This window comes from Marmota marmota, unplaced genomic scaffold (assembly GCF_001458135.2).
Source record: "Marmota marmota marmota unplaced genomic scaffold, marMar, whole genome shotgun sequence".
NCBI lineage: Eukaryota > Metazoa > Chordata > Mammalia > Rodentia > Sciuridae > Marmota > Marmota marmota.
The window spans coordinates 42,566,652-42,710,830 of record NW_026000016.1 but is presented as its reverse complement, the minus strand read 5'-3'; the positions used below and the strand labels follow the sequence as shown (position 1 = coordinate 42,710,830).

The window sequence follows — 144,179 nt, the reverse complement described above, 5'->3', positions numbered from 1 at the left end:
TCATTTTTGATGTGGCCTTGCAGAGTTCTGCTCAGAGCTGACTTAGCTCTGGGCTGCTCCTTACAGAAAAAGTTAACAAGCACAGGCATTGAGGAAACGGCTCTCCTGCAGGGATTCTGACCCGAGGCCACAGATTCAGTAGTGAGTTTATAGCTTCATAGCATGTTTTTAATTTAGTCACCTCAAAGATTTGTATTTCTCAGACTCGAAAACTGCCCGCCCCCTCTCCCATCCCTTGAGGGTGCCCTACCCCCATTCCAACCCCAGAGGAAGTTTCTCTTGTAAAGAACAGAGAGTCCAGTTAGGTAACTAATGAGCTGCATACACTCTGCTTGATACACAGTTTTTTTTTCCTCTTCAAAAGCCAGCTCATAGGGGTGCTTTGTGTTTGTGCACTACCAAAGTCACCACAAATCACCCCTACTCTGCCACCCCACCAAATTATTTTCTATTTATCAGACTTGGTTGCTCTGAGGAGCCTTTAATCTGGCTATCGGCAACTGAAATTTTAGATACACTTGAAAAAAGAAAAGACTCATAAAATTAACTCTTTACACAGAAATTTTGCATCCTAATGACATACAATGGTGGATTTTGTTTGATCTCATGTAAGTTCTCTTATTGACATTTTGGTTGGGTAAGTCTTTGCTATGGAGTCTGTCCTGGGCTCTGGGGGATGTTCAGTAGTACCTCTAGCATTTACCTGGATGCTCATTAGCAGGCCTCTCTATCCCCAGCTGTGACAACCAAAATGTCTCCAGACGTTGCCAAATGTCCCTTGGGAGTAAAATTACCCTGACTGGGAACCACTAATTTAATGTAGTACAAAGTATTTGTCATTTGATTACATGCAGAAACCTCTGGAGTGTTGCACATTGACTACTAGAATTAATTATAGCTTCAAAATCAGATGGCTTGTCTCTTTCCAAAAAGAAGAACTCTTGGGACTTAATTTTCTTTTTAAATTTTGCCAAATATATGGTGCATATGAGATGGAGAGAAGCCTTAGTATGAAGCTGTAGATTTTCATTTTCTGTGAATAGTAATAGCAATAAATTTTCAGTCAAGATATCTTTCATAGTCAAGAGAAATACAACAATTCTCTTTGGCAGTTACATACTGGTTTCATGTGGCCCTCCCATTTTGCTCTGATCAGATCCAAAACATCTGTGTTGCAGTATTCAGGGAAAAACTGAGCCATGAGATAAGGTGAACGTGTTGTTAATCATTCATTTTTTGATTGAATAATAGGGAACCAAGTCACTTCAGATTTTTCGTTAAGGAAATATACCAAGGTAACAACCGACAAATGATAACATTAACGATTCTTCTGAATTGAATCAATCAATGTGATATTTACAATCATTAATGTATGAGGTATATTTGTTGTTAATATTTCTAACTAAATGCATTTTGATTTTGCAAATTGATGTTGTTATCAGTGCAACTGAGTAATTTATGACTTAATTTCAGTGGGTAAATAAAATCGAGCTTATCTATTGAATTTTACAAGAATTATTTTTGAAATGTAAACTTTAAATAAGGGTCATTTCCTATGCTCTATAAGTAAAACTCTGGCAGAAAGGACAGAAGTTCATATGTGATAAGTGTAATAACATCAAAATTGAAAAAATAAAGAAGCCAAAGAAATTATGGCATTTAAAAATAACTGCATTTCACATGTAATTGCTTCACAATTTAGAGGACACTTCTTCGTTATATAATAGAGTATAAAAATTAAATATTAAGTTCCAAGTATACAAAAATAATTTAATTTTAGTTATTCTTGATGTTATTATGAGCAAGAATAGAGTATGGACCATGAATTTTGTCATGCAGTAGATGAAATAAAGTAGGATGAGGAGTTTATCAATAATTATAGGGAGATTATTTTAGGGACCATCAGAAATGTATGTTAATCTTTGCTAAATCGCTTTCACGTGGCAGATTTTGAAAGACAGTCCAGTTTGTAGGCATTTGTAAATGGCTACTGCAATCAAAATGATGCTATTACCTGGGTCTGAGAGTGCCAAACATGGACAGAAATATCTGATATCTAATCACAGAGTTCAAGGTTAAGAAGACATTGTATTTTAAATGACTATCTCTGGAGTAGGTGTGGAGACAAGGGATTGTATCAAATTAGTGCATCAATTCTGAGGAAAATAACCATTTATGTGGATTATTTTGGCTACCATGGGTTGTAGTTTAGAGTAAGACAGAGAAGATGAAAAGAGAAGTTCCAAAAGAAAACCATCATACAAGACTGGAACAAGAAAGAAAATTCCATTAAATGCTTTAGACTAAAATTTTGTTAATACTCTAGTGAGAGTAAATCAAAACCTAATACAGAAAATATTACTGTTAAAATTTTTATATATTATTTCTGGATAGTAGATATGTCCTTATGCTTAGGCAAACTATTTAACAAGACAGATACATTATTTCATATTGAGGTTTCTTTTCCTGACATGTTATTTTATTAGCTTTACATAGCCAAACATTTAAAAAATAGCCTTCATGTATAACTCTAATGGCAAAATTGTGAATATACCTAATATTTTAAAACACAATTCTGATATTTGAAAGGAGAAGATCATATATAATTGCAGAATTGAAAATAGCATATTATTTAGATAGTTTTTATGTGTCCATATATATTATTTGTTAATGTGGCTTTATTTAGTCAACTCTATTTTGTCTCCTTGGCTAGCTAATCACATTATCTAAATGATATTTCACAGGGGTATTTGGGATATGATTTCCATGAAAAGGAAGAACTTATTCAGAGTTTCTACTATAAATCTTTTAGAAACTATGGTAATGATTACTTACAATTCTATCATTCATTCTTTCATCTAACACACACACACACACACACACACACACACACTTACTTATCTAATAGATACTGTCTGACTGACCAAACGTATGATGTAAAGAAAACAGTCACCCTCCCTCTCTGCAAGCATTTAAGCAGGTCTTGTTCTTGTTCTTGTTGTTGAAGAGCTTGGAAGTTACACAATGAGAACATTAAGAGTTTTAAGCAAGGAGGGATAAGATCTGACTTCGGTTCTTACTCTTTTTCTTTTTGTTATTTTTAAAATTTTTAATTTGACTTACATTTCTAAAAAGATCTCGTTTTAACTACTTTTTATTACATTATGCAAGTATTATTGAGAAGTAAAGATAGGAGTAAGAAAATAGACTAGGATGCTATTTGCAATATTTAAAACATAAAAAGAAGATGCTTTGAAATATGAATGGTAAGAGTGAGCTGAAGGAAAATGCACAAGCTCCAAATAAAATTTTGTGGTCAAATTGATAGGACATAAGATACTGAATATGGTGAGTGTTGTGGTTTGGATATGAAGTGTGCCCCCAAAAGCTCATTGGTGAGATAATGCAAGAAAGTTTAGAGATGAAGTGATTGGGTCATGACAGCCTCAACCAATCAGTGAATTAACCCACTGATTTGGGTTAACTGGGTGGTGACTGTAGGCAGGTTGGGTATGGCTGGAAGATGTAGGTCACGGGTGGGCCTTTGGAGTTTTTAGTTTGTCCCTGATGAGCAGAGTGCTCTCTGCCTCTCCCCACACCCCCCCACCTCCTCCCCTTCCTTGTTGTCATGTGCTGAGCTGCTTTCACCCACCACACTGTTCTGCCATGATGTTCTGCCTCACCCTGGGCCCAGAGCAATGGAATTCGTCATCTATGGACTCAGACCTCTGAAACTGTAAACCCCAAATAAGCTTTCCCTTCTCTAAGTTATTCCTGTCAGGTATTTTGATCACAGAGATGTAAAAGCTAACTAAAACAGTGAAGTTAAAATTTGAAGATGAAAGGGTACAAAATCGGAAGGGTTTTTGTACTGACATTAAAAGTTGATACACTAGCACTTGAACATAGGAACCAGAAGAAAACACCAAAACTGGAAAGATTTCCTGGTAAACTAAAAATTCATTGTTCTATATTTTAACTTTGTCCCCTTTGATAAAGCTGCCTAACATTTTTTATTTTTCCTCACATGAGAATAATTATCAAGCTACCTCAGTTTTTGTGAGCATTAAATGAGAAAATCCACATAAAACATTAAATTCATATAACATAGAGTATGGTAAACAGTTGTTAAAACATCTCTGAGCATAAAACGCCTCACAACAAATCCACAGGATCGATGCAAGAAATCAAATATTATAACGTGTATCAAATACCTATTAGAGAGAAAATACTCAATAAATGCTAACCAATCCACCTCTGGAACAATGATCATGGACAATTTTCTATGGGAATGTTAATAGATGTTCAATTAACCATTTTTTATATATATTTTCTGTAGCAATTAAATATGTAGTCAAATAAAATATCTATTTTCACAATTCCTGAAATAATTTAAAAGTATTAGAATCTATTTCGTTTTAAGTTCTTCAGGGTCAGGAGTTCAATCTGAATATGAGCAGGTATTAAAGTACTAGACATTCTGTGTCTGTTGGAAGTAGTATTTAAACAAGAAAATCAGCATAGGAAGCTTCTAGGTGCCTATTCTCTATTCTCTGGTGACACTCTATTATCAGTCTTTCTAGGCTTTTCTCTTTCAGTGCACCTAAGTATCATCTTGGGATCTGCAATCCTCATAATGGCTCCTAACTTATATTTCTGTTCTTGGATCATGAGACCTGCAGCTGTTAGAGTGGCAGATATTGACTGCTATGTTTCTGACCATGTCCTACTAAACCAACCAAGATGACTTTGAGAATCTGGATTAAGGATATGATTGTGATGTTTTCTACTCAAATCTGAATAGTTCTGCCAACATACTTGCTTTACCTAATAAAATGTGAGTGCAGGTGTTGCACAACCCTGGGTAGCAGCATTAAGAACTAGGCTTAGACTTCTCAGAAAATGATATACAATTAGGGGATGTAGGGGAAAAGTCAAACTCATACACTGTTGGTGGGGCTGCAAATTGGTTCAACCATCATGGAAAGCAATATGGAGATTCCTTGGAAAATTTGGAATGGAACCACCATTTGACCCAGCTATCCCACTTCTCAGTTTATACCCAAAGGACTTAAAAACAGCATATTACAGTGATGCAGCCTCATCAAAGTTCCTAGCAGCACAATTCACAATAACTAAATTGTGGAACCAACCTAGATGCCCTTCAATAGATGAGTAAATAAAGAAACTGTGGTATATATACACAATGGAATATTACTCAGCATTAAAAGAGAATAATATCATGGCATTTGCAGATAAATGGATGGAGTGGGAGAACATCATGCTAAGTGAAGTTAGCCGATCCCAAAAAACCAAAGGCCAAGTGTTTTCTCTGATAGGTGGATGTTGATCCATAATGGGTATTGGGATTTGGGGGGAGCATGGGAGAAATGGAGAAACTTTAAATAAGGCAAAGGGGAGGGAAAGAAAGAGAGGGATCATGAGGTAGGAAAGATGGTGAAATGAGATGGACATCATTAACCAAAGTAATATATGAAGACACAAATGGTGTGACTCTACTTTGTGTACAACCAGAGAAATGAAAAAGTGTGCTCTATATGTGTACTGTAAATTGAAATGCATTCTGCTGTCATGTATGACAAATTAGAATAAATAAATAATTTTTTTTAAAAAAGAACTAGGCTTGGTACTATTCACCATGTTACCTTGTCCTACAACCTCATCTTGGAGGCATATGTATAGCTGGTCTCTGACAAACTACAATGGACAAAGATAGAGGAGCTGTCTTTTAGCCACATGTTTTCATGTCTTGATAAAATGGAAGGCAACATTAAAAAATGCTAAGAATTATAGTGGAGAAGTTCTCCCTGCTTATGACCTTCACTCTAGTCAAGAGGAGCTCTGTAACTATCCTTTAAACACTGGCTCATATTGTTATGGGCCAGGCTATATGGACAATGACCAAACAGACTCCATTTTGCCCTGAGACATCACTTCATGTTTCTCCTATAGGAACACCCTGCCTCTGTACCCTTCAACAGTTGCTTAGCATAGCATGTTTGGCCACACAAAATGGCAATTCTTATACAATGCAAAATCATTCTCATTTTGGTTCCTATTTTTCTTGGACAATGTACCTTGCCAGAGAACAATTGTCTAGAAATTAGTATCCATTCTTTAACTTGTACTTAACTGGGGTCATTTTGACCCACTCCTCCTTCTGCTTATGATCTTATATTTGTTTATGGTTTTGAATCATAACAACAGCCATTTATGTTTAATGGAATTTCAGACTATAAAAATTTACTCTAACCCTTAGAGGGGATCAAAGGGTGGAGACTTGCAGCATGCCCCTTGGCTCACCAACTGGTGGATACATTTCCGTCTCCTGCTTTAAGATTGACTCAGTAATTTATTGCAATCTCACCATAACAATATCACATTTCAGTACTATTGACTTCAAAAGCATGAAATTGTATGGTTGAAAAACAATATATGTATTTTTTACATTTCTCAATTTCAGTCAGATCATTAGAACATTTTCTTTGTACGTTTGGAGAGAAGGACAACCAAGGGACCCTACTATCTCTTGTGCTTCTGTGGAAGAGCTGCTCCAAGTTGAAGGACCCACTGATAGGGCCCTGGGCATGGAACCAGAGTGGCACAATATATTGAACACCAACTTACACCCTATCCCTAACCCTTGAAAACTCTCACGTGACTTCCTCTCCAAGACTGTCACCAAATCTGATAAAGCTTGCCTCATTTAGAAATTGTATTACTCAAGGATTACTTATATCTCATCCCCAAAATGGCATTTAGATAATTAAATCAATAAGAGATGTGTTGTATAGAATAGAGTCAACCCAGATAGAAAAAGTGTAATGGTTTGAGTGAGGCATTTGTAAATTAAAATTTAAAAACACATACTGAATCATGCATAAGCAATATTGGCTTAATTTATCAGTTTGTTTAGTAGACATTACTTTTGAAATTCTATTGTAGTACTTAAATTACAAAATAATAACCTAAGTTTAAAAAAAAGAAACATACATACACTGAAGCCAGGCACTGTGACACACGCCTTAATCCCAGCAGCTCAGGAGGCTGAGGCAGGAGGATCATGAGTTCAAAGCCAGCCTCAGCAACTTAGCAAGACTCTAAGCAACTCAGTGAGCTCCTGTCTCTAAATAAAATACGAAATAGGACTGGGGATGTGGCTCAGTGGTCAAGTGACCCTGAGTTTAATCCCCAGTAACCCACCCCCCCCAAAATATTGAATAAGAGCCTTTATAGTTAATTATTTTATTTTGAAGTTTATTCTAATTGCCTTGAATCACAAGATGGACTAAAGTATTTTTAATGGAGTGAAAAAGTAGATTGTATTCCTTACTAAATTGCACCTTTCATTCTAATAACTTTTCAGTATTTTGGGGGTTCCATAAACAACATGCCAATGTTAAGAAATAAACTTGGAAGATCATGCTGCCTTCTTACTTTAGGTCCTGAAGAAAACAAAGGAATTCTTCCCTGGATACAATGTGAACCTGTTTACCATGAACTTATAGAAGCTGCAGCTCTAGAAAGCAGACCCTCTAGGAACACCTCCTATCACACTTCAAATGCTAGAGCACTGGCTCCCAAGCTTTAACAATCTCATGAAATAAAAAGGGAAAACATGAGGTTATCTCTGGATGCATATAGACAAATAAGAAAAGTAAAAATTTCATTTAGCTTCAATTATAAAGGATATCATTACATTAAGAATCTTTATGTTCATTGAAATTTAATTTAACAAATGGAATTATCTAGTATCTGAGGCTTTGAAGGTTAACTTTATTTTTTTTTGAAGATTAATTTTAAAAATGGATAATCACTGAAAATCTGTACATTGAATCACCCAATTTCAATTCTCACTTTTGACTTTACTTCATCTCTTGGTAACATTATACGTGGTTGATCCTTTCTTATTTTTTGAAATCATTTCTGTGATTGGCTTCCAGGAAACCATACTTTTCTGATTTTTGTCCCGCATCAGTGGCTGTTCCATCTTGATCTCTTGTTGATTCATTTTTAAATCTCCAGTCTCTAACGTTTAAATGCACCAGAATTAGTCCTTGAACTTCTTCAGGCTCACAGTTCCTAATAATCTTCACAGAACCCCATATGAATTCTGAAGACTAGAATATCTCTAATCTCTTCTCTGACTCCAGATTTAAATGCTGAACTGCACACCTGTCATTTCTGTCCACATCTAAAACTCAGTTTATTTCTCTTCATCAAAACTCTCCTGTCCTCTGTTACTCATGTTAGTAAATAACATCACAAACTTAGGAGTGAATCACTATCCCCTTCTTCCTTCATATTCATCCAATTCCAACCATCAAATCTTACCAACACTTCCATAAAAATATCCTAGAATTGGATCATTTATTGCCACCTCCAATGTTACCACCCTTGTCAAAATCTGCTTTCACTCTTGACCCCTTCCAATCAATTTTCTACACTGTGTCTAGTTTTATTCTTTAAAATGTTGAATCTTTCCATTTTACATATATACCATTGCTAAAAATACTAAAATACCTTCTCATCACACTTAGAATAACATCAAAATCCCTTCCTTCCTCTGAGGAAGCACTATTTAAGCATTTCTTTCTCATTCCAGTCTTATTTTGTCAGCCCTTTCAACTGTCTCAAATCTCACTAACCTCTACAGTATTCCTTAACAAGTCAGTCATGCTCCTGTTGCCATATTAATTTGAGAGGTATATTAGTCAGATTTGTGTTACAATGATAAAATACCTGAGGCAATGAACTTATAAAGAGACAAGGTTTATTTAGCTCAGATTTTGAAGGTTCAAAATCAAGACAAGCATCCCACTGGTTTGGCTCCTGATGAGGGTAGCAAATGGTAATGGTGGGAACCTGTGTTGAAGCATGTGTTAAGATCTTGACCAAGGAAGTAGAAGGAGGTAGGAGAAGATGTCATGAGAAACCAAGGTCCAATAATCCAATAATCCCTTTGGAGGGCATGCCCCCAATGACCTAAGGACCTCGTATAAAGTCTCCTCTTTTAAATGACTATGGAACCTCACAATATTAGCATTCTTGGAAACAAATGTGTACATATAAACCACTGGAGACATTCATCTAAACCATAGCAAGAAGTATGGATCTTTGGCAGGTTTTCTTATCCAACCTCATGGGATTATTGTAAAAATGTAATAGATCACATAGTAAGCTCTCAATAAATGTTAGCTATATATTATGTTAATGTGTGGTCAGTCTCTCAAAGAGATCTGTGGCTCAGAAAACCAACAACTTCTCTAGTAACTGAAGCTATAGGAGGGGATGATATGACTCAAATATATAATTCAGAAACAGAGAAAAAGTAATATAAAAAGAAGAAATATATAAGAAGGAAGAAAAAGTGAGGGCCAGAGACATTTTGAGCCACAGAGGAGGAAAATTAAGGACTTTGCTAGTGTATAACAGCCAAATTCTTCATTAAAGTAATCATCAAGGTCACAATCAGAAAGAGAACTGGACTGACATTGCTGGCATCAGAAAGGTCACAACTGACTTAACTATAAAGAGTTTGGTATTGCAACATAGATGTTGTGCTATAGGTATCATTGTTGAAGAATTTGAAGAGATAAAGAGTATTGCAATCTCATATGCTTGCAACAGCTTATCACACACTCTAATTTTATTTTGTCTGGCAAGAGTCATAGGAAATGAGTCAAAGAAAGTTAAACCTAGATATTAAATACAATAATACAAACAGAATTGGTTCTTGGTTCTAGTTCTGATTTTGTCATATGACCTTGGATAAGATGCTTTGCCTTGCTGAGTCTCAGTGTCCCTCATAAAATCCAATCAAAGTCTAAAACGGAACGCATTAAATGTCTTTCTACTGTATGGGATTTGCTGGCATGTTGAATGACTGGCACCTTATTTCATTTCTTGACATGATATTATGATCGTTTTAAGGAAACTTGCTAAGTTTTGTTATTGTGGTTGCTGTTGTTTTAATCTAAGACAAAGCATGATATTCTATGAATAGATGAGAATAAAAAATTAAGAAAATTAAAAATCAACCCATCAAGTCCCTTTTCCTTGGGAGTTCAAACCTGTACAATACTGAAAACACTCCTAGCTTCCAACATAATAAACTGAAAAAAAGTCACTCGACTGATTAGATAGGCCCCACAATTGCAGAGATAGCCACTGTGTTTTCAGACTTCATATAGGTCATCATAAACAAACTTCAGCATTTTAATTTAAGTCAAAAATGCTGTACCATTTAGCCTCATTATATTTTCCAGCCATCTTGAACACATATCAAGGAAAAGGGGTGCTTTATTGATGATGGACTAGAGTATAGTGGTCACTTATGGAGGTTCTGGAATCAGAACACCTGAGTTTGAATTTTGTCCCCACTGTCTAAAAACTATAGCATAATTCTTCTAAGCCTCCTCTTACTGATGTAAGACACACTGATAAACATTTTAATTTTCATATGCATAGAACATGGTTAGGATAATATCTGGCATATAGTATCAATAACAGTTATTTTTAATAGAGATACTGCTCTTAGATAAATGTTTTTTTCTTCAGTGGATAGTTTGTCTGTTTGGACAATAATCTAATCCGTCTAAAGCCTGAATATAAACTAGTTGTTTCAAAATGTTGGGAAATGTTTTTAAAATAAGGAGCAGAAGAAAATCTACACTTCCCTGGTCTTATCTCTTTAAATCCATGGGACTGTGGAAGGGTAGAAGTAACTGGTGACCCTCAGCTGGTGGTTCAGGCTGTGTGGCATTTGGCTACAAAAACTCGTGGTTCTTTATAGACAATAATGTGGGCTGCTACTCAATTTTAAAGAGTAGATTAGGGCCCTTGAATGTGATATGTAGGTAATCACAAAAAAGAAAATGGTCAGAAGAAATATAGTCAACATTATTTATAAAATTGGTGAGAAAAGTTATTTTAAAAACCTTAATTTTGACTATTAGCTTTACTTCTGATGCCAAAGAGAAATCTTCATAGGCAAACAAACCCCTAATTGCTTAGGAAATCAGTGACTAAAAACATGTCAGAATCTTGGATGTATTTTACATATATGCATCGCCATTTGCTGCCATCATAATAAAGACTTCTATCAATCAGTTCAATAAACATTAACTGAATATCTACTGTATACTAATCATTTTTCTAGAATTAATGGAATGACAATGACTACTGAGCAGAAGGATAATGCTGAGAAAGTGAAAATGCTATTATTAAGTACCAAAAGTAGTTTAAAAAATAGTTCTAAGGGAATGCAGAAATACCTAGATTAGTTTATGGGCCTGAAGCCATGCCAAAGGGGTTTTAATGAGATCTTGAAATTCTATTAGGTATTAGCCTCAGAGACTTAGTGGAGTAGAATGTGCAAAGTCACAGGGGTAAGAGAAACAAAATGTTAAAAGCCACAAGAGAAAAATGGCAGGTCACATTTAGAGTCACGCCCATTTGGATTTCAACTGATTTCTCAACCCAGACCCTAAAGCAGGATAACATGGAAAAATATATATCAAGCCCTGAAAGAAAACTGGTGCCAACCAAGATTACTATGTTCAGCAAAATTATCCTATATTAAAAAATAATAATCTAATGTTATGACTCAAGGACCTAGAAAAAAAAAACTAATAACCAAATTAGGAGACAGAAATAATGATGAAATAAGTTTTCCATGATAGGAAGAAATTGAAAGAAGTCAGTCACTAAGTCTTCACTATAAATATACTCAATGAAATATTTCATGCAGAAGAAAGGAAAAATAAAAATTAAAACGAGCATAGGGATGAATCCCACTAGAAAAATAAACAATTAAGTGAGCATCAAGCCTGAATTAAGGATTAGAAATAAATAAAAATGGTAAAATGGTAGAAAATAAAAATCATATCTGTATAATAACATTGAATAAATGCTCTAAACTCTCCAATCAAAAGTCATAGATTGGCAACTGGATTAAAAAACAAACAAACAAACACCAACCATACATTAATCTAATGTTATGTCTCAAGGACCTAGAAAAAGAAAACAAACTGATAACCAAATTAGAAGACAGAAAATAAGTAAGATCAGAGATGAAATTAATAAAATTGTAATTAAATAATACAAAGGATCAATGAAACAAAGAGTTGGTTCTTGGAAAAGATAAACAAGATCGAGAAATCTTTAGCCAAACTAACTAAAAGAGAAGACCCAAATCAATAAAATTAAAGATGAAAAAGGAGATATCACCATAGAAACTTCTGAAATCCAGAGGACCATTAGAAATTATTTTGAAAATTTATACTTCAATAAACTAGAAAATTTTGAATACATTGACAAATTTCTAAGCACATATGACCTACCCAGATTGAACCAGAAGGATATAGAAAACTTAAACAGACCAATATCAGACAATGAAATTGAAGCAGCAATTAAAGCCTTCCAGCAAAGAAAGCCCACGAGGACTAAGTGGATTTTCAGCCAAGTTTTACCAGACCTTTAAAGGAGAAATAATACCAATCTTTCTCCCATGAAACAGAAAAGGAAATAACACTGTCAAGTTCATTCTATGAAGCTAGTATCATCCTGACACCAAAACCACACAAAGATACTTCAAAGAAAAAAAAATTCAAACCAAATTCTCTGATGAACATGCAAGCAAAAATTCTGAATAAAATACTGACAAATCTTATTCAAAAACACATTAAAAGGTGGTACACCATGATTAAGTGGATTTCATGCTACGAATGTAAGGATAGTTCAACATACAAAAATCAATAAATGTAATTCATCTCATAAATAGAGTTTAAAGACATGAATCACATGATTTTCTTAATATACGCAGAAAAAGCATTTGACAAAGTCCAGCTTTTTTTATGTTTAAAATATCAGAGAAGCTAGTGATGGAAGAAACTTACCTGAACATTATAAATGTTATATAGAACAAATCTAAGTTCAACATCATACTGAAAAGAGAAAAACTGAAAGCATTTTCTCTAAAATCAGGAACAAGACAAGAATTCTCACTCTTACCATACTTATTCAACATAGTTCTTGAAACTCTAGCCAGAGCAATCAAGCAAGAAAAGGAAATTATAGGAATACAAAGAAGAAAAGAAAAAGCCAAATTGTCCCTGTTGCTGATGAGATGATTCTATATCTAGAAGACCCAAAAAGATCCAGCAGAAGATTTCTAGAGTTGATAAATAAATCTAGCAAAATAGAGAATAAAAGATTAACACACATAAATCAATTGATTTCTTACACTCTAATAATGAATCTACTGAGAAAGAAATCAGGAAAACTATCCCATTCACAATTACCTCAACAAACAAAGATACTTGGGAATAAATCTAATAGAAGAGGTGAAAGACCTCTATAATGAAAAATATAGAACACTGACAAAAGAGGTTGTAGAAGACTTCAGAAGATAGAGAGGCCTCCTATGTTCTTGGATAGGCAGAATTAATATTGTCAAAATGGCCACACTACCAAAAGAATTACACAAATTCTGTGAAATTCTCATCAAAATACCAATGATATTCTTCACATAACTAAAAGAAACAGTTCTAAAATTCATTTGTAAGAATAAGAGGTCCAAAATAGCCAAAGCAGGCATCACAATGCTGGACCTCAAATTATACTACAGAGGTATAGTAGAAGAAACAGCATGGTATTTTCACCAAAACAGACATGAAGACCCATGGAATAAAATAGAAAACATAGAAACAAATCTATATACAGTCATTTGATACTCAACTAATGTGCCAAAAACATACATTGGAGAAAAATATAGCATTTTTAAAAAATGGTGCTAGGAAAAGTAGATATCCATAAGTAGAAGAATGAAATTGGTTACCTGTCTCTCATTCTGCACAAGTAAAGTGGATCAAATACTTGAGAATTAAACAAGAAACTGCAAATTCTAGAAGAAAATGTAGGCTCAATATTTCAACATATTGGCACAGGCCCCAACTTCTTTAACAAGATCCCTAAAGCACAAGAAATAAAACCAAGAATCAATGTGTAGAATGGCATCAAATTAAAGAGCTTCTGCACAGCAAAGGAAACAAGAGCATGAAGAGCAGATCTATAGAATGGGAGGAGATATTTGCCACCTGCTCTTTAGACAGGGGGTTAATATTAAGAAAATATAAAGAACTACAAAAAACAAACACCAAAAAATTAAATAACCCTATTTATAAATTGTCAAAAGAACTGAACAGACACTTCTCAAAAGAAGAAATACAATTGGCCAACAAATATATTTTAAAAAGTTCAACATCTCTCATAATCAGGGAAATGTAAATCAAAACTACATTGAGATTTCATCTCACTCCAGTCAGAATGGAAATCATCAAGAATACAAATAATAATAAGTGCTGGAGGAGATATAGAAAAAAAGACATTCATTGTTTGTGGGACTGCAAATTAGTACAATCACTCTGTAGATCACTATGAAGGTTCCTAAAAAACCTAGGAATGGAACCATCATTATGACCCAACTATCCCAACCAGTATTTATCCAAAGTAATTTAAATCAGCATAGTATACAGTATACGGTCACATCAATGTTTGTAGTTGCATAATTCACAAGAGCCAACTTAGGGAATCAACCTAAATGCCTGTCAACAGTTGAATGAATAAAGAAAATGTGGTGTACATGTACAATGGCATTTTACTCAGCTATTAACAAAGATGCGGGCTGGGGTTGTAGCTCAGTGGTAGAGCTCTTGCCCAGCATGTTGGAAGACCTGGATTCAATCCCCCACAAAACAAGAAACAAAATAAAAAGATGAAATTATGGCATTTGTTGGTAAATGGATAGAACTGGAGAACATCATGCTAAGTGAAATAAGCCAGACTCAGAAAGTCAAGGTTTGAATGTTTTGAATCAAAATAAGGTGGGGGGAGGTCAGAGAGGAATCCCATGAAAACAAAATACAGATTAGTGGAGTAGAAGAAGGGGATTGAGAGGGAGGGAAAAGGGATGTGAAATGGGAGGAACAATGGAATGAAATTGACATAACTGTCCTATGTACACATATCAATATACCACAGTGAATTTCACCTATATATCCATCTATAAAGCACTAATTTTAAAAGAAAACTATAAATAAATAGAAGGAGGAACACCGTATTAGTAGAAAGGAACAAGGAGAGGAAGGAAGGGTCTGAAAGGGGAAGTACTGGGGACTGAATTAGAGCAAATTATATTCCATTCTTGTGTAATTATGTCAAAGTGAATCCTAATAGTATGTATAACTATAACACACTGATAAAAAATGAAAAACAATAAACTTAATTCAAATTTTAAAAATTTAATTTTTAAAAAGAATGAAAATATTTCCCATTTCTGTGTGGTTTTTTTTTTGATTGTTGTTTCGATTTTGTTTTTGTTTGTTTGTTTTCCTTGAAGGACAGGGTCCCTTTAAATACTTGTAAGCATTATCTTCTAGCTTACTGAGGTCTTAACATTCCACTAATCCTAGCCATTTCCAGGCGAGGCAGAAGGATCAGAAGCTTGAAGTCATTTGGAGCAACTTAGGAAGACCCTGTCTCAAAATAAAATAAAACAGAAAGGGCTGATAATATAGCTTAGTGGTAGAACTCTATGACTATCATGCACGAGGCCTGCTTACAATCCCCAGTACAAAAACAAAAACAAAAACCTAAAAACAGCAATAACAACAAAGAACATTGTAAGCCCGATTTCTAAGCATAAATTTTTCCATGAAATTTGTTCAAGGTTGAATTCAAGCAACAACAGTTAGGGGACACAAAGGATATCAAGAATTTAATGAAAATTTTTTTAAAAAATTGCTTCATTGGGTGGATAAAATTTGGACACATAATTTAGTAAATAAGGTTAATAATGTATTTCTTCTCTTGGATCTATGTATTAATATGCCATATATTTTTTTTTCAGCTATGAAAACCACTAGAAACAAATAGAATTGGTTCTAGCACAAAATTTTTTTTTTAAGAATAATGAAGCAGGGACTGGGGTTGTGGCTCAGAGGTAGAGCGCTCACCTAGCATGCATGAGGCACTGGGTTTGATCCTCAGCACCACATAAAAATAAATGGGGCTGGGGTCGTGGCTCAGTGGTACAGCGCTTGCCTCGCATGTGTGACACACAGGGTTTGAATCTCAGCACCACATACAGATAAATGAATACAATAAAAGTCCATCAACAATTGAAAAAAAATTTTTTAAAGGAATAATGAAGCATTTCCTTAAGATTTTGCATAAGAAAATATTTTATCTAATTTTTGAAAATAAAACTATTTTAATATTTTATATATTAATATTTCAGAAAAGTTAAAATGTTTTGATTCATTCATGAATAAAATGTATTATGAATTATATTTGCTTAATAATTATATCACCCTTTATTTTTAATCTTGGGAATAATTTACTAATTTGTTTACATTAAAAATTATGTAATTTACAAGTAAATACTGAGAAATCAGAGGTGAAGGCTTAATTTCTACTCATAAATGTGTACTAAAGTTAATTAAAAATTATGTAATTTACAAGTAAATACTGAGAAATACTGAGAAATCAGAGGTGAAGGCTTAATTTCTACTCATAAATGTGTACTAAAGTGTGTACTTAATGGTCTTCACAATTATATATTGGACACTAAATGGAGTTGGAGACTTATTTTAAGTAAGCTATATGTTGTTTTTATTTTTTTAGCCATTCTGAGTTTATTACTTTGAGAAATTCTGTTATTCCAGATAAAACTACTTCTTCTTTTGGAGGAATAGACAATCTTCTATTCTTGGAAACAAAGTTCAATTAGAAAACACAGGTCAAATTGGTACAAAATAGATCATTCTTATCTTTCTTTTAATGTGTAGTTCAGTAGTGCTGTTGGTATCTAAGTTAATCTTTTCTAATATACATTAGATCTATTTCTTCTTAAGCACCAGTAACAATCACATGTAACTCTAAGTTTGATACTGAATACTAAGATCTCTTAAAATAGTTTTTAATTTATAATTTTCATTGTAACTTTGGACTGAACCATTCTTTCTCTTTTTCATTAATTTGCCTAATTTTCAAGTTAATGTATTTGTGAATCAATCCAATTTTTTAAAAAATTTTATTTTGTGTTCAGAAATAGTTAACCAACACATTCAGAAAATATTAGGTGTAGCAAAGAATGGAATACGGATAATTTGGGGTTCCTTAAAATTGCTGTGTGCTAAAAAATAAAGGTTAGTAATGTATACAAATTTGATCTTTTTAGAAGGGGCAGTTCAGTCTCAATAGTAAAAGTGAAAAGATTTCTTTAATTTAGGAAAGACAGACAACTTTACAATATTTAAAAAAAAAAAAAACTCAATATTTTGACCTGCCCATATTTATAGACAAACTAAATGTAACAACAGAAAATGTTTCAGGAATCTAATTTATTGCTGGATACCATTTTTCTATGGAAGAGAGATGCAGTAGAAATGATGCATGCATACAAAAACAACCCACACACTGAACTTTTTTTCAACCTAACTAAAGGAATTGAGTTTATTAGTGCTTTGGTAGCTTAACAAGAGGAATCCCTATAAAGAGGAGAACCATTTAAAATGGCCCACTGAGTTACTCTACACTGCCAGAAACTTTGTGCAGATGTTATGGGCTCTAGGCCTGAATGCTCACAGAACTTGTTGGGGATGTTGTGGCTTCTAATGGTTTCAGACTTGACCATGGACTTCTATGGTATGGTGTACTTGATAAATGAGTTACTAATAAATTGTCACCAGCTTTGTGGTTACCAAAACCACCTTGAGAAATAGGAAGAAGAAAAGGAAAGAGAAAATAAAGAAAGTAGAGGCCCAAGTGAAAGATTTTTTGGGGGGGAGGGAAGGGGGAGGGAAGTCAATGGGATTGAGTGAGACATATCTCCAGCCTCCATTCCCTTATTTTATTTTATTTTGAGACAAGCTCTGCCGAAGTTGCTCGGAGCGTCATTTGCCAAAGCTAGCTTGGAACTTGTGACCCTCCAGTCTCAGCCTCCTGAGCCCCTGGGACTATAGCCCAGTGAAAGATTTTAACATACTATTTTCTTTGCTCATTTTTTTTTTTTTTCCGAAACCATAGCTCCTCTTCCAGAATCATCCGATCATCCGAGCTCTTTCTCTCAGGCTTTTATTTTATTTTACTTCAAAATAAAAACAGTAATATGGCATTCTAATTTAAGACTTAGCTCCTTGGCAACTTCTCTTCATCTATTTGAAAAAACTATTTTAAAGCTTCAGCTCCTACAGTTGTCCCTTATATGAAACTACAATGTTGAATCTCAAATGTTTTATGTAATGCAGTCACACTGATTATCATCAAGGTGTTCTACAATCCTGTCCAGTCCATTGGAATATGAGGTCTACCTGGCAATGAACATACTTTATTTATATCCATAGCCCTATGCTTAGAACAAACCTGTTCAATAATGATAAATATCTGTCAAGTGGAAGAGAGTAAAAAGAAAGAAGGAAGAAAGAAAGAAATATTAAAAGGCTAAATCAATACAAACGGTGTTTAGAGAAGGCATTGAATGTGTTGCAAGTTTCTATCTGAGTCCTGGGAGAACTACTTATCATTTAACATCCCCTGTTAATCAAGCAATAGACTCAGCCCTGAGCATTGACTAGAGTGAAAACCTAAGGAACAGTTATGTCCTGGGAGCCAAACATTAAGTAGAAATAAAAAGCTAGTACTAAATCAAAGCTTGAGGGGTCATTAAAATAGAGCTGTCAAAAAGCCTATGCAAAAAGTTAAAGCTGAAGTCAAAATCAAAGAAATGGAAACCAGGAAAATTAGATAAACGAAAAAGAAGAGAACCAAGAGAAATCCCTAAAGCAAGGAAAATAATTGCTACAGTTATTTGAGTGCCATTAATGAACTTAGCATTGAATACTTAGAATCAGGTTCTGAAATAAGGCTGCCCAAATTCAAATACTGGTTTTGTTACTTACCAGATTCCTTACTTTGAGCATGACATTTTCCTCATTTTTAAACCAGGAAATATAATAATACTTCCATCATAGGATTGTTTTGAGAATCTAATAAAATTTGACTATAAAGCCTTTAGCATAGTTTCTAACACAAAGTCATGTTAGCTATTTTTATTAGGAGGTCTTCAATCAATTTGGAAAGATAAGAGAAAGTAAAAGAATAGAAAAATTGGATTGTAGGTAGGTTAATAATGTGTATCAATTTGTTAGAGAAGTCTTAGTTTACGTATGGTCCTAGTACCTTACTTAATCAGTAAGTTCTTTCATTACCTTAAAAACTTTAAAAGTAATATGTCTAAGAATATCTTTAGGATGTTAAACTCAGAAATAATATTCTGAAACACGAAATAAAGACAAATGATAAATAAAAAGTGCTAAATCAGTTGGAGTAAATATTTTAAATTTCAATTATTTTGATCAATTATTACTGGATCAATTATTTAAAAATTTTAAAAGATGTTTAATTTTTTCAGAAATTTAAAGTTCAAAAATAATAAATAAAATGCAGATAAAAATTCAGTTTACACATATCTATACACATATATATTTGTATGTGTCTAAAAATAGATATAACCCATGGGTCAAATAATTACTTGAAATGGCAATGCTGTCAATGAGAATTAAAAATGCATATCTTAATATTGAGAATCAGCTAAAGCCATACTTTGAGGAAAATCTATAGGATCCATGAATATATCACAAAAGAATAAAGGCTGAATATTAATTAAAGATTTTCGTTGATCTAAGAATCATTTTTAGGACATTTGAAAAAAAAAAACAGAAACAAATTAAACCCTAAAAAAGCAGACTAAAAGAAATAATACAAAGTAAAAGTGAACTGAAAGGAAAGAAAGCAATTGTATTATAGAATAAATTAAGAAACCCAAATGTTATATATTCAAAAAGATTTATGAAACCTGGGTTAAATAACAATTATTAAAAGGTAAAAATAACTAACATCAGAAATTTAAAAAAAAAGAGGTCACTGCCAGAGATGTTTATTTAAAAAATAAATATACACTTTAAGGCCAAATTAATTCACCTTCTAATATAATAAAAAAACAGATTATGTGATCATTTCAATAGATACATTAAAAAGCATTTGATAAAAATTCAACATCTATGCAATATTATTCTTAATAAACTAAATTAAAAGAGATTTTCATTGATTTAATTTTAAAAAACTACAAGAAACATTGTACTTCAGGGTGAGACATTAAAAGCTTTTCTCCTTGCATCCCAAATGAAACAAAGGTGCTGAGATGCTATGTCATTTTTCCAAATCGGTGCAGGAATATCAGAATCACATTTGTGTTAACCATGCATATTACTCTTAAGTATCTGAACTCATGTTCTCCTGGGGGTAGAGGGAAAACGGGAGAGGGAAGAAAAGAAGATAATTGTATCTTCCAACTCTTTGTCTCTCTTTGTCTTTTTTAAACATGAAAATTATTTAAGAGACAAAAAAAAAAAGTAAGTAGCACTGGAAGTTGGTGTTAATATCTAAATGCTGCTAGTGTGAAAGAAAGAGAACATGGCAGAAATCCAAATAACCCAAGGTGATTTAAAGGGGCACAGGAAGAAGGGTGGACCAGAGCCTGGGAAATGAAACACTTGGAGACTGAAGAAGGACATTTTAGAAATGTCCCCATGTTTTATGTCTTACTTCTATTTTATTTTTTTTATTATGCTGCAGTAAAAGTTCCTAAACCCTAGTACAAATTCCATTATTGGCTTCTCACTGAGTCAGAAATGGGAATCGTCTCTTTCGATGAGGACAAAAGCATTTCAAAATAAACAAATGAAATGGCTTAAAATGATACTCACTTTTTCAAAGACCCCAGAAATAAAAGCTAATCTCTTTCTGGATCATTAGCCTAACAAAAAGAAAGTCACCGCCCCCAAGTTTGATAGAATATAATTTTAAATAATGGTAAGTGAAATCAATATAAAAAGCATAATATCCAAAGATAATTTATAAACTGATATTTTCAATTATCATGACCTATCAAAATAATCTTTAATAAAACTACTTATTCCAAATAAATTCAATACCTGATTTTTAAGTAAGTTAAATAAATAATATTCTTTCTTGTAGATCTTACAAGTTAACATTAATTTTTTTCCAATAGAATTTGCACAGTTGTTAGTTGTCTATGTTTACTCCAGATTTGTGTTAAATTGATAGATTCACTGAAAAAAAATCAACATAAAAATTGTTATATAGACAAAATAGCTAATATAGTACATTTTTGTAATTTATTTGTAATGCATTTGGTATTGTCCTCAAGACATAACCAAACATTCTTGGTAAAATCTAGTACTTCTAGTTATATCAGAGATCAGTGACACAGACTTTGAAATTCTGGATTCACTGGCAAGTGGGCCATTAAAAGCTAACTTTATAAAAAATAAATAAAACTACCAAATCTGTTGGCTGATTTTTGCCAGTGCATGGGGAACTGAACCCCACAGCCCACTATAATCAGACTGTAAACCGCCTCTTATTAAATTGTTTTTCCTGTGGTAAGCAAACAAAGATACATTGAACTAGGGCAGGTAACAGCATTAGTTCCTGATTCATTCTGCAGACTTCATGGAGCCAAATTGTATGTTGCCAATCAATATGGAGCCACACAGTTGTTTTTAAACATCTTGCCACAGGAATTGGCATGCAGCCACCATAGCAGGGTGGTGTGAGGGAGCTGATATTACAGGAAGGGAACAAACACTTTTTCTTCTCTGGAGTCTGTGTATTTGTATTTGCCATCATCAGTATTTTGACAGCACACTATAACCAAAGAGGTGCTAAGATCAGAACTCTTTATTAAAGTATGGTTTTGTTCTTGAGGGCAATTCTGATCAAAAATCACTTATTGGAGTCTTTAATGGCCCCGTGTATGCATCATAAGCTTAAAAGAGGTGCAGATCCAGGCACGATTTATTCGTTTTTGAACATTTGGTTCATGGGTTTAAATTGTCATTGGAACTCTAGACCTTGGCAGTTTTGCATTGGGTTCAATGTCTCCAGCCAAGGAGAATCCAGTGTTTATAACAAAAATCCAAGAAACCAAAAAATAAATAAATAAAACTAAAATGACTATTAAAAGGAATTCAAGTATGTTGCCTCTGAATTGTGCTTTTAGAGCTCACTTTTATGCCACACACTTATTTTTTATATCCTCACAAGAATAAAATGCTCTTGCTGTTTTACAATGATTTTTTTTTCCACAAACAAATCCAAGTAGGTTGTTTAGACGTTTTTTTAGTGGTAAAAGATATATTTATCAAGAATCCCATTATGAGTAGCAATAGGAAGTACAGAATTTAAGTCTGATCATTGCATTTGGAGATAATTTTATAAAACAGAAATCCAGATTTTTAAGAATTCTATCCCCTATAAATAATTTGCCATAAATAATAGAAGATTTCCTGTCTCATTCTGCTATGTAAAATGAAAATCCCTTGGTAGTACAATCAAAATATGCATTGATAGTTCTCATATTGCACTTTTATCCTTTTATTATGACTCAGACCTATGCAAGGTTGAGCAGGTGTATCTAGGAATCAAGTAACATGAAACTTTGTCTTCTCTAGTTACTTTTTCTCATTCCAGATGTATAAGCATTTATTAATTTTTTTCTCTCTGGGGAACATTATATCTTACAAATATTTGCAATAAATTTCATAGTCATCCACAGGAGGTCCATTAGTTGTTCAGAGGAGAGGAGAGTGGAATATGGTTATACACCCAGGGGAGTCAGGAGATATTTCTTTCCATCTGAGCTATAAAATATCTTTAAAACATGTCCAGATATAATACATTTCTGATAAGTCTTGGAGCTGAAATATTGCTCAGTAAATTTTCATTGGGAAAAAAAAAATGTTGTGTAATTGAATTGCTGTTTCTGACGTCACTCACTGATATGCAAATAGCAATGTAAATAAGTCCTGCCTTTAACCCACAATTGGGAAAGTCTGTATGGTATGGCACATTTTTTTCAAATTGGATTTATACAGACCTCTGGAGACATTACTACATGCCATGTCAGGAAAGACACATGATGAATTTGGGGTAAGGCATTTTTAGGAGTGGCAATTTTACTTAAGGGATGGGGTGAGTCAAGCACTTGGAATTAAATTATCTGGTAAATAAATGATTATATTACAGCAAACATTATATGTAATAGAGAAATACACTAAATTTGTACAAATTTAGAGATAGTTTTAAGATAAAAGAATTCGGGATATTTACAAGAAATGCCATGCTTCGGCAGGATATGTTCAACTGCAGCATCCCATACCCTCTATTTTAGACAATTTCTTACGTTTTTAGTGCTACTTTGGTGGGGATGTGTGAGAAATGTAAAGCAAAAGTAACACCAAGCTTCTGGTTATGCCCTTTATTAGCAGTGTGAACTTTGTCATCCTGTTCAAAACCTTTATATTTCAAACGAGCAAAATAGTGTCACCAAACCAACACACAGAGATTTTTTTTAAAAGATCAATTATAGTAATATAGGTAGGTAAAAAAACCTTTAGTAACTGGAAAAGAAGGGGGAGGTATATATTTTTCATTTACCTCTTCTTTTATTTACATTTATAGAACATTACTCTGTGTCAAGGCTCCACTAGCTATGATTCTTCTCTGCAAGGAACATACAGGTTGAAAGAAAAGAGAGAAGTGATTCAGTCAGTTCAACACAACACATTGAAGCCAATGACAGAGATTTGCACTGAGTTTAGGGAAGACATTTGAGAAAATATCTGAGCTTAAGGAGAACCCATAGACGATAGCTAAAGAAAAAACATTTTGGGTGGAGGGAACACTAAGAGACCAAGAAGTAGCATCACACTCTATGTGTAAGAGGGATACCATCTTTGGGGAACAGCATTTTGAGGAGTCAGCATGGTTATGTTTTTTTCTCCATGGATGAATAGAATAGAAAGGCTGTTAGATACTTTAAGGTCTTGGTTTTTACTATGTGATCACAAAAAGGGATTTGAATATATAAGCAAAGAGGTGAATTTATGGAAATAGATGGAGTACTCCAAGGAAAAACATGGCGGAAGGCACCAACAGAGAATACGCATCATGTCAATGGACTGCAGGACAGAAGGAAGATGGGGAACAGCCTAAGTGAGACGCTAAAGGATGAGGAACAGATGTGGGTTTGGCACACAAAAACAGACAAAAGTCAGAAGGAGGAAAGCATGTTATAAAGCCATATGCAGAGTATCATTCCAATTTTGTTAAACTAAATACTTGGAAGGATACGCAACAAAATATCCACAGTGGTTATTGCAGGGTGACAGAATTATGAGGCAGTTTTATTTTATTTTCCCTGTCTTCTATATTTTCCAAATTTTCTTCATTGAATATATATTGCTTTTGTAATTGAGAGAAAATTAAAAACAGATGTGGTAGCCCAGAAATATGGGAGGAAAACCAAACAGGTAATTAAAGACAATCATTCCCAGACCTGAAGAAATGGAGAGTGAAACCCAGCACCACGGAAGCATCACAAATGGACTTCAAGGTGGGCTGACTGGACACATTGACTGTACTTCCCATCCCACTCTACACCCCCTCACCCCTTACCCAGAAACACACATCGAAACTCAGGCAGTGAGAAACTCACAAGCCAGCAGTCAAGCGCACACACACACATACACACATACACACACAGTCACTCATTTCTGCACTTCCTTTTTCTTAAGATGACAGGAAGCCCTATAATACCATTAACGCGACAACCACACCCCGTGTATCTCTGAATATGTTTGCTTGACTGGGAATAGTTTTGCCTGTGCCTTTTGTTGTCACATGGTAAGGCTACTATACTGGGAAGGCTAATGCAAACCAGTGAATTTCCCTGTTGAATAAATGCAGTTTCTTCCTTCTGCCTTCATTTTCTAGTCCCACCTTCATTTCCAATAGAGGTAAGTGTATTCCCAGCCCAGTCCTGGAGATAGGATTTGGCAAAAGGGTGACAGAGGATCCCTTGGCCAAATTTCAGTGATGTTTCTCAATAACTTATCAATGCCACTAGCCCAGCAATTGAAAGTTTCTCTCAAAGATCTTTCTCCTAAATCCCACAGGCTTTCTCTCTTAGGCTCCTCTAGCAATTCCTATAATCTGTGATTTCTACTTCGTATCTACCACAGTACAACATATGAGACTGGCTAATTCGAAACATTTATTTTTGATTCAGTTCAAAGAAATATTAATAGGTACAATATATATAGATCGCTCAATCTTTTGTATGAACTATTTTTTTTTTATCTTCCTTCCTGCCTCTGCTCCTAGCTTTATGAGTCTTGCTCCTTTTGGATGATTTATTCTGTCACATCTAAAAGCAAAATTTTTCCCCCTGGTCCCATATTGTCCCTGGAAGAGAAAAAGTGTTTTGTTTAAGTTGTAGATTCCCAGTTTCAGTTTCAGGTTGGGTAGGGGACACCTCACACTCAACTAGATGGGATCCCCTAGGGTACACAAATGTTCTCTGCTCAGATTTTGGATTTGCTTTGCTAAACTATTGACCTTTTATTTTTGTCATGTCTTGCATCATTATAGGTGGCAAATGCAGCCCACATGGGTTCAAAAGTGTTTGAGATCTTGAAAGAAACAGACAGCAGCATAGAAACTTCTGTAAGCTGGGAAGGTGTCAGAATAAACAGGGATGATTTTGACCCTGGATCACATAAACCTGTGATAGAACTTCTTCAGTATTGCTTTTTAAAGGGCTCTCTGATCTTTAAAAGTTGAATTAATTTGAACACTAATTTCTTTAACTAAAAGTGGAATTATACTCAACACTCTTGAAGGGTAAACAATGTAATGTGTACTCAGTTCCCAGCACAGTGACTTGCAATAATGGGTGATAGTTTACTTCCTTCCCTCTGGGCCTTCCATTTCAGAGTGACTATCTTTTCATCTTTTAGAGGTCAGCCATAGTTTTAACAGGTTTGCAACCTAAGTTCAACGGAACAAGACCGAGACTAAACATTGAGAGAGATATACAGTCCTCCCCAATTTTTCAGATAAAGAGTATTTAGGTGTGGTTAAGCACTCCACTTAACTAGCATTCCTCGGGGATGAAGGAAGGCCCAGTTGAAGGCTGATCCAAATATCTAATTGGCCCTAAAATCAACCTGATTTCTACCCATAAGGGAGAATGATAAGATCCCTTTCACTCCCAGCTCAGCCAAGACCACTAGGATCCTTCGCAGCCTAGAACTGAACCTCAGATGAAAGAAAGATAGAAAAAGAAAGTCCAGGCAAAAGCAGGGGAGGAGGGGGCAGATAATTGAATTTCAAGGAATAAAGGAAAAAAAAATTAACCTGTTAAAGTTCAGAGGTTTCTGGGTCCATGGAATCTTGTCTTACACCTCCAAAGAAATCATTAATCTATAGAGACACAAATACCTCTCATAAAATAATATTACTTCTATCATTTATTTCAGACTTCATCTATCTTTCAAACTTATGAAACTTAAACATTTTCTAGTTGAGCTAAAATGAAGAATCTGCTTTTGATCGTGTTTTTATGATATTTTTTAATCTGTGTCTTCTCTGTGACCATTCTTTCTATAGCTCTTCCTTTCCCTAAATTAAGAAAGCAAAATCTCTGCCAGAATAAAATATTTTCAGAAATAGCCCTCTAGGTAGATTCATATGAATAAAAAATCAAGGAGGAATATAAAAAGAAAGAATGTGACCGTCTTGCCATCGGGCCTGCTGCTTTTCTGATTTGATGATTTAAAGAAGTCCTTGGTTCTTTCGGGTCTTTGTTTTTGAACTTGGGCATACTGAATTCTCCAGATTGAGTGATAAGGTGTGCCATGTTTGTTTCCTTGTCCCTGCTGGAGACAGTTAAAGCACTTTAAAAAGAAATTAAGGTCTATACTGGCAATAGACTCACTAGTTACAAAGTAGCAAAGTCCTGTAAAATGCATATGCCTGTAGTCTGTCTGTTTTTGTTTGTTAAATAGGTAGCTTCCTTTCAAACATCTAAATTCTAAACAGCAATGGCAGATTATGGAAATAGCCAAGTTAATTTTTCTGAGTAGTTCCCTAAATGAATCTAAAACTAGGAATGTGGGGCAGAGTGTAGAAGCTCTCTGGAATCAGGTGGTGGACTTTTCAACCGTAGAAGTTTAGGACCAATGGGGACTGCTCAACAACACAGACTCAACTCCTCAAGTCAGTCTTGAGACCACACTGTTTTCAGGAATCTTGCAGATGGCAGATGGATGGATTATCACCTGCATTCCCAATATTCTGCATTAGAGTGTTTTCTGATTCAGAATAGCAGCCACAGGAATTATCCTGGCTTTGGGGGACAGAGCATCACATGCAGGTAGTTTTACCTAAAGACTATGTATGTTCTAATAATGTTAATGACCCTGTTCATTGTTATATTATTAAGCTTACAACAGCGCCTGTCCTGTCATGTTGTAAGAAATACTTGCTGAATGAATAAATGAATGTTCTTATGGCCTACTTTATGATGCTCAGAGCTGAGCTACATTTTGCACATCGTTGCATTGATTTAAAAATTTAACAACCACCCTAGAATTTAGGTATCATACTCTCTATTTTATAGATAAGAAGATGAGTCTCAGAGATGTTACGTCATGCAAATTGCCCAAGCAAGAAATAGAGTCTAAAACTCCTATGACTACATGGGATTATCCTTTCTTATCCTTAGTCTTAAAATCAAGGACTATTAAGGAACTAATTGATATTCAGCCCTGATGACAACAAAATCAAACTGTCCTATGTTTATTCACAAATTTAGACACCAAATACATATTAAGAGCCTACTGCTGAACGCCAAGGACACTCCAGCTTCTGCGATGATAGAGACAATGAAGACATGAGTTCCTGTCCTTAAAGAGTGGACAAGACCCGCATATAAATTTATAATTATTATATAGAAGGTTGAGCACCATTTTAGAAAGATGCATAGGGTATTGTGGAGCTGTGTGGAGAGGAGATCTGTATCCCAGCTCCTTCACACATGTCAAACAAATGATGTGAATTAAGACAGTTCAAGGCTGAAAGGACACTGGAGGATTCTCAGGCAGAGATTCAACCAAGATTATCACATGATAATATCTTTATTTGTATGTTGCATTCATTATCTCAGTCTCATTTGTCATTTCCGATTTTTGTAAACTGTCATTCATCCTATTCCAGGCTAAAAACTTTCTGGTTTTGTTTCACCTTTAAATCTTTGTGTTTAAATAACCAAAGCCCAAATGTTTTCTCTGATATGTGGATGCTAATTCACAATAAGTGGGGGGCTAGGGAAGAATAGAGGTACTTTGGGTTAGACAGAGGGGAGTGAAGGGAGGGGAGGAGATATGGGAGTAGGAATGATAGTAAAATTAGACATTATTACCCTATGTGCATATATGATCACACAACCAGTATAACTGAAAGAATATACAACTAGAAAAATAAGAAGTAGTAACTTCGTGATGTGTCAAAATGTAGTCTACTATCATGAACAACTAATTGGAACAAATAAAAAATAAAACCCCCTGTTCTCAGATACTTCATTTTCTGACATTGTAATCATTTTTACTGATCAATTTTTGTTACCCATCACATTTCCTTTAATTTATGGAGCCCAAAATTAAAAGCAGTTTTCTAAAATGCATTGGAATAATGATTCATAACATATAAAAGAGGAGCTTTCCTATTATTCTACTTCTGTTTATGTACCAGACTTATATGGGATGTATTTATATTTGTACAAGCAATTCTTGATGCACATGTAAAATTCTTGAGGCCACAATAAGTCTGTTAAGTTGTATCAAGTGCAATTTTTAAATTTTCTTCTCTCTTTCTAATTAATGTCATCTAATTCGACCCCAGCTTTTTAATTTTCCTATCTTTGTATAATCCACATTATAGGTTCACTTCTAAGAAAATTAAAAGTAGTTTAGTAGAAGAAACTAGCAAATGCAAATGCTAATTCCAGTGTATTTTCTTCCTATTTGCAGAAAACAACCAGCAACATTTGTCTGTTTATAACCAAAATACCTGCCCTCCCTGCTGGCTGCTGCATTGTGCTTTTCCTGCCATGGCAAGCATAAAATAAATTCCTTCATGGGAGTTCACATTTTTAAGAAATTGTGAAACTCTTTTGAAAAATGATTAATTTATCATTCCAACTGTCAGCAAAATACATGGGAAAATTTGTGTAGCTATAAGAATTTGCTTAAAACACAGAAACATCCCTACCCAACTCTTTTCTTAGGGTCCATTGGTGATAGTAATTATAATTTGCTGAAGTATTTTTGCTAAAAGGAGAAAAGAAAGAAAAGGAATAAACTCTTATAAAAACATTTGGTAGTAGTCAATGCTTTTGAATGTCACTTTGGTGCTACCATAATAGACATGTATTGTTACAACTGCTAGGTGTATAGATGATAGATAGATGATGATAGCTTAAGTTTTCTATATCCTAGATATTTTTCTAAGTGCTTTGAATATATTGAATCATTTTATCCTCACACTTCAATTAGCATAGCGTTGAGGAATCATAGAAAATGGAAGTAACTTCTCAAAGGACACATGGTAAATAAGTAGCAAAATTTACTCAAGAGTAATACTCTCCAGTCCAAATACAAGCCACATACATGGTTTTAAACTCTTTAATGGTCACATTAAAAAAGAGAGAGAGAGAGAGATAGCTGGGCCTGGTGGCGCATGCCTGTAATCCCAGTGGCTCAGGAGGCTTGAGGGAAAGGATTGCAAGTTCAAAGCCAGTCTCAGCAAGTGAGGTGCTAAGCAACTCAGTGGGACTCTGTCTCTAAATAAAATACAAAATAGGGCTGAGATGTAGCTCAGGAGCTGAGTGCCCCTGAGTTCAATCCCCAGTACCAAAAAAAAAGAGGGAAAATAGATAGATCAAATTAAAAATTTCTATTCATTTTATGTAATGTAATGCATCCAAACACTATTATTTTATCAAGTAATTAATTTCAAAAGGTTCTTTATATTCATTTATGCATGCTCTGTTTTCACATTTCAGCGTGTTTTCACATTTATAGAACACTTCATTTTGCACTGGCCAGTCATGTCTCAGGAGCTCAATGTGCAGTCATGGCCAGGAGCTACGTATTATATGATGCAGCTTTGGGGTCTGGGCTTGATTATTCTATTTTCCTTTGCTTTGTTTGGTTTTGGCTTTGATGCTTGATATTAATCAATCTCAAGCTTGAAGATGGTGAGTCTTGCTCATCAGATTGGCAGATTAAGATTACATAAATATACATCAAGTCTACATAATAACACAAGTATTTTATGCTTACACTGACTTCAGAAGTTGGTCAGAAGCACAAGCTGAGAATTAAATATTGCCTACCTTTGACCAGACCTGGAAGCTGGCTCATGTGGGGAGCCCATCGTCACACTAGCTGCTTGCATTGCACTATGAGCTCCATTCCACTCTGAGCTGGGCTCCCTTTCTCCTTCCCCCACTACAACCCAATTTCTTCCACTTGAGTGTGAAGTTTCTCCTTCTCCAGACTATACTTCCACTAACCCATCTGTGTTAACTTCCCATTGCTGTGATAACATAACCTGAGATAAACAACTCAAAAGGACTGTTGGGGTTTAACACCAGTGAATACCTAGGAAGGCTTTGTATTCCTGGCAGTGAGGTAAGAAGAATTTCAAAGAATGTGTTATCATAGGTAAGGAAGAAGGAACCTGGCCACATCCCTCATCTCCAATATTGAGGTGGAGATCAAAGCAGGACCACCTTGGTTGTGAGGTAAAGAAACAAACGCATACTCATAAAATATCTGAAGAAATCCATCTGCACAGTATGCACTCAACCTATCTGTATAAATTTCCCCTGCTTGTAGATATAGCTTGGCCCTCCAAATTGTCCTGAGGAAAGAAGGTCCAAGCCCTCTCCATTGAATCCTCCACGTTCTTTTTTTCTGAGATGGGTAAAAAATACACTGGGGCTTTTGTAGCCCTGGGTTTGAACAAGGAGGAAAAATTAGTTTGGGCTCACGTTTCAGAAGATTAAGTCTTTGTCTATTGGCCCTGTTACCCCCACGGAGTAGCAGAACATCATAGCAGGTAACACACACCAGAAGAAAACCGTTCACCTCATGGAGGCCAGGAACAAAGAGAGAGAGAGGAGCAGCTGGGGAACCAGCATGCTCTTCGAGGGCATGCTCCCAATGGCTTCACAGTCTCTAACTGGGCCCCATTTCTTCAAGGTTCCACCAGCCCCAATAGCTCCACAGTCTGGTGAACAAGCCTTTTAGTGTATGGGCTGCTGGGGGACATTTAAGGTCCAACCTATAGCAACTTCTTTGTGTGAGTTCCCAAAACAAAGACCTTCTGTAACTTCAAGTGGCTCATGCAGGCTCCCTAATATCTCTGAACACTCTCCTGGTATGCGGTCTTGCATCCACTGTGGTGAGGTATTCTTTGGCCAAAGAGAGATGATGACTCGGAACACAGAAAATGTGTATATAGACAGGACCGATCCCAGGGGAAAAGCCGTACTCAGCTCCTTTTGTTGAGGTGTCCTGAATACTCTCTAGAATCATCAAAGGTTAGCTAACTGGGTGTTCACTCTTTCCCTCTCTCATATATTCATAAAAGGGGAACTAGGTTAAAGGGAGCATTTAAACTGTTCTTAAAGATAAAACGGTTCATAAAGAGTAGCCTCTGGGGGAAGTGGAAAAAAAGAGGAACACAGCCTCTTCCTTGCCCCTTAACAAGAGTTTCTAGAGAGGGAGGTTATGGGAGGTTATGGGCCAATGGCATGTAAAGCAGTCTCGGTTCTCTATAAAGACAAGCTGGGAAACACCCTCTCCTACCTAATCTTGTGATAGCCTAAGTCACCCAGGAACAACTTTTACCCCAGCGAAAAGCATGGTGCCACCAGGGACTGCCACTTAGTGCCTTACCAATAGTTTTGGTACTAGGACACCCCCCTCCCTTTAACACCCAGAAACCACCTCTGGACTGTGCATTTCCAGATTCCATATCAAGCTCACCAGCTGCTTTCTTCACTTCAAAGGAGTGGCAACAGGTAGGGAGACTGTAACTCCAGTTGCTAACATGACAGATATCTATAGCAACTTTCAGATGTCACTTCATGCCTCCAACCACCCCTGTATATGTGCAAAGTCCAAAGTAACTGTAGATAACCAATCTTCAATGCAAATCCATGAAATGTTTTATTCCTTGAACCTCTTAAGAATACAACAACATAGTAGAAAGAACATTAAGAATGATAGTGGAAAGAACATTAAGGATTCTGATCCTAACTTAACCTTTAGGTGACTCTGGAAAATTACCTATTTCTTGACTCTAAGTTTCTTCATCATAAACGTGGTAAAGTTTTGCTTGTTCCAACTACTTGACAGCATTTTGTGATAGTCACATGGATAGCACAGACCACATTTCTTTGCAAAGTGTCAAATGCTGTATTAATGTTATTATTGGGCCAATTGCTATTTATTATTCTTTTTTTTTCGTGTCAGACGGGTAATGTGCCGATATCATAACAAGGTTTAGAGGGAGGCACATCTCACACAAAAGCGTGAACACCCAATCATCACTCTTATGAACCAAAGGATCTATTATTCTTAATATCACAGGAGTATGTGACCTTTGTTGCTACATCCACCCCTACAGTTGCCAGTGACACTGTAAAATTCGTGGACATTCAATTAAACTAACTGTATCACAAAAAAAAAATAGAGAGAATATATTGATTTTCAGGAACCTATAACTTCTAGGTTGATCTAAAATATGTCAAATAAAAAAATGCATTTTTCAGACATTTATTGATGATATCATGCTATATCTAAAATATCAAGGATGATGTCTCAATCTAACCTTGGGTGATTCACTACTCCATTTTCTTGTTTAATCTTCAAAATAACAAGCAGATCTAATGGTATAAATTATGGTTATGGATTAACAGAAAATCATAAGGAAGTAAATCTTCCAGGCAGCAGGAATCGTTTCCAATTATCTAACCCACTCCATTCACCAACAGACACTGAGAGTCATCTGAAAACCAGAAAAGGTAGAACACCCAGAATGCTTTTTCCTGTAGGTGATTTCTTCAGAATTCATAGACTTATCATACAAAGATTTTTGTTGTTTTTTTTTTAAATAAACAAATTCCAGACAACCCAATTTCACTGGGCCTCAAGTGTTTTCCCTTCGTGCCTAGGCAAGCTGTAGACTGCAGAACCCACAATAGCTGCATAGGCTTTAAGTCACTCACAAGACAATAAGAACTCCTACTGCTGCCACTGTTGATTCTTCCACTCTGCCACTCCAAAAACTCACATAAATAACTACCACTTGTTGGAATTTTCTTTTTTAAAAATATATATTTTTTTAGATGCTGATGAACTTTATTTTATTCATTTATTTATATGCGGTGCTGAGAATCAAACCCAGTGCCTCACACATGCCAGGTAAATGCTGTACCATTAAGACACAACCCCAGCCCCACTTGTTGGAATTTTTTATGTGCCTGTCATTATAATAGGCATCTTTTATTTATTATCTCTGATACTTAACAAGTGAAAAAGTTAACTGTAAGCATTGCCTGTGAAGAAACAGAAGTTTAGCCAATATAAGCAACACTTTTGAGGCTTCCTGGCTACGATAGAGTCAAAACCTGAGCCCATTGTGAATCCAATATGTGTGGTTCGTTTCACCATGATATAACACAATAATGACCACCTGAGCAAAATCTTCAAGTCAAAGTCTCTCCTATATTAAGTGGTTCCAGATGGGTTACATGGTCCATGTGGTGTTTCTATTTATTTGCTGTTTAAAGAGATCACAGGGCTTGGCAGCTTGAGAGCCCAGGTTTTAGAGAACTGGGCAACTGGGTCTGTAAGTGTATTGACATTGATTAGGAAAGAGGTTAAGGAGTTTGCTGGTGCTTCCTCACAGGCTTCTACCCAGAACTGATCAGGAAGTTACACGATCAATATCAACAAATAGGGTGTATAAAGGGAACAATCTTTGCTGACCTAATAAGAACTGTCTCCTGCTTTACAGAATGTAACATCAATGGATGATTTTAGACTATATGATATTCACTCAAAAGGGGAAAAAAACGTATAGTTCAGATGTGTAATGGACAACATCACTGCAATAAAATTAATGTCATGTAAAGACATGAAGTTTACTTATTAGTTTTGGTATTGTCTCTGCTTTATCCAATGTCTAATAATTATAGTGAATATTTATTGAGCATTTATTACATGACAGGCATTTTGCATACTTGTGTTAATTAATCTACATACTGTACTTGTGAGAGCTGTAACCTAATCAATCCACCCTCGTTTGTTTGAATGAACAGACTGGATGGTAACTAAGGCAGGTGGGGAATGGTGGGGGGCAATGAGTCACTGGGGGCATGCCCTGGAAGGGTGCATCTGCCCCATGCTCCCATCCCCACTTCCTCCTGTCATGAGGTGACCAGCTTCCCTCCATCACTCCCTTCTGCCATAATGTTCTGTTTCACCTTGGTTCCAGAGCATTGGCCTCTGTCAACCATAGATTAAACTTCCAAAACCATGAGCCAAAATAAACTTTCCATCCTATAAGTTGTTCTTGTTGGGTATTTTGGTCACAGTGACACAGAGCTGACCAACACAGTACTTATCACATAGGTACTGCTTCATCTACAACATTGCACAGATATGGCTGTGTAATGGTCCAAGACCACCTGGTTTACCAGTGACAGGGGTTTGACCTTAATCTTTTGGTCTTTGAGTCCCACTACGGAGACACTCGACCTACCACGAGAGCAGGGCTGTATTGCCAGAAGTTCAGATTTTGGGGAGCAAAGGTGAGTGGAATACAAGTAGCTAATGACCTTGCAGTTTATGTCATTATATGGCCTTGAACAGGAATGACATTATTCTGATGTTTTAACAGGATTATTCTTGTTGCCATTTTGAAAACAGATTCAAGTGGAACAAGAACTGAAATCAAAGAGTAGTTAGAAAACTATGGCAAATCATCTACTCAAGAGAGGATTGTAGCTTTGACCAGGGTGGTAGCGAGCAGTTCTGAGAAGTCAGACTGAATTTGTTTTGAAAAGACAGTCAACAGGATTTTCTGGAGATTGGATATAGGAAATCATAGAAAGAATGACTTAATACATTTCATGTATGAAATGAAAAGCTATCAGTTTCTAAAATGTGGGAAATGTGAGAGAAATAGTCTAGTTAAGGTTTAGGAAATCCACACTAGGTCACATAAAGTTTGAGGTATCTTTAAAAACTCCAAGTGGACATGAGCCCAACATTCAGGGAAGAGGTGTGATGTGGACATTTAATTTGTGGGTGATCAGCACACATATAACAACGGAGCCCGCATGACAGTCTGAGATCACCCAGGAGTGAATATAGAGAGTAAACAGGAGTGGTCCAGAGACTGAGCCCTGGAAAATTCCAAAATTTATGTGGGTCAGGAAGAAAGAAAATGAGAAGGAACCAGAAAAATGGACGGAAAGAGAACAGCCAGAGAACCAAAAAGAAAAGTCAAGAACTTTGGTATCCTGAGAGGCATGTGAAAGAAGATTTTCAAGTGCTTCAACTGAGAGCAGATTACATTACATAAATGCAATCAGCTACCTTTCAAAATAGTATTCCATTGATTATATCTTACATCCTTTTGAATAAACACCAGATAACTTAGTGGAAATTTTTGTACCAATATGTAACAGAACATAGATTTGGAAGGATTATAGGAAGTTATTTAAAAATTTTTGAAACTTCTTAAGCTAGAACTATCCGTATTTTTCACAGAGTCCATATCCCAAAAAGAAGTGTCAAGCTTCATCAAAGATGGGGAAGCCATTGATTATTACAAAAGAGATGTGAAACTATGACCTAAAGCAACGGTTTTGTCACTTTATGGAAATAATGAGGAAATATTGCAGTTAAAGGGGAATCCCTCTATCATTTTTAGAGCTCAATGTTTCTACTTCATTTGAAATTACTCCTGTAAATCCCTACAGCCTATCTTCTATTACAATTATTTCAATAAATCTTCAAGTTGAAGGAAAGAACAAGACTATCAGTTTATCATTAGGAAATCTAGCAGACCATAAGTACTTACAACTTTTTGTTGAATACATGAATGAGTGTCATATTAGCAGGTAGTGAGGAATAAAGTGAAAGAATCAAGAAATACAGAAAGAAGGAGGGAAGGAAGGAAGGAAGGAAGGAAGGAAGGAAATGAATTTGTTCTATCAGTCCTTAGAATTAACAGTGCTCAGATCTATTTAGGAAACAATTTTCATAGCTTCACTATGGTTAAGGATACTTTCTTTCAGCTCTAAATATCTACCACATTTAACTAAAATATTTTTCACCTTCATTATCTTTTTGCCAGAAGAATTACTAAACACATGCTTGTTCCTTTGATATAAGAAGCATCGAGTGTTCCAAAAATCACAGTTTAAGATATAGCAGAAACCCCATTTAAGTTGCTCAAAGAAAATGGAGTTCATGGTAGTCCTTCATCTGAAAGAATCAATGTAATTTTAGAAAATGATATTCTGCCCGCTATGTGCAAGGCAGTGTTCCAGAGACAGACACAAATAAAGCACAGCTTGATGCTCACAGAGTTCATAGTTTATGAGTAAAAAAGGGCAAGCCAAGCTTCAGAAATACCTTCTATGCAAGTGTGCACAAGTGCTATAAGATGTAAAAGATAAACAAGAGGGTGATTAGGACTGAGAGGATATGAAAAGCTCTATCCATTGAAAATGGACTTCGAATGATTGATTTTGAGGCAAATGAGAGCTAGGAAGTTATTCTAGGCAGAGGGAAGAGTTTGAGTAAGGGCATAGAGAAACATTTCTGGTATTGAAGGGACAATCAGCAACTTGGAGAAGAAAATCAGAGGAAGCCAGGCAGGGATAAGCAGCCATCCTCTTACCTAGTCATGGAGATAAGAAAATAGAAAATTATCAATGTACGACTTCAAAAATATATATAATTAACTCATCTATGGAGAACAAGTAAAGCAAGAAAGGATACTATGCTCTGTGGAAACACCCAGAAGAAGTCTCAGGGTTTTGTTATGTTTGTTGTTGTTGTTTTTGTTGTTTGAAATTTACAATTTGGAGATACCTAGAAGGTCCAGGCCTTTAGGAAAACAGGAATTAATCTACTTTTCACTGTTCTTCAGATTCGAGGGCTAAACCAACAAAAGAAAAGGGAGGAAGAATCACATGATGAGCTGAAACATATACGGGTAATGACAGAATAAATAATTAGAGGAAGTCTGAAGAGAAATGAAACTTCAAGAGAGAAACCAAAGAAAAAATACATGTATACTGAATGCTTGCTAAATATATTATTACAGTTATTCAAGACATTTCAAGACTGAGTTTTCAAGTTAAGGATAAGCAACAAAAAGAGTATTTTACTATAATACTTTAATATTCAACATTGGAAATTTTCCAAAGCACAGGTTTTGTTTTAAAAGATTTTTATCATTTTAAGAAACTTTTTTGGATTTTATACCAATAAAATGAAATATGGAAGAATGTAGTAAAGGAAATCAAAGATCAGGGATCTAAATTTAAACTCTACTAATTCTTACACTTCCTTTTTGCAAAGTTACTGTAAAGAATGACCCATTTTCTATCTCAGCTGAGATGGAAATCCGTGGGATTTTATTTTAAAATGTACAACTAAATACTCAACTTATCATTTAAAATAACAAGTAATAAAATAATATCATATAATAAACATGTTTTTTTCTGAGTTGTTTTAAAATTTTATTTTGTTTTTATTTTTTCCATATTTCTATTGGTGCATTATAATAGTTATAATGGTGGGATTCTTTGTAAGTTATTTATATAAGCACATGATATAACAATAAAATTTGGCCAATATCATTCCCCAGTGGAAATAGATTTTTTTATAATTTTTAAAATTTGTTCTAATTAGTTATACATGACAGTAGGACACATTTTGACACAACATCCATAAATGAAGTATAACTTCTCATTCTTTGGTTGTACATAATGTAGAATTACACCAGTCCTATAATCATATAGGGTGATAATGTCCTATTCATTCTACCATCATTCCTACCCCTATATCCACTCCCCTCCCTTCACTCTCCTCTGTCTAATCCAAAGTACCTCTATTCTTCCCTAGTCCCACCTCTTATTGTGAATTAGCATCCATATATCAGACAAAACATTTGGACTTTGGTTCTTCGGGATTGGTTTATTTCTCTTAGCATAATATTCTCCAGTTCCATCCATTTAGCAGTGAAAAACCATAATTTCATTCTTCTTTAAGGCTGAGTAATATTCCATTGTGTATATATACCACATTTTCTTTATCCATTTATCTGTTTAAGGGCACCTAGTTTTATTCCATAGTTTAGCTATTGTGAATTGTGCTGCTATAAACATTGATGTGGCTGTGTTCCATTATGTATAACATCAATAGTATCAATAACTTGTATTTCTTATATACTGACACATAGAAATCATCAATATTAACATTCTATTACCATAGAAATGAAAAATAACATATCAGTCCATTTAAAAAAATCTTATTTAAATTTCTAGATGTAATAGAAAAAGATGAAATAAACACAATAAATAGTTAAGAGCTAGTCTTAACTAAATAAACAGAATAGGAAAAATTATAGGTGCTAAAAACTATCCTTCTTGAGGAGGAATTGTTAGTAGTTCAAGAGACTAAGTTTAAGCCAAATGCAATTTTATTTTGTTATTTTTATTATCAACTATTTGATTACTGCTATAATTTGGATTTGGAAATTACTGATATAGTTTGGATCTCCCAAAGATCCATGTGTTAAAGTTTTGATTTCCAGCTCTTCTATTGAAAGATGTTGGAAACTTTAAGAGATGGGACCCAAGGGAAGGTCTGAGGTAGTTGTGGGTATACTACCTTCCAAGAGAACTGTGGGATTCTGGTCTCTTTCTCCCCTGCACCCACTTCTTGGCCACCAGGAGAGCAGTTTGATCTATCATATAGTCCTACCATGATGTACCACAAAAGGCCCAAAGCAATAGAACCAACTGATCATGGATTGAAACCTCTAGAAAATAAATATTTGTGAGTAAAAAAATAAACCTTTTATCTTCATAAGTTGATTATCTCAGGTATTTGTCAGGGAGATAAGAAGCTGACTGATACAAACCTGTAGAATTACAATTCATCCACCCGGAGTGAAATGCCAATTGGTAATCTTTGTGTTCTTTTTATATTTTTCATCAGGAAAAAAAAAATATGGAAGGAAATTGTTCCTGGGAAGAGAGCAAGTAGTGTGTTGCAAAATGATCAGTGACTGAGATCAGCTCCATTCTTCCCTTTAGAAGCCACTTGACCTTGAGCCTGTCACTCAGATCTTCTGTGCTATGTTTTCCTGAACACTCATCTTCACTATTTTATAGGAGTCTTAGTAACTGCTGATAAAATTATTATGACACATGATAATAAGCCTTTGTCCAGAGCATCATGTGAGATATGTGATGGGATTTACAAGATTAAAACGAGTAAAATATGGAAATACACATTATAAATTGCAAACCATTGGCCAGGCATAGTGGTGCACATGGGAAGTTGAGGCAGGATTGCAAGTTCAAGACCAGCCTATCCCAAAAGATAAAAATTTTAAAGGGCTGGCAATGTAACTCAGTATATGATTCCCCAGGTTCAATGCACAGTACTGCAAGATAAATATACAAGTAAATAAATAAATTGCAAAGTATTTATCCAGTTTCTGGTACATAGTTGATATTTATTTTATTAGTGAATAGAAAAAGAAATGTTTCCCCTTGGCTGAATATGGTGCTGCACACCTGTACTCCCAGTGCCTCAGGAGGCTGAGACAGGAGGATCAAGAGTTCAAAGCCAGCCTCAGCAACACTGAGGCACAAAGCAATTCAGTGAGACCCTGACTCTAAATAAAATACAAAATAGAGCTGGGGATGTGGCTCAGTGGTTGAGTACCTATGAGTTCAATCCCCAGTACCCAAAAAAAAAAAAAAGAAAAGAAAAAGAAAGAAAAAAATACTTTTTATCAGTTCCTCAATAATACTAAACATTTTGAAGAACACACTCAAAACCTAAGTTATAAGTAGATACTATTTTTAAAGTATTATTATCCATAAAATACGTTATTTAATAAATGAAAAGTCACATAGAAATTAGCTTCTATTTAAAAAAAGAAAGTAACTTCGTTATTGCAAGTAACCTATTTGCATGAATAATAATCCATTGCATGATTAATAAAGCACAGATTTCCCAGCCAGGCTTTTGCTTCTACCCACCTCCCCTCAATTTGACTTTCTTATTTGTCTTGCCATTTAGATCATACACTTAGGTTAGGTATGATCTTATCTCCACAGAATGTCCTGCTAATATAATATCAAACCCACTGAGCACAGGATTGTAGTTACTTTTGTTTTTCCTCTCAGAGCTCAGGATGAGATGTGACATTTCCTCACCATCTTTCTCTGCTTCTGGTGGATTATTCTATCCCTGAGAGATAGTCCTTTGGGGGCAGGAGAGGATGAAATTCACTCTCACTCCCCACTTTGAGTTATGCCTGAAGACTTCTTCTCCCTAGGGACATTTTTCAGAAATTCAACCTTGCATCTTTTGTCCAGAGGGATTGGGTAACATGTTCTCTATATTCCTATGCTAGAATAAGACTGTCCCATTAAATAACTGAAGAGAAAGAAAACTTTTGTGACAAAATTAAAAATTATGTGTGAGGCCTTAAAGAAGACATAATTAAAATCTTTCCTCATTGATAAGTTCATTACAGATCACAGATGTTAAGAAAAATTCCTTTTACCAATGGAACATCTAGGTTTATCAAAAGTTACCATTATTATCATCATAGCTTAAGTACAGAATCTGATTAAGTTTTATGACTTTATTAGGCCAAAATTGAATTAGGGTGTTGCTGAGTTTTGATTATTCAAGTTTGCTTATGATTTAATTAGTTTCAAAGTGAATCACTGATGTATTTTCCTCTGGCAATGGCAGGAAGCGATATTAAGCATCTTTTATATTTTACATAATATATTTTTCTATTCTAAGTAAATATATGAAAGTATAATGTCCCCTTAGATGATTAAAATATATGCACATTTATATATTAATGCAAATATAGATATTAATGAATAAAATGAAGCACAGAGCAAAGGATTAGGGTTAGACCAGTAAGGAATTTATGAATGATAAGGGAAACCTTTGCTGGGTGGTAACCTAGGTAAGTAGTTTTAGATGTACACAGTACCTTTATTGTATTTATTTTTATGTGGTACTGAGGATCAAATTCAGTGCCTCACATGTGCCAGGCAAGTGCTCTGCCACTGAGCTACAACCCCAGCACTGGGTAAGTTGATTTTTTTAATCATATCTGCTTCCTCTAGCTTTAAAGACATATGAATCCTTCGTTTGTGCCTTAGAATTACGCAAAATAGTGAGATTCACTGTATTATTTTCACTAATGTAACATGACTTAATTTGGTTGATTTCATTACCCAGTTCTTCCCTTTTCCCTCCTGTTTCCTAAATCCCCATCCATACTCTACCTGTCTCCTTCCTATTTCCATGAAGTCCCTTTTTCTCCCTTTTTTCCTCTTTAGCTTTTACATGTAAGAGAGAACTTATGACCCTTGACTTTCAGGGTCTGGCATCTTTTCACTTAACATGATGTTCTCCAGTTCCATTCCTTTTCCTGCAAATGACAGAATTTTATCTTTACAGCTGAAGAAAATTCCACTGGGTATATATACCACATTTTCTTCATCTATTCATGAACACCTGGACTGGTTCCGTAACTTAGCTACTGTGAATTGCATTGCTATAAACATAGGTATGCACATATCGCTATAGTATTTTGACTTTAGTTCTTTGAGATGAATAATGAAGAGAGGGATAGATAGCTGGGTCATATAGTGGTTCCATTCCTAGTTTTCTGAGGATCTCTATACTGCTTTCAAGAGTGATTGTACTAGTCTGCAATCCCACCAAAACTATATGAGTAGACCTTTTTCTCCACATTCCCACCAGCATTTATTGTTATTTGTGTCCTTGATGACTGCCATTTTAACTGGAATCAGATGGATTGTCAGTGTAGTTTTGATTTGCATTTTCCTAATTGCTAAGGATGCTGATTGTTTTTTTTGTCATATATTTGTTGACCATCTGCATTTCTTCTTTTGAGAAATTCTATTTAGTTCATTTGTCCTTTTATTGATCACATGCATTTTCTGCACCTTATGAAGAATCACATTCACAGAGTCCTTCCTATATAATTTCTCTCTACTAACAGTACCTCATATGAATTACCCTTCCTTTAAAATTCTATATGAGACTTAGAAAAATTTTTACATGAGGAAATACTCAGTAAATACTGTTGGTACAAGATTAAAGCAGGTTTCTTGTAAAAATCTCCATCTACCAATTCATAGAAAAGTTAATAATCTCCAATCATTCGGTTAGTTAAAAGTGCCAATATCCAAGAAAGGCTGAAATTCAATAGAAATATATTTCTACCAAAAGCAGTGATTATTCATAAATGTGTTTGTTCCAGTTGCATTAGTTATTGCAATTATGCAATAAAAATTAAGTATTTTACAAGATAATTAGCCATGGATGCCAAAAGAAAGAAAAATAATTATTTTGAAAAAAAATCCTTTTGGAAAGATTTGTCAAAGGTAATGCAAGAATGTCAGTATGGATGTGACAACTCAAAGTGATTAGGGGAAAATAACCATTAAGAACTCAGATTTAATTCTCAGATTGTTTTACAAATATCTGTAAATCCATGGACACATTTAAAATAATTGAAACTGAAATTTATAGATGTGGTAATAGAGGTGTGGTTTATAAAAGCTTTAATAAATGCAACTCCAGTCACTTCAGGGAAAAAAGCTTTCACCAAAAGCTCTTAGTTTCAAACAAGATGTTTAGATTCATGTAACCATTACTGTATGATTCTTCACTGTGACCAACATTTTCATTTTTCCAATTATTACTGGATTGAATCAAATCAGGTATGTAGATTTTACTGTACCACCTTAGGACAATACGCAACACAAACAGTAAGTAATGTAATATGCATGTTTAAATTGTTTTAATTTAACCTCAAAATCTACAGTTATAATTTCCCTTATCATTTATTTAGTCACAGTACTAAGATGTCCCTGAAATGAGAGAGCAGCACAATACCCAAAGAAAATCTTTTCATTCCTATCACCTAAGGCCTGGGAAAAGAAAAGAACAGATTCCTACCTAGTCCATCTTCTATGCACAAAATCAGAAAACCTCCTTCCTGGCGAAGGTTAATAAATTTTCCCTCAGCAGATAATTGAATTACTAGAAACATATAAAGACTGAGAACTAATACTGCATGGATAAGGAACAAAGAAAAAACCTTGTAACTTGAAAGATAAATTCAGTAAAAAAGTCGATATTTCTTGGAAGATTAGGGAAACTAATATTCTAAAAGACATCTTACTCAATTTTTTTATAAGTAGACTCAACAGCCCATGAAAGGGGGCCTTATTTCACAGAGAAGAGCTGATGCTGTCAGAAAAACGGTGATTTCTCAACTTCCTCATATTGACTTAACTTGTTTTTCTGGATTCCACCTTGGGCTCTCCTTGGCGCCCAAGGAGGTCAGTTTGGAGCAAACAATTGTGTGTTTGCTGTTGACACAATAATCCAGGGTATGTGGTGATTTCTCAAAAGATAAATGGACCTGCCATTTCCTGGGTTTCACAGAAGCATCCTGACTTGGAGCGAGCTGCCATGACCAGCCAGTCCCAGGGAATCCACCAGCTCCTTCAGGCAGAGAAAAGGGCCAAGGACAAGTTAGAAGAAGCCAAGAAGAGTAAGTATTGCCAGTGAGGGGGTTTGTCACAAAATGGGTGAGGCTGTGGGAAGCAGGGACATGAGCATGGGCTTCCAGGTCAGGCCCACCTGAGTTTAAACCCTGGTTTACCATCCTCCCTGTGAAACCCAGGTTGTTCATTAAAACTTGTATTTTTATAGTGGGGATGAAGTTTCCTAATATAAATCCTTCTAAGAGGCCATGTGCTAAGTGGAAAAAAAAAATCACAGATTTTGAGGTTATGGAGATGTTGCTTAATGCCTGGGTTCACAGCTTCCTTCCTGCCACCACACCTTGCGTTTTCTCAATTTTGTGCAAAGGTGAAGAGATTGACAACTTCCATACTGAGTCTCCCTACTAGACAGCAAACGTGCAAAGTTTTTATCCTTTTTAAGCATCAGTTTTCATTTCCATGAAATTGGGATCATAACAGTTTATAATTCATTGTTATCCCTCTCTTGATAGCTTTTGATTCTCAATATTTTATTATTATTATTATTATTTATTTATTTATTTATTTTTAGTATTAGAGATTGAACCTAGGGGCACTTAACCACAGAGCCACATCCCCAGCCCTTTTTATTTTTTATTTTGAGACAGGGTCTCAAAGTTGCTTAGGACCTTACTAAGGCTGGTTTTGAACCTGCAGTTCTCCTGCCTCAGCTTCCCAAGCCACTGAGATTACAGACATGAGCCACCATGCCCTGCTGATTCCAAATATTTAAAAATATTTCCATTTTATTCTCATTTTCTATCCTTTTATGTAGTCATGTATCTACATATTCGCAAGTGAATGTCCTCAATAAACTTCAACTTTTTTCCTACTCTTTGATATTCACGAGGTGTTAATGTTACTCATATTTTGAAACAGAATTTATGATATGACCACAGCTATATTTTAAAAAGAGAAAATATGGTGCCAGTCTCCATGCTCAATATTTATCTTGTTTACTACTCACTATGACCTTTATTGCAAAAGGGGAAAGTGATGCTTTGAGAAATTATGCAATTTACCTAAGGTCACAGGGAGGGTAAGTGGTAGAGACAGCATTGGATGAGGTCTGATTCCTCAGTCAAGATAATAACCAATGCACTGTATGAATTTTATCCATTTTTATAATGAAAAAACTAACAATTTACAGATATACAGCTTGAATTAAGTTCCCTTAGGCCCAAATCTGTATTTTTTTCTACTATTCTATTTTACATCACTTCATTATTTACTTTATAATAATTTGTAGAGGCATTCATCTTCTTCATAATTGTTTTGCCCAACTCTTCCATTGGAGCCAAAGTTTGGGGAGGTAGGAATTATATCTTAAAATTGTTGCTTCTGTGACTCTTTTGGTGAATGTAGGGGTCAAATTAGAATAAAAGCTTATTTAATTACTAAAAAAAAAAAAGCTTATTTAATTGTATTGAGCAAGTGGTGGGATAGTTCACTATGATGCAAGAGAGGCAGTCAGGAAGGAGACAGGCACTACTCTGTTCACTAGGGCTTTCAACCATGGTAAAATCTTTCCCTTTATGAAGATAAATTCATTATCTGAACTCTCAGCAATATAGACACCAACACCACAAATAGAGAAGATTCCAGCTAGAGATGAGAGGAGAGGAGAGAAAAGGAAGGAGAAGGATAAAGAACACATGCTTTACCTACTTCCCAATTTCCTCTTCAACAACAAAAATACAAATCATTGCAAGATGATATGAATGCAGTAATTTTATAGAAAAAAAAAAGCAGTTCCATACTGGCTGGTTGAAAAAAAAAAAATCTCCCCTACCTTTTGTTGAACTTTCTGTTAACCACATTTAAAATTTCCAGAGGAGAAGATTAAAATAAAGATGTGACAATTAGGTTCTTTGCTTCCTCATAGAGAAGAAAACATAGGACAATATCGAGCCCATATATCATCAATATTATTGTACAATTCAAATCGTTCTTGCCAGTTATTTTTTTCTCCTTTTTCAAATTCAGCAGAGAAATATTACTAACCACGTAGGTTGTTTGGGAGTGGGAGCCACTAAGGACAACATGGCTTCAACTTCACTTGAAGATAAAGCCAACCTTTCTCTTGCCTCTTGAGCATGTGCTCTCCTTGGGCAACCTCTTCTCAGATATCAGTATTAAAAATGCATAATATATTTCTTCTGTACAAAATTCTCATTTTATTTTCTAATACTTAAAGTACATGCAGGCTTTTTTTTCTTAGTATACCATATCTTTGTTCATGAGTATTGAACCAATAACAAAGAATAACCCAGGCTTTAAAACCATCTTGGAGAATATTTTAACTTTCAACAATTAACTCATACACTGAGTTTCAGAGAATGTCAGTGGGTTATCTTTGCTTTATTACACAGGATTTAGCACAAATTCCACTGAATACAGTTTTCTTACACAGCCATTAACAGGCAGCAGTGTCTGGTCACAACAGCACCCATCCTACCTGACACCCCAAGCATGCTGTGGCAAAGGGTGTGTTGGTATGTTGTAACTTCCCTTACGTTTCAGTAGTTTTTGTTTTCATTCATTTTTTTTATTCAATAAGAATTGACTGAGTGCCTTTCAAGTTTTGTGCCACCTTGATGTAAGCACTAATGTGTACCTGAAGATTCTTACTTAACTCTCTAGTGAAGATAAGTACCTAAGAGGCCGTTGATATAAGAAATGCATAATGACATGAGTGGTATGAGCAGTCATCGTTTTTACAAAATCATGTTTTTACTTTATTTTTTTTCTATAAAAAGATTAATTAGAAAATCTGGTATATCAAGGCAGAAGAGAGATTCAGAATGAAGGTTAATAAGTCCCAATAGTGAAAACCACTGTAGAAGTTCTGTATCACTTTCTCTTTCTTACATTCATTTATTTGGAAGTCAGAAACTTAGGAGTCTGCTTGAGTAGGACTCATGAGTATGTATTTTAAAATGAAAAGAAATGCTTGGGAAGAGAAAAGAAAACCCACCCAAGGTAATTCAGGCAATTCATTGTTAATTGTTTTAGGAATAAAAGTCCAAGACAGACAAGGTGGCAATGTTTACGTATTATGTTGCAAAAATATTAATATATTTCATTATTGAGATCTGTCTCAGATCCCAGTAAAGCTGTTACATAATACAATATAGAGTACAAACATTTTGCCTTAGGGAATACAGACAAGGGAATGTGGTGTGATGTTATCAGGAACTCTCCTGAAGGCCAAAGCCCATCAGGCCTGTAGAAACAGAATATGCCGGTTCCTGCTCTCAAGGCCCTCAATCGCCAGACACAGAGGCACTGAGAGGGGGGAAGACAGGGCTGTGGACAGGCTTGAAAGTCAGCATGGGAGGCATTACAGGAGAAGGAATGTTGGTTTAAGTTTAAAACCTGTTTCTTAACATAGGTTATTTAGCATTTTTGAACTTCAGCTTTCCTTTTTTAAAATAAATAAAAATACAAGCTATTATCAGTCTACCTAATAACCAAGAGTTTAAAGAATATGAAAATGTACATAAGATAGTGAATTTGAGTTCAAACTAAGTACGTGGAGATATTTAATATGTATTATATATATATATATATATATATATATATATATATATATATATATTGTTATAAATAATAACAACACAAGAGTAAGTAGAATAGAGAAATCTAGTTTCATTCTTTGTACCCTGGTCCTTTGTTTGGGGTCTATATTTCCTATTCCAAGGGAGTCCTTGACTATTTCCAGTAAGTTGACGAGAAAGGTTTAGATATTCATTTCTATTCACTGAATACAGACTAATTATATTTATTAGTTAAAATTCTCATATATATTTTTACGTGTGAAACAGCCTTAAAGCAGTTAGATGGAATCACAATAGGTTTGTACTGCTTTAAACAATCTTACTAGGAGTTAACATTTTTTTGCCCAATAAATTGTTCATTAATCAAAACATAAAAGTAGGCACGTTGCTCCAAGACAAGTTACATTTTTACAACCGAACATCATAGAGTTGCCCTGGAGGTCCATTGAACTGAAGATTGAACTGAGCCTTCAATCAGAATCATATTACAAATTCACAGTATCGCCGTCCACACAAGGAAAAGAGACTGTGTTTCTGTGCAATATGTGACAATTTTGCTTTTAGTTGTGATCTTTTATGAAAGCTGCATGCATTGCAAACTTGGAAAACTGCAGCTCTGCATTAACACTGTTGGAAATGCTCAAATGCACGAGACTCAACATCACACGAAGGACCCATATTTCTTGAATCATTTCCTAACATGCACTGTACCCCTTCTCACAAATAAACACTCAAGTTGTCTCATTTAGAATCTGTAGAAAACAATGTCTGAATTTAACTAAAAAATTATAAATCGCATTATAGGATATGCTGTGTCAGCTAGTACAATAATGCAAAAAACAGTTTTATGGTATATACAATATCAACCACAAATAATTTTTTTCTTACATCTGCAAGTTACCTTTTGTTTCCAAATGTGCAGATATTCTGAATTATTTAAACAGGCACCTTGATTTAATAAATTCTTGACTCTGCAAGTGCATATTCTGGGTTCATGAAGACATGACTTTTAATAAACTAGTAAAATAAAAGTTGTTATATTAGAATTTCATGGCCTTGTCTTATATGTTTTGTAGGCCTGTAAATACTTCCTCTTTCTTTATAGTCCGTAGCTTAACAGGGTATTTGTAAGTATATTGAACTTTCATTTCTGTGAGTGGGTGATATTAAATTATAGACCATTTTTCTGAACTAATAGCATTTGGTTATATTTAATCCAAGAGCTACACAAAGCTACTCATTGTGATCTTTAATCAGGAAAATATAAGTAAAAGAAAAGCCAAGGAAAACATCAAGGAAGGGGATGTGAAAGGGAACTAGATTAGAGTCAGAAGAGAAACTCGGTGACAATCAACTTCACCAAAGGAGAGGTGGGCTTTCTTTTTATTTTTTCTTGTGACTTATTTCTTTTTACAGGGATTGTAATTGGTGAGAAAAATAATAGCATTCTTTGAATCTGGTTGGTTTTATGGTAATACTAATGATTCCCCCAAACCAAGAACATGTTCTTCCCCTTAAGTAGTAGGTGTTATTAGTAACAAATAGAAATCTCCAAGCATCCCCAAATAATCCTTTGCTTTCAGAGCAAATCAAGGTGGCCTCTGTTCTGATTGTCCTTATTTTTGTCAGGTGACACATTCATCCAGATACCTACCCTTTCTACTTTGTGAGAGTACCTGTCTTAGCCTCTGCTGTCTATCTGATGTTATCATCTCTGTGCTCCTCACTACTCTTTATGCATCTGTTTCCTAGGGCCACTGTAACAAATGACCACAAAGTGGTTGAGTTTAAACAACAGAAAGGTATTATCTTACTGTCCTGGAGACCAGAAGTCCCAAAGCGAGGTGCTATCAAGGTTGGAATCCTTCAGGCTGTGCTCAAAGAGTACTGCATGCCTCTGTCCCAGTGGGCACTCCTGGGATTGTATCTCTATCATTCTTTTGTCTGCCCCCACAATCATATGTCCTTTTTCACTGTGTGTCTGTTTAGTCTTTGAGTCCTTGTGTCCAAATCTCCCTCTCTTTACATGGACACCAGTCATTGAACTTAGGACCCACTTTAAGCCAGTACAACCTCACCTTAACTTGATCACATCTTCATAGCTCTTATTCCCAAATAAGGTCATATTCACAAGTACCAGAGATTAGGACTCTGACACGTCATTTTTTTGGGGGGGTAGGTGTAGCGAGGCAGGGGGTACAAAATTAAATTCACAATATCCTCTAAGTGTCAAGTTTATTTGGCCACATTGATTCCTTATCTTACTTTCTTTGCCCCCGTTAGTGGTTAAAAATTCCCAGATAAGTGCTTATATTCCCTATGCCTATAATCTTTTCATTCTATTTTCCTCTGAGCTTTTATTCCTACAATTCTACCATACCTCCTCTTGCCAAAATGAGCCATGTTTCTAAACCTGATGCATTCAGTATCTCATTCACAATTAAATTCCTCTTTCATCTTTAAATTCTTTTTCCATTTGACTTCAGGACACTACATTCATGGTTGACTTCTGGATCTTCTCAGTCACACTGAGAAGATCAGCGCCCCACTGGGGACCTATTCTGTACATCTGCAGACACTCCGTAGGTGCTCTCATCCAATCCTCTGACTTTATAATCCTGACTCCATGTAGAGGATCCCAAATTTGATCTTTCCTGCCCCAGCTGCTTCTCTGATCTCGAAATTCAGATGAACATCAGCTTTTTCAAAATCACTACTGGATATTTGACATCTCAACAAAATTGTATCCTAGACTCCACCTCAAAATAAAATGTTGAGGTCATCACTAACTCATCTTTGTCTCTTACACTGATCAATCAACTCCTCCAACTCCAAAGAATGTATAATCCCTTCTTGTCAACTCTACTACAACTTACCTCCATGCTACTCCCTTAGCCCGAAATCTTTTCTACACCAGCCAAAAACTCCTTTGAAATCATGATCAGTATTATGTCGCACCTTAGCTAAGACTCCTTCATGAATTTAGTGTCTCAAAAGACACGCCTTGTGAGCTGTGAGCTGTGAGCGGCACCTGACCTGGCCCCACTACTAGTACTGTGGTCATCTCCTAACACTAAGCTGTCCTGTTTTCTTTGCCGTAGCAAAGAGGTGGTGTTTCTGCAATTCCTGGAACATGTCAAATGCCCTCCTACCATGGCCTCTGAACTTGCTGTTCTCTCCACCTTGAACGGGCTTCCCCTTCGTCTACCTGCATGACCATCTGTCTTTTTCCTTCAAGTCTCTGCTTGCCTTTCGTTTTATCTGAGGGAACTGATCTATCTAAATTAGGACCTATCACCATTTCTCTCTATTCCTTATGCTCCTTTATTCTGCATAGTACCCAACATCCTTGTCCTATTATGTATACATTGTCTATTTTCTATCTCTCTCCTGAATTGCATCCAAAAGGCAGATTCCATAACAACGGGAAGTCTGTGGGATTTCCATACATCCAGAAAAGTGTGTGGTACTTATTAGACATCTGAGAATGTTAATTGACTAAGTGGTCCATTTCAGATTTCTGTAGCATTTGATACCATTGGCTATAGGCTGCTTGGGTTTTTCTCTTCACGAGTTTAGCTTCTTTTTAATTTCTCTTCCTCTCTGCCTACTACTGTCAGACTTCTCCTGAGGATCCACTTCCTTTTCTTGAACGTTGATATTCCCCCAATTTGAGACCTTATCCCTCTTTTCTCCTCATCCTTTATACTCTCCCTTAATTTCTGTCCAAATACCTTTGCTATGACTAGCACACACCCAAACCTGGATGACTGACATGTAAATCTTCCTCCATTGCAGTCCTTTCTCTAAATTCCAGACTTGTCTGTCCTGTTGGACTATGATTACCTCTCCTAGGATATCCCTGGGGAAGGCCTGAGGACTTTTCCTTAAACTCATGCCTCACTTATCATTTTCCTTCTTAACAAGAATTGAACCTGTTTTCCTAAGATTAAAAACTCATTAAATAACTAGTTCAGTTTCTTTTCTAATATTTCCAATAACTTATTATAAGAGATTATTAGCTCTGTTTTATAGATAAGAAAACAGACTCAAATTCTAAGTAACATGCTCCAAGTTACAAAGCTTATCATGTCCTGTTCTGGTGGTACCAAGTGTATAATTCTGACACATTTCTGAGAAAATAAATGAAATATCATTTTTACCATCAGAAATGATTCCAAAAAAGCTTAGCAGCCCAAGCAATAGATTTGCTTTCTCTGTGTCTTAGGGCTTGCATCTTGGGCCATGAAGTTCACTTGTCCAGTTCCAGAAAGAGCAGAGCCTATCTTTGAGCAAAAAGATCTTATCTTTGAGCATATGTGGAATTCAGCTTTAACTTGCCCCAAATTGATTTTTTAACTCTTTCTCCACAAAATACCTGAAAATCAGGTCAAGATTTCCCCCTTTTTCTCTTCACAAAACAATTCTGTAGAATATATCTCAACCATGACTTGTTAAATGTAGATGTCTGCATAATAAGCTACATGTCTAAAAATGAATGAGGCTGAACTATTTAGACTGTCCTCAAATCTATCTTATAAAGGATCTTCTTGTCCTTTCTTAGTCTGTCCCTTCACTCTGTCCTTGCTGGTACATCTACTCAGTCTAGTGGTTCCTTCCTCAGAGATTTCTCCTAACCCCCTCCAACAGCCTCCTCACAGTCCCGTGATATGTGTCCAGGTGAATTTGTTTACATTGGGGGTTACTTTTTTAATGTAAGACAGAGCATGACTATTGGAGTAGAGGCAAACCATGGACTCTCTATAGAATTTTAGTAGCATTGTTTCTATAAGCATTGTGATTTTTTAACTGCTCCAGAACAAGCAGAACAAAGGTTTATGTTTTAGCTTTTTTACAATTGCTTTTTGTAGGCAGTTTGCCATTTTGTTTTACAATTTTCCTCTTGGAAGCTGGAGCAGCATGCACACATTTCCAAAGTATGTGAAATTTATGTCATCTGGAAGCAAGGACCATGCATTGTGTACTTCTCCTCTGTTGTTCACTGTATACTTATATAGTAGGTGGTCAGTAAAATTGAAGTGAATAATGGAAGAATAAAGTAAAACCCTCCTTTCCTACACAACTATACAGCATTATTTTTAGCACTATTTAAAATCACGATGCATCAGATGAACACAATTTCTAAACCAAAAAATCAAGACATTCTGCTTGATAATCCTGTGTCTTTATAGGAATTTGGGGGATTATATATTCAATTATTTATATAGAAAATCTGACTCTCTCATATGGTTACCCCTGTATTTGAAACAAAGTGTACTGATATTAATTAAGAATATGAACCTCTTTTTGTCCACAGTCACCATGTTTTTGGTGCTTCAGAGTAAACAAGTACAATTTCAAAATTTCGCCATCTTCCTAACACAGAGCAAGAAGCAAGCTGGAGGTTAAGATGAGTGGATTTGACACGTGCATGTGCTTCACCTCTAACCAAGCTGTAGGCTTTAGACTTCTGTTTCTTCCACTGGAGTAAATCAGGTGTAGTACACACAGCCCCTTGCTCAGTGGCAGCTGCTGAGTCCACCCAGAAAACTACTGTGCCAGCAGCGATTTCCCTGTGGCTCTCCTATTTAATTGAATGAGAGCCAGCAGGTGACTGGTGCCATGACCTGGGAATCACAGACACACACTGAGCCTGTCACAGGGTGTTGGAGCTTATGTGCATGGTCTTAGTGGATCACAGGATCCTGCTCAGAGGAAGGGCATGCAGCGTGTGTCCCATTATTATTACTGTTATTGTTATTATTATTTTATCATTAATATGTGCTAAAGAGTATGACTTTGAAACCAATCGTTTTAGATATTATGCAACTAAACATAGTGATGGCATGTGTGATTTATTTTATAAAATATTTAGAGGCATTGCAACTCATTATTGCTATGAAAATGTTCATACATTACCATTTTATATTGTCCTGATGTTAAAAACAGTGATAAGAAAGTAGTCTGTGGATCAAGGAATCAGCTTCCCTACCAACACTTCTATTCGTTCTGTTCACAGAATCTCTGGGAATAGAATGTGTTTGGTTCCACAAAATGGTAAGAACCATAGAGAACAAAGGAATCCGAATACACAATATGAGCATTAGTTAACTAGGGAGAAGGTAGGCATTAATGTAGCAACCACTAAGCCTCAAACACCAGAAGAACATTCATTTTTACCAGATGAGGATTTTCAAGACAGTAAAAAAAGTTAATTACCTATTCTAAGTGAGGTTTCACCAGTTCCATTCAAGGATGGTAGACATTAAAAAGGAACATTTCAATTTGCAAGTCAGTGCATCTATCCTTATTTCAAATACATACTCAGTGACTAGCAAAGCCACTCAAACCTAGCAGGGAAATTTAGCAACTGTCTACATTTGAATGCTACAAAGATATCAATAACATACACAGATGATAGACAAAAGTTGATATGAAGATTTTCTTCCGTGTTACTTAATGAGAACATATTATGTAGTTCAAAGTCTACACAATGTAACAGTTGACAAAAATTATAAACAAAATCTTGAGACATGATAAATCATACTAAATGGGCAAAAGAAGAAAGTCATTTTACTGAAATGGAAAGATAGGAGATGCAGAGAAAAAAAGAATTTTCATAAGGTTCCATTTCTCTACAAGTTAAATTATCACAAATCCTTAGTACCTAACCCCCCGAAGGTGGTGGTGTCATAGTAGCAATTAATATTACATTGGTTGTCCAAAACTTTGTGTGCTTAGCTGATTGTATTTGTCTCAAACTTTCATCTCATATGATGTCTGGTGGCTGAAGGCTGCTTAACGAAATGTCCTAACCATTAAAAACAATTGGTTTTACAACCACTTTCAAGTCCCCCTCAGAGAAAGCTACTACAAGAGAAAGAAAATCTACTTTGATGTGCTATGGGTTTTAATCAGACAGTCTAGATTAACAAATGGTAAGAAAAAAAAATCCCAATAAAATGTCTAAAAAAATTATAAGTCAGTTTGATAGAGCCTGAGTTGCATGTTTGTCGTGATTTTGGAGACCTGCCAGTGGCAAATAGGATCCAGTTGGTGTGGACTGAAGGATTCCTGGCAGCAAATCAGGACAGAAAATCTGACCAAATGATGTCTTTTCGAGTAAGTGACAGCCAAAAGCTGTTCTCTGGCTGTTACTGCTGTGAGTAAACGGGCGGATATTTTATTTAAACATGTAAGTGTGAAAGAAAGTTGTCATTGCCATGTTCTAAAGAATCCTATAGAAAAATAAGAAATTTTCAATATTATTTTTTTGCAATGAAGTTTGACATTCTAGGGGGGAGGAGTCTAAAAACATGGAGAAATCATCCATGTTTTAAAAAATCAAATTTGAAATCCCATGCATATCTAAAAGAAATATCATTTCTTCTACGCCACTGTGAACTTCCAGGAAAGGGGAAGAGACTGAAGCAAGCTAAGGAGGAGGCGATGGCTGAAGTGGACCAATACAGAACGCAGAGAGACCAGGAGTTTCGACTTAAACAGTCTAAGGTAAGCCAGGATGCCCACACTGATTTATGCTGCATAGAGGATAAGATATTAATATTCATAAGGCATAAGGAGGAACCTTAGGAGAACTATGCTGTGATTCGGCAGGTACAGTCTACACAAGGCTAAACACCAAATTAGATCTTAAACATTACAGAATTACCAAGTTTACCTTTTCAGTTTCAAGGTGTTTTAAATTTGTCAGACAATATGTCTCTGGATAGTTGTTGTCTGATGTTGACTATGTATTAAAAAAATCATAATCTCAAATATACAAATTGAAGGAACTAAAGTATCATTGCTACCACAGATTATTGACTGACACCATTTAAAAAAAAACTACAGAAAACATTTTGTTTCTTTAATGTTTACTAGTAAAATTAATTTTTAAGTTGCATGATAAGATATAGAATGAACTTGTCAAATAGAACATGCCCCTGCCACAGGAACTTTACACACCCCATGTTACTCCCTGTAATTCTAATCTTTTGACTCATTCATCTTTCTTTAATATGTGATCATGAACTTCCTTTCCTGATGACCTTATCTAAAATTATCTCTCTTTTAAAAGTAAAGGAAAGCAATACTCCATTACAGTCCATTCTTTTTCTTCATTGCATTTATCACTGTCTGATATATTAAGTATTTATACTTTTTTCTTACTGCCTGTCTTTCCTTCTCACTGTAAGCACCAAAATAGCAGATTCGTTGTTTTATTCTCTGTTGTTTTCCTAGGTTTTAAAACAGTCTGCCTCCTAGTAGGCATGCAATAAACGTTAGTGGAAATAATGAATAACTAAATATTTCCTCTGTGGCTTTATCTTTCCCATTGGATCCTGTTATATTAAAATCTGATAAAATAATCATCCTTCATAACAACCAGCTTTGATTATCATATGTAGGATATCTCTGAAAAGATAGTTGTTATTTCTTTTTTTTTAAGTCATAACAAATCTGACCATAATTTCTGCAAGTGGTTGGATTAAACCTCTTGAAATACTATTTCTCCTGAAGAATCCTATCAGATGTAAATCTGGTTCAAGATTTGTTCACTGCTTTAGACAATAATTAAAACTCTTTCTTGCTCTCATAATTGGAGCTCCAAGCCAATTTTACAGCTAGTTGATCAAAAGCTCACATAGAAAAGTCATCATGTTTAAGCCTCTTGCTACTTCAAGCATAATGTAAAACCATTACTGCAGATCTTTCCTTGGCATGACCTCCATATGTCAGGCATATTGCTATTCCCATTAAATCTCGTCATCATTAACCCAGGGCAATTAGGAGGTCTGGGAGGAGACCCAAAAAAACGGTTTTATACCTGCTGTGGGTATTGTACCCTGATGTTTCTTTTTTGGTTGTTGCCTTTTAGCTTTTGTTAATACATATGTTTCTTCGAGTCTTCTTACTTATCAACACAGACAGGTTATTCAAATGTGGGTTATAGTTATATATCCACTGGTACCACTTTATTAATGACTTGTTTATCCCTTGCTCATCATTTCTACCTAATGTACCATCTACTCCTGAAGAGATATGGCATTGCTAAAAGGAAATATGGACTACAGAAAATTAAATCTATTGTTAACATAAGTAAAAGTCAGATAAGCTACGAATCCAAACAAAAGGCCCAAATAATGCTTTCCACAAGCACACAGAAGACTTTTATATTTTTTACTTCTGAATTCATATCTTGAGAGCATTTTGTTTCCTTGAAGTAATAGAAAATTGAGAATCCCAAACTGTTTTTGCTTAAGATTGTGGGTCCTGAAGTTCTGCTATCCCTGAAACTGGAGCATTTGAACAATTGCTAAGGAAAGATACTCAGTGTTGAAAGATCTGACTGTCAGTATCAGTCATTAGGTTGGAAGTCTGTGCACATCACTCTCAAAGTTGAAGTTTTGAAAAGTAGAAAAAAGTCCTAACGTGTGGCACCTTTTGAACAAATGGATCATGACATGTTACAGAATGATCAACTTGTAATGTATATAGTGTCCCAAATGTTAACAAGATTCTGCAACAGGAACAACACAACACAGGTAATGAGTTCTCTGAAACATCCGGAGATTGGAGATATGGTCATTCTACTCTGCTTAACAAATATGTACCCAGCATAGGTAATAGTCTCACAACACTTAAGACATTGGATTTAGTAGAAAAAAAAAATGTTTTTCAATTCCTTAGAGTCCCAAATAAACCGGTAAATTTAGAAAGAAAAAAAGTTTGAATTGGGTAGAATTATTTTTAAACCCCTTAGTAAGGGGAATTTGGACCATGTGTGTCTGCTTCCTGTATACTCATTTATGAAAATATTATTTTGTAAAAGTTATTTAGTGTCTCAGAAACTGCATCTTCTCAAAATTATTTTCTTTGAACTGGAATGCTCTTGTTGCCTGGATTATAAACAGAAAAGGACTGGAGCTCAATAGCCTCAGTTGCATTTGATTTGAAGCTTAGGATCCAGAACAATGATGGGGGTTCCAGATGTTAGAACAGTCCAGCAACCCTGAGGAGGAAGTCATGATTAGTGGAGCTACTTAGATCATACCAGATGCACCTCTCCCCTTAACACAGAAGAGGAAAACGAGGAAATCCAGCTGTCTTGTCTTAATGAAACCACATTTAATAATACAAGGGGGAGAAATGAATGACAGTAGAGGGGGTAGAGAGAGAAGAGGGGAGGGGAGGGGAGGGGGGATAGTAGAGGATAGGAAAGGCAGCAGAATACAACAGACACTAGTATGGCAATATGTAAATCAATGGATGCGTAACTGATGTGATTCTGCAATTTGTATACGGGGTAAAAATGGGAGTTCATAACCCACTTGAATCAAAGTGTGAAATATGATATATCAAGAACTATGTAATGTTTTGAACAACCAACAATAAAAAAATTTAAAAAAAAAAGAAAGATCAAGTTCACAGGTAGATGAATTAAGAGTTGATTGTTTAGCTAAGATTGACTTTCAAAGTGTCTCAGTGCAGTTTTCCTTTAGAATAATAACTCTCCCTGCAAGATAAGGATTTGGTCCAATCACAACTCATGTCTGTATAAGAAACTAAGAGGATAGAGAACATGATGCAAAGTGCTAACAGCCAATTAAAGAGTAATTAGAAAGTTCTGTTCAACTGTGGCTAAATTGATAGTTTGATTAAATAAACAAGCATATCTCAATTTGAAAGAATTTCAATTTATACCAAAATTCTCAATAGTGTATCTATTAGCCATATCTTTCTCCATAGGCATGTAAAAGCATTTGGGATGTATATTTCAGCTGTATCTTCCCAAGAATCAATGAAGGTCAGATAATGTATTTTAACAATAGGAAACCCAATAACCAGCTCTTTAAAAACTAGCCAAAGTGGGCTTACTGGTGCCTACCAATTTTGTTTTCTAGACTCGTAATTCAGAAAATAAGCAACAGGGGAGATGTGAGATCAGAATGGAAACTAGTACAAAACATGAGAAATGTGATGAGAAAACTTCTGAGCATAGTATCATGACTGTAAACTGGTTTGTGATTTGTACTGCGTGGTCATCAGTTAGAAGTGAAAAAATAACCTGTTATGCCATTTCCATAGCAGGAAAGTCCATCTTCACACTCATGGTCTTAGTGTTCTAGTCTGTCCTCTGGGGGAAAAAAATCTGGAAAAAGAATAGATAGTGTGTGTTCCATAGACCAATCATCAATAAATAGGTTAGGGTTTATAAAACCACAAAATTTTAACATGACTATGGTGTGACGATTCCATCTCTTGTTTCCTAGATAATGGGTTCTCAGAGTAATGTCTCCTACGAAATTGAAGAACAAACACAGGGAAAGATTCAGGAACTGAATGGGAGCTACAACAAGTGTATGGAGGATGTGATTAAACAGCTCTTGATGATGGTCTGTGACATAAACCCAGAAATCCACATGAACTACAGAACCACCAACTGACGTACCTAAAACAGTTCCAAGGAGTGGTGTGTGGATGCCTCCTGCTTGCTGGTAGCTTCATGTTCGCATTAAGAAATTTAAAACGTTGATCTTGTTTACTGAACATTTATAAAATTCAGTGTGCATGAATTCACAAATGGGCGCTTAATTTTAAAAAGTAAATAAAGCTATCATTTTATCTTTCCCGGTAATAGTCATTAAATGGTGTTGTCATTTAACTGGGAACAAGTCAAAAATGCAGAGTAACGTACTTTTGACATTGAAAGGAAACTGACTTTCAGGATGTCGCTTTTTAAAAAATGTCTTCTTTTATCAAAGCAGATAAGCTCTTGGGAGTGGTCATTAAAAACTAATTTTTAAGGGGAATATGACTCCTATACACATCTAAAATGAACATGTCAAGGATTTTAATTCACTAACCAATGAGGAAACCATAAAATGTTATCAGTAGTTAAAAAAAAAAAAGATTGCATAAAAAGAAGAGAGAAACAGATAGAGACATGGTAGATTATGCAGTTATCTTAGGAGAAATGGGTCCCGGAACTATTCCATTCACCTAATTTCAACTAGCCACATATTATTCTCTTTTAAGTATTTTTTTAAACAACAACAACAACAAAATGACAAGTGACTCCTTGCATAATGAGTTCATATACCATTAACTTATTCTCTCAGCAATAACTAAGCAAAATTCTGAAGTGCTAAGTACTTTGTTAGTTCGATGCATAACTCATCTCAGTCCTACTATGGGGACAGTGTTATTGCCTGCCTGCTTAAAAATGGTAAGGAGTATAAGGAACTTTCCTGGAGATGCTTGGGGAACAGTGGCAGCCGGGAGCTTCACCCTGGCAAGGGAACTCCAGTGTCTACTCCCTTCCCTTCTCACCAAACTGCCTACCCAGAAAGTTCCTATATATACATCATTATAATCACAGATACTAAATGTCTTTGATTTTCAAATAATATATGGAGGCGAATTCTAATTCATTACAAACAAAAGTTAACTAGATTTAACCGTTATTGTTTTGCCACATATTATAGTATTTCATACATAATCACTTTTATATTCACATTAGATAAATGGAAAAATATTGTAATTCCAGTTGTTTCCCTACTTTCCCTAAAAAAAGGAAAACCATTCAGGTCAGTTCAGTTTTATGTGGTAGACAGTGCACATTAAGTAAAATTGTCTCCCCAAAATAGAACTGTCATGGGGGATTTCCACTTCAACACAGATTCTAAGAATTCAACTACTCCAGCCTGCAGACCTGAGATATTAGAAAACATGAGTAAAACAGCCCATGTAAAAGATATCAAATGAAAATAAAATTGTGAAAAATTCCTGAGCCTGCACAGGACATAGGATTATATTTTAGGTCCAAAACACTTTAGAAACACATTAAAGTCATTATAGGATTTTTCTCAGATATACAGTGGTGCCAAACCCCAAAAAAGAAATGAGAATTGGGTGTAATAGTGTATCTATTAGCCATATATGTCTCCATAGGCATGTAAAAGCATTTGGGATGTGTATTTCAGCTGTATCTTCCCAAGAACCAATGAAGGTCAGATAATGTATTTTAACAACAGGAAACCCAGTAACCCAATAAGAGTTCAAGCAAAACAGGGCAGACCTGTGACTGTTAAGATTGTCATCTGACCTTGCTGTGCCCAACCTCTGTGCATCCCTTTGGCAAATCCATAAACCTCCCCAGACCTCAGATTTTGTTTGGTGTTTTAATCTACAGAATGGTTTTGAACCAAGGGATCTCTATAGACCCTTTCATATTTAATTTGACATGCTAAATGGAATCAGTTTCAACGAGCAGTATTCATTATTTTTTCTTCACTATTACAGTATCTGTTAATTTCTCAAAGAACTCATATCTATTCCGAATACTCTATTGTCAGCAGTATGTACTCCCTCCTAGACTCTCTGTTTTTCACTTATTTTTATATTCAAATATGGTTTCATATCATTACATAACTGAATGAGTCATCCTCCCAGAACTCTCAAATTCTCATGGATGGTAAAGTTGCCAAGTTGTACTTTCACATATAAAAAAGTTCTGAATTTCAGTGACAGGTCCTCTATTCATGAGAACTTCCTCAGTCACACCAAAAGGTCGACTTCTATGTACAATGTACTTATCCTAAAAGGTTTTGTCTGTTCATACAGGTCTTCACACAGAAATAAAATAATTAGAGTATGTTTTTATTTCTTCTCTACTCCTGTTTTTGCACAATCAGAAACTACAAAAAAAAATCGCTGCATTAAGTTCTTAATTATTTCCATTGCACCTGAAAACAAAACATGCAATTTGCAGAACTGTAAAGGAATAGAAAGATTGCAATTTTTTTTCCTCTATATCAGCACATGCACACAAACCCAGGGACTGCCACCAGGGCGTCCCCACTATTATTTTCTCAATGGAGAGAGACAGTGGGTAGTGTGGGCCAGAGTTTGCAAAGCTTCTACCTTTGGAATATTCCAGCTCAGGCCATCCTAGAAGAGCAAACCCCCAACATGTAAGGGCAGCATTACATAACCTTCAGCCGTAAAAAACCAATGAGCAATTCAGAGACCTATTAACCACCCAGAAGATCCACAAACTTATCCAGTATGAGATTTATGAGGATGTGTTAGGAAGCAACAGCTGGGATGCCCTTTAAATCATGTTCTTTAAAAAAGAGAGGGTGATCAACCATCTTTATTGACTGATACTCAGAGTTCAAGTAAAACAAGGCAGACCTGTGACTGTTAAGAGTCTCATACTATTTGAATAGGGAGTGCGGAGAGGGAGCAACCATAGATAACTATGAAACTATACAAATCATCAGAGAAATGGTGCCATAGCTTGAAGGAAATGTATCTGGCATGGTTTTGTTTGGAATAGGAACTATTAGAGCATATTCATATGCTTATTGAAATTCCACTGGAGGAAAAAAACTGATATGAAGATTAGAGAAGAGAGGTATTGCAGACGCAAAGGGACCGGGAGGAAAAGAAGCACAGGAATCAGATCCCCAGGGACAGAGCTGGCCTTCAATACAAACAGGCACTCCTACTAACAGGAAGACCACAGTGGGCATGGGTGACTAAGAAGTGGTTCCGTTGATTTAACAGTAGGAAGATGAAGATTTTCCTACCTCATTACTCCGGTTTTCAAATTAAATATGAGAAAAATGATCAGCTGAGAATGAACAGGTTTTAGGAGACTTATCAAGACAAGCAAAAGGGTCAAATGGTCATTTTAGGAAGTGAGAAGATGATTATGCTAGTTAAGTGTAGTAGGATTGCCAAAGTGTTAAATGCCCAAATGAGACCTATTACCACACTTTGCTCTTGTGAAGGGTATGTCCAGGTGCAGGCAGGGAGAAGGCAGAGCCTGCTTCCACCTCCAACAAAGACCTGAGTTCGGCTCCTTGTCCTGCATCCTCTAGTTCTAAAATCGAGCTAGAATGTTTCTCAAAAGACCTACAAATTTATGTCCCTAAATTAAATATATATATATATATATATGTGTGTGTGTGTGTGTGTGTGTGTGTGTGTACTGAAAGTAAAACACTAAGAATAAAGAAATATAAGCACAGAAATAATTAAAATGTAATGATTCTGCTTTTTCAGCTTGAAATTTCATTACTGCTCATTTATAGGTCTCTCCTATTTCCTATTTTCCTATCTTTCTTGGGACTGCCTAATATCAACACTGCAAGAAATCACTGGCTTAATAAGTTTCCTTTGTTCGAAATGTGACCTGAAGGAACCACTGGCTAATGATTTAAAAGACAGAGAGATCTTGCATCCTGTGCACATCAGACATTGATAGGTGTATTTATGTTGTCAACCAAGGTTGTTGAATCCTGATATATCACACATTTAAGGTTGGTAGTGAAAACACGGCCATGATTATTACTGAAATAGACACAAGTCTTATAGTCTTGGTCCTACCACTTCCAGCAACTCAAGTTTTCAATTCTAGTTTAAGATGAGGTACACTTCAAATGTGTTGGAGTTCCCAGTGTCCTCAAATCAATTGAACTCCTGCTATCAGTACTGTGAACTGTAAGCATATTTACTCTGACTGGTATTAAAGAGGTAGTGCAGCTTAGTAGTTAGGAGCACCATTACTGGCCTAGGCTAGATTCATAAATAAGTGGATACATGAGTTTTTATAATAATGAGGGCAATTATTATTATTAGGAAAAAAAACTAAGATGAACAGGCTGATCTAAAGATAAAATGACGGTAGAAGGAGGTTATGAGGTGAGGAGTAGCAAACTTACTTGTGCAGCCAGTTTAACTGGCCCGTTATGATATTATCTCATTTTTAAAGTAAATTCTAAACTAATTCTTCATCTTCAGTAAAGTAGAATCCAGCAGAAGTTTCACTGAGCCTATTTTATCATACTAGCACTTCATTGAAAAAGCGTTAAAACTGTCAACTTGTTATCATTTTTATTATCGTGTAATCAATTAATAAGAACATATGTGTTCTGCAGACAGACCCTAAAGATATTTAAATAGGGGTTCCAGTGAACACAATAACCTTGCCAATATTCTGAAGACCTGTTTCCTAATAGAATTCACAGTTTGTTGTCACAGTTCAGAAAGATGCTTTCCTAAGTACAAATGTAAATATGTCCAAACATCCCAAATAAAACCACCGGCATAGACTGTTATGTACATTTAAATCTATGCAAGAAGCAAGAAACTTCTCATGGTGATAATATCAGAATCAGCAAGGTTGAAAAGAGCTACAACTTTGATGATTTAAACTTAGAGTATCACATATTTAAAAAAAAAAAAAGATTTTCAAACTTGCAAGGGACCACACAGAAAGGAAGAGGAATGATCAGACCTGAATATAAACACAAAAGTGCTCTCCACCCCAGCCATGAAATACTAAATGTGTCTAATTAGAATTAACCAATACCATTCTCACTAACTCAAGTTACACCCTTATTAGTGGTGAGAAAGTCAAAACAGCAGTGTTATCAGCTCATCTAGCAAAGGAAATCATAATACGCCATTCTTACAACAATATGCTAGCTGCCTTGGCCAAACCCTACTTCTCTTTAAAAGTTGGTCTAATTAGTAAAGTGTCAACTGGCTCCCTATGAAAGGTGGCCATTACCTCCCAGGTGATTCGGCAGTTCTTTCATAGCACTCAGAATCTTGCATGACTTTTCCTCCTATTTGTCACCCCCAAGACTGTGGTTTCCACAAGGGCAGAAGCTACCCTCTGCTCCACTTTTTTCTCCTAAGACCTAAGTCCACGCTTAGCCCATTATTAACATAATTGACAATTTTTATGTAACAGGTACAACGCAAATAGTGCTGAGCAGTTATTGTTATGATAGAGGACTGACTTCTCATGAACATGCCAACAGGAATTTCACAGGTGTAGAATATCACACACCTCTCTGAATCTCCAACTGATCTGCTAGAAATACAGACACCTGTAAAGAGGCTGAGTAGAGGTTAGCTTGGGGACTGAGGGAAAGGAGGAATGTTAGGGCAGAGAGAATTCACACAAATGCCCAGAGGCAGAAAATACTGGGCAGACATAGAAACTAGGGGATCCCATTTAGGGAGAAGGCTCAAAATGCTGTTGGAGAAGTTAGAAGTTTCTTTGCTTGAAATGGATGAGGATCCACTGAGTAGCAGAGCAACATACTGACAATTACATGTGCAGTGATCAGATAGCATCACCTAAATCAGAAAGGAGGCCGATTCACACTGGAGACAAGACTTTGGTTCGGAGGTCACTATAGTAATCAAGTGGGTGATAAGGAGATAAGAAGATAGCAGAGAGATAATAATGTGGAGGTAGAGCTGACCTAATTGAGAACTGGCAAAATGTGTAAAGAAGAGAAAAAGTGATGACTGCTTAGGAACATTACCTTTTATATGGGACTTAGATGGAATAAAACCTGGGCACTGGGAAGAAAACATCCTTGAGAATCAAAGGGAGAACTGGAAATCGGCAGATGTAAACGGAGCCTACAGCCTGGTTTGCTCACTTCAGCAGACGGATCCAGTTTGTACCCATCTCTTCCATTGAACTATTATTAGTTCCCTGACTCACACTCATAGTTATTATTCTATGCCAAACCCAAGGCTTAACTGAGATACTGCTAATTTAACACAAACAAAACTACATTGAATTCAAATTTAGCTCTTCTTCTTCTATGAACACTTCCTGCCAAACTTCACCACAACTCCCAGTTTCTGTCCAGTTCTCTCTATCCCAATCCCCTTCTACCTTCCACCCCAGGTCAGTATCTCTTTCTCCACCTGCCTCCAAGAGAAACTCAATGCAAAACAATATGGATAGCTTAGAGTTGGGGGGTAGCATGTAGCAGGTGTGTGTAATCTCTTTGCAATTTCTATAGACTAGCCATTCCAAAGGATGTCCAGCTGTCATCTCACCAAAGGGTCTCTGCTCTGACCTGTGACAACCTAGAGGCACCATGACTAGTTTTTCTCAATAGAGCTTCCCCCTCCAAGTGGATGACTTTTCTTGGCTATCAGTGGTGTCAACGGGATGGTTCACTCTATAACCTGAGGCATTTCACTTGAAAATTGCCTTTAGCACCTGCCTCTCCCAAGTCTCTCCAGCCACTCCTTCAAGAAGTCAGTCTTTGCCAACTCCATAGCCCAGAGATCAGTCATTGGTTTCTTTCCTGCTGGAGTTTCCTTGCCTAAATTGTCTGTCTTTTCCTTCTTTCCTGCATACTCTTCACCCCCATGCTTCCCCTCTATAAGAAATAAACTTAGGTGCAGTACCAGCTTCTGTCTCCAGAACTAATATTCCCATATCCGTCACTTTGCACAGCAAACTAGCAAACTAAGACTCATCCTGCTCCCGGGAGCCAATTTCTTTTATTGGGGAGAGGGAAGGGGACAGTAAGCAAGACCCTCATCTTAAATTAATGATACTACCCAAGTTCTCAAATAATCCAGAAAACTTCACTTCTGATGAAGATATTTTATATTCCAGAAAAGAATGGAAACACTGAATTGCTGGAAAAGCATTTTAGCCAGCTTTTTCACTGCTGTGACCAAAAACCCAAACAAACAAACAACAACAACAACAACAACAACAAAAAACTATCGAGAACAATTAGAGGAGGAAAAGTTCACTTTGGGGTTCACGGTTTCAGAGGTCTCAGTCCATAGACAGCTAGCTCCATTTTTCAGGGATCTATACAAGGCAGATCACCATGGCAGAAGGGTGTGAAGGAGGAAAGCAGCTGGAAACAGATTGTCAGGAATGAGGGAGAAGAAGAGAGAGAGAAAGAGAGAAAGAGAGAGAGAGAGAGAGAGACTCCACTTGCTAGATACAAAATATATATCCCAAAGACAAGGGACCCACCTCCTCCAGCCACACCCAACCTGCCTACAGTTACCCACCAAGTTAATCCCTATCAGGGCCTTCATACACTGATTAAGACTCTTCTAACCCCATCATTTCACCTCTAAACTTTCTTGCATTGTCTCACAAATGAGCTTTTGGGAAACACCACATATCTAAATCATAACAAAGAGCAACAAGTAAATATCCATTAGAAAAAGTAAGGGCTTAGAAATATTTAGGTTTAACATTCTATATTTTGACATAATTGCTAACTCTCTCTTTAAGAAAATGAGAAAAATAGTTCCTAACTCATTGATTTATTGTGAAAGATAAATGAAAAACATAACATAAAGCAAAGGGTAAAAAACACATACTAAACATGAAATTAAAATTGAGCATTATCATTAAGTTCCTAGTACATCTAAGAACAATGCATCCCACATAGTTCATAGTGAGCACTCCATAAATATTTGTTGAATGAACAAATAACTAAATTAATGAACAAATACTTGTGTGTACACATAATCTGACTTCTCTGACCAGATAGTAGGAGAGAGAAAAGCCAAAACGTTATTAGTGAAGCTAATAAAACATGTGGATGGGCTGTTTTTTATGTGCTTACCCAGTACACTTTATAAACACAGTTTATGAAACATTTCCAGGTCATTTATTTCCCATGAAGACACATTAAGGCCAAAATTAAGCTATAAAACTACTTTTGAGGTATTGTAATATAAAAAAATACATATGCTGCAAATATGAATTTCATGTTCAAATAAGCGGTAAAGCATTTGTAAATTTAACTTGTATAACAGGAAAAGTGAACTGTTGGCACTTGGTCTATCAGTACCAGACATGGAGGAGGTCTTTAAATTCTCTGAGCTCTTGTCTCTCCGTCTTAAACAACCTTGTCTTGAGCCTGGAATGTGGCATAGCAGCCACAAATCTGGTTCAATTTCTAACCAGCCCAGAGTTAACAGGGAAATGCCCTAACACCCTGCCATGAGCATTTCTGGCACATTAAAAGGGTTAAGTACAAGAATTTTTTAAAAAAATATTTTAGCTTCCAGCGGGCATGGTGGTACACACCTGCAATCCCAGTGGCTTGGGAGGCTGAGGCAGGAGGATTGCAAGTTCGAGGCCTGCCTCAGCAACTTAGCAAGACCCTAAGCAACTTAGAGAGAACCTGTCTCAAAATTTTAAAAAGGACTGGGATTATGGCTCAGTGGTTAAGAGAACCTGGTTCCAATCTCCAGTAAAAAAAAAAAAAAAAAAAGTTTTAAATCGAGCTTCTGGAGAAACAGTACTATAATCAAAACACCAATGTTTTTTAAACCATCATGCCTTGTAGATATAGGGTAATATAAAACCTTGTTTTTTTAAACCTTTGTATTTGGATACACTTTAAAAGATGGTTTTAACTATTGTTATAAATTAAATACTTAGTCCTAGATTCTTTATAGCATCTGTTCTGAAGCCTCTTGTGCTACACCACTCAATATTCACTCCTCTTTATCTTCAGCCATCTCAAGGAATGCAACTGACATACTCAATGGTAGAAAACAGAAGGTTTTTCTTCTAAGGTCAGGTACAGACAAGATGTCCTTCTCAACACCTCTCTTCAACATAGTGCTAATAGTCCTAGCTACATCTTTAGGCAAGAGAAATAAATAAAACATCCAAACCAGAGAAGAAGACATAAAATTGCCTCTGTTTGCACATGATATGATCTTACATGTAGAAAATACTAATATCTATTTAATAAAAAAAGACTCTCATAACTAATAAATTGAGCAAAATTGAAAAACAGAAAATCAACATATAAAACTCAATGGTGTTTCTGTAATCTAACAATGAATAATCCAAAAAGAATTGAGAAACAATTCTGTTTAAAATAGCATAAAATTAATAAAATATTTAGGAATAAACTTAACTAGCAAGGCAACATTTTCAACTTCTAACCAGCACAGAGTTAACAGGGAAATGCCCTAACACACTGTCATGAGCATTTGCTGAACAATTGCTGAACAATTAAGAAGTCATAAATAAATAAAAATATATCCCTCATTCATGAGCTGGAAAGATTAATATTGCTCAAATGTCAGTAACTAACAAAGTGATCTACAGATTCAATGTAATCTCAACCAAAATCCCAATGGCATATTTTGAGAAATTGAAAAACCAATTCTAAAATCCACATGAAACCATAAAGCCACCACTAAACAGCCAAACAATCTTGAGAAAAAAAGAATAAAGCTAAGGACTCCTAACTTCAAAACATATTAAAAGCTATAGGAGTCAAAGCAATATGGTACTGGCATAAAATAATGCATATGTGATCTGATGATCTTCAACTAGATGCTAAAACTGCATAATAGGAAAGGGATAACAACTTCCGTAAATGATGATGGGAAAATGGATAACCACATCAAAAGTAATGTGATTATTCTTATCTTACAGGACACACAAAAATCAACTCAAAGAGGATTAAAGCCTTCCATGTAGTATCCAAATTCTAAAACTGCTAGGAAAAAAAACTGATTAAAAAAAACGCCTTACAACATTGGTTTTGTAAGGATTTCTTAGTATGACATCAAAACCAAAAGCCATGAAAATAAAAATAAAAAAGACAAGTGATACTAGATCAAACAAAAATCTCCTGCACAACGAGGAAAACAATGGAGTGAAGAGGCAACTTATACAGTGGGAGAAAATATTTTCAAACTATACATCTGATAAGAGGTTAATAATCAAAATATGTAAGGACTATCAACAATATACTATCGAAAATATTAAAAATGTCCAAAAAAGATTTGGTTAGAAATTTGTTTAAAGAAGATGTACAATTGACTTACAGGTGTATGAAAAGATGCTCAAAATCACTAACCACTGGGTAAATGTAAATTCAAAGCACAATGAGATGCCACCTTACACTTGTTAGATGGCCATTACCCACCCTCCCGAGAAAAACAGAAAATAAAAAGTGTTGGCATGGAGGTGGAGAAGTTGGAACACTCCATACCATTGGTAGGAATGTAAAATCACGCAGCTGACGTTGAAACCTGCTTCTCAACGAATTAAAAATACAACTTCTATATGATTCAGCAATCACACTTCTGGGTATTTATCCAATGATTACAAAATCAGTATATCAAAGAGATATCTCTCCTCCTTTGTTTATTGCAGTAACCAAGAGGTAAAAACAATCTGTCCACTGAAAAATGAGAGGTTAAAGGAAATATTGTATGTGGTCTATACATACAATGGAATATTATTCAGCCTTAAAAAAATAAGGAAATCCTGACACATGCTACAATATGGATAAACCTGAAATAAGCCAGATGCAAAAGAAGAAATGTTGCAAGATTCCACTCTTATGAGGTAACTAAAGTAGTCAAACTCAGGAGCAGGAAGTAGAATGGTAGTTGCTAGAAAATGGGGAATTGCTATCCAATGATTACAGATTTTTAGTCATAAAAAATAAAAAAAAGTTCTAGAGAACTATGGAATAACCACATGTGGGCAACTGTGCACTTGTCTGGTTGGCAAAGCAGATGTCTGAGTCAGACTTTTCTTAGGGGAGACCCCAGCTCCATCACACCTCATGGGTTAGCCCTTGGCAAGTTGTCAAAACTCTCCAGAACTCAGTTTGCTCATTTAAAAGTCAGCGTGGATAGTACCCAACTCAAATATTTGCTATCAATATTAAAGTAAAAACAAAACACACAAAAAAAATTTAAAAAGCCCCTCCACAAGACATTTCCACTTTCTCGTGCTCTCTTTCTAGAATTCTTTCAAGGATCTTAGAACTCTGCTTACTTTCAACTCCAGCACATGTTTTGTTCTCAAGTTTCTGGTCCCTTCCTTGTTTTTTGTAGCTTCCAAGTTTTATTTTTACAGTTGAATCTTACCCTTCACTCTGCCATTTTCCTTTCCATGTCTGTTTCTTGACTGGTCAAGTGCTCTTTTTCTTTTTAAAACAATTGTTTCTTCTCAAAAGAGTTCTCAATTCCCATTGGTTATAACTCCTAGGAAATTAAGTACAAAATTTGATCCTGGACGACGACGACATTCTTAAAGTTAAATCACTTTGTTTCATGAAACAATTCTATCCTGGTCATGTTCAGTATTCTTGCTCTGCTTTCTAAGACATGTCATAGCTATTGGGTGTCACCAAAATGTTCCCATCACTGCAGCATAGAAAGTGGTAGTAAGAGTCAGGCAGAAAGAAACATAGGAAATTTGCTAAGTTTGGTAAATAAAATTCTCTATTATATAGTTCTATCTTCTCTTTTTCTGCTTCTTCTTTTTTTTCTACTCCCTCTCACATTGTTATGCAACCTCTGATTTCAAGAAGTAATATGTGCTTCCTTCATTTCAATTTTCTGATTTCATTTTTGATCTTATTTGGTCACAATTTAAATAGTAAAAAGTCTCACTAAAATCCTCCATAGATTTTTTTTTTTTTTTTTTTTTGAGTACGGGGAATGGAACCCACGGCTGATGCATACTAGGCAAGTTCTCTACCATTGAACCCTACAACATCCTCCCCACATATCTTTAACAGTGTATTTCCATTTCCAAATTCATTCCTTTAATAGTATAATATATACCTTGAATACCATGCATAATTTTAATAATACTAAACTTTTAACATTTATTCAACTTTACACATTTACTAGAGTTTCTTTATTCCCTCTTAGGAGTTTGACATATTCACTCCTCATCTCTTGTTTTTGCTGAAGAAATGCTGTCCTTTATTTGGAAAGCTATTATCTATTTTACAAATGAAAAAAACTGAAGCTCCAAAAAGTTAAACTTTCCCCAGTTTACATAGCTATAATTTTGTGGGGCTGGAATTTAAGCTCATGCCTATCAATTTCATAACCCAGTACCCACCAAGTAAGATACCCTCAGAGATGGCACTCTACCAGAGGCAAGCCTGGAGCACAGGGAAAGAAGAATGCTCCTCCCAGACGCCCTCCCAGAGTATCCCTGGCACAGTGAAGAATGTGCATCACCTTGTGCTCACTCTTCCTTCACTAGGCTCTGTCCAGGTCTCAGGACCAGGCACAGTGGAAACCTGACCTCTTTGAGAAATAGTTGGAGTCATTGTAGCTATGAAGAGTCAATCAACAGCAGAAGAGAGAAAATGTGGTTCTGGTCAGTCTATTGTGAACCTTCTGTTGGGTGTGTGGGAGACCTCGCCTTTTGGCTTTATTTCCCCCACCGCGTTTCTCCAGCTGAACTTAAGTTTGTCTTTTGAAAAGAACATCACGTAATCCCTTACCCCTCCCCCTCCTCTCCCAAGGGGCCAAGCCAAAGGGCGCCAAAGTCAAAAGTTTCTCAACCAATCCCCGCTGGCCACAGTGTACGCTTGCCCAGTCCTGAGTCACCCAGCCAATCAGCACCGGCTACGTCACCAAAGCAACCCTTCTTAAGCGGAAGCTGGCAGGCTCATTCCAGCTGCCGCTCTCTCCCTCTCCTTTTCTTCCCCTTCCGGCAGCCCCCCATCCCCCCAAAAAAATCTCTTGGTTGAATTTCCATGTCAGGTGAGTCACTTACCTTTCACCTTCAAATATTCATGATTCTAAATGCATAAAAGCCAGCATCCAGGATCCTGTCAGGAAAAATCCTCACCTCATTTGACCTAGATAAACTTGAATGTGTTTTCCACAATCATCCTGTATCTGTAAGCTTTTGTTTAGAAATTCAGCCAGAAGCATAAATATTCACATTCCAAAAAAGTACATGAATTCAAATACTCAAATAGTTTAGGAGCCCTGTTCATATTCAAAGCCATTTCTTCCTCTGTTGGGGGTGGGGGTGGGGGGAGATGGGAGGGGGGATATGGCCAGGTGCTGTCATTCCAGTTGGGGACACAACAGGGAAAAATTGTTCCACTCCTTCACCTCATTTAGTTTATATTCTAGCAAGGCGAGAAGACATTTTAAAAATAATAAAATAATAGTATAAAAAGTACACTTTAAAATTAAAAGGTGATGAGTAATGTGAGAATGCTTGGAAGGAGGGGAGGCGGGGCAGGTGGTTTAATCAAACATGGTGGGCCTAGCTGTGTAGTTGAAATTTCAGCAAAACTTGAAGAAGGAGAGAAGTTGGTCAAGGTGCTATTTGGAGTATGATAGACTACATTCTTGTGCAAAACATATTTGACATCTCTTATTGATTAAGTCCCTGACTAATTGACATCAGAATTGACCACAGTTTTTAGCTAAAGAAATGTGAGTGAACTAATGTACCATTTCTAAGAAGCTTTAAGAGCCAGGTTCTTTTATGTTTTTCTATATTTCCTTTTTCTACCATGAGACTGATAATGTTCAGATATTGGCTGTTCTTTCAGCCTGGGTCTAAGACTAGCTCAACTTTAATCAATGAACACATACGTAACACTGGCAAAATATAGATCTTTGTTTTTATACATCGCACAGACACAGAGTTCTCTCAAGTTGCCTGGAATGTAGGAAAGAGTTTCCAGGAAGAGAAGACAATTTAAGCCAAGGCCTGAGGCTGGATCATGATTAAGGAACAGAAATAAGTCAGAAAAGTAGAAGCAGAGCCAGGAGTGGGAGATTAAGAGAAGCCTTCAGAAAGGGAACCACATCAGCTAGTGCCTCAGAGCCCATGGGAGGGGATTTGGGATTTGTCTGGAAAAAAAAAAATGGTGAGTCATTGTCAGATTTGGGTAGGAGCATGAAATGATCTAACTCCAGTGTGCCAAGGGTGACTCACTTAATTAAGGTTAGTTAATACTATAGGAGAGAAGAGATGGCTGTGGCTTAGACCATGGGTAAGAGCAATAGCAGAGGTCATGAATCAGGAGAAATCATTGAATTTTAAAAATTTGATCTTCTCGGTGCTTGGCCTTGTAGCTAGAGGTCCTGAGTGGTACCTGTCATGTCTCCAGGGGGTCTGTTCATCATGGCTGAATAAAGCAATAGTTTGCCTAGAGTACCTGAGCACAGTGAAGAGACAAAAGGACAAGGCAGGTGGTCTAGGGCTCAGGGCAACGCTGAAGGTACAAACAAACCCAAAGTTTAGCAAGAAACTGGAATAAATGTGTAAGGATTGAACCATCACATGTTTGGAAAGCTAAAGGAAAGCCATATTGGTATAGAGTTGGCCCGGAAGTCACTGTGGGCCAAAGACTCACCTATACCCACCAGGACTCACCTTTCCCTACCAGAACTTGCCCAATCCATGAGATACTAAGATGTCATAGTTATAAAAGCTCTGGATTCCACCTCTGCTACTCTACAGCATAGAAATTCCCAGCAGCTTTGGTGTCAAAGCCAATATGACTTGTCCTTGGTTGTCTAATCTCAAATAGAATAAGCATCCTTCCAAAAATCCTTTTTTTGGGAAGCTCATGATTTCTCTCATGATCATTCATTCAATTCACACGCATCACACTGGGGATATAGCTCGGTTGGTAGAGAGCTTGCCTCGCGTGCACAAAGCCCTGGGTTCAATCCCAAGCACCACACACACACACACACACACACACACAAACAAACAATTCACAAGCACTAACCAGTAACTATAATTACACCTAGTCTAGGGGCTGGAATTAAGCACATAAACTTGGGGGGGGGGAACCCTGCTTACCTATCTTGAGAAGTTCTCTATCAAATGTGAAGCCAATATGTGAATTACAAATGATAGCACAGGAGAGTAGAGAGACCCCAGTGGATACCCCTGCAAGGAGGAAAGACCTCTCAAGGAGTCAGTGGCTGAGTAGTTCCTACAAGACAAGGAGGAATTTGCTGCTACAACATAAGGAGGACACATCAAACCAGAATGGATGTCTGAGGTCACCCTCATCATCGTGTGAGCCCTTACTTATAGAGATTTTACAAGCAAAATCCAACAGAAAACTGAAAATCAATGTTTTGCCATGTCATTGACACCCACCTTTTATATTCTCTGTATTCTTTTTAGAAGTACCATTTTCTTTATCAATGACTATGTCAATCATTTCACCTTTTCCCATTTATCTACCACCAGAAACCGAATTCTCCATTAGTACTTGTACTTAGTGCATAGAATCCAAAATGTTAACTTTGGAAAACACCAGAAAATAACACCAGAAAGCACCACCCCCGCCATCAATCCCATCAAAAACCTACTTCCTGACCTGTGCTGCTTCTGCAGACTTTGATGTGGCATGAACACCTTTTCCCCTCCCACCTTTTTCTTGCTCTTGAATAAGGTTCTGAAGAACTTCCTCTTAGTCAGAATTTCTCTTCCCCTGTGTCAGTTTTAGTCCTATTGACTGATCACCATAAGTGCTCCAGGACTTGAGGAGGCTCTCTGTGTCCTTAACTGCACTCTTTATCCCCATGTCACCTGAACCTTGACTTACAGGTATTTATCTCATTTTGTTATTTCTAATACAATTTATATATCAAGAGGATTTTTTAAAAATCAGTGCATTCTAGGAGTCACTTCAGCAACCATTTAGGTTTATTTCATTCTTTAAAGTAGTTAACTTCCCTCCTTTCTAGATGAGCTTTTAATCTTCATGTTTCACAGCACAGCTGTTTCTTAACACTGTTCCCTGGAATAGAGAAGAATGAGCAAGACTTCTGATTTGTGGATTATTTATATTAATGTCATCTACTTTTAAGAGAAAAATCACTATAGGTTCAAAATCACTATAGGTTCAAAATCTCTATAGGTTCAAAGTTTTCAAGTTTTTAAAATTTTTTAAGTTTTTTTTTTTTTAGTTGTAGATGGATGTAATACCTTTATTTTATTTATTTATTTTTATGTGGTGCTGAGGTTCAAACCAGGTGTCTCACATGTGATAAGCAAGTGCTCTACCACTGAGCAACAACCCCAGCTCCAAAGTTTCCAAGTTTTTGAGACACTAGTTTTTGAGAAGAAAGCATCTTCCACTGTTTTTACCATCTGTCCTCCTTGGCCCACTCTCCTTTCAATTAAAGGGACCCCTTTTCTCCCTTTCTCTTAATTTTACATTGGAAAACTCATTCTTAGCATTTCTTCAGGAACCAAAACATATCAAGTTTCCCTTTACTCATTTTAACACACATGAGGTTGTGTTTGTGTGTATAACATAACTCAACCTAATGAGCATTTCCTAAACATCTTTAGTAAATTCCAGTGAAACTAGTAACATGGATGGTATTGTGTACACTGATGAGTCACAGTTTGGACTGTGAGTTTTCAACTGTATTTATATAATCTCAAATGCCAGAGATTTCAGTGGTTATCTTTTCTTTTATATCTTTCACATCTTACTACAGATATAATGAAAAAGATGAATTTGGGATGCTTGGATTCACGATGCTAGAAAAGATGAAGATTGTCAAAAAAGCTGAGAAGAACCAAAAGAATGATAGAAACCACAGGTGTGTGAAAACAAAATGAGTGTTGTTAACTTTCTAATAAGCACACAGATGTTCGGATGTTGAAATCTCCTTTACCTTGCAATAACATTTTAAATAGTAATCGTTTTTCGATTGCTTTGCTCTTAAAAATGTGTCAAATGGGAAAATTTCTTTGTCTAGTTGTAATAATTATAATGCATTTTACACATATCCCCACCAACACTCACAAATGCACGAGTTTTCACTTGTCTTAATAAACAGAAACATAAAATAGGTTGAATAATTTATTACAATTATATGCCAGATTTAACATATACCTGAAAATAAATAGTGATCAAGCTCACTTCAGACACTGGCAAATATTTAAATCTGCAAATCACACTCTGGATACTTGTAGGACTATTTCTATCACCCTTGCCCCCACCCCTTGAAAACTTTCCCACATCTTTCCAAAAAAAAAAACAACTTCTCATATTTCTTTTCAGGTCCTGACACTCTCTCATCTTTCAATCACTTCCATGAAATCACTTCCATGAAAAATTTCCAATCCAGGTCTTATGTTTAGCCTCATGGTTTGGTAGAAAGAGCCTGAAGCAGGAGTGTGAAGCTCCCCATCCTGGTCTGATGCTACATTTTCAACACTATTCCTACAGTAATGACAGTAGCATCATCCTGTTCTTTAGATCACTTAACCTGTCATTTGCTGGGCATAGAACCAAGTTTTATATGCATTAGTTTTTTTCCGTCTTCATAACAATCCAATAAAATCTCATGCTACCCATTTTAGAGCTAATTAAACTAAAGCACAGAGAGGTTAAGCAATTTGTTCAAAGTGACAGGGCCAGTAACTAATATAGCAGGGACTTGAACAAAAGTATTCATAATTCCAAAGAAAATCATCTAAGTTGCTTTATTAGCTCTGTGCTCTGTGACCCTGCAATTTCCCTTTCCTCGTTTGGAAAACTAGCAACTATCAGGGCAGTGTCCTGCCTATTCCCTGCAGTTGGGAAGATTCAGTATTTGACATACACTAGGTGTTAGAATGTCCAATCTGTCATCCTGTAAATGTCTTTCATATGCAGTTTTGTAAAACCTTATTCTGATGGTAATCCTGCCCAGAAGGCCCCTTCTATTTTCACCCACTTAAAAATCCTAAATCCAGGACCTAGGTCTAAAATAAATTTTATTCCTGTATCCAGCTTTTGATTCCTATTAAGACCAGGTTTTTCTGCTTTCCAGGTTTCAGAAGCTGCATTTTCTAGTTGCTCTGTGCTTAAGTATTAGAATATATTTCTATGTTCAGCTGCACTGGCTCCATGTTTGTGAAATTTTAGTTTCAATTCTCAGAAGCTTCACTTCCTTTCCACTTCTTAGGTGTGAAGCGCTACCCAGGGCTGAGGCCAGACAGCTCCCCCCCTCTCTCAGAGAAGAGACCCATCTGCAGAAACCTTTTGTTCTCCTTTCCCTTTGCTTTCCCTCCATTCAATTCTGTGCAGCTTTCCCTCCTCTTGGCTTGTGTGGGATTCGGACAAAGCCCTCTCTCATGAAGTGCTAATCTTCTTCAGCCAGGTTCTCTCTATAGTAGCTCTCTTGCTTCAACCTCTTATTTACCCTCAACTACTGTCTCCATTTTCCCTTGTTATCTTTACCACCACAACCAGGATTCTAGATTTTTTATTCCTCCCACACATACACTTCAAAAATACCCCTTCTTCCTGCTTTCTTTCCTCTTTCCCAGACCCAAGCGCTTCCCTGCATTCAGGCAGATTGATGGAACCTGCTATCAGACCCTTTCATCCCAAGGCCTGAAGAGGGCACAGCTATTTCTAAATCACTCTCCTTAGAACAAGCTGTGGGGAAATGTGTCCCTTAAAGGTTACAAACAGCATCAGGTTGACAAGGGACTTACTGTCTACACCCAAATCACTTCTCAACAGTACAGCAGCTCAAATGATGACAACCTCACTCTCAGCTGGAGCATATTTGGGGCTATACCCTGTGAAAGTCAGAGCCCTTCCATTTTCTTAACTGAATAGTATTTATGATTAGTCACTCAGTGCACGCTGATTTCTCTCCCTTGGCTACTGCTACTTTTTTCCTCTTTCTTATTACTTCTCCTTACTTGTTGTTTTTCTCTACTGGGTTCCCCCAAAACTAAGCACCTTAATCCTTGAATGTTTTCTGGGACTTGTAATACGACTGCAAATTTCCCTCCATATTCCTTAGTTAAGACTGATTTGTTGTACATTAATTGGAGTTTTTTTTTTTTAATTATAAAAGAGGAACTTGTTGTCCAAAATCCCTCTATAATCTAGAAGAAGAACTCTTGGGGCAATTGCTTTGCTGTGCCTTAGGGACTGGACCTTCTTCCAGGACATCCTGTCTCATTACACACTCTGCCAAGAGGAGGTGTGTGTCCCTGGCTCTTGACCTCTTTTTGTTTTCCATCCCATATCCTTCAAGACTTGGCTAGGAGAAAAAAAAAAAGAAATACATATTTATACATATGTGTGTGTGTGTGTGTGTGTGATTTGAACTGAGAATTAGGGCTTATCAAATATGGAATGTCCAGTATAGTTATAATTGGGGGGGGGGAAGACAGAAGGAACTAACAGCATAGAAGTTGACTAAAGTAGAACTTCACTTTTTTCAGTTGAAAGATTTTTAAAGGTGCTCTTGGGAGGTTGTGTTCCCTCCGCCACACACTGGGTATTTTACCGCTTAGCCTACAACCCCAGCCTTTTCTTTGGAGACAAGGTTTCACTACTTTGCTGATGCTGGCCTTCAGCTTATGATCCTATTGCTTCAAAAGTCTCTTCATTGCCTCTGAAAGACAACATTCTTAAAAGGCATTTTTTAGTAAAAGTTTCTGAGTTTTATATCTCATCCCAATCAAAATATCTCTTAATATTGTGATCACTTGCAAAGATACAGATGTAACCCCCAAATACAATATTCTTCTGTGATAATATATGCATTAATCTGGGATGTGTGTGTGTGTGTGTGTATGTGAGTGTGTGTGAGTGTGTGTGTGTGTGTGTGTGTGTGTATAGTACCGGACATTGAAACCAGGGGTGCTTAACCACTGAACCACATCCCCAATCCTTTTATATTTTATTTAGCGACAGGATATCTTAAGTTGTTTAGGTGGTGAAGTTGACCTCAAATTTGTGATCCTCCTGCCTCAGGCTCCCAAGCTGCTGAGATTACAGGTGTGCACCACCATGCCAGGCTGTTTTTTTTTTTTTTTAAGAGAGAGAGAGAGAGAGAATTTTTTAATATTTATTTTTTTAGTTTTCGGCGGACACAACATCTTTATTTGTATGTGGTGCTGAGGATTGAACCCAGGCCGCATGCATGCCAGGCAAGCGCACTACTGCTTGAGCCACATCCCCAGCCCACCAGGCTGTTTTAATAAGGCAATATGTTGAAGTGATACAAATTAGAAAACAAAAATTGAATATGAGTTTTTTCTGGCATTTATCCTTTAGCAATATATTTTTTAACTCAGCAACAATTATTAAAGCTTATATAAGACATTAGCACAGGAATTTGAAAATACTAGAATTGCATAAAATTTAAACTACTTTCCTAATTTGCATCATATTTTGACAATTATTTTGTGATACTTTTAAAAATAAAATGTATTTATTAAATCTTTAAGATGAGTTTCTGGCAGATTATCACTTTGGAACAATCCCATACATGGAAATGCTTCTCAATAAATGGCAAGTTGCAGTTAATAAAAGCTTACAAGTCATGAAAATTTAATGTGCAACATATTAGTGTGGTTATTCTCTTAAGTAGTTAATTGATTATCAAGTAAGTGTTGTTATGGCAGTCATTCTAAAACTGCTGTGATAGCAAATATTTTGAAACTGTATTAGTCAGACAATTCATTTGATATATGAAAGGTTTCAGTACTTTAGGCTCTCCTTTAATGATGCAAATAACATATTTTGGGTTGAATTTCATGACCACATATAAGAATTAACGGATGGCACTAGTCAATTTTTCAGGTATTTCAAGCAGCCGTTATTTTCAGAATTTCTATCAGAGTGGGCATTATCTATCTAAAGCCCCCTGTGCCCTCCCATATTCTGATTTATGTAGACATATGTGGTTAGAGGAAGCCTTTCCACATTCAACTCCAAGGAGACAAATATCAGCCAATCAGTACTTTCAATTCTTGGCCACAGATACTGGTGTGCCGTGATAATGTGACCTAACCCTGCTCCCTCAGTTATTCTCAGTTTTTGAACAATGTGTATTACAGTAGACATAATGCCTAAAATCAGTGAGGCAACCCACCTGAAATTAAAGCCAACTCACAGAGGACTCGCAAGACCTAGAAATCCTTAGAGAGCCAGGTGAGACCCACTGTGATGAGGCTGGCTCTCCCTCTGCATTTACATTTATGTGAACCAACAAATGATCCTTCTTTTAAAAAATGGTTTGTTTGTTTTTTCTTGTTTGCAACCTAAAAAAATGTATACTTTTGGGCTGAGGATGTGGCTCAAGCAGTAGCGCGCTGGCCTGGCATGCGTGCAGCCCGGGTTCAATCCTCAGCACCACATACAAAAGATATTGTGTCCACCAATAACTAAAAAAATAAATAAATATTGAAATTCTCTCTTTCTCTCTCTCTCTCTCTCTCTCTCTCTCTCTCTCTCTCTCTAAAAAAAAAATGTATACCTGAGACATCTCCTGTGTGCTTAGAATTCTCCTAGGGAAACCACAGGAGCTACATGGTACCCAGTCTCAAGAACTTTATTTTTAAAGTGCCATGATCTGTACAATGCTAGCTTTTACTATGGAAGTGATATAGAATTCAGATCTAAATTACTTAATACTGAAGATGCTCAAACACAAAAATGTTCAATAGAAAAGAGATCAAGGATGGCTAATGCTTTCTCATCAAGAATGGCTAATGTTTTCTCATCAAGAATGGATGATGAAGTACCTTGTCAGGTCTGGGTCTGGAAAAATGGGTGGGATTTGGATACAACGAGGACCATGTAAATAGAACAGAAATTGCCATGGGGTACCTGTGGGCTAGTGCAGCTATGACTAAAGCATGGAGATCTATCTTGGAAGAGAGTAGGAAAAGTCAACTGGGTTATCTTCAGTAGTCTGAATTCTAAATAAAGAGTGTAGAAAAATCTTGCATTCGGCTAAATATTTATCTCAGTTTATAATACCAGTATAAATATTTATCTCAGTTTATAAATCTCAGTTTGAAAGATTGTGAATCAGAACTAGGCAGACTAGTGGGAGGGGAAAAAAAACACACATTGAGGAATTTTGAATAACATTGATGGCTATGAGTCATGACAAAAAGAGAAGTTGAAGATGACTAGGAATGGGAGTCTGATTATGTAAAAAAATGATATAATTATGAAAAGAAACTTTTAAAGAATATAAATATAAATGGCTTTCTTTTAAACAAACTGTGAGGGAAACCATGTCAAAATAATCAAGTGGAAATATCTAGTAAGCAATGAAAAAGTTAGACTAAAATTACTTAGGAAATAAAACTGAAATGCTATTAATAGCTCCTAATTAATTTAGCTTATTCTCCATATCAATCACTGTTTAAGTTCTTGATTTAATTGAAGAGAAAAAAAGCATACAAATACAGTACAGCCTCCTGAATGGAACAAAAATGGGACATCTCTGGATCTGATAGCCTGAGACCATAGTCACTTAAGGACTCCTAGGAGAATGGGTGTCGCTCATTTTGTACCCATGTCTCATTCATTCAAGATTAAAAATCAGAAATTTCTCCAAAGGAAAGTCAAAGGGATGTTGTGGGAGCTGGAGGAAAGAACACCAGGCACGAGGGACAAAAGGTGATTGTTCCAGTAATGGTAACAGCTGAACTTCACCCAGTGCTCTCTTCGTCATGTGTTGTACAACTGATTCATGTTCTCACAATGAATTTCTGATTTGAGTCTCGTAATTGGTTTGATAGTGCTTCCAAAGCAAATGACCACAAACTGAGTATCTTAAAACAACAAAAATTTCTTTTCTCACATTTCCAGGGACCAAAAGCCAGAAATTAGCGTTGCAGCAGGGTGGTCTTCCCAGAAGGGCTGGAGGCTCTAGTGGGGAATATTCGTTGCCTTTTCCAGCTTCCAGTGACGGTTGGCATTCTACAGCTTCTTTTTTTCCCCATGTTTTCATTAGTGCATTATAATTATACATAATGGTAGGATTAATTGTTACAAATTCATACATGAACATGAGATAATAATTTAATTTGGCCAATATTCCATGACTTTTTTGGTTTGTGCCTCTGTCTTCACATCATCTTCCCTCTTCTATGTCTCCCCTTCTGCTTCTTGTAAGGACATTTGTCATTGGATTTACATCCCATCTGCATAATCTAAGATGATCCTATCTCAAGATTGTTAAATTAATTACACCTGCAAAAAAAAAAAAAACCCTTTTCACAAATAAGATCACATTCATGAGTTAGTGACTGGGACAGTTACCTGAATTTTGGAGAACACTGTTCAACCCATTATAGTACTGTGCCATCTTAATTATAAAGAAAGTAAATTAAAGCTTGTAAAAGTTTATGAACCTGCTTGGTCTCACCACTATTAAGCAAGGATAGAGCCACATTCAAGGCAAGGCTAGGCTAGTCTGTCTAACTCCATCATCTGGGGATCTAAGCCACTATACCATGGCATGATAGACAGAGGATAGGAAAGGAAATACTGTGAAAGAGTAATCAACATCAGAGATCCAAGAGAAAGGGATTCTACTAACAGAGAAAACATCTCTTCACCACAGCTGGCTATGGATGTCACCAGTTTTTTAATGAGAAGACATCAAGATCACGTGAATTCATTGATTTTTTTTTAAATCTGAATTGTTTGGTAAACCATCCACATTTAAATTCACAGTATGAGATGCCAATCTTTCAGTTGTATTTATCTTAAGTTTTCCACTGAGAGATCAGCCCCTGGCATAGACAGGCCTCACCCACTACAGCTTTAGTCAAGAGTGTGGTCCACAGGAAAGGAAGGCTCTTTGCAAAGTGGCACCTTGACAACAAGAATCCATCCTGAATAAACCAGGTCCTATATCCATCCACGGACTGATGCCTCGTTACATTACACAGTGTTACACTTCAGGTTGTGATTGTGTGTGTGTGTCTGTGTACATAGGATGGGTGCACATATGTGTTTTCCTCTCCAATTAGATGGTTAAGATTCTTAAAAGCTTACTTCTATCCCCAGAGTGTAGCATAGTACATTTCCTATAAGATAGGACCAGTCAACATTTTCTGAAAGACTGATTTCTTCATCTATCACCAGGTATTTTTTACATGCACTTATCATGGAGCATATGGGTTTCACATAAAACAAAAGGCAACATCCCCATCCACCTAGAAGTTATGGTGTAGTTGGCCTTTCATTTGTCCTTCTCAAAATCCATACTTTCAAATGTAATATTCTCCAAAGATCAACCACCTCTATATGACTATAACCCTTTTCAGGTCCTACTTTAATTTTAAAAAGAAATATTATAGTGCACTTGAAATTAAGTTTGATTGCATTACTAGGAACAGAGGTGTTACAAATTCAACTTAAAATTAGAAGGATCATATTTATAGTTGAAGTTGATTAATTTCACAAGACAATTCTATTTTAATTTTTTTCAGTTTTGTTATGTGAAGTTCATTTTACATTTCTTAAGTTTGTTCTTATCTATTTTTTTATATTGTGTAGTAGACTTTGACTTTATTTTAATCATTCAGTATTGGTTCACTAATTCCTATTCATGAAAAGTCACACAATTTCCTTTTTAATTTTTTTTTTAGTTGTACGTAACACAATACCATAAAAGGTTCGTGCAAGGCAAGAGCTCTACCTCTGAGCCACAATTCCATCCCCTCCTTTTATACTAGACAGTAGTTACATAGTAGTGTCTTACTTATTTTTATTTTATTTTTGTATTATCCTTCTTTTCTCAATAGTAAAATCAATTCAAACCAGAAGATGTTTTCTTAAGGAATGGTAATATTGACTGTGAATTAATGTCTCAAACATCATTATTGCAAAATTCCAGTAAATATAACATTACATTATTAATAATGAGTGTACCTTTACAGGACATGGTCAGTCACAGAATTCCATGCCAACCTGCTAGGTGATTATATTTGGGGGAATTTCATTTCTCTTGTCAATGCTATCTAAGCCCGCTTATAGAGACCCAGGCTAACCTTTTTCATGGTAAACATGCTATCACAATGTTCTCTTCTTAAAACATATATATGTTGATTGTTTTCCTGTTTTCCCATTATTCAACTACATGAGCTATTCCCTTCCTAAATTAACATACCAGGAGATCTTCTTTGACCACCCCCCTCCCATGTTATATATCCCCTTTCCCCAAACACCTTGCTTTATTTTTCCCATATGCTTTCCCTACTTAAAACCATCCTGGTCACATCTCTGCTTACTTGCATTACCTGCTTTCATCTTTGTTATTAAATTATTCTCAAAGTAAAGACCTATGCCAGGCACATACTAGAGTCTCAATAAAAACTTACTGTATGAATTAATGGATAATTTAATCCAAACTCTTGTTTACAATTAAAGTCCTGTGTTAATCTCAGGCTAATAGTAGACAGAGTGCACCTTTGCAAATATTGAAAAGATCTATAAGGAGCAAAGAAGGCTTAAAGGGCATCTTACAGGCTTAATTTTCATTTCTAGGAGGATTTTTTTTCTGTAGGTCAAACATTTCCCTGGAAATCTTATAGTTCTTTTTAATATTTCAAAAGGTAACAGTGTCAATTTTAATATTTCAGAAGAATAAGTTTCCAATAAAAGAATAAGGTTACCACAGTATTTGTAAGAGACATCACATTTTGAATTCAAATTTCTAATAAGAATCGGTGATACTTTTGGTTAGTCACAATCAATTAGAAATGTATCATCAAGCATGATGCCCACCTCTGTAACCAAATGAAGGTCTTCTCATTCACTTCTAGATTCTTTGCCAAACTATGAGTTGTTGTCTGACAATTGTAAATCAACTATTGTATTGTTATTGCCGAGACTGACAAACAGATTTAGCCTGTGTTTCTGTACGTATTCTGTGCATTTTCTGAAGCAGGATCTGTGTTCATATTCTTTACATCTTGATTCTCTGCAATAACCACAATCTCTCAGCATAGAAGTTTATCTTTCTCTGCACAAAGGAATGGTCAAAAATAATTGCCAGTTATTTCTTTTGTTCAGGCACTGTGTTTGAATCTAGAGAAGCAAAAACATGTAAGGAACAGAGCTGAGTGTCCAGGGAAGGCACAGCTGAGAAAACGATCTTTGGTTGTACAATACAGATGTCATAACCATAGAAATAGCAACACTGTAGTAGAACATCTGGCTGCATTTAACCCAGTCTGGTCAGGAGGTGGTAAAAAATACATGTTTAGTATGTTCCAGGTACTAGACCATCATTATCCATTATTTAAAAATGCATATCAAAAATGCAAACTACTCGACTTTAGATATTGCTTTTACTTACCTAAAAGGCAACTAGAATCTTTTTCCTGCCAATTCATGGATCTAGAGATAATATCAGAATGATTTTTTTTCAAGGACTATGGATACTGAATATAAATTTTTTTCCTATTCCTTTCCCCTGTTCTAGCCAGAGTAATAATGTTAGGTCATAGCTTCATTTATCCCCCCACACCTCCCTCTCCTCCCCCAACCAAGGATTGAATCCGGGGGCACTTAACCACTGAGCCACATCCCCAACCTGTTTTATTTTTTATTTTTAGACAGGGTCTTACTAAGTTGCTGAAGTTGGTGTTGGCTTTGGCTTTGAACTTGCAATCCTCCTGCCTTAACCTCCTGAGTCGTTGGGTTACAGGTGTGCACCACCGCACTTCTCTTAATACATGTTTTGAGGCCTTGTGCTATGTAAACATGTGAAGAATTGAGGCGATTCATCTCAGAGCCCTGGAGATAACTGCACCCCTGATCTCCTGAAGCATGTGTTCAAATTGGAGATACATGAACAAACACACAGGGTAATTTCAGCCAGCAATGAGAACTATGGACAATTCAAAGCAGGAAAAACTTATTTAGAGGTTGGGAAGGGCTACTTCAGCTAGGTGGTTCAAGAAAGCAGCCTTCCCAAGAGGGAGCTTGGGACTGCAGCCTAAAAGGTAGAGGGATACTGCAGGAAAGGAAGCATCAAGAGCAGAGATTCTGAGTCAAAAATAGGAATGCTGTGATGGAGTGATAGAAATAGGACTGGTGTGCCTGGGTTATGATAGAGAGGAAAGAAGGGTGTGTAGGGAGGGGAGAGAAAGAGACATGAGAAGATGGTGAAAAGGTGGGCAGAAATCAGTTCCATTTTTTATCCCAAATGTAGCAATGCATTACAACCATCTCAATAAGTGTGCAAACCTGATCCCTAATACCTGTATTCAATAAATAGTGTCAAGACAGTGGAGAGAGATAGAGGGGATACTCTTCAAAAATGACAATAGTTCCATCAGTTCCTTGGCATCCAACAAAGAAGCTTACTACACCCCCCTGTTGTTGATTGTCCCCAGGATGGTCACAGACCAGCTTGTCACTCCTCTGACATGAAAGCATAAGGATTGTCTGCTACCCTTAAACCCTGATGTTATCCAATGCCATTTTCCACATCTCTGTCACATTACTGGTCCTAAACATCATAGGTTTAGGGCAATCTGAGGTGATAAAAAAGCTTAGTTATGACCATGTCACTCATGGTCTGGGGGTTACCTATACACATCACCTGGAAATGAGACACTGGACTCCTCTGCAATTAGATCCCCCCAGACCCAGCCACAGATTCTGTTCCTTAACCTGGAAAACAGACAGGGATTAGATTAAGCACAGGAAACTCTTAGTTCTCAAAAATCAACAAAATCAGTTTTCCACCTCCTCTTCTTCTCTATCTTTGCTGTGCTGAGACACCTGTGTAATCTTAATGAGATGCATTGCACTTGTATCAAACCTTCCACAGAATGTATTGTGTGGTCTTTTCCCAGGACTCACATCCATTTCTATGGTCTGAATTGTAAAACTCAATAGCCAAGTAAAAATTCCAGTGTTCAGCTCTTCCTGTTGTATTATTTTTTCCTTGAGTAGATAAATGCCTAGGAAGTCATGCTGCAATAAAGCCAAAAATTGCAAGAACACATTGGAGGAAAACATATTAATATTTCAAAATAGTACACTATCATAGAGCTATATAGCCGGCCATCCCTCCAAAGGGGACCATTGATGAATGTCCCAATTTGAAAGGATATATTAATGTTTTTCAATATCTACTCTTTGAAAAACAGCAGTAATTTTATTCTTATAGACAGAGATACAAAAAACAGAAAGTAAGAAATAAAGGAGATAGCAACATCTCTAAAGCAATTTGTAGAAATGTGGTGAGGTCACATTTTCAGAAAATCCACTCTGTGCCCCATATTCAACTCACAATATGTTTTGGGCAATAGAATGTTATCCTCCTATGCAGAGTTAATAACTTACTAGTGTTCTCTTAAATCTATATACATGGCTCCAAGTCCTCTTCAAGCCAAGGTAAATCCTTTCTTGACTAGGATTAATATTCCCTAAATTCTTTTCTCAAAGAATTGGCCTACAACATAAGGTTTTCTTTGTGTTTCTAAGAGAGAATGACAATCAAAATAGTTGACAAATAATACTCTTTGCTTTTTCCTCTCTCACCAGTCATTGGGCTCTAATAATGAATGTGATGGGTGTAACTAATTTGTCACAGACAGTCAACACATTATCTTTGGAGTCGGGCACTTTCTCAAAAAAGGAAGCAGTTTAGTTGAAACTTTCTGTCTGGTTTCAATCTAAGAACTTTATATAATCCATTTCTAATTTAATTTTGGAACCAAACTGTAGAGTAGACATGATTATCTCCATTATACAGATAAGAAAAGTGTAGAACAACCTCACACAGTAAGAGAAAAAGCTGGCAGTTGAACCCATGTCTTTCTAACACCAAAGCTTACATTCTTCTTCCTCACTGAAAGACTGGATGTCTGTGGAAATGCTGAGATGAATCGGTTGTGAGCAGAAGAGATGATCCCACAATAAGTGAGAATATGGGAATCTGTCTGGAAATGTGCTAAAGGAAGGTAAATACAGAATTGATGTCTGAAGTCACCAGAGGTGTTCAAGTAGCAAAACTGGCATCTTATTATAACAATGGAAGACGGAAAGGATCTGAGATGAGGCAGTACATTTCTCAAATCTTCCCAAGATTTTCAGAAAATCCACTCTGTGCCCCATATTCAACTCACAAGATGTTCTGGGCAATAGAATGTTATCCTCCTATGGGAAGAAGATTTGAGAAATGTCTCTGAGAGATGGATGGAGACACTGCATAGCAAAAAGCCACCAGCTGAGCAACCCAAGGTGGCTTTCCCACTTTGACTTCTTGGTCCTACTGGGATCAGGGACCTTTCTTAACAGTATACATCAGTGTTAGTTTTTCTTGTTTGCTAAATTTTTTTAAATGTATAACAATTTTGTATAGAACAACTAATTCACGCTATGGAATGTTAATTAATCATATGATTAAGTCTGTATATTGTCTTAGTTCAGGCTGTTACAAACAATCACCATACATAGGGTAGCTAAAACAACAAATGGCTCAGCTCTGTAGATGGGGAAGGCGTCTACAAAGCCCTGTCTGGCCATGGCCTACCTGCTATATTGTGGACAGCTACCTTGGCAGAGGACAAAAAGACCTATCCTCCTTCTGTGTGTTCATGTGTGTCTCTTCCAATTTTGTCATTATTTATTCATTTAAAATGGACAAATAGTAATTGTTTACAATTATGAAATACAGTGCGATCTTTTTGTACATGTGTACATCATAGAAACAATAAACCAAGCTATTAAAAATTCTATCACCTCACCAACTTATTGTGTGTGTGTGTGTGTGTGTGTGCGTGCATGTGGGTAGTGAGAACATTTAAAATATATTCTTCCAACAATTTTGAGACATGCAATACATTATTATCAACTGTGGTCACTATGCAGTTACATAGGTCACTAAAACTTTTGCCTCCAAGCAAACTGAAAAGTTGTACACTTTTGCCCAACGTCTCTCCTTTTCCACCCCAACCTACAGCCTCTGGTAACCACTCTTCTACCCTCAGTTTCCCTACGATCAACTTTATGAAGTTCTGCATGTAAGTGAGATCATACCATATTAGTCTTTTCTGTGCCCAGCTTATTTCACTTACCAGAATGTCCTTCAGAAAATTAATATTATTGTGTGGGTACCACCCTTGTGACTTACTTCAATTACCCCCAAAAGTCATTGCCTCCAAATACCATCTCACTGGGAGTCAGCATTTCAAAGTGTGATCTTTGGGAAGACACAAACTTTCAGTCCATAACATATGCCAACCAAATACTAGTTATATTTTAATTAACTGTTCAGATATAACTACACTCTAGTCCTGTTCTTGGATGACAATCTTCCCTCAATGAGGTGAAACCTTTAGCCAGACATATTTTAGAAAAATATTTTAGTGTTGCTCCTGTCTAGTTTTTCTTTTGCTGCCTGTGCACACATGAACTGTTTTTATGTGGTTTACACTGGACAACCTTCTGCATTGTTTCATCGTAACTGGGCATTTTCCTATGTCTGTCTGAATGTGTTAATTATAGGGAGCTCTCGATCCTTCAGTCTGTGATTACCAGTGCTCTTCAACTATGGCATTTCCCTAGGTTGATTTTTATTGTTGTTTGCTTTTCTACTTTCTACTACATAAATCTTTGCAGATGTGGGGACCTGAGAAGGCACATTCTTACACAAGTGCAGTGGGAATCACCTCTTCACATACTATTATTTTAAGCAAGATTTTGTATGCTGGTGTGAATTTTATGAATTTTGATAAGACAAGAACAACTTCTGGATTAATGTGTCCTCCATAAATCCTGCAATAAGAAAGAAAAGGAAAGAAAGAAGGAGAAAGGGAAAGAAAAAAAAGAAAGAAACGGAATGGAATGAGGGAAGAAGAGGGTGATAAAACCCTGTAAATTTTTCCTGGTGTTTATCATCAAATATTTCTTACACCTACAATAAGCGTAATTACATAAGTCTGTGTTTTAATTCTTTAGAATTTGCTATTTAATCATTGCATACCAACTTATTTATAGGCAATACAAACACACACAAAATTAAGTTAGAATATAGACCTGAACCAATGTTTATTTTCATTCTTTCAAAATTATTATTTACTTTTAGATTAAATTTTCATTCTATGATGATGGAAAGAATAAAAAGCTATCTTTCTTAAAATAGAGTTGGACTCTCTAATTTTTTTCTTTTTAGTGGTAGATTGACACAATACCTTTATTTTATTTATTTTTTATACAGTGTTGAGGATCAAACCTAGTGCTTCACACTTGCTAGGCTAGGACTCTACCACCAAGCCACAATCCCAGCCCAAATTGGACATTTTTGATTGTTCATAGAAAAACTAAAATATGATTAAGAAAGAATGGATGACCCAACATTCATAGGCATGAAACTTGCTTGGGTATTCATGCTGATGCCTGAACAAATTACATGATTTGCACATGCTATGCCATTCCTAAAAGATTCTTTATTAGTCCATAATATTCTCTTTCATTGTCTCTGCCCTAACTTATTTCAAAAAGTTTTTATATTGCTGGTATGTTTTGCAAATTTATTTGTTTTGCGAATAGCTATTAAGCAGATACGTCTTGCATGGCTCTACGCTAAATCCAACTGATGCAATGATGAATGGATTTCCAGAATCTACCCACAAAGGTCAGAATGACATAAATACATTGATGGTTTAAAATGCTCAGTGCCAATGATGATTTTTTGGGTAATGCCCTGTGAAAGTTTAGACAAGACAGAAGTCTGATATTTTTAGCAAAGCAGAAAAATACAAATTAAAATAACTTGATTTTTTTTTCCAGAAGCAGTCAAATATGATTGTTTTTTTAGCCCACTCTGAATCACAAGTTCCTTCTAATATTTTGTGGTCGCAACTCACTTGGCACCCGCTCACTTTTTCTGACAGCTCAGCCAAGGTATTCTGGGCACTTACTATAAATGCTTATGCTGTGCTGGGGGACCGAGACTCTGGGATGGAGGGCCACCTGGGTGTGGACAGATATAGCTCTGTGCCACCAAACACAACAGCTAAGTCAAATGCAGACTGGATGATAAAAAGTAAACCCAGTCAAACAAATATGTTCTAACTGCTGTGGCAAATGTTTTCCTCCTTCCGGCTGCCGCTTCTTTCAGAATGATTCCCAAAGGCTTTCTTCCTTTGTTTAGAGGGGGTCGGGGTGCGGTAAATTAATTCAAGACTTGTTGTTAATAGAAAACAAAACAAAGCAAAACAGCAAATATCTCTTTCCTTGGTATTCCTCAAAATACCCACAGGAACCCACCCAGTAGGATAGCCTGGAACAAAACACTTTTGTTCAAAGCCAACAGGGCTGGCAAAGCTGCAAGCTCTGCCCATAGCTACCCCTATTATGGGCAACCGCACAGAAATATGCAAACTGGCAAACTGGGCACATTTTATTGTTTTACAACAATATGTTTTATTGTTCTCAGGCTAAGTTCTTTGCCAAGGGCAAGGAGTACTGAAGTAGCTAGTAGCAGCCCAGTCCCGGCTGTCAGCGTGAGCCTTACCACTTCTGGCATAGCATTTTTAGCCAACAGGCATGGTGATTGCTTACCAATAAGTGGTGATGAGTTGATAATGCAGGTAGACTCAGTCATAAATGTGTTAACATTTAAGCGTTTTTTTTTTTCATCCACAGCAACGAAATACTACAATGGGAAAATATTTTCTCTTAGGATGGGCAATCAGGGTGTCGATAGAAACAACTATTAAAACATTCACGAAAATAATAAAATGACTTTAAATTGAGTACATCAATAGCCAGTCTATAATGAATAAAACAAAGCTCTACTTAATTTTATCACATTTAAAATTTTTATTATTTTAGTATTTTTGCAAAGCATTTAAAAAATACAACTTTGTAGCTCTAACTATTAAAACAACAACAACAACAAATGCTCTGAAATGAATCAGAATGGAGAGGAAAAGGAAAAAATTTTTGATTTTGAGAGATTAGCTGTAAGTCAGGTGAAACTACTCAATATGTTAAAGAGTCTTCATACTGAAGTTTATCAACTCTCTAGGGATTTTTAAAAAATATGTGATGATGATTAATATTCCATTTAAGGATATTTCATTCAAGTTAGATTGTTAACGATTGTTATAATTATTCTTGTATTCTTTAGAGAAGTATGACCTTTTGAGTTATAAAGACTCATATAAACTCTGCATAAAGCTCTCAGGTTGGCCTGGCTTGCCTGGTTTAAGCAACCCTCCCTCTGTCCAGTGCACTTTATTCTTCCTCCCCTTTCACTTACTTCCAGTACCCGATCCTTTTCTTACTGTCTCACATATGAGCTCTCAAAACTGCACTAAGGAACAGGAACAAGGGCAGGATAGGAGATAGATTTTGGATGCCAATTCTGCCATTCACTGTAAGATGGGGCTTATCATACTACAGTGTTGCTGGCAGATGAAATGACCTAAATAGGTTCTTTTAACATTTTAATGTAACAGAAAAATTTAAATATTATTATTGTTCTATTCCCCCAAATTATAAATACGTCATATTTTGTGCCTTGATCAAAAATGATCCCAAATTCAGAGTATGTTGACTGTGTTTATTTCCCTCATAAAATTTTTATAAAATTTCTGAAAAATGTAAGTACAATTTTATACAAGAATGGAGGACACTCAAGACAGAGCTGTTTGATAAACACATGCTTCTTTGTTTACTTGAAGTGGGAACAAAGTAATCCTTCCATATCTGTGAGCTGTTTTTTTCTCTTCAGGGAACATTTTTCTGCTTTGTGTCTTAGCTGCAAACACATTCAAAGAATAGGTAATTCAGAATTATATGACATAAAATAATACCTGCCCTCAGATTTCTATATTTCACAACATCGTGTTTGGGTGGGTTGCAAGTTTTATCATTTATCTTGGGCTGTGTTGTTTGTTTTTATTTGTGTATTCATTTCATCCTTACTACTTTTAAAAGAAAAGGGACATGTTCTGGTTATGTTTGGGCATTCTTTGCAAGCTATATGTTAGTCAATGATTTCTCACAACAGTAAGCATAATAAAATTTCAATACCCACTTGACTACAAGTAGTAATACAAAAAGAGAAAACGCTAGCCAGAACCAGCCAGTGACTCATTCAAATAGAATGGACTGTGCTGTTTTTTCACAGCCAATGCCTGATTCTAAATTTCTCCATAGTTGTTCTGATAATTCTATTTTGAACACTAGATGGCACTATGAATTCACTTAATTTGGAACAAAACCAGCCCATCCATAATTTCAAAGAGAAAAAAAGATGAGAATTTTCCTTAACTGATTTGATAGTCTGACACATATTCTTAAGGAAGTGAATTTATATGATGTAACAGTTATTTCATTAAGTTTCAGTGGAAAAAAAACATCCTCTTTTGGCAAGAAAAATGTGACTGTTTCTACAAACACAAACCAGTCAAATCAGCACTCAAAGTCTAGTCAAGAGAAAAAAAAATCAGACAGGCATCTTGGCTAACTTGACTGCGTTTTGACTAGCTTAAATATTTTCTTGACTAACTTGACAGTCAAAACAGTCAAGCCAGTTTGTGTATGTGCATACAGGCTGTATTTGTACCTTGTGAAGTGAACATCTATGTTGTTAGATTTCTTTCCTGCCTCCTTTGTAGTCTGGCTGGTTAGCTCAGTTGGTTAGGGCAGTCTACTAATGAGGCCAAGGTCAGCTTGGTTTCCACCTCTGCCTGGAGGAATAAGTTATCCTCACAGGGGAAGAGCTGCTCCTTGGCTGGGAACCCTGTCCTTAACTGGCCAGCTGTCTAACAGACACCCAATCTTAAAGCATTACTTCACATGGAAGTCTAGATGACTGGAATAAACATATCATTATGAGAAGATTAAAAACAACTCCCAATGTACACCCTAATAACAGCAGATCCATGAAGCCATATTTCTGAAGAAGGAACTCAAGAGAGCTTCTAAAATCAACCCCGTTAATAGCAAAGTCTTATTCCTTGTCCATCTGCCCAAATATATTGTTAAGAACCTACTCTATACCAGGCAGGGAACTAGATATTGAAGGAGAGAGGAATGAGGAAGAAATAACCAGGATCACAATGACTTCACAATGTGATTATATCGATAAACAGGCAAATATGAGATCATGTGATAAATACCATAAGAGAGGTATATATCAACTGCCAAGGAAGCACTTCTGAAATTAAAAAGAACTTACTTGATTTTGTTTAGACCCCTACCTTACCAACTCAGCCTCTGCCTCTCACCACCACATACCCAAACTCTAGGCACAGAAAATACTTGTATGTTCTAAACACATAACTCCTTCACGTATTTCTGTGTCTTTATCTGGAATGCCCTTGTCCTCGTATAATAGTTGAACTAATGACAGTCTTTGAGATCTAGCTTATATGAATGTCTGAAGCTAGACTTTCCTTTGTTTTCTTGGTAGTTTCCCATGGTGGCCGAGTAGCTGTGGAACAAAAATCTCAGCACCTGTGTTGAAGAATGTCTCCTCTGTACACTGTAGGCCATGTGGAGGATGTCGCCCAGAGTGGTCTCACCCAGTGGAATTGCAAAAGTCATACCAAATCCAAGTCTTCTGAGTGCTGATTCTGTTTAACTGAGTAAGGACAACTCAATAGGGACTAGGAATATGGAGGAGTGTTTTGGGCACCCATGAAACCAAGAACATTTTTAATATTACCAAAAAATAACTGTATTTTTTCTAGATTCAGTTTTGCTCATTCTGCAGCTAACATTGGCAATAAGGAATACCATCAGGGCACTACTCCAAGGGCAAAAGCACAATGTTCCCACTAGGAGCAACTGGAGGTAAAGAGCATTCATTTCCAGAAATACTTATTGGGCAATGCTCAGTGAAAGTTCATTAATACTGAGAAAACAGACTACCTTTAATTATAACTCTCAATACATTTATGTATTAAATTTCTCTACATATTTGGTATTTTTTTATTTGTCTGTTGGGAAGTTTCATTCATGTAAGATGTTTTATAAAACTTGTTTATTATGATTTGAGTCAGTGACTTTGAATTATTTTGGAAATTATTTTGATAAGAAATATTTTATATTGTGTTTCAGTAGATAGATTCAAAGAGGCGCATGCATATCCATTTATTTAAAAGCAAAATTTCATGAAACAACGCATATGCCTTCTTCATGCAATTTATTCTATTCTTGTTAATTAAATGCTACTGAGAGCCACAATATTATATCAAAACTTACAGTCTGAATAATATTGCTTTCAATATTGATTAGCTCACAAAATATACCCATGGTACTATGCAGCTAAAATAATTTTTTAAATATTGTGTATGTGTTATATTAAAATAATTCTAAGTATGTAATTAGGTGAATAATACATTTTATTAGATAAAATAATTAGATGAACTTTCCTAAGTTACACAGTCATACACTTTGATAAGCATCCAAGTCATTTTAACATGCCTTAGTAATTTTTATTACCTAAAAATCACTTTAAATATACTATGAGCAACATTTTTTAAAACTTGACATAAAATTTCCATAAAGTAGTAATATTTTACAGAATGTTTCAAAATTAATATACAAAATTTTCTAAAATTATAATTTAATAAACATTTAATAAATGCATACAATGCTTATTGATTTTGATTTTATGAAACCTGTCTAAATGACATGGGCCTAATTATTTAACATATATTTTCATAAATATATTGTAAAAATGGACAATATATAAATGGACAGATTATGATGATAAATAATATATCAAATTATAAAGTTATGCAATTATTTTCTTCAATGTAAATGTGAATCTTGCTTTACTTAGATAAAAATCCTTGAAATTAATATTTTCTATTTCAAAATAAGAATATCAAGGCTTCTTTCTTGCTTTTCTCCTTTCATTTCCTCTTCTCTCCTATTCTCTCTTTTCTCTTATTTTTTTCTTCCCTTTCTTCCTTCCCCTTTCTTTCCCATACACTGTAATCTAAATACCAAGGGGCCAAGAAAGTTAGGCATAGGTTGGGAGGTAGGGGTACAGAAACGTTGGTAGCCCAGAGTGAGATTATAGGAGCTGAGCAAGAGGAGGAAGTTGTCCTTGATGGGCATGGGGGTGAAGGTACATTCAGAAGAGGCCTTAATTCAAGATGTTTTATATCTGAGTAGGATGAGGGGGATATATAGGCAAGGTTAAGGGCTAGCAATAAGAGATTAGTTATAGATAGTTTTTTGATGAGATGAGTAAATATATTGATGATGATGATAATGCTAATGTTAGAGAAGGAGTTACAAGTATGGAAGAGGTAAACAAATAAAATAAACACTGGTATTGATTTGAAATTGGGAATGTTGGTGTGAACTCATGTTCATTTTAGTATATGTGGGCAGAACTATTGGTAAAAATGTGTATATATGTATTAATGCATATTTGTATATACCTAACATTCCCTGGCTTTGTCTACTGATGTAGCTTTGTCTATTGATATGGCAATGGGAAAAGCAGTGTAGTGTCCTCATTGCAATGAACACAGCCAGCTGTCAGATCTCAGTTTCTAAACACAGCGGTTCTCATAGCTACCTGCAGAAACGGCAGATTCCAGCATTGGCACAACAAAAGTGACAGATGAGCCTGAGACATTTAGTTTTGCCAGCAAGTAAGGAAGTAGCCAAAATATGATGGAAACATAACATAAAGACACAGAAATCACTAGTATGGCAATATGTAAATCAATGGATGTGTAACTGATGTGATTCTGCAATCTGTATATGGGGTAAAAATGGGAGCTCATAACCCACTTGAATCAAAGTGTGAAATATGATATATCAAGAACTATGTAATGTTTTGAACAACCAACAATAAAAAATTAAAAAAAAAAAAGACACAGAAATCAGCTTGAAGAGGTTCCCACTGGCAAAATCTAAGCTAATATGAACTTGAAAATATGATAACAATCCAAATAGTTAATAATCTATTGAATAAAATAATCCATGAATGTACACTAATATTAATTAATTAAATTGGAAGATTAGGAATGGGATACTTAAGTCAAAAGATAGTTCAACAAAATTTTTAATTGAAAGGAGAAGACTTTAACTTTATTACGAAGAAGACTAGAAGGATCACTTGAATCAAGTGATCAAAATCAACATCACTATCATGGGACAAGCTGACATTTTGAGAACTCTGATAGGATGTGATAAGAATAATCCAGTATCATTTCTGCCTCATTTCTGCCAAAGATACAAAATTTGAAAGTGATCATTAGAAGAACCTGATATATTTACTTGCCTGCTCAATCTCTCTATATGTAACCAATTCTCCTAACTGCTGGACACTTGGTTGGGCCCTACCCTGTGGTCATCTCCTCAGCCCCAAAGACCTGTAAGTCCACTTTCCTGTTGTATTATTAACTTGAGTGATTTTTATTTTTATTTTAGTTTTATCAAATATTTCTATTGACAGACGGTGACAAATATTCATTGCAGATACTTTGAAAAATGTAGAAGTTGCTGTTCCAAATTAATTGTTGCATTTTACTATACGATAAATTTTTCTGTATTATTCTTGATAGGTGGAGAGATATTATGAATGGGATCATAATGCCCATATCTTACATCAGTAAATGCTGTGTTTTACTGTTTTCTCAATATTCCCTATTTTTATGTTAATAAACATTCTTCTGTGTTAGCATTTTAATGTTTGCATATTATTTCCCTTGTTATGTAACTTATCTCACTTTTTTTTTAACCTTTGATGGTGTATCCAGTATTATTTTGTTCTAAAACTCAATGTTCATAATTTCCTTATGATACAGAATTTCTGGGACAAAAGATATTATATTTATAAGATTATAATATTTGTCATCAAAATGCTCTCCAGATGTATTGTAGCCCCAGTAGAGTACAGAAGGGCCTTCCCCACACCTGTTCCACACAAGCTATTATAATTTTTTAATGTTTCCAATTTGTATTTTTATTTGTAATGATTGGCTTTGATTGTGGGAGATCAATGATTTTTAAACATATTTATTGTCTTCTCATATTTCTTTCTTCATGAATTGTTTGTAACCTTTCTAAACTTCCTTTACAGAAGTGTCTCTCTTAAAAATACATAATTGTTCCCCGAGTTCACTATTAATCCTAATCAGATACTGCTTTTCTCTACTTCAATATATCAAAGTAGTAGTCTGAGGATTATCATTTGGACCTTGAGAAACTTACAGTGCCATGGGAAATGCAGACAAACTCCAAAAGTAGGATATAAGATAAATCCTATTTGATCAGGCACTTGCAAAATTCTGTGTGGGAATATACGCAAGGAAGATATTAATTCTCCCTGTAGGGTCAAGAAAAAATTTCAGAAAGAAGGTTATATTTGGGCTGTACTTCAAGGAGAAATGAGAGCTTGCAAAGTGGAGAAAACATCTACAACTAAGAGATAGTCATGATAGGACATCTGAAGCCACAAAAGCAAATGGTATATTTAGGAAACTGCAAAAGCCAGCTATGACTAGAATTTCAGATATATGCCTGGTTCAACACACCCAGGAACACACTTTCTATCTGCCCATCTCTCTAGAAAACATACTCAAAATTTTCCATTTTTGCCATATGTAAATATGAGATATGTATATTCTATTTTATTTATCAAATACTGCATAAAAATAATGAAAGTGAAAGAGACATTCTCCTAATTACCACTAAGGAAAGCATTTTCAACTGAGTTTCTATTTTCACATATCACCCCAAGCCTTAGAATTTGGTGATCCTTTATTCAAGGTTTTTAATATTAACCCATCAATTCCTTCCATTTATTTTTTAAAATGTATATAGAGAAACTACAATGAGTCAGCAATAAATTTTAAAATTCACAGTCACTTTACATTAATTGTTTTTAGCCTACACATGAGATTCTCATTTAATTGGCCACAAATCCATGTATATTAAGATGCCAGTTATCCAAATGGAACAAAAAGTAGAAGCTATATTTCTACCAAAGGTTTCACACAGAAAAAAAATGCTAATTCTGTAAAAGACACTCAATTTTTAGTGACCCAAATTATTTTTATGTTTCTATTCTTTAAGACTATTACATTAATCCTGTTCTTTAGCACCTTTTAATATACTTGAATAGGATCTTAGTTTAATTTTAAAAAATGAAATCGGTTTCCTAATGAATATCAAGCACCCTGTGTGTTCCTTTCCTAATTTTGAACATGTGTGCTACATGCTACTTTCAGCAATACACCAAACATGCACAGTATATTTTAATCAAGTTGAAATTTTAAGGCACAAATCATAACCTTAAAAATACTTGTTTTATTACAACTTTGAACTCCTATACTGTGAAGGCACTTGGAAGGTATTATAAGGATTTTAAAGCAAAATACAGCAATGAGAACAGTTTACAACTGGAAGTCATCACCAATGATTAAAAAATTCAATTAAAAAAATTAAATAACAATCAAAAACATTATTCCAAAGTTGTAACAAAACAAAATATGTTTAATTGCTAAGTGTTCTGAATAGCTGAGATGTATTAAAATTTCAGACAAAAAGAACTAAGAGTAGAACCAGAATGTCTTTGGAAATCACCTTCTCCTTAGTTTCCAGAAAATACAGCCAATGGTCCTCATAATCAACTATTAAGTCTTTCCCCATCCTGCCCAAGATATTTCATCTATTTTTTTCTCTGCTACCTCTTTCCACTGCCATGCCCATACAAAAATTTGGCAGCTTAAATGACAGTGATGCTCTGAATGTCCTGAAACATGACATTGGAAGATTTTCAGGTTTTGCTGACCACACAATGGATTCCACCATTTTGGCTGAGTTAACAACTTCCCGTCAATTTATTCAAATGGATGAATTACTTGCATATGCTCTTATACAGATATTTACTCAAGTGAGATACTCTGAATTTCCCCTTGGAAACCTATGCAATGCCCATAACACTAGCACCCACTCAACTCTGTGGGGTCCATGACATGATTCTGCCAGGATTAGTAAGATAAGGTTAGTTCTAGGTTTTCACCTGGCACTACTTTCTAACTTCATTTCCTTTCAATGTGAACTCAATCTCAGTGTTCATTACCATAATTATAATTGGATACATTTCCACTCCAGACTAATTCTGTACCCAAAAAAAGAGATAGGAATAACATTTTGATATGAAAAGCTAACAATATTAAAGAATTCTTAGATTGAGGATCATATTTAAATCAAATTTTATCAGTTTTATGATAACACACATTTGATCCAGAAGTACAATTTATTTTTTCTTTGAAACCGACATTATCAACTCTATTCAATAACCCAATAATTAACATTTGGGGATCTATTTTTATATATCTCTAGACATTTTTCACAAAATATTGTATGTGCATACACATTGTGTGTGTGTGTGTGTTTGTGTTTGTGTGTTCCCCAAATAAATGAGTAAAACTGATCATAATCAAGAACCAAATACAGTTATTATTCTGGATGCTGGCAGAAAAATTATAAGCAATATTTTGAAATCAGGGGAGCTGTTATTCAGATGTCTCAGTAGAAGAAGTCAGGGGACATTATTCAATTAGTTATAGATGCCAGAGAAACTCTTATAGGCAGAAACTTTATTAGCTAAATAGATTTTTCCTTCTCACATCTCATAATCTAATGCATTTGGCTCAGCCAGGTTTGCAACTTAATGCCATGCTGGAGAATTTTCCTCTACACCCACATGGAAGGTATTTTATAAAGTAATCAGCAGGGCTCAGCAGAGGGAAGGCTACATGTTCTGAGGATATATTTTCATGAATTTAGCAACTGCTCTGCAGAAAGCCAAGGTAAACACTGGGTCACCTGTCTACCTTATCTGCTTTTAGATAGAACGTAGTTCTACATAAATAGCATCACTCTACCTCATTTTCTTGACTTGTAAAATGAGTGACTGCTGAGTAGAACTGTCATTTTTTGGAGGCAGCCAAGCTTAGCAAGGATAGAATTTCCAGCACTTGGTCAGAATCTTTACTATTTGGTTTTTGTTCTATCGATTCAATGAGAAACTACAGAAAACAATCCAACCTTTGTGCATCTTCTTCCTTTACTTAAGTGAAAATAACCTTTGCTTCCTCTAGCAGTACCCTGATGACACTGAATTTTTACTACACATGTTATCTGGTAAGAATATAATGATAAGCTGTCTTATTTGTAATGTAATTCTCTTAGTGATTTTATTGTTAGAGATTTTAATTTTTGACATTTATTTTCTGTTGTTTTACTTATATTAGACTTATATTAGAAAATCCACAGACCATGTTCAAATTTTAAGAACTATAGTACTTCTCCAGTGTATACTATTAGCTTCTGTGGAGAGAGAACACAGAAGCAGTTGAAAAGCAACAACCTAAAAATGAGGGGACAGCATATTCTCTCCACAGCAACATGAAAGAGAAATACAGACCCAAATCGCCAATTAGTTCACAGGAAGTATTCAAATTCTTGTGTTGTTCTGAATCGTCAAGTTCATAACGATACTTAAGATAAATGTCATGTATAAAGAGTGAAAATTGTATAGGGCTAAAGGTGGAGCTCAGTGGCAGAGTGTATGTTCAAAGCTCTGGGTTCAATCTTCAGTGTCACACAAAATTAAAATAAAATAAATGTCATAAAGTAAGGGAATATTGTTAATAATCTAATATAATCAATTATTTTATAAGTGATTTCTTTTTAAAAGCAATTTATTTGGGAAAGCTCAACTGAAGTCATACCTATTGCCTCAATTTTCTTCATGACTTTTCTCTGAAGTTGTTCCTAAAATGTTTTGAACCATGAAAAATGAAATGTATTACTGAAATCTACTAAATGAAAAAGTTCAGAATCCAGTTTACAAATAAATTTGAATATGTAAGAAATAGAGGCAATAATATGATATATTATCAATTTGCCTATGTTTTAAACAGCTTATTATTGATTTGAGTCTCTCATAGAATTTTTTTAAATATTTGTTTTTTAGTTGTCGGTGGACCTTTAATTTTTATTTGTTTAATTATGTGCAGTGCTGAGAATTGAATCCAGTGTCTCATACCTGCTAGGCAAACACTCTACCACTGAGCTACAACCCCAGCCCTGTCATACAATTTTGATTGCCAAAAAACCTTTCCACCTATTTTTAAAACTAATATATATCTACCATAATATCCTACAAAAGATTACATTTGCTGTCTTTCTCCCAATTCTCTTTCTTCTCTAAATCTCTTAGTCCTGCAAATAAATCTTGAACATCATTTGAGCTACATTATTTCGATCTCCAAGGGTGATTTCAATTCCAACTTCTATTTCCAAATATGTATTTAACTCCGGACCATTTATATTAGCTGAAGTAGTAGATAAGATGCAAATAGTTGCATTTTCTTCCCTTACAGATGCCTTCAGTCACCTAAGGACATCGAATAGCTGTGGAGCCTGCAGAGGGTGATCCATTGCTGAAGGAACACTGGAGCAAGTGAATATCTCCATGGGAACAGCAGAGCTAATCAGGAACCCATTGATGTGTCTGAAAGGTTTTGGTAAAGGAGATTTAAAGAAGTTCAGTGTATATTAAATAGATGCAACTACTTACTTGAAAATGATATTTGCTATATAAGATCATTTTGCTACTTTGTCTTAAAATATGCATCACATTGATTCAATTTTTTAAATAGTATATGGTCATTATTTCTGTTAATAAATACATTGATAATTCATATTAAGGGTATTAACTTGGAAGACAGACAAGTCTGGGTTTGTATTCTGGCACTGCCAATTGTTAATTATGTAATTTGAGGTAATATATTTAAAACTCTCTAAATCTCAGTTTCTTTTTTTAAACAACGATGGCAATGACTTCATAGAGTTTCTCTAATGACTCAGTAAAGGCTGGCAAAGTAGCTCAATGGTAGAGCACTTTCTCAGCATAAAAGTCCCTGGGTTCTATTCCTAGCACTGCAAAATAAATAAATAGAGAAAGAATCAATGAGATAATCTGTTTTGAGTACTTAGCATGTTTTTGAACCTTGTTCCGTAGTTAATGATACCTACATTAATTAGGAGACCTATGCCAATCCCCTCCAATCAGAACCAGACCTGACCTGTGTCTGTTTGGAGCCCTTCAATTATCATATCACAGTGCTATAGTTATACTTCTGTAGTTTGTTATTGTTTAAAGATCCCCACGTTCCTTATTCACTATCAATTTCTGGTCAATATCTGACAACTAGCAGTTACAGCTAACTAGTAAGTTTCCAGATTCACTGAGGGTATACATTTGTAAGCAAAATATTTATCTACACCCTTCACTTTAATGCTACAGGCTTAACTATCTACCTTTACAGCTGTGAGCAAGAGGGAAATCTCACCAGCTGCTACTGAGGAGGCCCAACTGGTGCTTGTAACCTAACATGGTTGTGTCTTATTACATTTACAGAACCGTTTCTGCCTCAGAGTATCCTGGGTATGTCTGGTTTAATCACTAAAGGCATCATTAGATGGCATCTGCCGTAAAATGCTCCCCAGAGGATCAAACAGAACCAACTACAAAATGCCACAGAGCAGACCCTTGGCCTCAAACATCTATGATTCAAGGTTTTAATTCTCAAGCAGTTTCTAACATCGATGACACAAAGCAACCTGTAATTGTTCTACAACACGGATCTGATGGCACCAAGACTTTCCAGGTATGACGGGTGGAATGAGGTGCTTAACTAGCAAGTGGGCCCCACAGCAGCTATAGCATCTCCTGTTTTTGTCCATCCCTCTCCATTCTCATTCATGCATTTATTCTCATTAAGGGTCTTTAAGGCTACCTAATATTTTTTATCTTGCTAATTTATATGCTTTATATAAAATTATATCTCTAAATAAAATTCAAGAAAGTCTGAGGTATATTCTTCAGCCATATCAAGTGTCTACTCTCATCTTCCAAAGGTAAGGCATTGTCTAATGCACAACAAAATTATTTTATAACTACTTCTGATTCCTAATATCAAAATATGGGTTTTACGATGAGTACTTTCACCTCAAATAATTTTTTTGCTGCCAAAATAACTTTTTGATAGCAACATGTTACTACTTCTATAGTGTACAATGCAAACTAACCTCTAAGAAGAGCTAAAACATTTCCTGTTTACCTAAATATAAATTCTTCTCTCATAGGTAACACAGACAACATAGCTTAAGCTAGGATGACTTATGCAAAGACACAAGACTGAATTCAACATTTTAGAGGGTTTTAAAAAAATACTTTTTAATCATAATTTCAAAAATTAAATTGTCTGAATTTTACACCATTTTAATGGAATGGTTTGATATTATACATTGGTCTGAGTTTCTTTGTGGCTGTTATGATTTGAATATGAAGTATCCCCCAAAGCTTTTATGTTAATACAGTAATGTTCAGGGTGAAACGATTGGATTACAGGAGCTGTAATCACTCATCCTAGTTTGAATGGACTGACTGGGTGGTAAATGTAGAGAGGTGGAGTGTGGCTGGAGAAGGTGGGTCATTGGGGATGTGCCCCAGAAGAGCAAGAGGGTATGGCCCCTTCATGCACTCCTGCTTCCTTGCTGCTTTGAGGGACCAGTTTCCCTCTGCCCTGCGTTTCTCCATGATATTCTGCCTCACCTTGAGCTCAGAGCAATGGAATCAGCCATGTATGGACTGAGTCACCTGATACCATGAGTAAAAGTAAACTTTTCCTACTCTGAATTGTTCTGGTCACGTATCTTAGTCACAGGAGCAGAAAGCTAACTAAAACAGTAGCCGTACTCCAAAAAATCATGAGAAGCTCAAATACTTTTCAGTCATGATGCCTTGCCATTCCTAAGGAGTTGGCTTCATTCATAAGGTCTCAAATGACTCACCACTAAGTCACATCTCTACCATCAGAAAGAAGTAAAGAAGGGAACAACATGTCCCATCTCCTTAAACCCAGAAACTGCACACATTACACCTAGTTACATCTTATTGTCCAGAATTCAGTCACTCTACTTACAAGGAAAACTGGAAATACAATCTTTACTTCTACTGTGGAAGATGTCAAGGGATGGTCACGATGTCTGCCAACAGAAAGCAATTTTAAATGTCAAAAAGTATAAGTCAGGGCAGGGGTTGGTGCTCAGTAGTACAGCACTTGCCTAGCACATGTGAGGCACTGGGTTGGATCCTTAGCACCACCTAAAAATAAATAAGTAAAATGAAGGTATTGTGTCCATCTACAACTAAAAAATATATACATAAAAAAGAAAGTAAATTTTTTAGATACTTTATTTTGATGATTATTCATGTGTTTTTAATTCTAAATATAATAAATTTGGAATACATGAAGATAATAAGTGGTTACATTAAATACTCTTAATTTCGGAAACTAGAGGTGTTCACCCCTCACTCTCAATAGGCTTGGGCTTATTTTTTAGTGTCACTTGTGTTTCTCAGCCTCCTTAATCTTAGGAGTATCACTTAATTTCATGGGTCCCAATTTCCTCTGTGATAGTGAAGATCAGAGAAACAGTTCAAGGTGGTTAGGAATATGAAAGGAGGGTGGACATATTCATCATGTAAATAAACAGCAGAAATGATGGAATGATGCACCATGTATACATCTTGAATGTTAGAACCATTTGTGACTCATATATAACCTGATGATCTGTACACATTCAGTTCACAAGAAATGACATGAATTGCCTGAGCGCACAGCACCCAGCTTGTAGCCTCAACATCTGCATCATACAGACAGAGAAAATACAAGTGCTAATGTGACATTTGTCCCTAAACATGTCTACTATTGGACTCCACTTTATCCCATGCTTCACTCAAACACATTTCAGGAAAAGATTTGGGAGACTTGAACACAGATGAAAACAAAGTATCCAAAAAAAAAAAGGAAGAAAGAAAGATGAATAGAGTAGAAATTAAATATTTAAGTTTTAGAGGCAAGAGGAAGAAAATAATAATTAGATAAGGTAGATGAATATAAATAATGGCTAGGAAATTCTCTAGCAAAACCCCAGAATTGAAAAAGGTTTTTAATGAATAATTTCAGCAAAAAGCTTCTCACCAATTTTAGCACAAATTTTAAATTCTGGTGTTGTTGGTGATTAATCAACATTATATGTGTTGACACTCATGTTTATTAAAGAAGCTAAAATTCAATCTGCTCTAATAAAAATGATAGAACCTACTACTGGAAGACAATAAAAACACCTTTATGCACATAAACACACACACACACACACACACAAATTGAAAGAAGATGCTGCAGAACATTATTTTCAACAATTGTGGTAAGTAATTTGACCAAAAGCCAAATGTTAGCATGAAAGACAGAGTTAAGGATATTATAAAAGGGTTGGTCTCTTTGCCACATTCCATTCACATGAACAATGCAGATTTGACAGACAGGAATTCTTACTAACCAGGTGGGAAGAGGTGTGGTGAATGGCCCACTTACCACATTTTTAAGTCTTTCTTTGCTCTTTCTTTTTTCTTCTGTAGCCTTCCCAAATGACCTTGAGAGGACATTTTCCAATCATTTAACCTTTCTTTCCATGAATAAATTTTCTTGAATGATCGTATTGATATACTTTGCCATTTTTTATGAGTCTGCTTTTTGTTTTTTAGTTTGACAGTTGCCACATTCTACATTGTTATATCACTATTTTCAAACTGTCACAGAGAAGTATTCATTGAATGACCAAAACCTAACAGCATCTCTATCCTTCCTTTATTCCTTTTTAAAATGTGTATTGAACTGTCTATCCAAAAAGCACTATCTTAATATGTCCTCAATTATTTTTTCTTCCTCAGTTATGATCTGTTACATAGCACTACCATCCACCCATTTTGAGGCTGACACCATTATCTCACATCCTTAAGTCCCAGTTTCCTCTCATACTCACTTCCCAGCATCCCCAAATCAGATCAGCTTGGCCTCTGATGTGTATCCTGAATGGGTGATTTCCTACCCTCTCCACCTCTGAAACTCCAGAGGTGGCCACCACTATTGGGAGAATTTCCCAGCGGGATCCCTTGCTATCCCTCTTGCTAATTTTTTATCTTCTTAGTGATCTTTTAAAAGTATAAATGGCTCATCCCTGATTTAAAAAATAAGATTAAAACTCTGTGTTTGTGTGTTATGCTCTAGTTCGGGACCCCCAAAAGACCACCAGAGACCAAGATCCTATAAGCAGCAAAGAGGTGTTTATTGCGAGCTAACTGGGTCCTCTCTGCACACAGCAACTGGTGACGCTGAGAGGCCCCAGCCCAGGGTTTGCGGCAGTTTTATACACTCTTTGGGGAAGGCAGGGACTTCACATACATCATAACATCTCTTAGCAAATCATCACACACCCACACACCGCAGGAAAATCATAAAACAACTCTAAAACATGATTAGCATATCAAGTGGTGGGAAAGAATCTGGAAAGGATTATTGGTCAGTTCAAGGAGTTGATGCACTTAAAAATGATTGGTTTAAACCATGAGGGTGTCACAAGGGGGGTACTGCCAAGCTGCAAGGCTTCTGGTTTAGATATTGGTCACCACACCTAGGTGGGGGCCATCTGGAATTTCAGATATTTCAGTATCTTGGCCTATCTTAGGCAATCACCATTTGCTTTGCACAGAGCTTTCTGTGGTATTTCCTGACTTTAGGACTGCAGTAGGTCAGAGGTTAAGTTTCAGGGTAAAATGAGGTTGCTTAGGTCTTTCATGTGTGCCACTACACTTGAAATACAATTAATTCCTTCATTTACAAAAACTGAGTGATCTGTCTTTCTGACCTCATCTTCTGTTGTCCCTGTGCCCTGTTGGATTTGTTCTTAGTATTTGGCCCTTTTATATGTTCTTCAAACACACAAATCTTACTTCTTTCATGGGGTCTTTGTACTTTGTTCCTTGTATTTGAATTCTTCTTCCCAAGGTGGCAGCCTGTATGGTCCACTTTCTTCCTTTAGGTCTCAACTCTAAAGTAACTATCTCAAAAAAGTCTTCCCTGATCACCCTAAGAGTTGGATGCATCTCACTCTACAAGTAATGTCACCCACAGTCTGATTCAAATTATCACAGCTCCATGAGAATTCTTTAAAAAAAAATGATTATCATTTGAGAGGATTTATGTTGAGGAGACCAGAGGATCAAAGTTGGAACCAGTAATGAGACACAGTACTGTAGAAAGAACAAGGTTTGGGAGGAAAACTGATCAGATTTCCCTGATCAGTCTTTCACTTACTAACTTTATGGCCTTCAGGAAATTACTTACCACATTTGAAACTTGGTTTCCTCATCTGTAAAGCGTGCATATAATATCAAAAGTATTTGTTTGCTTTAAGATATATAAAATAATATGTTTACCTGAAATAGAGTAGCTATTTACTGGGACCATATTTTTTGGTGTTGGTTCTTTGTTCTCATATTATAAGGCTTTCAATCTACATTTTTTAAGCATGTTGTAATTTCTCTGAAGGAGGAAGCAGTTGACTACAACACATGGCTAAGGAAGCTAGGATAACAGTGGTTCCCTGTTATTCTTTATTTTTTAAAAAATTTAACCTTTATTTTTATTTATTTATCTATTTATCTATTTATTTGTTTATTTATTTGTGTATGTGTAGTGTCAATGATCAAACCCAATGCCTCACACTCTACCACTGAGCTACAACCTCAGCCCCTCTGTTTTTCTATTTTTCCTTTTTTTATAGTTGTAGATGGACAGGATGCCTTTATTTTATTTGCATATTTTTTAAAAGACATTTGTCAAAGTCACCACACCCAATGTAACTTCTAGACTGAATCACACTTAACATGAAAAAGCAAGAAAAGGGAAAAGAAAGGAAGGAAGGATGATTTAGAAGAAGAGTAAGGTTTACCTTCCTGAGTGGCTCAGTATTTTCAATTTTGAAAGTAATTTGAAACATTCCAATTGTATAAAAATGTGCCTGTTTATTTAGTAATTCAACACATATATAGGGGGCATCAGTCACTGCTTAAAGTATTGCAAATACTGCATTATAGCAAAGGACAAAACAAAGCCCTCTGATTTTGTGACTCTTGTACTGCTCAATCCCTCATCTTAGAATCAAATTACATTTTATCTATTGCCATAGTATTCTATACCCCAGATGATAAACTTGGGGTCAGGGACTTGGATTCTACTATGAGCTTTACCCATCCTTTAGTTTGGGGCTAGTTGTCAGATTTTCTAAGTCTTAATTTCCAAGGCTATGTAACCTAGCTCTAGTGTTAAACTAAATATGGCCTGAGGCTAGTTCTGTGCTTTGAATCCCAACATAATTAACTGCAAAATAACTTAGTACATAAAATACCTGCAAGTCTAAAGTAAGGAGTGTAGCTTTTGTGATAGCTAGCTGGGTTTGAGCCAATCGTAGCAGTACACTTCACACAGGCAGCCAACCAATCAGATCATGTTCAAAGAAGGCAAACTTGGAGCTATAACTCAAAAAGCAGCCTGTGGCCCTCACTTCTCTTTCCTATCTATATAAATGCTGTCTGAACATGTTGCAGAACAGAGTTCTCTTGGTTTCTTCTTCTTGGTTTTGAGGGCTGATTGATTTTCAAATTGCTTCTTTCTCAAAATCAATTAAATTTAATTTTCTTTTTCTTTTGTGGTACTGGCAATTGAACACAGAAGTACTTTACTAGTAAGTTACATCCCGAGAAACAGGGTCTCACCAAGTTCAGGCTGGCCTGGAACTTGCAGTCTTTCTGCCTCATCCTCTTCCCCCAGGGTAGACAGAATTACAGTCTCTACAGTTCCAAAACATGATTCTATGCTGATATGAAACATTACACTGTCCTATTTTGTCTGCAGCTTATTTCCCATGTTAATAACTAGAATTGAGCTGAAAAGATGAAACCTGTTTGGAACACAATCATCTTTTCTTTTGTACTGTAAGGGACGGCCCAAGATTTTCTCAACTAAACCTTATATTTGCATTGTCTAAATTTTAATATGCATATGTTTCAGGGACATTATAATGCCCCAAACTTTCTTTTACCAAGCATTTCTGCAAGATCAATTATATAAATGAATGAATGAATGAATAAATAAATAAATGAAAATACTGTTTTCTATAAAAACATGCATGCATTATTATCACTATGATTATCTGCATTGATGTCCCAGTATATCCATTTGTTTCAGATGATTCATTTTTATACAGTTCAATGAATTCGCCACCATGGAGATCATTGTCAAACAGGTGCTATGGCGCATTCTCGTATGGCTAAAGAAAACATTTTTTTTTTGTATTTATATGGTATCCAGGTTACATCTTTGATAATCATTTTAAAACTGAGAGTAAAAAATGGCAGATGGAATATCATTGTTTTTCTTTTTCTTCCCCATCTCCCTTTATTTCTTTACATTGTCAGGATGGCTCCATCCATTCAGATGGCATGGCTGTTGTGAATGAAAGCAGACCTGCACTTTCAGCGATCCTCTCTCCAGTTCAATTATGGTGCTTTAGCAGGGCTAATTAGCATTCCTCAGTGCTGGAGCTCTTTGAGTGACAGGTAACCATGGAGAGTCACACTCCTGTAGGTAATCAACAAGAATCTAGCTTTTCTTTCTAATTACAAATTAGAAAAGCCTTAAAGAAAAAGCATTTACTGATTTATGCCATTAGCCCAAGATTGCCATGTTAGAAAGGATAACAGTAGTGTCAGAAGAAAGCTGATGTTTTTTCAAAAGGAAAAGAGGGAAATACCATGATGGTCAGATACAGGAAAAAATGTTTATTGTCTGATAACAGATACCCAAAAGGAAAGCATAAAAATGCAAAATGTCATCTGCTCCTGAGGATTCATTTAGATTCTCCCCTTTGAAATTTAAGAAATAATGTAGTATTTACTAACAGTGTTTTCTTTTTCTGTCATTTAGAATGCACTAGAATCAGAATGTTGAAATAGTAAATGCAGTGATCAATGAGTAATGCATATTTGATAACTGTTGATTGTGACTGATGAGAAATATAACAAAATTAAAAATTGAGAATATTGGAAAGTCCACATGATGCAAAAATATTGAATCTGATCTTGGAATTGATGTCAGTTGGCAGAGTGCATCTTTCCAACAAAGTGAATATTATAAGTAGGCCAGAGATGTGCATTAAATATTGTCACCTTAGCCTGGTAGCATAGTTTCAGGAAAAAAATGAACAGCAATTTTATAACATCTTAAGATCATATCAGGATAATGTTTCCATTCAAAAACAGGTAAGTCCATAACAAGAATGATCAAAGTCAATTTATATTTTCCCAAAACTGAAAGGAAACTTCTCATTTTTTTTTTTTTTGGTTCTCTTCATCTTATTAAAAATTTAATTTTAACATGCCTCTCCCTTTCCTGTTTTTACCCAAAAGTAGAATTATTATAAAAACATTCCCTGGTGTTATTTCTGGCCAGCATAAAGCCAGGAAGCTCTTACAGTCTTGTGGGAATGCCTAATCCCATGAATTTACCAGTCTTATTTCAACCATGAGGGTGGGGAAGGATACAAACCAAGTCACACAGAGTTCTTCAATTGTTACTTCAGAATAATTTCTATTATGGGAAGAATTCACGATAACAGAGAATGATAAAAATCAGTTGTATTATTTATGATCTTACTCTAACTTGGTTCATGTTCCAAAAATTAAGATTTGTCTTCTCAGATAGAGGTTGAATGAAAGAACAAAGTTTAATCACAAGCAAATGTCCCCAACAATATGCAACCATGGTCATTATAAATTGGGTCACTCATTTAATGTGCTATTTATTTTAATGTTCTTTCTTAATAAGCATAATTCTTCAATTTTCAAGATTTGCACAAGAAATTTTCATAAAATATATTCTCTCATATTTCAGAAACCAAGTAAATTTAGCTTGCTAATGGCTTTTAACTTTAATGCAAAGATAAAAAGAACAATTCTGTACCAAAATCTGAAACTATTTTTAGTTCTTCAAAAAAATTTTGCATCCAGTAGAATTCTGCAAACAGGGTAAGGACCATCTCATTTTATAGTATGAACAGTTCTATTCTAAAGCATTTCATTTGGAAGTTCACTATGTTTCAACCATAGTGAAGGGAGGTACCAGTTGGTTCCATCTCACCTTCTTTGATATTTACAACTTTTCTTCCCAATGGTGAAACCAAATCAGTACAAATGCTTAATTGAACAGAAAATACTGCATATTTTAAAACAAACCCATTAAGAATCGATGTTCCATAATACTGAATGGATTTTGAACATTGACTTCCTTGGCAATTTCCAATTTTTTTTTTTAACAAACAGATTGACTTATTGAACATTGAGAACTGTTTTTATCCATTTCCAATCCTGAATATTTACAGACAAATCCTTTTTAACTCTTCTGCCTACATTTTTTCTGTAGACACTGAATGAGAAATTTTGCAAGCATGAGCTATTTTATAATAGACTATACTTAATTAGTGAATATGAGGCAGCAGTGGTCTGGTGTTCTGAACAGTTTGTATAGCTGATCTCTAATTGTTTTATGTCTTCTTCATAACTTTCACACTATTAGAGAGAGAAGAAATCAGCTCATGACTATGACTATCATCCCTTTTCAGAAATGTTGAGATCTCAGAGGGTGGCTGATATACCAACATAGCACATTTTGTTTTGTTTCCCGGCTACATGTAGTCTTTCTGATTTTACACAGTAATTCCCTAGAATCACAAAAGTTCAGAAGCATAAAGCTTCCTGTTGATGTAGTTTAATCTTCTCATTTTACAGATGAAGATACTGGAGAGAGAGGTTCCTGGCATCCAGCTAACTAGTGTCAGTGCTAGAACTGGACCTGAAACTCAAAGTTCAGAATTCCTTTATCAACAAACTTCCTCTCCTGGGGTAATTTCATTCCATGGGGCCTTCTCATTAGATTCCATGTAGATTTGTCAGGAGCTGACTCAGAATTGACTCACAGAGTCAACAATTAACACAAAAGTCCTGTCTTGCAACAACCTGCCATAAAACACCCTTGTGTGAGTTCCAAGACCTTGCTTACTGCCATGTCACTGCCTTGTGAAGAGGGTGATTGGCCAACCTGAGCTGAGGTGGTAGATTCTTTACCTTTGTGACTGTGACAGTCTGATATTGCCTTTGTAAGTACTCTACATTTGCCTTTATTTCATCCTAAAACATTAATCTTTTGAAAGGGCTAAAAGATATTAGTCTTTCTGATCTCAGATGCTACCATTTTATATATGTTAGCAAAACTAAAGAGAAAAACAAACAAAATAGTCAAATCAAAAAATTTTAAAATATCAGGCATCTGCTAAAAAAAGTAGACTTTATTACAAAACCAGTAAAAAAAATACTTTATTTGAAAAAGAATGTCTTTTAAAACATTTTTAACTCTACTATATTGAGAATAATATAGATTTAGATTTTTTTTCTCTATTTAATAGACACAGGCAGAAAACCCAAAACATAAAAATAACAATCATATTTTCATTCTGTGTAGAAAATACTATATTATTAAGAATTTTTGCCTACTAAAGTCCTTTTTTTTGTTCAACTTTTAGTAACTTTTATAATTTATTCTGTGCATTTTTAAGGTTGGATTTTACTAGATGCTCTCATGAGGGCTATATGTCAAATATTGTCTATTTTTAAAATATGAGTAAATCTGTAGAGATTTATACACATATAACATTTAAATTACTATGAACTAAATCAATCATTTTGGTTTCATTCTGGTTGCCACACTCAAATACCTTTCACAGAGGAGTACCATATGAGCAGAGAAAATAAAAAGGAAGAAATATGGTTTTAAAATAATTATTATATGAGAAAAAAATTGAAAAAATAACTGTATTTATGTTTTTTAAAAGATGATAAATGGAGGACATAATAATGTCCTTTGAAAATAAATGTAATATATCAATGTGTAGGCAATTCTAGTCTTTAGTCTTAATTTTCAGAGTTTTCTCCTTTATCAACATCCTTTGTCTTACTTCACAAAAGTAGTTACTTTTGACAGTTTTTATGCACACTTCTAGGATATTTTAAAATATCTGAAGTGCTCACTTTTTTTTTTTGTACTGCAGGATTTAACTCAGGGACACTTAACCACTGAACCACATTCTCAGCCCTTTTTTGTATTTTATTTAGAGACAAGTTCTCACTGAGTTGCTTAGTGCCTCACTAAGTTTCAGAGGATGGCTTTGAATTTGTGATCCTCCTGCCTCAGCCTCCCTGGTTTCTGGTATTACAGGCCTATGCCACCATACCCGGCCTCACTTATTTTTAAAAGAACAAAAAGTATTGCTTATTCTGAGTGACTGCAAGAGAAAAAGTAGGATGAGTAGGCAGGAGTCACATAGGAATACAAACTGAAGTTCAATATAAGGAAGATCTTTCAATGGAGGTTATAAGCCCCATAAAAGATCTTCTGCAATAGGGCAAATTGTCAATCAATGGTAGTAATGAACAAAATCTTTTATAAAAGCATTCAAACATTAAATGAAAGTTTTTATGTCTTCTCCAACCACAAAGTCCTATAGGAATTAAAACAGACTATATACTATAAATAATGTTTAAAAGTGAATGTTTCATTTGTATTACTTTTATTGGGGTTAAGTCAAAAGTGTCTTTGTGACTTCAAAACAACCTTCTTAGTACAGTAAATCACTTAGAAGCTTAAAGAAATCAAACTACAGACTGTTGCCAGATTTCCTTAAAAACATGAAAAGATGGAAGAAAGGAAAGAAGAAGGAATTGAAGAAATAGAAAGGGAGGGAGAGAGAACGAATACAAGAAAAGATTTTGAAATGCCAAAATAACTTGGCTTTTCAGTGTTTTCAACAGAATTTTAATATTATTATATTAATTCCTAATATAATAATAGTTAAATATAATTGACTCAAGCCAGATAGGAAAAGCACAAGAGTAAACCGAGTTAAATCAGAAAGAGTAGGAGAATGAAATAAGTCTAATTAGAAAACACAATGGAAAGAAAAGCAAGGGAAGGGACGTTGGGAAATGGTGGGGTTTGGAAAACTTTCCCATAACTGACAGCCTGTCCGCTGGCTAGTGACATTTCCTCAAGATAATAAAAAACTTTGACAATTTGTCTCCAAGAGCCATCCAAAAACCACTTATTTTCTGAAATCAGTTAACTATTTTTAAAAATGGTAATGCAAAAATAAATAAATAAATATTACCCCAAAAAGAAAATTTCATCTAGAGCTAATTTCAAAATAAAAATTAAATAAATAAAAGTAATGTTGCCAAATTTCCAATGCTTTGTCTCTCAGATTCCAACTCATAGAATTTATTGAAATGTTTTGTTCTGTAGAATACATTGGATCTTGCTTTTTTCTGATAATTTTTCCAAGTATTCAAAGAATATGGTTTTGATTATATAGAACTGCTGAACTGAAAGTGTCTAAATTACTGTACATGACTAAAAAAACGAACCAGACTTTTAACATATGCAATGCTTTTTACCAGAAGTTGAATAACGTCAGCGTCTACGAAACTACTGAGTTTAACTTCTTAATCTCTTTGCTGCTAAACAGCCCACTAAATCTGTCTGTTAAACTCACACGTGCCCCATGTGTCTGCTGTGTCCCAGCATATCCAAGAATGGATTTTCCATTGAGCGGTACTGCCAAATCATTTTTTTTTTAATTTTGGCATCAGTAGTAGAGACTGAAATATACATATAGGCTCCAAAGATAAAATATATTATAAACTTTAGCATCCAAGAAAATGTGGGCAACGTGTAGTATATTCAATTTGTATAGACACTTGAGTTGGTCTAATTTCACAAATTATCAAGAAACAAGCACATTCAATTTACCTCACCTTTTCAAAGGTGTAACAGTTACCAAAAATCATTGATCCATTATATAGTTTTCCTCATTCCATTTGACCAAATAAATTCTTTACTCAAGCAAGAACTTTCTTGAAAGTAATCTCTGAAGTGTCTGCAATTTGAAAAGTGGTTTAAAAGGCACAGTTTTATTCTGACCACTACTCTAAAGTGACTTGAAAATTGCCTTAGAATTAACCTATTTCACCTGTCATTCTAGAAAGCATGAAATGGTTCTTCCAACTTGATGAGAACCCTGCAAAATGTCTGCAGAGCACTTCTCTCTATAATCTCTTGGACGAGATAACATGCCCTGCCTCTCAATTAAGCACCAAGTACAAGCACTGTGCTATATGCTACAAGTAGAACTGGTACAATGCATAGACAATTCCTGCTACCTGGGATCTTACAATTTAGTAACGGGATTCAAAACATATATTATGTATAATGCATGGACATATATATAATACAGAATATGCACATACTATGTGTTATATGTTATTTATTATATACTTACTCATGATTCAAGAAAGAGCATGAGAAATGTCTTGAGGAAGACTTTTTTTTAAAAGTGTTTTATTAGCAAGACTGAAAAAGAATGTGTTTTCTCGGTGTAAGATGAAAAAGTAGTGGGAAATAACAAAATCTTTATGGAGAAGATGGCATTTGAGTTGTCTTTTCAAATGAGTGTGGATCTGACTGGTGAAAAGCAGGATTCTAGGCAGAAGGCACAACACAACAAAATTCTAGTAATAGAGACTTGGGACCCTCCCATGCCTTAGGGAACATCATGAGGGACAGAAGGTATTCACTCTGAGCTAAAGGGTTAAATTTTATTTTGTCTGAAAGAAGAAAGCATCCAAAAGGGAGTGAGAGGATGTGACCATATCATTCAGAGATGTATACTTAACACATTCCTCTTGTTATTAACCCCTATAAGGGGACTATAATGGTTTAAGGTGTGAACTATGAGGCTTCCCGAGAGTCCTGGCCCATGGCCTGACCTGTTTGCAGCACTATCTTAAACTGCTCCTCAATGCTGCCCATCCCACCTACAGTCAGTCTGTAGCCTTTCCAGGCTAGAGGTTCTCAGGGCATCTCCAGCTGTTTTGTGGCTCAATTCTTTTGTTTATGATGTTTCTTCCTGGAATACCCTCTTCCTTTCCGACTCCCCCATCTTCTTTTCCAGCAGGCTAACTCCAAATTATTTTTCAGACACCCTCAACTGGATCCTCCCTCTTTCTTAATCTACCACTTTGATCATACCTTGAATATAACTCTGTTGGAGCACCCAGTCAAACTCTCCTAAAAATATATGACCTTGACCAACATATCCTGACTCTATTCAATGCCTTAATTATATACTAGGTTCTGGGATTCTTTTTAAAATTCTAAGTTTTAGTATTTGATTTCTTGATATAAACAAATAAGATCTGCCAGCAGACAAGACTAAGCCATTTTGTAATAACATGTAGGCATACTTTAAAAGGAATAATTATTATTCTGTCTCATTAATTATCAACCATACCTAGGATATTTGCCACATAAATTTGCATTCAATGTAAAGGCAAATCATGACTGTGAAATCAGTCATTTATGCATTGAAAATGTACAGTGTAAGCAGAATAACTAAGGTTGTTCTTCCACATGAAGGGAGGGCTCTCTTGTGCGTAAAGATTTTTTTCACTTCAATGTGTTATTTCTAGGTCTCTTTGTGACCATAACCCATGGGTTCATGTAAATAGTCAGGGGCTGAACTGAGCAAATCTTTTAGTTGTTTTCAAAGAAGACATGAGATCCAGATTAAATGATTCAAAATTATTATTGGCTTCAAAACCAAGCCCGTTTTCTGTAATCATTAAAGTAAGCACTATCTTATGTTCATGAAAACTAAAAGACATCAAGGCAGGCTAATGAATATCAGAGTGTGAGTTTGATAAAAACCAGGCTGCAGCTCAGAAATCTATTTAAAATTCCCTACCTCTGCTTCCTATTCCCCTTTTTATTAGGTGTTTGTGGAGAAATGCTGTCTACACAAAATTCTCAAGGATTTGAGAGTGGGGAAGAAAAAGAAGTCAATGATTAGGTGTTCAAAGTTTCTCAAGAAATACTCTGTTTTAACTTTGACCCAATCAACAAACACCACTATTTCTCTTATGCAATAAAGCCCTAACTGGGTATTTGCACAGTCTGTTCTCTATCTTTTTCTTCTTCTTCTTAAAATCTTTCTACTTGATAGGAAACTGAACTTTTGAAAACAGAAATTGAGAACTATTGGATTGGAACACTTGTACTAAGCAATTGTGAAGTTTTCACATGTATATAGAACCCAGGAAAGTAGGACCAATGAATCAAACATTCTCAAGATGTATAAGGGTGCACAGGTATGAAATTAACAATTTTGGTGTTGCATACTGATGAGTTCCATATATACAACATTGTTCTCTTTGTCAAACCTCTCCTTTTTAATAATTGTATTCCAGCTTTTGTTTGAAAATTTTTTTGTCTTCCATGTAATTCAAGGAGAATTTGAATCCAGGCCTCTAGCTCAAGCATTAATTAGTTCTCATGAGAATGTTTTATCTTTTGTCCACGTTGGTTGATTTATGATTAAGCATATGGACAAGGTCCTATGAATCAGAATTAATCCTAAAACTCCTATTAACTATTAGGAAAAGTAACAGAATAGTCCATTTTATCAACCTTAAAATGATATAAACTTAGGACTTTAAAACTGCTTGCAGCCACCATCCAAACAGAACCATGAATGAAGCCACAGAGATTAGTAAGGGGAAGGGTGTGGTGATCCAAGGGAGATGGAAGAAGAATAGAAGAGTTGATAATGGAAACTGAGCTTCTATATCTCACCATATCAAAATCTATCCTTGTATTTTTCAGTTACGTTATCTTTTATATTAACAAGTATTTGAATTGATTCATTATAATTTGTAACTGAATGAGCTCTTTGAAAGTAAACACCCAACAGAAATGAAAGACAAAATAATCAGATTACCAGTCTTAAAATGATATAAAGCTGACAGATGTTATGCTCCTAGACCTAATCCTATGGATAAACAGAAGGAAGTATAACTTGGTAGCTTATGATATTATTAGTCACTAAGAATTTTATAAGCCATATAAAATTTTGATGCTTCATTTGGGTTACACCTTAGATTGTACAAAGTTTTCTACATTTATATTTACTCACATTCATTTCAAGCTGAAAAAAAAACTCCTAAAAAATTGAACTCTCCACCTTCATGGAGTGTACACATTGATATGAGTATCTGGCAGGTGACACATCATATTTATATTTTGTTTGTAAGAATCCAAGTTACAGCATTTTGTATACATCGGTATTATGATAATTTGATTTTTGACTGGACTGCTCTGCATATTGAAATGTAACACCGATAAGTAAAATAAAAATGGATATCTTTGGAGAGGAGAAATGACCAGAACATGAACAAATAGAAACAGAATGATAATGAATCCATTTTAACTATCACTTTTCTTCTACTGAGAACCTCAAATGCCTATCGTCCTGTTCTTTGACAAGTACTGATGTGAAACTTCATTTTTCTAAACTTAAAATGAATGTTAAAGTCAAGAGTTTTGCTGTTTTTAAGTATGAAAACAATAAGTATTCATTCATTATTTTATTCTTTACTAGTTCTCATTGTAAGAAATCTTACTTCAACATACTGTAGTGATGCAGGCACATCAATATTTAGAGCAGCATAATTCGCATTAACCAAGTTACAGAGCCAGCCCAGATGCCTCTGGATAGATGAATGGATAAAGAAAGTGTGGTATATATACATAATGGAGATTTACTCAGCCATAAAGAAGAAGGAAATAATGGCATTTTCTGGTAAATGGTTGGTACTGGAGAACATCATGTTAAGTGAGATAAACCAGACTGAGAAAGTCAATGGTCAAATGTTTTCCCTCATATGTGAAAGCTAGAACAAAATAAGAGAAAAAGTGGTGGGGGGGAAGAGGAGGAACAGGAAAAGAGAAACTGTGGAATAAAATTGACCAAATTATCCCATATGATATATCACAGTGAATTCATCTTTATGTATACATATAAAGCACCAATTTAAAAAAAAACTATAAATATATAGAAGGACGATGAGTACAGTAGAGAAAGGGGAATAAGTGAAGGAAGGAGGTAGAGGGGGTGAGGAAGCATGGGAGACTAAAGTAGAACAAATGATATCTCCATGCATGTATGATTATGTCAGAATGAACCTCACTATTATGTATAACTCTAATGCACTGAAAAAGAAATATTACTTTCCAACAGTTTCTTACTATATTAGTATGTATTCCAATTTCTTTTTACAGAGAAACCACCACAACAAAAATCTATGATTCTATGTGTATATTATTGCCATTATAATATCAGTCATTTTAAATCTGGTAAAGTAAAACATAGGAGGAACACAAGAATGGATTCATAAAGAACATGTGGTCAGATTTTTCCTCAGGCATTTTGCACTGTTGTTTTATCCACTCAGGAGGTCTGGTAGGTAAGAAGAAAAACAATAACAAACAAAAAATAAAAAACAGAAAATGAGAAACAATTTTCCCCCCAAACTAGTGTCAATCTCACATAAACTTGGTCAGTGGACTTCTTGTGGGAGAGACTGTGAGAAACAGGATTAAGGCCATCTCATACTTAATTATCCAAGATCATTTCTGAGTTTGGTCCTAGTTTGGTATCCAGAAAATCTGTGTCAGTCAGTTTTCTGTCATAATAAATTATAGGAGGTGATCAATTTATTGAAAGAAAGGTTTTATTTTGGTTCACAGTTTTGGAGGTTCCAATCCATGATCAAGTAGCCCCTTCACTTTGGGGCCTACTGTGAGGCAACACATCAGAGTAGAAGTGAGTGGCAGAGCAAAACTGCTCACTTCATGGCCAGGGAGCCAAGAGAATGAGGAGAGGGCTAGGGTCCCACAATCTCCTTCGAGGACATTGCTCCTATGACCTGAAGACCTCCCACTAGGCCCCACCTCCTGGAGACTTTTCCACCTGCCAACAGTGCCACTGTGAAGACCAAACCTTTATCCTGTGGACTTTGGGGAGATATTTGAATCCATCAAAAAGTCCCATAGATTTGATACCTACTTAAGTGTTTTGTGAGGGAGCCAGACTAGAAGGGAGTAGTTAGTCACAGAATGGAATGCTTGAAATCAGAGGTTTTGGAAGGGAAGCAATGGCCCCTGGTAACAAGGCCCAGAAATTGGTCAGGTTGGTTATGGAAGTTAGAAGTGGAAGAGAGCATGAGATTCTTTCTTCCTTCTTTCCTTCCTTTCTTCTTCCTTCCTTTTATGTGTGTGTGTGTGTGTGTGTGTGTGTGTGTGTGTGTGTGACAGAGAGAGAGAGAGAGAGAGAGAGAGAGAGAGAGAGAGAGAGAAAGAGAGAGATGCTAGAGAATGAACCCAGGGCCTTGTGCATGCTAGAAAACTGCTATACCACTGAGTTATACCCAAACCAAAAAACATTTTGAAGGTAGGATTACAAAAAAAAAAAAAAATGAACATCCATTAAATAGATCCCCTAATGCAGAGACTGAAATTCCTAAAAATGACCACATCAGAGCTCCAAAATAAGGCAGCGGATGAGAGACTAAACTCTTCATAATAGTTGGTGAAGAGATGGTAGACACAGCTTCCAAAGAGCTGGGAAGGGAGAATAAGCAATTGAAAAATCCAAGTCCAACCTATCCCATCTTCTGACCTTGAAAGTCTGAGAGGAAAAGGCACCTCTCCTTTGCAGGAAAGAAGAGGTTCAGGAGATTACCAGGTTTCAATTAAAGTCAGTTATTTTTTAAGGAATATTTAGAGAGGAGGGTGGTGGTATAGATGGATTTATTAATTAAGGAGTTGGAGTTCCAAAAGTTTGGGGGAGGAGGGAGGATAATGGGGTAGATTAGTTAGATTAGTGGAAGAGCTAAGAGCTTCCCTGAAAATGAAAATGTTCATTGAAAATGAACAGCATGATAACAGATCAATATCTACCATTGAGTTTCTGAACACAGAGATGTGAGACATGATGGTAGAAATAGCAGCAAAGGTGTTTGGGTAAAGTTCTTACCAATGAGACATCTAGCTGATCAACATCAGAGGGCTATAAAAACTTAGCCCCAGTTGTCATGCACTCCTGGTATCTTCCAGTGGGGATCTCTCTTTAAGTCTCCTCAACTTCCTGAATTCATAATATGTCTTTGTTCCTAGATTATTTGAACTAAAGTTTGTAACATTGATTTTTAATCCTACCAAGGTTTATAATATGCAGTATCAAAGAACTCCCTATAAGCCAATTGCTTCTGTCACTTTAAAGACAGCTGGAGTTCCTGTAAAATTTAGGTTGCCGCATTCAGCATGACAATCCTCCTTAGCACTTTTAGGAGAGAAGGGGGTGCATACACTTAATACCAAATCCACAGAGATAAAATCTCTAACACAGAAATGCAGAACTATTTCAAGAGAGGACTAAACAGAACAGAATTCCATTTTCACTCTTTGGACAAGACACTTCTAATAAAGATAGTTAAAATCTTCTCAAAGGGTCCAGGTTTGACTCACCCACCCTAGTTAATCAGCAACATAGACTGATCAAGTACCTAGACATCAGTAAACAAGGAACAACTGACCAGAGGGGACATTCTGCCTTCAGTATTTACATTCCACGCTTGCTGGCCTTCAAGTTTCCATCTCTGAGGGCAAAACCTTCTAGAAGATATTGCCCCTGCTACCTCAAAATTGAATGAATGACAAAGTTTTATTCTTAGTTGACTCTAGATGTATGATGTCCTCTTTAGCTTATCTACAAAGTATAAACAACGTCAGTGAAGCAAAATGAGAATTTAGAAGTTAATTTTCTGCAGTATGTTTGAAATTGGTTACAAAGGGGAAGCTCTAGAAGCAAGGGCATGTCTTTCTGGGTACCAGTTGTAGCATGAGGACAGATCTTCTGGGGTGGTTTCTATGAGGTAAAACTTAAGACATTTTCAGCTAGACTTTAAGAATTTTTTATGTCAACGTGCTTGCATTTTCCTTGACTACATGAAAAGGAAGCTGATTTTTTTTCCAGTGCTTTTCTACTTTTCAAATATATTCTACAATAAAAAGTAGAAATTAGAGGTTTAAAGTCAATGGTCTTTTCTCAAAATGTGGCAAGGTTTTTATTTGCCCAATGCTTACAATCAATTTTATCTTTTTGCTGCAAATTAAAGAGCTTCCATTTTAAATGGAAAAAAGGTTAGAAATTATAATAGGTGGCCCAAGGTTTATTTGTATCTCTTGTTTCTTGTTGTCCACCATCACCATAATTAAAATTTTCTTTCTCTGATGAATTATTGATTTCAAGGCACTAACATCAATAAACTCATTTGATTCTTAAAGTGATTCCCCCAGGTTGGAAAGGCTGGGATTATTAAAAAAAAATTTCCCCTTTTATAAAGAGGAAGAAACTGATTTATTTTAAATGTTTCAAAGGTTTAACACTTCCAAATGTTAAAACTGAAACTCAGATTATCTAAATTTAAAACTAGGACTCTATACTAAGTTACTTGACTTTCTCATGATAATGTCTAACTCCACTTTTTTTTTTATTTCAGCAAATATAATATTCAATAATATGTATTCTTTGCATCTTTTATTCTAAAAAGCCTAAAGCTTAGATTAATACTGTATTAGTTTCCTGAGGCCGCAGTAACAAATTTTCACAAACCCAGTGGCTTAAAACCACATAAATTTATTCTCTCATAATTCTGAAAGCAAGAAGTCCAACATGAAGGCGTTGGGAGCCTGCGCTCCCTCTGAAGGCTTTTGGGGAAATTCTCTTATGTCCTCCAGCTACTGCTGGCTCTCTGCATTTGATATGTCTGCTCCTTCCTGTCTCTGTTTCCTACTTCACATGGCCTTCTCTGTGTCTTCTCCTTACTCTTCTTATAAGGATATAGATCATTGAATTTAGAACTCACTCTCATCCCCAATGACCACTTCATCTCCAGATTCTTAATTTAATTACATCTGCAAAGACTCTTTTTTGAAATAAAGTCACATTCATAGCATCCAAGATAAGGCCTTATCTCTGGTGGGGGGGGGGGGGGTCACCATTTAACTCAGTCAATATTGGTGTTGATTCCTGAATAATATTAAGACAGAAAGTATAGTGTTCTTATATAATAGCAGACAGCATTAATTCAAAAATTTTAAATAAGTAACATATTATAGAACCCATTTTGATAGTCACTTGGAGTCTAGGTAAGCAGAAGATGTAAGCTACTCCCCAAAAGTTATTTTAAATCCCTTAAGTACTTTTGAGTTAATAAGCATTCAAAATTTGTCAGCTAGTATTAAAATAGTGGTTTTTAGAAAGCAGAAATAACATGCTTCTAGTAGTTGCTGCTAAGGAACTACTACCTGAACCAGTGTTCCCGTTCCTCAGGTCACAGAGTCAGGATATTTAGTAGACATGACCTCTGTTCACCAATAACTAGTTTTCCAGTCCTTCTGGGTATGTAAGAAAAATATACAACCCCACTTCCTAGAAGCTAGATATAGTGGGACATTATAGAAAAAAATTAATTATTGGCACCCACTTTTCTCTGCGATAGCTATTGAAAACCTAGTTGCTAGGGGGGATAGCACTGGACCCTCAAGTGAAGACAATTCAGCAGACCTGAATGTTTTCTAAGAGCATAGTGGGCTTTGCATGAGAGAGAAATAAATCTTTTTGCTGTAAGCTACTGAAATTGTGAGTCCTTTGTATAGTAAAATTAGAGTGTCTGCTAACGATTTTGGGAGCAATTGGCAAGGTCTGATAAAAAGGAAAAACACTTTGGTTACCTAACCTCTCTCAGTCATGAAATGGACTCAGAAAACGGCTTATTTTTCAAGAAAGACTTCCACCTAATGTCTATTACAGATGTTACAAAGGAGCATAGGGATGAATTGAGCCTTCTGGACAGTGGAGCAAGGCATCACCAAGAATGGTAGGCTGTCTCCATACCAAGAGGAGCTACTTTCATATCTGATTTCTAGGCACCATGCCAAAATCTTAGACTTTGTGCTGGATGAGGAGTGTGGAAGAGATCCTTGGATTATCTCTTTTTCAGAGGGGTTGAAGGTAGGATTGAGAAAGAAGGAAGGAAAAAAATAGTAATCAGAAGAGACCTCTAGCAAACTGTATAACTATTTATCAATATCAATGCCTTCTCCTTCCAGGTTCCTAAGATAATTGTATTCCCCTCCAGAAATTAAAGGAGAAATGATAAGTGTAAGTTCTGAGTAGAAGTGTTTAATTGTAAGTACCTAACCTTCTAACTCCTATTACCTACCGTGACAATTTTGGAAACTTATATTAATAAACAGGTGCCATGCTAAGTAACCAAGTGGAGGAGCCACTGCTGCATAGAGTCCCAAGACCCATACAGGAATGATAAAAATGAGAAATCACACCTGCCCTGAGTCACTGCTATTTCTTTCTTTGTTACTGTAACATAACTTAGCCCATCTTGACTAACCCAGGATGAATACTAAAACTGGAAGAAATATGGGCCCCAATTTTCTAGCTTCATGTGAATAGTGAAGTTATTTTCTAAGGAAGTATTATACTTTTAAAAGAAATTATATAACAAGACAACCTAAAAAATTATAGTTTTAACCTGATACACAATATGGTATGTTATTTTATATCTCATTAATCTTTCCTTCAACAAAATACATTAAGAGCATTCAAATAGTTTAATTTTTAAAAAGACAATTGCATTCTAAATTCTTTTAATAAGTAGTCAACCTCCTCAAAAAAAGAGAGAGAACGAAAAACCCCATAGTAAGAATAATCTTTTCAAGTGATTTTTTTTTTTAAATGACCATGCTTGAAACTTTAATGCCATTAAAGTCTGTTTTCAGCATGAATCCATTTACCTCAAACCCCAGGCATTTTACTTGATCTGGTGAGTGAAAAAGTTCTGTAGACCAAGAAAATTACTTAGCTATAAAATATGTGAGAAATACTTTGACAGTTCTTCCTATCATTTTTCCCCCTAGCTATATAATGCATTTCTTCTCCTCCCCAACTCTGCTGTCACTTTGAAAACCATCCAATAAATTGGTCATACCTATCATAGTTACCCGAAGGCAACAAAAGGAGAAAAAAAAAAAAAGAGAGAGGGAGAGAGATTATCTCATGAATTAAGATTAAGCTACCTTTCTTTAAAGCCACATTAACATTCTCCAAGGCCAAATAAAAATTGCAGAATTATCTCCTTCCTAATGTAACTGAATCAAATGCCCTGCAAATTCATTGTCGTATTGCCAAAAAGAATAGATTCCACGGAGTCTTTTGTCAACAAAACTCCCCACGATATTGTTTGTTACAGATGGTCTATCTGTCACTGTCAGCTCAAGCTAAGAGTTTAGGCAATTATCCTTTAGTTTATCGATGGGCATAATCAATGGTACCTTTTTACTTACAGCTGTATTTTCAGGCAATTCACCTATGGGACCACCATTAGGTACCTGCTAATAAAGGTTTGTGAGACCTGCCAGCAGTAAACCAAGTGGGCTCCCAGCAGAAGAGTATTTACATCTTTAAGGACAGCCTAATCTTGAAGGCTCACATATGGATCACAAATGTCCAGGCGTGCATGTGTGTCCCAGGCCTAGCGTGGACCATACAGAATCACGTCCCAGTCTTTTGATTATGTACTGTCTTGTCCCTGTCTGGATGACTTTTCAGAAGCTGACAGAGCTTTTACAATTTAATTGGTGTTGACACCTTTTGAAGCCATGCCTTGAGGCAGTGAGGGTCATTGTCTGCTTTCTCTGTTTCTGTCCAATGCCTCCACTTGGCTAGCTCACAGCCTGTGGTGCCTGGCTGGCCCCTGCACTTTTTATTCTTGTTCATACTTGTTCTGGGTCCTGTTACAAGAGCCCTTGTTAAACGCCCAGCAGGCAGCAGTGAATGGAGATTTTGACTATGTGGGATTTGAGGCCTCTGGCAATAATGGAGAATAAAATAAATATAAAAGTATCCCTGTCGAGAACTGTGTTGTTATCACCAAAGATTTATTCCAGAGGACCTCAGACCTGAGTTAGTTTCTGTGCATGCTTGTGGCAGCAGGCCTTACAATTAGGTTTCTGCTTTTCCTTCTTAGCATTCTCAAACTATGGCTTTTTCTCTATCATTGCTTCCAGTGTGGTATCTTCTTCCTTCTTTTAGAAAGACATTTTCATTGTCATTGTAGGGAAATCATTAGTAATGTGACTCAGAATCCAAACTTGCTCAAGTTCAGGAAGAGAAAAAGAAAGAGTGACTTGTACACTGTGTTTGAGGTTCCATTATGCAAAGGATGTCTCCCCCCAACACAGTTATGTTCATAGACAACTTAGTTCTTAGGTCCCAAGGAGTGAGCAGGGTGAGTAGCTGTCAATTTTCATAGACCTTTGCTCAACTTGCTATATTCTTGAAAAAAAAATCAAGATTTTGCAGAGTCAGAGTAATTAACGGCCTATAAACTTTCACACTATGAAAAAAATTGTGTGATCACAAGCCTCATTAAAAGTATTCTTCCTGTGTAACTGTTAAAATTTCTCAAAAGGTTTTCGTTTCACCTTATTTGACCATCAAATTTATATAGTCTACTGTGAATATAATAAACCAGATGTTTGAATTTCTAAAAATAGATTTTAAAAAATGACCACTGCATTCCATACTACATTGCTATTCTACAAGATAAAATACATCAGAGAGACCAAGTGCATTCTGAATATATTTGTGTGGATGATTATACAAAATAACATGGATTAAATAAAACATATCAGTGCATGTTCATATTTATACATAAACCTACCCAGTTTCTAGGTTATTATAATAATCAAGCCATAAACAAATAAAATATGAATATTATCAGTAAGAATTTTCCAGTGAACTACATAACAAATTTTTTTTCAAATATGAACACATTATTAAAAATTATACAAGGCTTTTTTTTCCAACACAAGATTGAGGTAAACATCCTTTGTTTCAACACAAATTAATTAACCTTTCTCAAAACTAAAGAGACATCTTTAAAAAAACAAAAAGCAAAAAACAGAATCAAAACAGAGAGGATGGCTTATGTGGATGAAGAGATAATTGAAGAGTGAGTTCATTATTCCATCTTTGAAAAATTCTTATGAAATAAAGATAACCTATTATTCTCCCAATGTACCAAAGCTACGGAAAGATGAAAGTATTTCCACTTATATTTAGTAACAAGGAGCAAAATTAAAAACAATTATGAAAGATACAAACAGTGTTAGCATTTGCAGGGCTGAAAGAGGACCTGTGACTCAGGCTTGTAGCCCTCTGCTATGTATCAGGTATGGGAGACAGGAAAAAACTTTCTTTTGGAGTTTATGTCAAGGATCAGGGTTCCCATTGCCCACTCTGCTATTTATAAGTCCTATGACTTGAGGAAATTATTCATCTTTTCTGTGACTCAGTTTCTTCATCTGTAAAATAGAAATATCAACTTCACTATGGTATTGTGAGTAAAACATAGACATGCCTGAATCCATTATATATCATTAGATTCTTGTTTTTAATTTGGGTACTAAAGTCTTTGTTTATTGCTGTTTTGAGATGGGAAACAACATTTTAGCTTTTGTATCACAAAAGAATCCATGTGTCCTGGGATTACAACTTTAAAACATGCACCACCATGGCCGGTTTATCCTTCTTGGAGATTTGGGGAAAATATTGGGTTACCCATCAGGAAACAGATTCTGGATTAGACATTGATTGGTTCAATATTTTGGGAAAAATTTTTAAGCATTGCTTCAGAGGTATAACTATAAACCCTTGTCATGAGGAAACTTACATGAACATACAAGGAATCTCCAGAGAAGAAAAGGGTTTTTTAAAGGGCAGATATACAATTATGAATAACATAAAATACTTATGGGTAAATTGAGAGAAATTTTCCATATCTGGGGGAGTAGAATAATGAAGAAAAAAATCTAGCCAATAGGAGTCTTTTTTACTCTAAATTCCAGGCTAAATAGTAGTTTGGTAATTTTTTTCATTATATGTTATATTATATATTTTATTATTTATGTTATATAAATTGATCCTATTCCTTGGAATTCCTATTTTCATGTCCTGTAGTTGAGTATATTAAGAATAATAAAACATATTTTATGACCTTGAGCTTACACTCTAGTAAGCACCTTTACCCTGTTCACCACTACTGAATCGCAGGCACATAGATATCTATCAAAATCACCTTGACACTTATTGAATATATTTGATTATTGATTATTCTCCTCACTAGCTCTAATCTCCATGGAGAGCAGAAAACATGTTTTATTCATTTTTGCCTCTCAAGCATGTTAACAGTGCTTATTATCAAGTGAGTACTCAATAAATGTATGAATAAATGAATGAATGGAAGAGTCATCCTTACATGACTCCACAGTTACTACTTGAAGTGACTCAGGGACTGGGAAGGCATTGTAAGTTTTCAGGTCTCAGGGACACATCCCCTACCAACACTGAACTGGCTTCTGCTGGTTATGTCCACATTGGAGATATTTCTTGCATTTTTTTAAATTTTATTTTATTTTTACATTCAGCAATTTATTACTGGTCAGTAGATAAAATGGCAGCAGGAATCTTGCACTTTTGTTCTCTACCCTATCCCCAGCACCTAGCCAAGTGCCATGTTAGAGGAGCTAAAGCAATGTGCTAATGAATAAAATGACTACAATAGTACACAAACACTTCAGACCATATTTTAGAAGAAGAATCAGAAAGAGTTCAATTGAGGGTATGTAGAGTTTTAGATAAAAGCAGCACAATCAAGTGAAGATACCCAACAAGCCGCTATAAGGTTGGTTCTGGAACTGAAAAAAAGATCAGAGTTGAAGCCTCGAGTATATAAAACTGGGAATCATCTGCTCAGCTCAGCTCAGGATTTGACCCACAGCAGACAATAAATAAGTGTTTGTTGAAAAGTTGCTGAAGTCAGAAATTCTTGGGAGAAAGGCATCAGGAAAATAAAGAAAGTATTTTATTCCATACTATCCTATCTTCTTCATTACTATAAAAAAAATCCCAAAAGTCCAGAGTAATAAGAATCAAAAATAAATAAATAAACAGAAAATGTGAAAGTTTGCCTTTCAACATAATTAATCGAGATAATTTAAATCGACAGTGTGGGCAACCCATTTTTAATATTTTTAAAAATTTCGTCAAAGGACCTTATTTTTCAAATAATCACCGGTTGAATGAGAGCTTTGCTTAATTTTTTTTAAAACCACCTTCTAGTTGTGATTGTTCAATACTGTATGAATACAGAGGCCATTAGAATTTAAAGTGCTGGAATAGGCTTATATCATTTCTGTAAGATTTTCACTCCTCCCTTTTGATACCTTTATAGATAGTTGAAACAAGAAATGTCTTTTCATTTTACTTTTGCAATATTGTACTGGAATACTATAAAATCATAGAGCAAGAAAACAAGAAGGAAACAAAGATTGCTTTGCCAAATGTCTTCATTTTACAGAGAAAATAATTAAGCAAAGGGAAGAAAATAATCATTTTTGCCAATTTTTCAGTGTATTTTCTCTCTGGGAACCATCTCAAATACCTCAATAGGTTTTTCCCTTTATGTATTTTTTTTTTATTTTTTTTTTAGCTGTAGATGGATACAATACTTTAATTTTATTTAGGTTTTTTTTTTTTTTTTTTTTTTTTTTTAATGTGGTGCTGAGGATTGAACCCGGTGCCTCACGCTTGCTAGGCAAGGGCTCTACCACTGAGCCACAACCCGAGCCCCTATCTTTAGTTTTTAAAAAACCTTGGAGCTTTGTAGTCTATGTACATCTCTTAAAAGCCACTGGGCATTGTGCATTCCTGGTGAACTATACCCTGTTCTTTAGGAAAAGCCACAAGTTGTGACTTAATCAATGAGCCACTTTAGTCTATTTCAAAAGACGGCAATGTACCTAAAGAGAAGTTCAAAGTACTAATTACTCGTAGAATAATTATATTTAGCTCTTGATTTTGGGAACATAATTTTGTTGTTTTTGTTTTAGAAATGTATCCAGCAGAATATTAGATACCACAGTATCTTTTCGTGATTGGTATAAATAACAAGAATAAGAATTTTATTTAAGAGTGTACTGTTATAATGTGTTCAGCTAATGGGAGCCATACGCCCACTCTTAACAACAACAACAAAAAAAAAAAAAAACTCTAGAAATAACTGGGAAATATTATAAAATGTGTGTTTTTTGGGGAAAATGTCAACATTGACTCTACTACCTAAATAAAGTTAGGATATCAGCTGGAGGTAATCCAAGTTATTCTTAGTGATATCTGAAAAGGCTTAGTCTCACAATTACTGTGAAGAGTGTAGGACTGTCTATCAAGAGAGGGGACAAGGAACATTCTCTTCTGACAAATCAACATCATCCAAGGTACCTCCAATATCCTGGATATCAATCAGCAAACTAGATGAATATGCAGTGCGCACCTTTGTCTCTGTGAAACTTTCGCTTAACTTCTCCAGCCCAATTTCTTTATTTTTAAAATGAGATTATTAATAGTAACTTCTTCATAATATTGTCATGGATAATTAATAAACATAGCTTTTTAAACAGTGTCAATATGACAGCTATTAATTATCATCATTACTGTTCTTTATTAAGCATCAGTTATGTAGAAGGCACTGAGGTTCTGTGATTTAATAATATAGCTAAAATAGTGTAAGTAGTATCTTTGACTTAAAATTTTAAAAAAGGCAATAAAAAAATCCTAGAGTTTATCTAGGAAGAGGAGTCTTCTGATTTTTGGAAAATTAATAAATTCAATGCAATGACATTTATTTTATGAAAACTTAGCTTTAAAAATACAGATTTAGAGAAGTTAATGCCTCACACTGAGCTAGAGTAGTCTTTAAAGTTTCTGAAGGAAAGAAGAGCTAAAGATGGATATGAAAAATAACACTGAGCTATTGTTTCATAATGAATTGATTATTTGCAGGCTATCATTTTATTTTTTATTTTCAAGAAGAGAATTTACTGAAACTGAAGTTCCACTAGTAATAAAGAAGTCTTACTTTTTGATCAGTATAGAATATAAGACATTTTATCTTCTATAAAATTTGAAATTTTGTAATTATTGGCCTATACTTCTCTTTTAATTGTAATAATATGTTTGTTTAAGTAACCAACACAAGCCAGCATAGTGGTGATTCCTATAATCTCAGCAACTTTGGAGGCTGAGACAGCAAGATCCTAAATTTGAGGTCACCCTGGCCAACTTAGTGAGACCCTGTCTCAAGATAAAATTACGAAAGTACTGGGTATGTAGTTCAGTGGTAGAGCACCCCTGGATTCAATATCCAGTACTGCAATGAATGAATAAATTGTCAATACTTCCAGAAGTAAATCATGATTTCTCATTTAAAAGGGATTACAGTTTGTAACCATAATAATAACAGATATACAAATATAATAAACATAATTATAATAACATAATAATAATGCTCAGACAACCTATGGCATTAGAACAGGGGGGGAACTGGGTTTGCCACTACTTCTAGAAAGACATTGCCTCCAGAAAAGCAAATCAGATAGTGTCCATGGTATATTACTAAACTCTCAGCCACAATTATAAAACAAATGAGTATTGAATACTTAATGTTCCTAGACACATATCTGTAAATCAAATAAAGACTCTGATTTCATGGAGTTGCATTCTAGTAAAGATACACACACACACACACACACATCATGTCTGGTGAACATAATTGCTAAAAAGAAAAATAAAGCAGAACAAGAGATAAGAGAATGGAGAACCATGGAGAGAGAGAGAAGCAGGCGATGTTCTAGATGGGGTGTCCAGTAAAGACGTCCATAATGAGGTAACATTTGCAGAAAAACCTGTAGGAAATGAGGAAGAAGCCCCATGAATATTGGGGTATGGGAGTCCTAAGCAGAGCAAGGACAAAGGCCCCAAGAAGGAGAGCCTTTGTACATATGAGGAATGGTAGGTCAGTGGAACAGAAGCAGAGTGGTCATTTGGACAGGGACTAAGAGGATCAGGTCCCACAGGGCTCTGGAAACCATGAAAAAGACATGGGATTTATTCCAAATGCAATGGGAGCCATTGAGGGTCTTGAAATAGAAGAATGACATCCTCTGACTTCTGTTTTAGAAGTTATTATTCTAGCTACTATGAAAAGAATAAGTTGTACAGAGCAAGTGTGGAAACAGTGGGACCAATTAAGAAGCTATTCGAACACTATTGTAATCGTCCAGGTGAGGACAATAGTAGCTTGGGTTTCTCTATCATTAAGAGGTCAGAAAGATGAGGAAGACTAAGCAAAGTTGACTGAGAACAGCTGTCTCGTGCTGCCGAATGGCTCAATGCAATGAGGACCTAGAAGTGACTTTAGGATTTGCAAAAATCATTGGTGACACTGGCTAAGTTTAGTATCAGTAGCCATGATAAGGACAACCAAATGCTTATGCCAGCCATTTGTTTTGTTCTCAGCTGCGTTCTTACTTTTGTTATGGTCTGCTCTGGACTGTGTGGGCTAGGGTTAGACAATTTACATTTCCCAGATTCTTTTGCCAATGGAGTCTCTGTTAGTGTCTGCAAGTAGGACTGCACTGATCAGGAGACTGGAGGCAAGATAAGCTCCTTATTCCTGACTCAGGTACTTGTTGCAATTGCTGACAGTTGCTGGAGGTTGCTGTGGCAACACTGAAGGTAGGATGAAAAGACAAAAATCTCATTAAGGGTTTCAGCCTTCCTGGAAGCAGCATCTCTTTAATGAATGCAGAACTGACAGGAGCAGACCCTTCAGCAACAGGTGTAAATACCTGGGTTCGGGCGCTGGAGAGTCAGCACTTCTTTTTTTTTTTATTAATAACTTCAGAATTCTCCTTCCCCCTTTTGTTCTTTCAGCTCTTTCAGCACCTTCATTAACCAATTCTGAACATTAAATTCCTTCTGGTTGACGTATGTGAGTGGTTCCTGATTTTCTGTCTGGATCTTGAAATCTTTATTAACTTTTTAACCATATTCCAGACTATGTGCTAAGAGAATATCTAGTAGCAACATGATAATCCCCAAGTTGTCCATGTAGAATTTGAATCCTAAAGAGCTGAATTAACTTGCCTGAAGTCACATAGCCAGCAAGGGAAGAAATGAGAACTTGTACTAAACTTTTCTTGACTCTCGAGTCTTTGTTCTTGATGAACATTCGATATTTTGCCAAAAGGGAAATTTCAGTTGATTTGCTTCTTTGAGTGGATTGAAACTTTCAGTACCTTACAAGAGGAAAATATTTAGTAATGAACTACTCATCAATTCAGAATTGGAGAATCCTGTCTACACTCCAGTCTAGAGTCCTCTTCATGTTGTTGCCAGGTGATTGCTTTGTTTTGAATACTTATAAGATTAGGGTGTTAGTAATCTAAACTTTCAGCACATTTTTACTTTGGGACATTTCAAATTACTAGAAACTTCATCATGACAACATCTGTGCCTACCACATCCATTTTCCCTACTGAGAAAAAAAAATAGTTCCTTTTAGGTCATCATGGCACTGTATACCTTGTGATTTTTAAATTCTTGCCATAGCTAATAGATTGCTGCTTCAACCAAATAACAGCTATGTTATCCAGACAGCTAGATAATATGATAGAAGAACTCCATCCAATAAATATAGTTTTACTGGATATTAAGTGAACTGATAAAATCCTTTCCTTCCTCAAGTTTAAATATGCAATAGATGTGACAAACAGTATGGTGGGCAGAAGTTTTAGGAAGAACAATAGAAGGTATTAGTTTGAATATAACAGAATAAATTAAGCATAAGGAAAAGTTATGAGGCAGTGCATGCAATGACTACACAAATATGGAAAGAAAAGTAAAGATGTTGTTGGATAACAGTAGTGGAAGTAGAGATTGAGATTTGCTAAATCACCCTAGGAGTTGGGATCAATTACTCCTTGATTCTTAGAGATGGGAAGATTAGGTCCTAACAGTATTGTGTATCTAGGAAGAAGATTCAATCCTTCATGAAACTTGACTATGCAACTGTGATTGTAACCAAAAAACAATTCTGTGATTATTGAAATTTTCCCACCTAATCTTGTTTCCTTTCTCATGAACTATCAGTTATTTCCATTTCCTGAGGAAATCTCTGTTCTTTGAATCTCAAAGAACCAAAAAAAAAAAAAAAAACACCCAACAACAACAAAAGAACTTTAAATAATGCAGAAATTGTCTTATCTAAGAGCTCCACAAGTAATTAAATAGAGCTAGATACACTTCTTAGTTTTTTGTCATATTAAACATTCACATAGCATATATTTGTACTTTGTAGAAACAGATTTCCAGCCTTTTCACCATTTGGTTGGACTGTAATGTGTAAATGTTATTCTTGAAATACAAAATTCGATGGGAATATTTTTAAAAATAGTTATTGAGTATTTCTTTCTTATAACTTTTTTTCCTTCTCTTCTTCAGCCATTCTGCAAGATGAGCCCCATTCTATGTTTAACCAGGGTGGCTTATGTGATGAATATCATATAGCAGGAGTATTGATAAATCACAGAGTGTACATTTTTAAAAACTCCAGCTTTAGTTTTGGGCTGTCACTTTTTCTCCCTCTTTCTAAATCCAGCTGTCAGATCGTGAGGACATTCAGATCATTCATGGAGAGTTAAATCTTTGGGTAAGGAATTATCGCAGTGCTGGCCAATATCTTGATGGCTTCCTTATGAGGAACCCTGAGCCAGAACCACACAGATAAGCACCATGTGCGTTTCTGATTCTTAGTAATTCTTTTAGAAACTCTATTTATGGTTTTAAGCTGCTAAATTTGGGGGCAATTTTCATGCATCAGTAAACTAATTCAGCTTCCATAATATATTAGTGTTGCATTCTCCCTTAATCTCTCTAAATTCCATCTCAACTCTGCCTCTGCTTATTATTTAAATATTGACATTCAGTAGAAATACTACTCTCACAAGTAAATGGAACAATATACCATGTTCATAGATTGGAAGAATTAATATAGTTGAAATGGACATACTATGTAGAGTCAATGCAATCATTCCAAAATGCCAGTGGCATTTTTCAAAGCCATATGAAAAAAAATCTGAAAATTCATGTGAAAGCAATAATGACCTTGAATAACCAAAGAAATCATAAGCAAGAAGATAAATCTGGAGGTAGACACTACTTGACTTCAAATTATATTACAGAACTGTGGTAATCAAAACAATAATGTACTGGAATAAAAAGAAGACACAGACAAATGGAGCAGAATAGAGACCCCAGAAACAAATCCATGCACTTATAACCAACTGATTTTCAAAAAATATAATGTGCCAATAACATATAGTGGAGAAATAACAGTTACTTCAGTATATAGTGCCAGGAAAACTGGATATCCACATGCAGAAGAATGAAAGTACATCCCTACCTAACTGCATATAAGAATGAACTCAAAGTGTCTTAAAGACTTCAATGTTACCAACTGGAATTCTAAAACCACTAGAAGAAAAAGGAAAACTTTAAAACATTTAGTATGGGTAATGATATTATTAGATATGACCCTAAAAAGCACATCAGAAAAAGGAAATATAGACAAAGGGAATTGCACCAAAGTAAAAAGCTGCACAGAAAAGGAAACATTAAACAGAATGTAGAGATCACCACAATATGGGAGAAAACATTTCAAACCATATACCTGGCAATGGGTTAATATCCAAAATATGTTTACAACATAGCAAAAACAAAACAAAACAAAAACAACCAACCCACCCACCAACTCACACACAATTTAAAAATGGGCAAAGGATTTGAATATACATTTCTTGAAAGAAGGTATACAGATGTCCAACAAGTATATGAAAAAATTTTCAACATCACTAACCATTAAAATCACAATGAGATACCACTTCATACCTATTTATCTAATATCAAAAAGGCAAAAGGTAAGCGTTGGTGAGGATGTGGATAAAACGAAATGCTTGCTCACTGTTGATGGAAATGTAAAGTAGTATAACCATCATGGAAAATTCTTAAATGTATTAACATTATCAAAAATGGAAACATGGTTTGTGTAGCAGGATTTGTTCTTATCGGCTTATTTTTACATTAGCTTTCATATTGGAAAAATTCCAAGAAAATATGTACTTTTTGTAAAGGAAAATATTTAGGCAGAGGGTGAAGAGGAAGAATGGAAAGTCAGGGACACTTGGGCATAAAAGATGGAGGTGGAGGAGAGTCTCCATTTGGTATTGGAATATGAATATGTGGAGAGTCACAAAGTCAAACTTTAACTTCTATACAAACACTGGAGATAGCAGTTAGTACTTTTAGGAAGAAAAAAAAAGTTCTTTTTCCCTTTTCAAAATAGAGAGTTAGGAAGGAGACACTAGATCAGCATTCCTCAGAGTTATCATGTTTCTAAATTTGTTTGAAGGCCCAAAGGCAAGAGATCGCCAGCCTGACCTATGGATTTATGAGACTCATCTCAACATCTTGTGGCTGGGATTTCAGAACAGGCTTGTTTCACTCCTGGCTCTAGTGACTTGCACACAGTCAATCTCTGAAGTTTGCTCCCTTCAGGCTTAGTTTCCGAAAAAGAAAAATAGAAGGGAAAAAAATACAAAAAGTTTCAGGAAGTTCACAGTGCCTGCAGGAGCAGGTAAATTACACATGCAAACCCACCGTCTTTGTTGTGTATCGCAACAAAATGTGGTGACATTTCTAGTGGGATGTCACTACAGGGATGACCTGCTTATTTTCATTTCATTATTCAGGCCTCCACTGGAGCATAATTCAGGGTTTAGTGTTGTTTCTAAGCTTTAAGAGAAAGCAACTATTTTCTTTCTACAAAAAATAAAAAATGAAAAATAAACTCTCTTGAGTAGCTGTATGAATATTATATTGTCTTTTCATAATGCTTTTTAAAAATACTCTAAATAGGAGCACAACATACCCAGCCTATGAGAACCCTCCAACCCCCTGGTATGGAAATGTATATTAAGAATATTATAGGTTTTTGAGACACTTGTTTTTACCAAATTCTATAGCCTTTTAAAATTAGAAAAATGAGTTCTTGAGTTTGAAAATTACTTGGTTTTAAATTTAAAACAAGATATGCGGCTACAGGTTTTATTTTTTATTTACCCAAGGCAAACATGAAATTCTCCAGTATGAAATATGAAGAAGACTTCCCCCCCCCACCTTTGTCTTTTGGGGTTGCTTAATGAACAGAATAACTTCTCTCCCTTGTGAGCCATTTCCTGCCACCCCTGTGGGAAGTGTAAGATAAAGAAGGAAAAGCAAGAAGAGAAAATGGAATAAAGAAGAAAGCTATCCAAAATACAACTGTAATAAAACGACTTTGAATATAACAATGATGCAGAATTCAAATCACAATGCAAAACAAATAAAGCTACCTGTTTATGGCCCTGTAGGTTGACAATGGCAAGAATTCTCTTAACAGTGCTACAGAGCAAGTCAACATTTCTTATTACAATTTGGAAAATAAATGCAATCTAGCTTTCTTTTGCCTGTCTCACTTTTAAAAAAAAAATCTAACAAGAGAATAACTGAATCTTATTAAATAAAATTTTTTTTTGGGGGGGGAAATATAATATATGACTTATATGAACAAACAACCTCCTGATATTCCTTAAGACAAACAAAATGTTTCTTAACAATCTAAATTGCTTCTAATTGGACACTCCAAAACATTTGAAAATAAATAGAATAATTATTTTCAAATGCACTTATTTCAACAAGAATATAATAAACTGTTATTGTATCAATTTCTAAGTGAGTAGTTAGGAGAGAATTATTTGCTGTTAACATATTGACTTTTTTTAAAATATGAAGTATCTTTGTTTGGCCTATTTGGCTTTAAAATTAAACAAGGATTATTTAGACTATAGGTTAGTTTATTGAACTTGCATATGCAGAGGAAAAGTGCATTTGAGCCTGGAATATTTGACACTTTACAGATTTTAGATTAATGAAATCTGATTCAATAAGCTCCCGCTGAAATCCTACATGTGACTAAATGAAGCTAACAAAATTAATAACTATGAAAAGTATGCATCATCATCTATAAACACAGAGGGAGACTATGAATGTTTGTAAGACTTATATTTCCCAAATGCTTCCCAGGAACTTTTTCTTGTTTACAATTGAATTAGCATTTTACTAGCAGCATGAGAGTACTATTTTGCAATGTACTCATTAGCCCTATTATTTTTTTAATTAATCTTTACCATTTTAAAGGTACCCAAATGATGTCATTGTTGTTTTAATCCACATTTGTTAAATAAATTAGATATGTAGATGTACAATAGAATTTAGAGTTTACTTTTAGACTTCTATTATATGAACTTAAAATGTGAAAAGAATGATATGATAAATTTTCATATACCAGGCCAGGATTTAACATTTAACCATATATTTAGAAGATTTTTTGATCTCTAAAAGATAAAATCTTTTTTCAATAATAGCATTTCATAACCCCAGTATTATAGTAATTTCTTAATGTAATCTAATACATAGATCACAATTCCCCCAGTTTCTCAACAATATCCTCTTATAGTTGGTTTGTTTGGATGAGAGTCCAAAATGCACCCACTGCCCTTGGTTGAAGCAAATCTTCTGTCTCCTTAGGTCTGTAAAAGTGGTTTCCTTTTTCATCAATGGTTACTTATTAGAAAGAAATGGCTCATTTGTCCTGTAATAATTCCCCCATTGTGAATTCAGCTGCTCATCTCCTTGTGGCATTATTTAACATAGTTCATTAGTCCCTGTATTTCCTGTGAACTGATCATTCATATCTAGAAATTTGATTGGTTTCAATTTGAATTTTTTGCAAACACTTCTTCAAAGATGGTGCCCTATGGGGCTTATGGCACCACATCAAGAGGTGCAATATTGTCTATTGTCTGAGAACTCTACTTTGAATGTCCTGTATTTTATTTCAGCTTTATTTTTTTATCCCCATGCACTGTTTTTACTATAGCTACAATTCTTCCATAAATAACAACTTTCTCTCAACAACTCTTTGTTGCCCTGAAAAAAATAGTTCATAGAAAAGGTAATAAAACTGCTTGAAACTTTCTCTTTATTTATTATTTTTCCCATGTGAGTTGGTGACAGGGTAAGCACCAAAAGTGGTTAGATTTTGTTTGATTTCTTACAAATTCATGGAGTTTTATGTATTTTATTTCTTACAAATTCATGGAGTTTGATGTATTTTATTTGATAATCATTTTTAGTGTTTTTTCTGCTTGATGTTGAAATTATCCCTTCTTTGATTAATGAGGATGCCCACATATTGACTGTGTGTTTTGTTGCTGTGGTTTTATTTTGTTTTGTTTACATTATCCCAACAGTATATGATAACTTCCTTGTCATCAGGAAGGTTTATCTTGTACATTTCCTATTCCTGGTTACAAATCAGCCATTCTGCAACAATTCCTGGTTTCTTTTAATGCAAAATCATATTGAGGGACTATATCTTCACATTATGAATACTAATTGCTATAGGCTTATTACTAATTCTAGACATTTTCAATGAATAGAAATATGACATTTAAAAAAATTTTTTAGTTGCAGAGGGACACAATATCTTTCTTTTGTTCATTTATTTTTATGTGGTGCTGAGGATTGAATCCAGTGCCTTACATGTGTGAGGCAAGTGTTCTACTGCTGAGCCACAACCCCAGCCCCAGAAATATGACCTTTTTATAGATAACACAAAATAAATCCTGAGTTCATTCCAATGTTTCTAATTCACATTAAAAATTATCAGGATTTTACATAAAACTTTATATTTGGTCTTTTCTTCTTCCATGATCTCTAAAGTGTTAAAATAATTATATACTTGCTTTATTATAATATAGTTTTCCCAAATAATAGTGCTAACATTACTACCAGCAATCGAGTTCTTGGATTGTAGTTTAAGATTTCTTTTTTATCTTGTTTTTAATTTTCTACCATTCAAATACTGTGTTTTAAAACAACTTTAAATAATTATTCCCTGTGTAGTTATTCTGGTAACTTGCTATACAGTTAGGTTCATTTGCTTCAATTTATTTTTGCTTTGGGGAAAATTCTTTGGTTTTTATTTGATTTGATTTTAATTCCATAAAGCATTAAATGGCTCCCTATTCAAAGCTATTAAACAACATACAGAGAGCTCTAGCTGCCCTCTCTCCATACTTTTGTAGATAAAGAGTTATATCACTGTTGGTTTATTATTTCATTGTTTCTTTCAAAATACAGACAAATAGCAATAAATGTTCATAGTTGCCCCTTCTTACACAACATTCAGCATACCATATAGTCATTTCTGTTCCTTATAAATGTATTTTTATAGTTGGTGCATTTAAGTCAGAGTCTAAGCAGGTCCAAGCCCTGCATTTGGTTGATATGGAATTAAGAATTCTAAGGATATAGTTTGCTGGATTTTCATGTGTCTATAGTATTAGTCTTTCCAGCCAGGTTCTAAATACCTTTGCCGCAGTCTGGCTGGGCACAAAATCACGAGCCACCACACAGCTTGTAGATTCAAACAGCAACTCTTTATTCCCGAACTCACACCAGCCGTATACAGACACGTTCTGGGGAAATCCACGTTCTCTGCCCAATCCACGTTCTCTCCCAAATTCACGTTCTCTGCCCAAATCCACCTCCACTGGGCTTCTGTCTCCCAAAAAATACTGTCTGAATCCCGTGAGAACTCAAGGGGAACTTAGGCAGCAGGATACGCCCTATTCCCAGCAGGAATAATCTTAAACCTTAAACCTGGAACCTAAACTGGGAACGCCCTAAACCCGATTATGTTAAACCAGGAACACCCTAATCCGCCCTGGTCCTTGAGCAAGGTCAACTACATTCAATGTCACTGCAAAATGTCAGCAACATGGGGTACGCTGGCAAGGAAATTGTCATACCTACTTGGCTAATGGCTCCCAGCATACCTTCAGTGCAAAGATTATGTTTTACACTTTTACTACTCTTTTCCAAACTATCTATCTAGGTGCTGAGTGCACAGTAAGTACTTAAATAAGCTATGTTTATATATGAATTACAACCAGATTTTAATATTCTGATGGTATAGTTGAACTTACCATCTTCCCTTTTATAGCCCTATATTTCCTGATTCAGATTGTAACACAATTTCTATAGCATCATGTTTCATTTCTTTGCTTACCTCTCTTTCTTCATTGTACAAAGCAAACCCTTTAAGTCTAGAGGTTAAGTACTACAATTCAACGTTGGTTCCTCTGACTTGTTGCAGATATTTAAAAGATATAAGCTAAATTAAACTGAATCTACAGCAGCTTAGTACCATCCCACAAAGACTCAAAAACTGACTTTTTCTAAGTTCTTATTTTAAGTTCTTACACATTCCAACATTACTTCTGCATTTCTTATATTTCTGTGCAATGGGAAAGAATAACATATATTTTCTTCAAGTGGACATTTTTTAAAAATGGTGCTCATCCAAGAAAATCATTTAGAAAAAAACAGTATCTGAATTCTCTAAAGGAGGCTTCTAATAAGATTATTTGATAATTATTACAATCTGAAATGCTCTCCACTCATGAAACTATTTCTCCTTTTAAAATACAACAAAATTATACATACAAAGTATTAAAAGAGAATAAAATCATGGCATTTGCAGGTAAATGGATGAAGTTAGCGAATATAATGCTAAGTGAAGTTAGCTAATCCCCAAAAACGAAATGCCAAATGTTTTCTCTGATATAAGGTTGCCATCAGGAAAATGCAAGTTAAAACTACAATTAATACCATCTCACCTCAGTAACAATGGCCATTATTAAAAAAAACAAACAGAAAATGATAGATGCTTGCAAGGATATGGAGAAAAAGGAAGCCTTGTACACTGTGGGTAGGAATGTAAATTAGTAACACCACTATGGAAAACAGGGTGGAGGCTCCTCAAAAACCTAAAAACAAAACTACCATGTGAGCCAGAAAGTCCATTTCTTGGTATATATCCATTTGATGGATAACACAAAATAAATGAAATCAGACTGCCAAAGAGATATTTATATGCCCATGTATGTTATGGCACAATATGGAACCAGCCTAGGTGCCCATCAACAGATGAATGGATAAATAAAATGTGATATATATATATATATATAGATATAGATAGATATAGATATATAGATAGATAGATAGATAGATAGATAGATATCACATATAGATAGGTAGATATTTTTTTCAGCCATAAAAAAGAATGAAATCCTGTAATCTAAAGCAAAATGGAGGGAAGTGGAGGACATGGTGATTATCAAAATAAGCCAGACACAGAAAGATATCTTTTTACATGTGGAAGCTTAAAAAAAATTCAACCTGAAATATAATAGTGATTACTAGATTGGGACAGGTGTGATCTTGGACACACCCTGGACACAGACAGGACTTCTGAGAGGATTGATTGAGTTAGTAGTGGACAAACCAGTTTCTCACAGGTTCCCTTTTAGTTTTGACAGGTCTCCTAAAGGAAAAGCTAAACAAAAGCTTTGTCAAGAGCATTTTCCAGCTGAGATGTGCTTAGCAGAGTACCTACCACTTTATACAGGAGGGATACATATTTTGTAAAAATAACTGAGGTCTCATTTCCTCCAAATTATAAAGATCTCAACAGAAGGCTATAGTTGAGGGGTGTGGATATATGTTTATAGGCACACTTAAAGAGATCCAGAACTACATGAGATCATATATAAATTGAATTATTTCTACCTATATTACTTAGTCTACCAACTAGTCAACTCTGTAAGGTTTCCTCTCATGAAACCACTAGCACTTCTGTACACTGAATTAATATTATTATATCCCAAAGTCTACCACAGAAGCACACTGTGGTTGTCCCAATGTCCCACTAGCAATACTACCAGTGATATTAATAATTAATACTAATAAGGCTAAAAATCAAAGCAATCCAACAGATCCCCCAGAAAAATTTCCCTTGTGACTGTACTAGAAGTTATTTTTAAAAACCTTGGTGTTAATTGTGACAACTGAGGACATGCTCAGATTAAAGCTGTGTGGAGTCACCTAAGTTTTCTGTTGGGGTTGTCATTCTCCTTGCAAGATTTTAGTGTCCCAAACAGTGAACCCAGTGTTCCCCAATCATTTGAGTGTCTTCCTGTTTCCCCATGTTATTCTAAGTCTCTGGAGCTCTCTCCATGCCTGGGTATAAAAGCATACCCTGCTTCTTTCTTGCTGTATTGAAATGTATTAATCACAATTTATATTCTATCATAAATCTGAATAGATTTTGTTAACATGCAGAAAGAAATTTCATCAATTCTTGCATTATGTGATTGA

General features: G+C 35.5%; 1 protein-coding gene, 1 long non-coding RNA gene and 1 other non-coding gene across 6 annotated transcripts; 2 read left to right on the top strand and 1 right to left on the bottom strand.

Moving 5' to 3' along the window:
* Positions 1-32,549: 32,549 nt before the first annotated feature.
* Positions 32,550-32,651, bottom strand: LOC125618602. The gene has a single exon (XR_007349937.1). It is a non-coding gene; the product is annotated as a small nucleolar RNA U13 (small nucleolar RNA).
* Positions 32,652-43,775: 11,124 nt separating this feature from the next.
* On the top strand, positions 43,776-59,158 carry Atp6v1g3 (ATPase H+ transporting V1 subunit G3). The gene is made up of 3 exons (XM_015483390.2): positions 43,776-43,965; positions 54,929-55,029; positions 58,794-59,158. Exons 1-3 carry the CDS (start codon positions 43,884-43,886, stop codon positions 58,965-58,967), a joined length of 357 nt encoding a protein of 118 aa, XP_015338876.1. The 5' UTR covers positions 43,776-43,883; the 3' UTR covers positions 58,968-59,158.
* A 15,423-nt stretch (positions 59,159-74,581) lies between these two features.
* LOC125618520 lies at positions 74,582-113,913 on the top strand. 4 transcript variants are annotated; one of them, XR_007349855.1, is made up of 8 exons: positions 74,582-74,716; positions 75,619-75,723; positions 94,336-94,510; positions 94,616-94,718; positions 97,457-97,503; positions 102,290-102,433; positions 103,330-103,579; positions 110,293-113,913. It is a non-coding gene; the product is annotated as an uncharacterized LOC125618520 (long non-coding RNA). The 4 variants fall into 4 exon arrangements; XR_007349857.1 differs by lacking the exon at positions 94,616-94,718; XR_007349856.1 differs by having other exon boundaries at positions 94,336-94,718; positions 102,290-102,369.
* The last annotated feature ends 30,266 nt before the right edge of the window (positions 113,914-144,179 follow it).

What these genes read in the sequence shown, in the direction of transcription:
- Atp6v1g3 (XM_015483390.2), top strand. Translation starts at nt 43,884, where the DNA reads ATGACCAGCCAGTCCCAGGGAATCCACCAGCTCCTTCAGGCAGAGAAA. An exon ending in GTTAGAAGAAGCCAAGAAGA is followed by an intron (nt 43,966 to 54,928) that starts GTAAGTATTGCC and finishes GTGAACTTCCAG; the next exon opens with GAAAGGGGAAGAGACTGAAG. An exon ending in TTCGACTTAAACAGTCTAAG is followed by an intron (nt 55,030 to 58,793) that starts GTAAGCCAGGAT and finishes CTTGTTTCCTAG; the next exon opens with ATAATGGGTTCTCAGAGTAA.